Raw genomic sequence first — 144179 nt, 5'->3', positions numbered from 1 at the left:
CAACAAGTCATAGATCATAAATGTATTCCGTGCACTAAAATTTTAGGGTCTCGCAAACTGTTTCACTGCAATTGGTCGAGTGAATTAAAAACTGTACTTCAATTAATGATTTACCCACACTCAAGAGGTGTTACACAGAAATTAAAAGAGAGTGAAAATTAAGTGACAGTAGACATTAATGCAATTTCGGGTTAAGTCCATTGACGGTTTTAGAATACTTGTAGAAAACTCAAGAACAAGGTCAGCCCCTGAAAGATGATAAAATATTTAAAATAAATATTGTTTATCAAAATATTTTATATAAAGCATAAATAATGCCAGTAGATACTCAATTTCCAATAACCTAAATCTAACTAGGTGGTAATCGCAGAGGTGTCTACAAAATTGAGCGGAGTTATCAGGGCATAATTTTGTCATTGACCCTCACCATCAAGCTTCATTATAATTTTACCTACAATTTTAAATGGAGAAAAAATGTGCGTATAGCTAATTATTATTGGGCTTATTAAATTAGTTACATATGAAAGGAAATCAACACGTAGTATGTCATTATGTGTCTTTTCAAAGAAAACCTATTGCCTTAAAAAAGTTATTTTTGTAAAACTTTTGTAAAATCCACGGTTTTTGAGTTATTTAAGAAACAAAATTGTAAATGCCCACCATTTTGTTTTATGAATTTGGAAAATTGTAATAATATTTTGTAGCTTTGTCTAGATGTCATAAATGTTTGTGCAAAGTTTCAATTTTATATGTTCAACCACTTTTCATAAACATATTAATAAGTGAACAAACAAAATGGCGACTGTGTGAGTAACTAAGGACTTCCATGCAATTTAAATAATGATATTTATAAATTATTCTTGCCCAGGAACAATGCCCTAAAATATTGGTAGAGAAGTCCGGGACATTCTGTATATTAACTTTTGGGTTACTTATTTGTGAGCGAACTGTGCAATCTACTGTATATTATAATAAAACGATAGATTACGCAATCTAAAGTATATACTCGTTCATAGTGTCTTCTAATGTTGAAATAAACTATATTTATTTATTTATTTTTTTATTTACAGACGGAAAACTTCATTTTCATAAACATACAATGATGGCAAGACGTTTCATTCAGACTTACATAGAACATTTCATACATAACATGAAGATGACCTGACTAAAAAACCCTAATAAATAAGAATGTATCAAAAATATATCAATATACAGGGTGACACAAAGGAACCGGACGTTTTTAAAAAAAGTAGTACACAGTAGTTAAAAGGAATAAACTGGTTTTAATACTGTACATAGTGAGGGAAACATTTGCCATTTGTTACAAACCCGTCTTTTTTTTTAAATGACGTCATGCATACGGCGGCCATGTACTTATCTACAAATGTTCATTCTGGTCTGAAAATCCTCTGAAACTTGGGTCAGGAGGTTCAATGCCATTGATATCTTCTGTGATTGCAAACTTCAAATCCTCTAGAGTGCGTGGTTTATGAACATGAACACGCTCCTTAAGAAACCCCCAAAGGATATAATCACTAGTGGACAAGCCAGATGATCTTGGCGGCCACGGCATGTTACCAAAGTGAGAAATCACCTTGTTAGGAAACATTCATTCAATACTGCTCTCACTCTGGCGATGTTTTCGGATTTTCTCGAAGTTCTAACAAGGCCTGGTGGTTTCTTTCTTGTTATATTCTCAGTTGTTCGGAATCCTGAAACCCATCCTAATAGCGTATTTCGGCTTGGAACCGTTCCATGGCGTTCAATATTAAAATGTCGACTAAATTCCCGCTGGATTTGACGACGAATTCGCCATTTTGGACCAAAGTATTGTATGCGAAAACGCGATGGTCTAGAGTCCACTGAGCCATTTCAACAAAAATGGCAAGCCTCACTGAAGGTAATGACATAACTTCAATCTTCCTACCACGTGCAACAACAATGGAACAGCTGTTTAAAAAACATCCGGTTCCTTTGTGTCACCCTGTATATAACAAATAAATAACAATGAATAACCAAAAATAACAATAAATAACAGTAAATACAATAAATAACAACAATAATTAACAATCAACATGGGGAACAACAAATTTGGTAATTATCTAACAAAGATAAAGAATCAAAATACCCCCGCCGCAGCAAACCTGCAGACTAAGCGAATTTCAACTCGTCTGATTACATTTTTACTAAAATATTTCCATAAATAAGACATATTATTCCCTATTTAAATAACATTAGATTTAACGAGTGCTTAGGTTTGCTGCTACGGGGAAGGTAAAAAGTGTTTTTTGACCATACGTCAATAGTATAGGATGAAATAAATAAATTTGCCAAATTTTATCAATATATACCCATAAACAAGTAAACTACAACAATTTTCATTTTCTCCATAAGAATAACATGGGAATTTTTAATTACACTATTTTTGAATTTTCTCCGTGACCGTTAGGCATACAACAGCACTTCAATATACTAAATTATTTCTTTTTTTAAGCTCTACAAAACGGTTTGGAAAGAAATCGCAAAATTTTTAGTTTTTAGGTTCAAAAATGGGAAAAACCCATTTTTACCCCATAAAACCCCCCATAAACCCCCGTTCCCATGGTCCGATTATGCTGGATCGCGAACTCGTTTGAATAAACGTAGGTTTACATTTTTGTACCAAATTTCATCAAAATCAGATCATTTTTGCTCGAGTTATCGCGCTAACGGACACATATATATATATATATATATATATATATATATATATATATATATATATATATATATATATGAATTTGAACGGATGGTGTTTTTGGCCTCTAGGGACCTCAAAATGAAAAATTAAATCGGTCTCGGGTCCAGGGCTTACCATGAGTACTACGGTAATAGCTTATTCCCTATATGGGAAATTCGCTAAAACAAGTAACAGTAAATAAATCACTTAAACAACAACTACAATGATAAAGAAACAAAAAAGCAAGTAACAGTATAATGATCTCAACAGCAGCTAAGCGTAGAAACTCTTCAGCCCATTTCTAAAGACTTCATCGGACATGGAGAAGAAGTCCAGGTGTTCTGGAAGACAGTTTCCAAGGCGATGGGGACGTGGCATAGTGCTGTGTACCGCATATTGGCCTACACTCTTCTCTTATGATTCTTGTATGTTTTTTAATAAAGCTTATTTATATTTTCTTTGCTTGATTCACACGCCCCAGTATCAGAGTGTGGGGCTGTAAAAATGTGTTTATTAACTATAAAAAATTACTTATTTTTTCAGTTATTTTTTATGATAACAAGAATGTCCACACATAACAAGAATGTCCACACATAATTTTTTTTTATTTGTCCTGTGCATCATACTTTAAAGTCTTGTAAATAATGCAATTTTTATATAATGTGTAAGTATAAATGAATATTATTCAATACAAGCTTAGCCGTATCATCATCATAATATACATTTGGTGAGTAACGTAATGTCAGTATCTCAGCAGGTGACCTTCAAAAGTTATCGATAATGACTAACAAACATAATCAATTACATCACGTGCTAATCGACCTGCAGCAGCTACGACGACAAAATTTAACACTAAAAAATACTTTTACAAATGCTTAAAATCTAACTACTTTAAAATTTACTATTTCAGCAACTTTTCTGTAAATTGGATATTATTATTATTTGTGGGCTTAATAGTATACTAATATATATTAAAAGCCTCAAAGTAGAGATGCTTAAGACTGGGTGGCAAACAGTTTCTTTATTTTTAGTTGTATTTATAATAATTTTAGTATTAAATAATACTATCAATAAAATGTTAAATTACCTAAGTCCGCCGGTTGATCCTGTTGGGCCCTGCACAGGAGATTCATTTAGGCGAATGATATCACCATCATCAGTCCTAATATGAGTTCTTGAACTTTCCCATTACAGGTGCGTTTTAAAGTTTTAAAGACACATACACAAACGTTAAACTTACAACATTGATGATTAAAACACATAAATGCGCAATATGACTACTTTTATTTTAACTATGGACATGTACATTGTACAGGCGCGTCGGTCGTGTGTCGAGTATCGACTGTCTACATCCTTATTAGCGCGCGTCTACATGTCAAACTTAAGTTTGTGGCGCAGTTTCGGTAGGTTACCCGGACCCTTTGGCGCAGTTCCTGCCTGTCAAACTGCCTACTCTCATTAAAATATCTGGTAGGCGCTATATACACGTCCACTGTATGTATACCAGTTGCCTTCGAAAACTATCTTTGTAAAATGCCACCATACTTTATATTGTAAAAACATTTCTTTCTTTGGTTTCTCATGAAACATATGCTGTATTCCAGGTGAATGTAATTACCCTACTATTGCTATAGCCACGCCCACAACATGGCTGCCAGTGAAATTTGCTGTTAGACAGATGCAGAACAGCTGTTAACACTAATATGTATACTTTACAATTTATTACCTACTAGCAGAGTACCCGTTCTTCGTACGGGGTTGGTGTATAAGTATAAAATGCGTATTGCAGTTGTTATACTCTAGCTTTGCGTTTGCAATGGGCAAGGATAAGAGAATTGTTTTCCTTATATTTTTACGGTATGCTATAGTATTACAAATATAGTATAGTATATACGGTATAGTATTACTACAGATAAAAACGTACTCCCTTACACATCTACCATAGCCATTCTGTTCTACCACTGAACCTAAACAATATAAAAAATTAAATTATCAAACATTTACACAATATCACAAATTATGTATTAAATTAAAAACTTGAACATTACTGTAAACAATCCTACTTTGGCAGTTCTCATTGTGTATCACAGCTTTTTGATGATGCTTACTTCAAATTAGCTGTTATCATAATTGGAACAAATATAATAGTGTTGCGCCCTTTTGGTAAACCTTATTACTTTTTAATGATATTGAATATCATAGAACCAACTTGTTTGGTCGAATCTGCAGACAAAATTGATTTAATTCCTTTTAAATGTGAATACCCATAATGTTAACATGGAAAACTCCAGAGCCACTGGGGCGGAGCCTGAAAGGAGTTTTGAGATAACAATATGTCTATATATTAATCGGGAATGTGAGCTATCATCACTCCAAATTTCAGCCCAGTCCGACCAGTATTTTTCGCGTTTACTTGTCACTAACATCCATACATACATTCAAACTTTCTCATTTTTTTATAATATTAGTAAGATGTTACTTTAAGATATGACAAAAAAACTTCCCAGTAAAGTTATGGGAAATCTGACAGTAATATTGGAAAACTATTGGAAATTATTTTGTAGAACTTAAAAATATTATTTAGTACATGCAATCGTTGTTTTACGCCAAATAGTTAAGGAGTAAATTCCAAAATATTTAAATTTCAAATTTCCATGTTATTCTTATTGAGAACTAGCTGTAACCCGAGGGCTTTGCCCCGTTTAACTTCTTAATTTTCAAGATGATTTCGTTCGCATGGCTCAATCACGTCCTGACGTCCTGGTTGAAGTTCGTTCGCTACGCTCACTCACCTTTTGGTTGCAAATTAGCTGTTGTCATAAATGTAAAAGAAATAATATTGCTGCACCCTGTTGGTAATCCTTGTAACTTTAATGCTATTGAACATCATAGAACAGAACCAACTTGTTTAATTGAAACAGCTGTTAAGATTCATTAATTCCATTTAAATATGAGTACTCATAAGGTTAATATGGGAAACTCCAGAGCCACTGGGGCGGAGCCCAGAGGTCGGAGGGTAAAATCATTTCTTAGTGAGCGTCTACTACCCAAAAGGAAGATGCCTGCCAAGTTTCAGGTTCCTAGGTTTATGGTTTCTGAGATTTTGTGATGAGTGAGTCAGTGGTATTTGAGCTTTGTATATATAATAGATGAAAAAAAATAATAGTGCTGTTGTTGGTAAATCTTATAAATTTTTAATGCTTTTGCATATCATAGAACCAACTCTTTTGGTTGAAACAGCTGGCTAAATTCTTTAATTCCCTTTAAATATGAATACTCATAAGGTTAACATGGGGATCTGCAGAGCCACTGGGGCGGAGTCCGAAAGGATTTTTGAGATAAGAATATGCCTATATGGTAATCGGGAAAGTTAGCTACCATCATGCTGAATTTCAGCCCAATCCGACCAGTATTTTCCACGTTCACTTGTCTCGAACATACATCCAAACTTTCTCATTTATAATATTAGTAGGATAGAAAAATGTTGTAGTTTGCTTGTTTATAGACTTATTTTGAGAAAATTTGGTAAATTTCTTTATTCTATACATTATAATTTATCATCATTTGGCTAAAAAGCACAGTTTTTAACATTTCTTATAGCAGAAATACTAAGTACTGAACTCTTTAAACATTATATGTTTTGAGTGGCGGATAACTTTTACGCTGTTAAGGAAATGTTTGAGTAAAAACCTGATCAGACAAATGAAATGATTTGAATGATTTGCTTAGTGTGCACAATTTCTACAGCTGGGGTATTGTTTTTATGAACGTTCTTTAAAATATGAATACTTTATTGTAAACCAACTGAGATAGTATGAATCTAATCAGGTGTTAAACTGTTTTAACTGTTCTAAAAAGTAAAATAAAAATAAATAAAAAATAAAGTCATAATGTCTTATGTTGTACAAAATGGTTTATCTGACCACCTTACTCAGTATCTTAATGTGAATTGTGAGTCTATCATTAGAAAACATAAGGAACCTGTTATTAACAAAAAAACAATATTTGTGAGACATTTTTCTAAGGTAAATATTTCCAACTTCCTTAATGTTTTAAAATCAGAGGATTGGTCTTACCTCTATCAGAATCTGTATTTAACATCTGATGTAAATATTCTTTATAAGAGTTTTCTACACATGTTTAAACTACATTTTGATGCTTGTTTTCCATTTGTTAAGTCTAGAGATAGTGTTAGTCACAATAAGGATAAAGGTTGGTTAACAATTGGGATAAGAAAATCTAGTAAACACAAACGAGAGCTCTATGTTCTTAGTAAACACTCTTCAAGCACTCCTTTTAAAAAATATGTAAAAAAATACAGCAAAGTTAAACATCTTCAAATAAGACTAAAACTGCCTGGCAGATTGTGAAAAAAGAAACAAATACTGCTGCTAGTAACAAAAACAGATTTCCTTTTTTGTCTCAATCTATAAATATTAAGGATCAGTTAAATATAGTCAATAAATTCTTTATAGAGACTTGTAAGCTTTTAAACATAAGTTCTAATGCTGATAAGTCAATCAAATTTTTAGAACAAGGAATCCATCCTGAATCCATGTTAATATCATTCAAAATGACAGAACCTCAAGAAGTTCAGCAAATAATTAATTATTTAAAACCTTTTAAATCTTCAGGATGGGACGAAATATCACATTTTATCTTAAAACAATGCTCATCTTTCATCTCAACACCTCTTGCTCATTTAATTAACACTTCTCTTTATACAGGTGTGTTCCCAGATTTATTAAAGCTGTCAAACGTAATACCAATTTAAAAAAAAAGGAGATCCAAAAGATTTAGCTAATTATAGGCCAATTTCATTACTGCCGGCATTTTCCAAAATTTTTGAAAGGGTAGTTTATAATAGGTTATATGATTACTTTTACAATTGTCAACTTTTTAACATAAATCAGTATGGATTCATGAAAGGTAAAAGCACTGTAGATGCCATATTTAGCTTTGTATCTGAGGTAGCGGATGCTCTTGACAGTTCGCAGAATGTAGCTGATCTCTTCTGTGACCTGTCAAGAGCATTTGATTGTGTAAATCATGATATCCTGATCCGTAAGTTGCAGTTGTATCGGGCAGTACTATTAAATTGTTGGTTTCTTTTTTATCACATAGAAAACAGTGTATAAGGCTGCAGTCACTGGGGCTTAAGTCCGATTATGAATTCATCTCAGAAGGTGTTCCGCAAGGGTCTATTCTTGGACCCTTGCTATTTTTGATTTATATAAATGACTTGCCTATGGCCTTAGATTCCAAATTAGTAATGTTTGCTGACGACGCTTCTGCAATATTTACCCATCCTGACAAATCAAGGTTTCCACAACTGATAAAACAAGAATTTTATAAGCTAGAAATTTGGTTTCAAGCTAATGGGCTATTATTGAATCACTCTAAGTCACTTTTAATCAAATTAAAAAAAAAATACCACAATAAAAATTTCCAATATGATAACACCACTATACCATGCTGTTGTTCTGAATGTACCAAATGTTTAGGGATAACTTTAGATAATAAATTAACTTGGAAAACTCACGTTGCAGAAGTTATAAAAAAGTTGAACAAAGCATATTTTTCAATTCTTATTTTATCTAGATCAGTAGATGTCTCCACTCTTATGATGGTGTACTATGGGTATGTTTATCCTATTCTTAATTATGGAATCATTTTTTGGGGCAATTCTGACAAAAAGAAAAAGGTATTTAAATTGCAAAAACGAATCATTAGAATTATTTATTCTCTCAAAAGTAGAGATTCATGTGAAGATATATTTAAAATCAAAAACATTCTTACTTTTCCTAGCCTTTACATCTATAATTTACTAATTTTTATGAAACAAAACATCTCTAAATCTTCTGTTAGTTCAGACAACCACAATTATGACACAAGACACAAAGACTGCCTTACATATCCCAAACACAAATCTTCTACCTTTGAACTTTCGCCCCACTACTCTGGTATTAAATTTTATAACAACCTGCCTGATTGCATTAAGTCTGCATCTTCCCTCAGGTCATTTAAAAAGAGTTTATTTGAGTTTTTATGTAATAAGTGTTGCTATAAGCTCAATGACTTTTTCCGATGAGTGTTGTACGGCTTATTTATTTATATTATTTTTATGTTGGTATTCTTTGGAATTGACACTATTCATGTATATTTTGTACATAATGAATAAAGTATGTTTTGATTTGATTTGATTTGAAAGCAATAGAAATAATATGAATCGCCTGTCTCAACTGAACAGATGAAAGGTAAACCAATATTTAAAGATTAAAGGGTACTGTACCGGATGAATATTTGCTATGATAAAATAATAACTGAATAGTAGAACAAACAATCAGTCAACAATAAAAGAGTTTTGATTACGTAAATTACCTTGAAAATATATTTGTGAAACAATTTGTATGTTCACATTCACCTCGGTATTAAACCTGTGTTGGTTCTAAAATCTTACCACCCATCTATTGAAGGATTATGTAAGCAAAATTACTTTGTACAACCACCCTATAAATGTAAATAAAATATAACGTAATTTGTTAGAAATCTTATTGATTACGAATGTTCACTAGGATTCAAAAACATAATCTTGGGGTTTCTTTTCAAACTGTTATGCTTTATGAAATATATGGAAATACTTACATAAAATATAATACAGTATAACAATAATAGTATGAAGACGGTCTGTAAGTGGTTTCCAATATTGGTGACGTCATCCTAATCGCTGGTCGTTTTATTTGGTCCACTGGGTATCAAGGTTACGGGGAATTCGAATAACTTTTATTGGAGCCCACAGTAGTGGATTTTTGAAAATCAAATAATATTGCATAGGGGATTGATTTAAAACTTGAATATTACTAAGTTATAAAATACAGACAATTTTTATATTTACCAAACTTAATCTCAGAAAAATTCAATTTCTTATAAGTCTGTGAATAAGCTGTTATCCCTCTCACTTTGAAGGATTCATATTTTAATGTTTTCTACTAAAACCAAACTGTATGTCACTAAATCTTTACCTTTTTATGTAGAGATTTCCTTCAAAATATGCCTCATTTAATAAATCCAATGTGTAATGCTAATCGTCGTACTTTCGTTTCTATAATCAGGAAACATTCCATTCAGGAATATTTTGTCACATAATTAGTTATGTGATAGAATATATCGAATGCAGTTACATCGTTGGTGAGATCACTAAACAAAGTTACAATGAGTGAACTAATTTATAACTAGGCTTTCATTTCAGCTATACTGATTACACTTACGTACGGTTATAGTAATCAAATTGTGCCAGCGCAGACCATACTCTGCTGACGTATTATCAGGTTCAGCACATCTCGTGACTCAGGTAGAATTAATTACGTTGCAATCAACTGTTAATACTCGTGTTTTATTACTACTGACAGTATTGTAATAGGTGACAAAAAATTTGTCGATATTTATGATATATTAGGGATTGGATAGTATTACAGTTCTCTACTTAAGAAATACATCATGGGGTACAACCAGCGAGCAAGGAATGGGTATAACTAACTTTTACTTTTAGATTATTCTACAATAAAAAGTGTTGTAAAAAATTTTTGTGGTGAGATTGTTAAGGAAAAATGAAGATGTATCACTGTGAATCACTTGTATGTTGATGCTTAGGTTATACATTTATATTAATTGGGTTTATTACCCAGTTAATTTCAACTACGTGATGAGTATATTTATTATAGACATGGTTCATATAATTTTCACGTTAAATACTAAATCGATCTGTAATACCTATCATGACGGTACATTTCCTGGCATATTAATTGCGTTTAATATAATAATTTATCCTTTGCAATACTTGAATAACAAGTTTTAGAACGAAATAGGATTAAATCAACCCATAGATCTACTACTTACGAACCAAAAAAAAAATAAATGTTTCAATAATTATAAAAGTGGTGAACTTCAATATGATAAAGGTTAAAATTGAATTTTCGTTCAAATCAAAAGCTACTTAAATAATTAGGTTAATGACTGATTGCCACTATTCATTAAGAGGTCAACGACTGAATCGATGGTCCTTCAAATACTAATATTGGTGTTGAGAGGCTCAAACTCAACAACCCAAACGCTCTACCGCACTTGAGCTTCTAGGGCGTACAACTCAATTGGTTCAATAAAAACTTAAATCTAGTTCTTAAACTGACCATAAATCTCAAATTGAATCGTTTTACTTGAAGTTATTGTAACTAGTTAACATTGTTTGTAGAAACCGGTATGTTTATAAGGGTTTAGATTTTTGTATTGTAAGTAGATATCGAAAGGAAAAGTTTAATTACAACTAGATATTATTGGTTGAATATATTTGATTTTAAATCCTTTTATTAGGTTACCATTTAGTTCAAAAGATCCAAAGATTAAATTTGTTTCGATCAACTCAATTATATGTTCCTAAACCACACTTACTGTATCAACTTTGGACTGAAAATTCGTCTCAATCTTTTTTGAACGATTCTCACGTGTTTAGATGATTCAGGAGAAAACTACAATTAATCACTTCTTATCATTTTTAATGATTAAATTCTGTGATTAATGAAAATGGTCCTACGCAAAACAGTGAATACCTCAAGAATAATCTCTCTTTTACAAACTCACAGATATAATAAGTAAAAGGATAGTTAAAATAAATACTACAGAATAAGTACAATAAGTTAATATTTATTTACATATATGTACAATATCAATCTGTGTGTTTAGAAAGGTATGTTGTAGGTGGCGCCGACCTGTCCCTGTACTCTAGAAGAGCCCGGATGTCTAGCAGCTCCACCGTCCACAGACAGAGTGCCCGGACCTAGTCTGGTGTGGCCGCCGACAGTAGCGCTGTAGCTGGTGCCCACACCACGTCTGTTGGTGGCGTCCACACCGCCGTGCAGACCGTTGTTGTGTTGATATTGCAGACCTCCGCCTACAGTCTGAGCTCTGTTGTAAGGACCTCCAAACACTCGAGACCCGTGTACGTTGGCGTCCAGACGACCGTCGTTGCCGCGGTGTAGAGGTATGTTGGCGTGGCCGTGGACTACTGTGCCACTGGGGTTGACACGGTCGGCTCCTATGTGCCAGTCCTGGAAAGATATTATGTCAATTAGTCTGACAAGCTTTATAATTGATTGTATTTTACCTTGTTGATAACAATTAAGTTGTTTTAGATTAGAATAATTTTGTACATAGTTGATAGCATTCGTGAAATACTAAATACCAAAACAATATATCCACGATTGTATACGGTTCTTATATTTACAACTTGAATCTCAATTAGTAAATTCATGCAATACTTTTGTCTTGCAATTTGCTTTTAATCATTCAAATCATTTCGTGATCTGTCTGAATTGCATATGCTCTAATAAAATTAGTACTCAGGGAGATGAAAAAATAATTATCAAATTATCCACGTTCGTAGTTATTAAAATTATTAATTTTTACAAACCCCTTCGTAATGGTTTTTCACTTTTAAATCTAGTCTATTAAATCCACTTACGATTATATATAATATGTATTTTTACTTACCCTGTTGCCTTGAGAAAGTACAGAGCATACTGCAATCAACAGGAGAAGGAGAATGTTGGACACCATGATGTATCCTGCAATATTAGGTTCGTTAAAGTTATAAAATCTACTCGTGTTTTTACACCGGAGGCATATTGTAATGGTTTGTAAATTAATTATAAAAATATTTTTCTTTTATATTTGCGCTAATATTACAGTAGTTAGCTGAAAAATAAAAAAAGTAGTTCAAGTGATTTAATAATAACCCAACTATGACGATGTATAGTAATGAAAGACATGTTGTACTCTCTGTTCAAAAAGGTAATACACTTACATTTATATGTGCAGTATATATAGGCAAACAAGTGTGTATTTAAGATTGTTTATGTCATTGTCACATCTACTGAAGCTTTTAAACTACTTGAACATAACAATAAATGGCATGTCTATTATAAAATCTCATCTCACCAACAAATCGCTCATACATCAATAATCAAATTCAAAAACACAATTTTCAAATATCGTAACATATTTCAAAGTAAGAGAATCCTACAAAAACTACTTAAGCACGATTTGCAGTGCCGTGTATTCTTGTTAAACAATAACATACAGCTAATATCTTTGAACAATTTAACCTACGCTACATTTGGTTACAGTTAAACTGATTTCTTTCGCTTATTGTGAAAATGCATATAGGAGGAACTATTTAGTATTTAGTCGTAAAGTAAGATATAAAAGTTATATTTTATGAATGTATATTTTTCAATTGATAATTTTTAAGTTTATAAATGACTCTATAATAAATACAGTGTCATACTACAAAGAGTATATCATTAGTTGTACTTGATTTAAAACTACTTACTTGGTACTAGTTCAGTAGCTAGCAGAATGCTGAAGAGGTTGCTGGCTGAGTACTGATGCCTCTCTCAGCCAGTCAGCTGATTATATAGGCGATACACTTTGGCGGGAAACCCGAGATGCTGCAGCGGTACTTTACAGCTGATAATGGGAACAGATGATTCTTGAGCTCAGCTGTGAAGTAATCTCGGCAACAAAAAAATGCCTGTCCATTGTAGCATAGATTAAACATAATGGCCCTTATGGCTAAACACTATGTTTCTTATGTCTTCCGTTCAGTTTCTGTAGGTAGGGGACGTTTTACTGTTGACTTATTATATTGAAATCAAATTAATTATAAAAAATCTAGATTTTTTTGTACTATAACCAAAGATAAGGAGATAAATCCACTCAATATACCCTAAATAATGTTTTGGAAACATTAAATCCACGCACTCAAGCATCACTAAAATGTAACGGGGCTTCAGATTTAAAAAAAAGAGAAATCTACTTACACGATACAAAAGCACGTGACAAAAGCAGCCCTACATCTAAGAATATCAATGTGTACAAATATTTATATTGGAAACAGCTTTGATTTATTGCCTTATATAAAATCCAATGTCTTTATTGAGTATTAAATTATTATTGAAGGGTGAATTGAGTTTTTAACTTTAGGGATTTCATAGAATATTTCTTTTGTGTTGTGTAGTGGCAAATCCAAGCTTGATTTTGTATTGTTTTAGGGGTGATTGATCACATTAGTTGTAAATGACCTTACATTGTTGTTTTGGTATTAATATAACCATAACGAGTGGGGGTTGTGCGCAAATTTCTTAATTTAATAAGGTTTTATTCCGAGGCAAAAATAAATAATAATATACCATTACTTTTCAAAGATGATGTTTGTTTAGGCAGTTCTTAGATTAATAAAAGTACTAATTAACACTAAATTTAGATTTTACATCTACAACGTCCCTTTTTATGTTGTTGATCAAAAAGCAACGAATTCAATTTTACCTACCTCAATCAGGTTACAATTAATCAAAAAAGCTACAATTATTTTTATTAATACTAAACATCTCTAAAGTTCACAAATGAGACATATTACATATGTTGATAGAATATTCGACTGTATGGACTTAATATGTGGGTCCAGTAAACATTCATATTTATTATAGTACTTTTGTTAATACGAGTATATTGTATTTAAAGATATCTTTGAGTCTTGGGAAAATATTCCGAGATGTCTAGGAATAACAAAGTAATATCTTAGATTTGAATGAATGTAAATCTAGTAAAAATTGCTGCATTAAGAGTCGTCTATCTCAGAATCATTGTGTATACAATATTTCAATAAAAACGTGACCATAAAAAAGTGCTCATACATGCCGTTATACTTTATAAAATGATATAGACGTTTCCCCTCATTATTTTAGTACGATTCTTCTCATCTTTCATAGTTTACTATTATTATGAACTTTTCAGTGTGGATAGGCCTACAAATTGTATTTCGAAATTTGGAGCCCTTGCAATTGTAATGTGCTATAGGACTCAGTCTTGGATTCTTAAATAAAATTCCTAATCAATGTGGAAACGTTAAATAAATCTCAATAAAAAGTAAATACACCCGCCACAGCAAACCTGCAGACTAAGCGAATCTCCATATGCACAGCTGGAATTCCACTAAATTGTTCCCTTAAAATTGTCAGATTTATTTCCTATTTAAACATCATTAATATTAATGAGTACTTAGGTTTGCTGCTACTGGGAAGAAAATAGGGGGGTTTTATTGAAATATTAATAGCTTAGTATGAAGTAAACAAAATTTCAAAATTTCATTAATACATGTCCATACACAAGCAAGCTACAACACTGTATTTATTCTCCATAAGAATAACATGGTAATTTTAAATTTACATTATTTTGCGATTTTTTCGTAACCGTTAGGCATGCAACAATGCTTCAATATTATTTGTTTTTTTGAGCTCTACAAAATGGTTTAGAAAGAAATTGCAAAATTTTATGTTTTCAGGGTGAAAAATTAGAAAAACCCATTTTTACCCCATAAAACCCCCCATAAACCCCTGTTCCCATAGTCCGATCATGCTGGTTCGCGAACTCGTTCGAATAAATGTAGGTTTACACGTTTATACCGAATTTCATCAAAATCGGATCATTTTTGCCCGAGTTATCGCGCTAACGGACACATATATATATATATGAATTTGAACGGATGGTGTTTTTGGCCTCTGGGGACCTCAAAACGAAAAACTAAATCGGTCCCGGGTCCAGGTCTTACATTGAGACCTACGGTAATAGCTTATTCCCTATATGGGAAATTCGCTAAAAGAAATTGTATATCACCACTCAATGTTGAACTATTTGTTTTTCATCCCATTACTATTATTAAAAGAAATAATAATTAATAATTTATAATTAAAATAATAATAGGACGCAATCGCACGTATTTTAAGCCAAAATTATACACTCCCGCCGCACCAAATTGCAGACTAAGCGATTTTTCATCTACCAGGCTGGAATTCCCCTAAATTATAACCTAAAAGTTGTCAAATTTATTTCCTATTTAAATATCAATAATTTTAATGAGTACTTAGGTTCGCTGCTACAAGGAAGACAATAAGGGGTTTATTAATTGAAATATTGATAATTTAGTATGAAGTAAACAAAATTTCCAAATTTCATTGAAATACGTCAATATAGCCAAGCAAGCTACAACAGTTGATTTACTCCATAAGAATAACATGGTAGTTTTCAATTTACACTTTTTTGGGATTTTCCCGTAGCCGTTAGGCATGCAACAATGCTTCAATATACTAAATTATTTGTTTTTTGAGCTCTACAAAATGGTTTGGAAAGAAATTGCAAATTTCATGTTTTCAGGGTGAAAAATTAGAAAACCCCAATTTTACCCCCCAAAAACACCCATAAACCCCTGTTCCCATATTCCGATCATGCTGGTATATGTATGAATTGGAACGGATGGTGTTTTTGGCCTCTGGGGACCTCAAAACGAAAAAGTAAATCGGTCCCGGGTCCAGGTTTTACCAAGAGACCTACGGTAATAACTTTTTCCCTATATGGGAAATTCTATTAGTTTAGATTTAGGTGAGATGCCTTGTGTAGCTTTGCTACTGACTAAGACTTGGATATTCAGCCAGGATTCTTTTATTACAAGCCCAATAGTCAAGGAAAGCTGGAATTACTTTGTCATCAAAGCGTTGGAAATTTTTCAGGATCGAACTGGCAGCTTTCTTATTCCCAGGTGAGCACTATGACCACTTAGATATATTTTGTATACATTTTTAAAAATATACTCTAAAACTGGCTTCAACGTTGACATGGCTATACGATGTCTTCTACACGATAGCATAGGATAATCAATGATTTTAGTCACTCATAAATCAAGAGGAAATCCCGCCAAAAACCATTACAGCTGTGAATCACAGTACTGCAATATGTGACGTCACAGCGAGGCCAAGATCAAGGTCGCACCGGTTACTGAACCAGCAGCTGTGGAGTACAGGCTTTCTGTTAAACCGGTTACGTCATAGGTCAGCAACTTTCATATCACATGCAGTGCTATCGTTTTGGATTGTTTTCAATTGGTCTTGTTTTGTTTTACTAATTAGTAAACAATTAATACGGTTGTTGTAATACAAATTTACATTTTATCGGGTTTACATTACTTGGCTTTCTTCATTTTGTCTGCAAGGCTAATGACAAAAAGCCTTTAATTAAGTTATAGCAATTTTTAACGAGGACCTTCAAAGTATTTACAGTTTATAAAGTAACCCCTTGTCTGCATGTACATTAGTAAGTTATTTGACACTCTAATTAAAAAGGATGATCTTAATAATAATCGCTGTATTTTGAGATTCCATACTATTGACATATGAGTAAATAAGTGTGCATAAAAGTGAGTTAGCTATACATATGACCTAAAAGGGTCGTTTAAAAGAGCAAACAATCTCTAAAATCGTTGATGGATCTCAAATTAAATTTCATACTACTCGAGTAAGATAATGAGGGAAATGTATATTTGATTTACTGGCTTTTAAATGTTAATCACGCCTAATTTCATTAACAATCAAGACAACATTTCATTTTCGTCAAGTTGAATTATTTTATCATACAAGCAAAAGGGAGTATAGAACCACCAGACAGAATCGATGTTAAATTACCTTTTATTGAAGACAAATAATTAATTCGTTGTAATCAACAAATCACACACAATTATTATGAGATCTAGAAATGTTCTATATTCTAACTAAAAGTTATAATGTTTTTATAAAGTTCTTGTATATCTAATATCCAAATTAATTCTAATAAGATCACATATTTTACAAAATATTGTAAAATATTCAAACTTTCTGTATATGTAACAGTTAGACAGGTTTCTGTCCCTTTAGGTTTTTGATGATTTCTAATTACTCTTCAAGCTCATGCGTTTTAAATTTTGACTTAGGGACTCCATTTAGGCATCATCGAAAAGGGAATAGAAACAAAGAAAGAACCAAATCCCTTCTTGAGCTGCTCAGCAGTTACAGAGCTGCCTATTGTCGTCACTCAATTGATCTCTCCATTGCACTCTTTCTTTGCATCTCGAAATGTTCAACACGGTTTTATAAAGACATGATATGTTTTGTATTATAGTTATATGATTATAATGTCTATATAATGTTGTCTTTATTTTATAGTTGTATAGTTAGCATATTACTTAAAATTCAAAACTTATGTATTCTATCTCTATTAGAGGGTTGAAATTCATTGTGCGTTTACTTATAATACCGTTATAAATCAAGTATTGAAAAGATAAAATATTTCAATAATTTATTAGTTTAGCTTATCTTCAACTATACAAAAATAATATAATCACTAAAGGATGGAAAGCAAATTAAAATGTTGCATTTCCAGATCAGTTTTAGACATGTAAGTAGCTTATTTTACATAGTACTCTAATGACAGACTAAATATCGGATTTAAATTGAATTAAATTTAAACAAAACTAAATAAAGTTATGGTTGAATTCAACTCAATTTACACTAAACCCTGAATAGATTCATAACCAATATCAAAATTTAATTTTACGAAACCACCTTGTGTTAGATTAGATACGGTCCCAGTACAAGTGGGGTTTGACCAAAACGTAGAAACCAGCGAGGTGAAATGAAAAAGAGCACGAACAAGTGGTAAGGATGAGTTTCCTGTTAGGGAAACTCCACAACAGATTGAAATTAAGACAGGTGTGGGTATGAAACTCTGCTTCCATATCAAACAAATTGTTCAAAACGCTTTTAAGCTAGGAAACCACTTTAGCCAGGATATTTTCCTTTTAGTAAATCCGTAAATAATTACACTATTGAACAAAGCGTCAATGAAACTGTAATTTTATGGAAGTACTTTATCTTTTAGAAATATGTGTTGTAATCTTAGACGATTATGAAATACAGCCTAAACCGTATTTATACAAGGTATGTTTGTAAAACAACTAACGTTATTTTGAGCACTACTATGATTAGTGTTGTGGGCTAAAGAGATAACCGGCGAAAAATATTCAAACCTAAGTATAGGTCTTTATTCAAACTAGTTCTCCCGATATAGTTAAAAAGGGGGTTTTTGTACTTCTAATAAAAATGACAAATTGAAGTTTTTTTATTCGATGGAATCAAATTGTGGTTTTAAGATTTAAAAACCCTAGTTCAATTGAACTACTGACAGTGTTACTGTGCTGCAGTACAATTCCGACAATTGAATATTTTATCAAGTAACCCACAAATCATTTTAAATTCATTTTTTAATATCTGTGACATTAATAATAACTGACACTAAAATAGGAGACCTAATATTAACAATATTTCTAAAAGTGTCAAGTACGTTGTCCTTGAGTAGCGGTTGGTACAAACCGTCAGTAATTCGGTTCATGATCCAAAGTCAATGGCGTTGTTCATCCACCATTCTATTGCAAGTTTGGTAACATGATTGAATCTTCAAGTGAATTACTGTACCAGGTAGATTGGACTGATTGGGAACCGATCTCGCCGACAAATCGATATCGCGTGTGGAAAGTCATCAAGAAGTGATCACTATCCGCCTTTTATTTGTTTTCAGTTGATTGGACGGAATGAATACATCACATTCTGACCATTCCGACTTGGATTACTAATTTATTATTACTATGAGTGTTTGGGTAAATCATTTTTAAAGTATGATAGTGTATTCAACTGAACTTAAAAAACAATAAAAACCCATTGTTTTGTTCACTTAGATTTTTTACGGTTCAAATTGACAATATTCTTTTGTAATTTAATTTAGCAAAAATGATAATAATTAGGATTTGATTAGTCTTCTAGCCTTTGGAGTTAGATTACTGACTAACTGTTATATTTACAACTATAAGCACAAGTTATTGAGTTATTACTATTCGCACCTTAAAATAAATACTATTGTTTTCGTGTTCTACCATGTTAAACAAATACTTAACCAAACTAAAATTTGATATTGTAAGACCGTGGATACTGCAGGTTGCGAAAATAGAATTTTAATCTAGAATGTTTATCAAAGGTAATCATGTAAAAAACGTTTTGCTACATTGGTGCAGTAATTGCGTCTGGCGTCAAATTTAGAAATAAACTGAATTTCCGTAAAACCTTTAATATAAGCTGTGGATATCAATTTCCGTTCTCTATTAGCTGCTGTCAACGGGAAGTTTAGGTTCAAACTGTACATTCTCTCATAAAGTAGGCCTGCATACAGTATTATTTCATCTAATTGGCTCAATTATGTATGAATTGAACATTTTCAATCCCTACATATATGAAGAGTAAATAAATATTTAGAGAAACGAAAGTTTTAGATTATTGAATGTATTATACTGAAAATGTACCTAATATAAAATAATTTAGATCTTTGACTAGAGCAACAAACATCTTATGTCATATAACCGAAAGAACTTAAAAAGCAAGGTTTATTCCTCGAACATTCCAAAATCAAAAGCTCTGCTTTTACACAAAGATTTACCCTAACCACAGGTAAAGAGAAGATGGTTGACTGTTTGTTTGGTTGGCTTTGATCAAACAAAAATATTCTCTTTGATCGATTTATGTAACATGTTTGTTTGTTACCACAGTCGTGGGTTTATTGTCTCATGATTGTTTCCATGAAAAAAAACAAGATTCAATAAGGTGTGTTTTTTGTGTAGTGCCACATTATTCATAGAAATATATACATACATTGCGAAATTCATACCCATTTCATATGAGAAATCACAAACCCGTCTCTACTTAAATTAACAATTTCTAGGATGCACAATTTGCATGTAGTTGTAACATGCACAGTATGCATACCTCGATAAACATAGCACAATATACAAGTGGTTATTGTTACCCAAAGCACTAAGGACGTCTCTGTTTAGAGCTGGACTGACGAGTGGGTATTATTGTTGGAGATTATACCACACAAAGGACAAAGCTTTCAATCCACTCATCCTATTACACAACGGAACCTGTCTACTTGGTCGTGTAGTAGGAAAATTATTTAAATGGCAAATGTACACACGCACGTTAAAACGTCAACGCACCCAAATGCTAATAAACATACTCATAGAATAGTCTTCTAGGGATCTGAAAGTAAGATGAATGCTTACCCAAGCACATTTGTTTAGATTTTCAATCTAATAACACATTGTTGCAATTAATGGTAATTTGATTGCAGTTTACACTTAATTGCAGTTTAATAAGTACTTTACTTATTATAAAACTACTTACAGTTGTTTGTTTTAATGACAGCGGAGATAAAGTAAAATATTTACTTATATTTTTTTATTTAAACCACTGTTTTTGTTCATGCAAACGAGTAAACTCAGTACTGTACAAAATCAGTATTGCGACTTTCTAAATTTAGTAGTCAGCTGATGAGCGTCAGTATCAGCTGTAAAGTACTGCTGCAGCATCTCGGGTTTCCCGCCAAAGTGTATCGCGTATATAATCAGCTGTCTGGTCTGAGAGGAATTCAGTACACAGCCAGCAACGTCTTCAGCATTCTGCTAGCATCCTACCACACTACCAGGTTAGTAGTCTAATTGCCATGAACGTTCAGTGAATTCATTCTATTGTATATTATTAATTATAATGGTCATGAAATATTAATTAGAAGTATTATTTTCTTCTAAATCTTTACAACTTAACAGAGTAAATTATAAAAAAACTAGCTGTACCCGCGGGCTTTGCCCCGTTTTACTTCATAAGTGAGCTCGTTCACATGGCTCAATCACGTCCTGGTTGAAGTTCGTTCGCTACGCTCACTCACCTTTTGGTTGCAAATTAGCTGTTGTCATAAATTAAAAAAAAAATAATAGTGCTGCACCCTGTTGGTAATCCTTGTAAGTTTTTAATGCTTTTGCATATCATAGAACCAACTTTTTAGTTGAAACAGCTGACTAAATTATTTAATTCCCTTTTAATATGAATTCTCATAAGGTTAACATGGGGAACTATAGAGCCACTGGGGCGGAGCCCGAAAGGATTTTTGAGATAAGAATATGCCTATATGTTAATCGGGAATGTGAGCTATCATCATGCCAAATTTCAGCAAAATCCGTCCAGTGGTTAATGCGTTCACTTGTCACAAACATACATCCATACATACATCCATACATCCAAACTTTCTCATTTATAATATTAGTAGGATATATTAAACAAACTATATACAGCAGCCTATCCCATTTAATTTCTTTTACGTTTATGTTACGTACCTTTAGCTAATTTCAATTGTTCATTTCAAACATACCGGATCAATGTAATATTTATGAATAAAGAGGATAGTCTACCTGTCTCTTGAAATAGTATTGTTGCTTTGTTATTTGTAATACATTGTGTTGCAATATTTACGACGATTTACATTTGAATATTGTGCGCAATATTGATAAAATTAAATATTGTTAAATATTGCTTCTATGCTAACAAAACACCGTTACGAACTTAAATAAAAACGTGAATTCCAAAATCTTAAAACGAATTTCTTTTCAATACATATTTATTACATGCTTAGTGAATATTTATTAAATTATAGCAGTCTCAATTATTTCCCTTCAAAACAAAAATATTATTATAATCGTAGGTTGTCATAAAACACTAGCTTAGTAAACGGAACTTGTTTCCTAAATGCCTACTTATTGAAGCGTTTGTGTTGTTAAAAATAATATTGTAGACAAATTTCCGTAACTTCAGTGTACCGGTATACACTACTTTAACATGCTACTATAACAATAATATATAGTTATGGTTCAAATAATATGTTTTTGGTTTTGAGTAGGCTACCTAATGTTTTGTGTAAATTAGTTTGAAAATGTACATTTCGAGATAGCAAAAACGTAGCATCTCAATTAATTTTTTATTTATTACTTGATTATGAAACCTATAATACCATAATCTGCAATAATATCTCTTTAATGCTCACTTTAACTACTGAGCTACCAATAGTATCTAAGTTAATACATTTTGTGAAAAATAAACTATCATTTTTTAAAGTTTTTGTAAAAAGGTTTTCTAAATATTTTTACTGAATCTTTAGATTCAATTAGATAAGCTTGAGATAAATTTAAACGTATTAAATGTATTAAATCATGAAAAATTAATTGTCTGTTCAGAATCTCACCATGATGACAAAAACAACCCTAATTCTGTTGGCGGTGGTGTCATCCGCATTATGTCAAGGCAACAGGGTGAGTACAGTTAATATTGAAATTTAATCTCTTTTTTATAAAAAAGGGTTACGATACAATGAATTTTTAAATACCTTGTAATATGGCGATTAGACAACTTTTAAATACTATCTACAGTATTACACCAAGGTTTACTGCAATCCATTTCATTGATCACTTCCTATGTATTTGTCTTGACACTTGATACGTAAGCTCACATTTTAACACGCAAGCATTATTTTTACCATTTAATATTTGTTAAGAATTAAAATGTTCTGAACAATGTTGTATCAGCTTTTTTACGGTAAACAATGTTCCAACACGTACTTGTGTAGTTCTTGTAAATTAAATTATTTGCCCGAAATTGCAGTTGGAACGTTTTTGTAGAAATTAATTACGCATCATCCCATTTGCAACTTGTGATCAACAACAGAAAATATGTGAGGGTATCTAATTTATCATTAATTGCAACATGTGTTTATACACACATCACTTTTAAACCAAATATATATTTTGCTATTGACAAAAATGTTTCATATTGTTGTTCTATTTGGTCATGAAAAAAATATCTTTCCAGGACTGGCACATAGGAGCCGACCGTGTCAACCCCAGTGGCACAGTAGTCCACGGCCACGCCAACATACCTCTACACCGCGGCAACGACGGTCGTCTGGACGCCAACGTACACGGGTCTCGAGTGTTTGGAGGTCCTTACAACAGAGCTCAGACTGTAGGCGGAGGTCTGCAATATCAACACAACAACGGTCTGCACGGCGGTGTGGACGCCACCAACAGACGTGGTGTGGGCACCAGCTACAGCGCTACTGTCGGCGGCCACACCAGACTAGGTCCGGGCACTCTGTCTGTGGACGGTGGAGCTGCTAGACATCCGGGATCTTCTAGAGTACAGGGACAGGTCGGCGCCACCTACAACATACCTTTCTAAACACCCAGAGTTGTTATAATGTACATATATATGTAAATAAATATTAACTTATTATTGTATATCCATCTGTATATATTTTAATCCTCCTGGCACTCGTCGTGGCAGGGAATTTCAATGCTAAGGCTGCAGAGTGGGGAACGCCTCTCACCAACTCCCGGGGAAGTACATCCTTGACCTTGCCGAAAAGCGAGGGTCACAACACGTCTTTCTGGAAAACCAAAATGAAATAGATTGCTTGTGTAAACACGATTTTAAACCAAGAACGCAAATAGGGCAGTAATATTAATTATGGCACTTTTCGCTCGTACTTGATACCAGTAAATCTGATAATCATTGCATCTTACACAGCTTGTACTTATAGTTTCTATTTAAGAAGCTAATTTCTTCTACACTTAAGAAAATATATTTTTAAATTAAATTAAATTCTCAGTAATAAATATTTTGTTACTACATAACAGTATTTAAAAACTCGTTACTTTTAGTCACTTCTTCTATTTTAGCTAATAGGATATAAAAGAGATCTCTATGCTTAATAGTTGATATACTATCATAATCATGTATGAAAAGTATAAACATTTTGTAATGATATAGGTACATTATTTTGACAAAACTTGATTTCGAATTTTCACAAACCCGTCCCTTAAGTCTCTTTACAAACTCATTACACAAAGCCGCATGTGCAGGCTTACACTTCTGACACTGGACTTGAATTATTACGACATTAGTCATGACCTACACAGAGTTTGTCTACTCGCTTAGCTCACAAACACACATTGTCTTGTTTGGCTTTTATTAGCCATATCCTTACCCGAGAGATAATGAAACCTCAAGGAAATACATATTTTATATCATGCCATATAAATATCCTTGGTTAGGTTATGACTCGTTTCCTAAATTACAAAAAAGATACATTTCAACTATATTAGTTATAGTTGTTTAAATTTGACCGGGTTTATTTTTTTTTACCTAGAAACTAATGGCCTTTAAAATGAGTTGTCACTTGATGTTGCTTTACTTTTAAATGTTAGAGCTACCCCCAAATTAACCCATTTTTGGGTTTCGGACGAAATTGAGGTACCAACAAAAATTGCACTTTTATGTTTGTAGAGGTGTACAGGAGTTTGCTTTTCCTGGTGTAACTCATTACAAAGTTAATAGGGGGTCTCCAGACATTTTATTACTCCTGTATTTTGGAAGCACATTAAGCACACTCGTCTTTTAATTGCCCAATGCGCAATAAATCTAATTTGTAACTTCCTAAAAAAAGTTTAAATACATAACTTTATTCACAAACAACTTGTTAAAGGATGTAGAAAATCCAAATTATTTTAAATTTCTTTAAAACGTCTTGATAATTATTTCTTTAGGTTATTACCCCTTTGTAAACTTTAAAGTGTTTGTATACACTTTAAAGTACCGTACCTACACGGTACACGGTAGTGGTACTGTATTTGTGGGATTTTCTCTTCACCCACTCCAGCTAAGCTGGTGATGCTGACCGTTATTTAGGCTTCGAACTAAGCCGATTTGTTTTGTTTTGTCTTCATTATAAAACAAACCAGTGATTTTATTCAGAGGAATACACTGTTAAAAATTCAAACAATGAATCAAAGTTGTAAAAAGTATCTAGCGATTTCATCTTTCTAGTAGGAGTTTACAGAAAAGAGTGTCCGTTATCTATTACTTCATTTAAGTCTTTAGATAGGTTGTCTGTCATGTCAGTGGTTGATACCCCACTGAAGGGTCAACGAAAGAGGGAGGGGTGAATTTTCAAGGTAAAAAGGTTTAACGTTGTTCATTATAATACATGAAAATAAACATGTTAAAAGGCCAAGATTGCAAAATTGTCATTACAAGTATATTTCAGAGTTTAGCTCAATACAGAGTTTAATTATTTATCATTTACTAATTACTGCTTGTAAGTTTAACATAGTACAGACGTGTCTTATTCTGAGTAGGCACAGAATCTTATAATCATAAACATCAAATGTTTTTGGTTGTACTTGACTAAACCAACTAAGCAGCGCAGAGGTAATAAAGTAATCGTAAAAAATATTCCATAAATAATTACTTTGAATATTTTTAAAGTTTTTATGTCAAAATATTTCTGATGTAAAATAGAAATCTACTTTCCAATCGTTTTTGTTGGATTTTTTCAGGCAAGTTCTACTACTTATTCCACGAACTATTAACAAAGTTAGGAAACTCTCAGGTAATTGTCAGGTAATGAAATAAATAAATAGCTAGATAAAAAACTGGCCAAAATATCCAAATATTCAAACTATGGACAAAACGCAATATATGTGTGATTGTCTAACAAGATAAAAGAGGAAAGACCGCTGGTTAATGAAATATTCAAGAGTTAGTAACGAAATAAAACAAATGATGGAACAAGTGTTTCCTGACGAGCCTTTCCGAATATAAACAGAACTTTCCTTTCTTTAAACTTGAACATCACTGTGAAACATTTATGCCTGGAGAATTTATAATTGTATTTTTGCTATAAAGTTAAATGCACGTGCCCTAACTTATAACTCAACATTTCCCGTGGAAAATCCAGAACATGTAAACAGTGTTGACAACAATCCTGGGTGTAAAAGAAGAAAATCCCGCTCCCATCTTGATAACGATTGGATCAAACAAAAATTATATTAGGTGATAATTTAAGTTAGGCTATTGCTATTATAGTTTCATACAATATGTTATAGCTTCATGATAATAAAGTTAAGTCAGCGTGAGTCGATATTGTATGCACTCAATATTCAATAGTCTCCCAATGATTTGGGCTAGAAATCTACAGGGTATATAAATGAAATATGTATGTCAGTTTTTATAGTGAGTATAGGTGTCTTTTCAACCCTTGCTCATGTTCCAACTGGTTTAAAATGGATTCCATAGTAATCTAATTAAAACTCATTTTCGCTTTCAAAATTAGGTATTGAACAGTGCAATATGTCTATTGCTCTGACCACAGACCCCAATCTTCGTCAGACCACCAATCAGACCTCCACTCACCACATCAAACGATGCACAGCTGGAGATGATAACGTGGTGTCGAGGTCTTACTCAAACTGTGACTGCTATGTCATGATTGGCTGATTTGATGTTTTTCAATCATCTATTTTCGAACACCAAACAATTATAAAATAACAATAATTATAATATATTTACATAATAGCAATTACTATTTTGTTTCTACAGTAAAAATCATTTTTAAGAATATTTTTAAGTTTTCAACTGTTGATCTAGGGACAGAAAAGATGTATGAACCCTTTCAGAAATATGTTATTAGCCACTACTGACATGTATAAACTTAACTCCATGACTACTGGGAAAGTAGTTATTTTAAATTCGTAAGTGAGTAAAAAAAATCAAAAAAGTTCAACAATTGGCTTGATATTAATATTAGTTAGTCTTATTTCTCTATTGTAATCGACAAAATGGATCCTTAATAAACTATAATAAACCTTTGTGCGGGCTTAAAAGTATGTATTTATATCAAAGATCTTGAGTTTTCGAATTTATAAAAAAAAACAAATTTCTAAGAAACGTTTCAATCAATCTAAAACGTTAGATGGAAATCCTATATAGATTCGCTGTCCACTTCATCAGTCGCGTAAGATACAGCGAGGCCCAAGAGAAATCTACCTCAGTTAGATTTAGAGGCTTAGGCTCTCAACCGTGGAAAGAAAAACGCAGGTTTATATTTGACTCCAGGTGTTAAGTAGAAAGAAATGTTTGTTTCTATTCCAAAAATACAAAAACTTGAAGTCGTATAAAAAGTGTTATAATATAACTATAGAGTTGAGTAAAACTATAGAATTTGCTTAGAACCCCACCAACTGCACTGAGTGATTTACTTAGGTGTAGTGAATTACACTTAAGGTGTAGTGAATTTACACCTTAATTTGGATCACGATGGTTTCTGAACAAATTCAGATTATAGGTAAATTTCAATATGATGATTTAACAAAACAAATTTAAGGTTTCAAAGCAGGTTGTTTAAGACTGCCCTTGTAACTATTGAGGTTATATCCCGAACAAAATTATCTATGGTTTAAAATTGTTAACCAAAATCAATGTTGTGTAACAAAATCAGCCAATAAAAAATAATTGTTTGTTTTTACATTTTGATTCGTTTAAATGCTCAAACTAAAATTTAGGCAATACATCTTTTTCAAAGTGGAAGTGTATGAAAAACTAAATAGGATTTTTAGAACTAATTATTATACTTTTATAAGTACCGAAACTCATTATCAGTTTGTATTAATTAAGTTGTAAGTGTGCTTTACTGTTAATAGTCTTTGGACAAAGAAGAAGTTAATTACACTTCTAGCTAAAATCCTTCTTTGAAAAACCCCCTGAAATGGTTTCTTGCACTAGATCTTAGTTTAACAATCAATAAGTAAGTTAATTAATTTATTGTTTAAGAGAATAAATGAGTTCACAAACTTTCAAAATGGATTCGATGTCAACATTCTTTTACTACTTTTTAGAAAAACAACCAATAATCAAGCCAACTATCGTTTGGAGTTGAAGAATCTTTTGGTGTAGAGAAATATTTGCTACTTTTGTAAACAAATGTATTTTTACAAAATATTAATTAATTTAAATATCGTTCCAATAAAGTAATATTGCTAATCTTATATTTAAACTTAAAAGCTTCGTAGACTAATCTACTTAAAGGAATGTAGCCTACTCTAAGTATATTCTATACGATTTATATAATTTATACATACATTTTTTTATAGCACTACCATCCAATCTAAACTCATATTTTTAATAAAGTAACATTGACTGAAAGAACACCCTTTTTCCGGTGAGCTACAATAAAATAAACATACAGAGCCGTAGAAATAGTGGTTAAATAGAGTAAAATTTTAAGTGATAAATCAATTGATTTGTTCACCCTGGCTGAAGTGCGGTAGAACAGTCGAGGTTGTGCTGTTTGAGCCTCTCAACGCTATATTAGTATTTGAACGGCCATCAATTTAGTCGATGGCCCTTAAATTAATATTTAAACTAATATGTTGGCTAATTGTTTAGTTAGTATTTGAATCACTTTAACTGTAACTATCATTGTATAGTTTTTTTTTCACTTAGCCTAATTATTTCTAATATATATTAGTTTTTATGTTGTGATATTTATATCTTGTGTTTTAAGGGTGAACATGATTTAATTTTGGACCTTTGTATTATTACTTAAAACAAATTGAATATGCTCCATCAAATAATTTGGATTCCTAGAATGTATTATTACACCCTATATCATTTTATCGTTCAATTAACGATATGTAATCACAATAATCTAATAAATAATTCAACGTAATTATCAACTGCAGCATAATTAATTCTACCTGAGCCACGAGAAGTGCTGAATTGAGCTGATACGTCAGCGGTTAAAGCCTGGCCTGCGTCAGGACGATTTGATTAATATAACCGAACGTAGTGTAGTCAGAAGCTGAAATGAACGTCTAATCATAAACTAGTTCACTCACTTTAACTACATTGAGTATATTCATTGACTGTACATAGAATTGACTTCCCAAGAAATGTAAAAATTTGAAGCCCTGGAAATAGATGAAGTTCAGTACCATCTTAGCAGACTGGGTTAAGTGTATCGGGTTAAATCTTTTAATAGGCATGAATGTTTCTTTAAAACCCCTTTTCTCAGCTCGTGCACATCACAGGGAAAATCTACACATACTTTTAGAAATCTGTTTTTCTGTAGATTCGCATTCCCTTTATAAATTAAAATAGGCTCAAAAATAAGTATAAAAAATAATTTTAAATAAAAAAATTAAGGTTGCTGGTGACGAAATAACAACGAAATATAAACAAAAAATTAAAGCAAATGGAAGAAATTCCAATTAGATGTTTTATTTACAGCGTGGGGTGAAAAAGTTCAGTCAGTACATTACATATTTTTTTGTCAAGTTTTCGACCACTGGACGAGCTATAGTATTAATTAAAATCATATATCGATGATTAAAATAAATTCAGTATCATAGCAAACAGCTGATTGATTTATCACTTGACACAGAATATTTTCATAAGTCGGTGGACTATCTCAATACATTGCACCAGGTTTTTGGCTTCAAATGTTTACATTACATTTTAAGTATATTCTGTGTATGTCAATGGTAACTACGGCCCAGAAATGTAAGGCAGCGATTTTTTAACTCCCTGGAATATAATTCTGTTACACATAATTATTCATCCAAAACTTCCTGGAGACAAAATATAATTCACAACGACGATTATAGTATAATCAAAATTTATAACTTTAAAAATATATATCTAAAAAGAAATACAAAATGTCATATACACTTTAGTATTTGAGTAAAAAATATATACAGTGTATTGAAAAAAGGTGGGGACATAATTAACGTAGTGATTCTCTGGGTTAAAATAAAGAGAAAATCAAGTAGGCCTATAGAATTTTTTCCAAAATCGCTTTGTTAACCAGATATCCGCCATTATGTATTTTTACATACACTTTTTCTTTGGATTTTTTCAACCGAACTTTATGAAACTTACTATGTATGTTGAGGTATAAGAGACCCATGTTAGAACAAAAATTCATCTTGATTCTACTTAAAACATCAAAATGACAGTTTTTGAAGTTTCTCGGAAATCCATGACTTAAAATGCCAATAAAGTCCATTTAAATTCACCGTTACCTTGATAAGCAGTGGACCAAATACAACGACCGGTGATTACAATGACGTCATCAACATTGGAAAACACTTACAGACCCGCCTTCATACCGTTCTTGATTCGTCGTGGAACATTTTATGTTATATTTGATGTTTTTATAATTTTGCGTATTTACATCGAATAAAAGTATTTTAAATAAATGTTCAAATTAAAATATATCCTTTAAACTCAATGATCATGTAATCAATTAGTCATAACCTAATAATTTAATTATTTTATATGTTTTGTATAGGAATTGTACTGCATTATTATTCTCCATCATCAATTTATAGATAAGAGGCAAGAGCAGGTAAGTTCTTCTGGACATTTGGGACAGTTATTGTTTGTACAATCGGCCAAGGTTTAACCGGAGCACATGAAAAGAGCCCGAAATTTTAATCCCCAAAAAGGTTCACTAATCTTATAAGCATGGAAAGAGCCCGGGTCTCCACAAGTACCTGAGGAGGAAGACGCTGACTCGTGTTCTGAAATAGTGTTGTGTTTGGTTGGGTTAGGTTAGGTTAAGTTAAGTTAGGTTAGGTTAGGTTATGTTAGGTTAGGTAAACAGACTATATCTTTTAGTAATGTAAATATCTTTTAATAATCTACATTTTAATAATGTATCTTTTAACAGTGTATCTTTCAATATTGTAAACAAACTCATGTATTTCAACTGTGTTATTGGTTCTTTTCCCTTAGAAGACTCGTTGTGAAAGTTCTAGGAAGAGCCCGGGCTCTTTTCGCACCGTCCTGGGAGGGACCTTGGAGGTCCGGGCGCTTTTCAAGCGTCTGCCTGAGTTTTTGGGCTCTTTTCATGTGCGCCTGGTTTAACATACTGAAGTGGAAAATAACACGCATCTAATTACAGTAACAGATTGATTGAACAAGTTTTTTTTTCAGAGTGGTAATAGTCTTATAAGGTTACAAAATATTAATACAGTACTTGTTTAATAACTAGGTTACTAGAAATATTTTTGCTAAAGACCCGTGAGCAAATTGCTCATTTGGAAAAAACTTGTTTCCGATGCAAAATGAATCCAAATTCAAGATACCCATTTTATAAGACACAGCCCTATATACTGTATATATTTTTATATGGCCATTTTTTCTGTGTTTGCATTTTACGAAATTTTACCTTTCGTAGATTATGTCTGTTTAGCAGCTGTTTGGTGAATAAAACTACTATTTTACAATATATTATGTTTGTTGAATTTAGGTATACCCCATAAGAGTGATTTACCTACCTCAATCAGATCACAACGTTATCAATCTAACCGTGGTTAAACATTCAATTAAAGGATCAGCTGTAAAGAAAGTTGGACAGCATCACTGGATCTTTGAAAGAGAACTCCAGAAGTAAATCAAAAGCTGAGAGGGCGGAGTCCCCAAAAAATACCTTTTTTGTTACCATTCGATTCACCACAATGTTTAAAAAGAAACCTCGACCATTAAAATTGTTTGAGAAGAACGGTTGAAAAGGGGATGTTACAGAAAAAAACTCTTATTGTATTGAGTATATAGATAGATATACTGTACAGATTAGATATAATAAAATTATTTGGAGTAAATAAATCAGATTACGAGAAACTGTTAGAATAATTATTGTTTGAAGTATTTAAAAACGAAATCAGGTATATTAAATCACCTATAGTACATATTGGTAATCCGGAGGCTACCCGTATTTAAAGAATTAATTTAAAAGAGGTTATAGTGAGACGGATATACCCAAACAGAGTGATACTATCTGTATGAGGAAAAGTGCAATGATATAATTTTACTAGACGTTGCAGTTTAGAATCTGAATAAATGAGCTTTTATGTTTTTAATCAAAAACATTAACCGTATCTCTATTCTAATATAGATCAAGTGTAAGAAAATTGAAAAAGGGAAAGAGTTGTAAGAGGTTATACATCTTCTGCTCGGAGCATGCTATGAATAATGAATGAATAGATGAGTTATGAAGACCACAAGTGAATTTTCAATTCTACGAAAAGTGAATGAAAATAAAGGTAGAGTGTGTAGTAAACAATACATACGTTACACGCCAAATATGTCTTGCCACCGCTAATTATCTCAATTGTTTTTAAGATCGATTATAATTGAGAATACCATGTCTCAATAAATCGTCCTGCATTACCTTACACTAATCACTAATTCATTGGTGTAACTTTACTATTATGATTGCCTTAAATGATCAGTCATTTATCTATATTTGAAAACCAATATGTATCCAGAAGTAATCCCTAAGTATTATTTGCATTTGCGTGTTATATATTTTTTCGTATTTCATATATTAAGTCTCACTTCCATATTGTGCAGACGTTCACTTTGGGATCTCTTGTCCTCAATTTTAGTCAATCATTCTTTTTTTCCCCCTGGCGTTGGCCACCATACGCACATTTTCATCGTAAGTGTATAAGCGTGCGTGTAACTGTGACTGTGAGTGTATCTGTGAGTGTGTTTCAACGTGTTGGAACCCCTACGACTTCAGAATGAAGTTGAATTGACATTCGTCTGAAGAATATTTCTCGTAAATCAATCGATAACCTTTCAAGGGTTTTAGGTAATTTGGCAGATAACGTAATTTAATCCAGTAACATATATCAGTGATTCGGACACACGGATACTATCTACCAGCCGGTGAAATGGCATATAGTTAAACATCACGTCTTATGTCTATGTACCAGGAAAATAAATAAAGAAACTGACAGAGTTGTGACCAACCTAATTTTTCTAGCCAGATTTCTTTTTAGAAATAATGAGTTTATTCCTTCAAAACAAATAAATACAGTAGTATGGCCATTACTTTAAAAAAAGCCTCTCTGTGTGTTTGATTTAGAGAGAAAGATACATACTGAGTTTTGTGACGTAAACGACATGTCATCAGTCAGTTATATTCCCTCTGTCAGGTCTACTTTATACATCATTGTATTGTGGCAGGTACATAAAGATATCACAGATGTTTCTGGTAGATGAACTTCGTATTTTCTATGCTATGGACTCATGGTCTTTTACGACACTTTTGTTTTAAAACACAAGTAGTGATACAAATCCCAGGTTGAAAGTTAACCAAATCAATTTTCTCCAAGAGTTAACTAAGGGTCCTACATTAATAGGTTTACCACGCACTGTTCAAATGTATCTGATCACTTTTGACTAATTAATCTTGATTATACTGGTTATTTTTATTTTTATGTCGGCTGGTTAGATTTGAACACCACCCATCAGACGGAAGGCTTGATTATTTATTTCTAAATAAGGAACGCCACTACTCTTGAATGTTGGTTATCTTTTCTGTTGCATTTAAAGTTAAAATGATTGTAATATTAATGTGACCCAACTTTCTTTAATCATTCAGATTTTTTGTGGTCCTGGCTAAAGAAGCATTTAGTCTTAGTCAGTAAAAAAGCTAGAAATAAATGCTATTCTACACTAATATGTCCTAATTTTTAATATGATGTAATACATAATTTTATGATAATACAGTATGGTAAACAAGCAATAAAAAGAAATTCATTTTTTTAGCTTATTATGTAAGCTCAAGAATTTTGCATGTACACGGTTAATCAATCAGGTAGAGGTTTGTCTTTTCTATTTTATTAATGATACGGGTATTCATTGATAACCTCGGCAACAAATGCAGGGGTAATGAATAGAAGCTTTGATGTGTCGGGGGTGGGCAGTTGATAAATGATATAGAGTGTAGGTGTGAGTATTACCAATTAAAATGCAACTTGTGGTATTTGTGGTTAAATCAAATCATCGAGGTGTTTTAAAACTTAATTTCACTTATTTTGCTATGGATAATTTCCTGTCTCAAACTTGAATCTGGATATGTTTTAACTCTGTTCTACGGTGTTTTGTTGCCTTTCTATACAATGTTTCAGTATTTTGTACTTTTTGCATAAACTAGTCTTTCTAGTATACTTTCCTTGCCTCTGTTTTGACATTTAAATTATTTCCTCTCTTATGCTCTTATTTAATAAATGGTTTGAAATTTGTAAGTATTTTAGTGTTCTAATCACTAAATGTTTACATCGTTCAGTATTATCTTCCATTTTCAGAAAATGGTTTATATAAATCTATTTGATTTACGCTGGTATTTGCTACATAAAATATATTACAAAATCAAAGCATCCTTGCTAAAGGTCACTAAATAATTGTATGTGTACATCGTATTCCGCTTCAACTGGTGAGGTTAACAGGGCTTTCAGAACGATCCATCAAATTTCTGGAAGTGACAACTACAAGTCCATGTCATGTCTGTCAACACTGGCCATCTATTGATCAAGGTCCACGACAAAAAAATCTGGAGAAATACAAGACAAATTCACTATTTCATTTGCCTCTCTATATTTTAAAGGTGTTATTCATTCATGATTGAGCAATTTTACAAATATAAAATTAATAACTTAAACACCACATTTTCTTTTAAAAAATGTAACCTTATAAAAATGCATTGTGAAACAATTAATTTTTATCCATCGTTACAATACGTATCAGTACTATAAACACAGAACTATCATAAAATAAATGGTTTTTATTTATTTATGGTACTATAAACAAATAAGTACTCGTAAACGTAGTTATCAGTATTTATAAAAAAAACTGTTGACATTCACGTCAAGTCTAAATTGAAAGTACTCTTTTTAACTCTAAGAAGTTGCGGTTAATCTATATTTTCTGTTATTTAGAGTTAGATTGTTTGGTATACATACGAGTATCTTTTACTTAATGTTCCATGAATGGCCAAGAAATTTCAGTTTTTCAGGTTTAACTTTAGTTTTATAGTAAAATATTTACAGATAAATGAGGACTGAAGAATGTCTTTGTAAAATTTAAGCCACAGGAAATGTAAATCTTTTTCTAAAAGTAATCGAAATGTTTAGGATCCAATCTTAAATGCACCTAAATCCAAACTTAAATAAACTTGGACAGGTTTTTTTTAACAAACATGGGTATAGTGCGAATGACATTGTCTTAAATACAGTTCTTCCACCTTTGAAATAAGAGGCAGACTAAATTAGTCTTCAACTAAGAAAATCTTCTACCTCTTGAGGTAAAGGTTTTATTAATTAATGTTAATTATGATAAATTATTACGAATTGTAGTATTGCTTGCTAATCAATGGAAAAATACCAATATTTAAGTATCCTTGGTATTAATTTAAAAGCTACTTGTGCTTAGGCACAGTATTGATCTTTTAAACCTTTATTTAGTATTCGTTTGGATTACTAGTATACTAAATTATTGTTAATGCAACGAAATTCATAACGACGACAAAATTTTCAATTTCGTATTTGATAAAACTGAAATTATATCACATGACGATTTACAAAATCGTTTTTCATCCATTTATTAAAATCCTTTGCATTTATAAAATCATTTGGAGTTAAAATGGTTGGATATTTGATATCGGTGTTTATTTCTTACTTATTTACACTGCTACGTTTTTTATCACCACTTATGTTTATCACCACGTGCCTCAAAGCACCAATGGGAATAGAGGAAGCGTATACAACAAAGCGACCGTAGATATTGATCAACACAATTGTGTATTGTTGTGGTTTCAATCGTGGTAAGTAGGAATAATATAATTCAAACCACACTTATCGGATTAGGGTTAGTTTTAACACACTACACGTGTAGTTCATATTGTTTGGTGGTCTAATTCATCACATTACCATGTAATATGTGGTAGAAGAATTATATTCTACAACATAGTCTAGGATAGAATAATAATATATTTCAATGGGAAGGAAATAAATTCATCTCAGAACTCTTAAAACATAAAATTACAACTACACTGTTTAACTAACTATTTATCAATATTTTATAAATACAACAGTTTATTAATACAAATAAAACATCGTAGGTGTTGATCGATTTCGATTGGACACTCCAATCATCTTCAATAGACGAATGAATCTTTTATATGCATTTACTATCATGTAAGTAAACAGTATAAAAAACTATATTGTAAGTGTTATTAGACGTATTTCATTGGTTTTCGTGAATTTTAGAACACGTTCTATGCATATTAAGAAATAATTTTATAACTCGAATTTGAAATATTTATTCTTTACTATATTATATATTTTCATTATTAATAAATCATGACAACATTAATGTAGATTATTTGTTATTTAAAAGTATGATTTATTTTTATTGCACTAAAAGGATTTTTCTTTGCTAATGAATACTGCTCAGCATAACATTTCTGTAGGGAGATCTTGTCAGGTTTAATATACACCTTCAAGCTAAGTTTGATTTATCTTCTTGTGCAATGTTTTTCATTTGCGTGGTTGTTGGTTGGATAGTTATTTTTTAAAGTTTATTTTCATAGTAAGTTATTTAAAGATTAAAAGTTCAGTTAAAATTTTATTTGTTATACTTTGTTCGTTGTTTTATGCATTCATTAAAATGTTGACGAATATTCCAACTTCTCACCCATCTTAACTCTTAAAAAATATACATAATGGAAATGATCATGCCAACCAATTTTGTTGCAAGCGCAACATTGTTAAATCTTGCAACAAGTTGAAATATCCTGATAATTAGACACATAAAAACACGACATAAAACATAATACGAAACCAAAAAAATACCAATATAATAACTAATCGAACCTAGTAACGGCAAACTATCGGAGGTGGCGGGGTAGTTTTAATCACATTCCATGCGACGAATCAGAAGCTTTTGGTGCCTCAAATGAGTTTAAATTTCCAAACTGGCCAACTTGGACGCTTCAGTAAGTATGGAGAAACCACCGCTGAGTGGTTTTGTGTTAAGGTGGTTTTGTTTTGTTTCCACTTTAACAGATTTCGATTTGTTTTAATACAATGAAAATTTATTACATATTTAACCGAATCACAATTTATTTTATGTTATGTGATTTTTAAGTTCTCATAGTAAAATATATTTCCCTTATATGATCTAGGTACGGAATTACTTCGATCTTTTGCTTTAGGTAAGATTTTCATTTTTATTAAGTCTGGTCAAAAGGGTGAATCAACATCTATTTAAATAACCTCTGAGAAAAAGTTTAAAATTAAAGCGTTAAACATTATTTTGGGTAACCTTTATTTATTCGGACAGGAAAATGCATAAATAATAATATGAATGTGATTAAAGCGTAGGTGCTTCATTAGGTGATTAATGATATTCGTGAGTTTAAAATTACTATCATAAATGCTAGTGGGCGAATATGAGTTTTTTGTGTGCACTGTTGCTTGTATAGAGTGTATACATTACCATATAATCCCATTGTTATTTTTCAAATGGTAACTTTTCAGGATAATTGCGTAGTCAATAGGCTAATTAAAATGAAACATTTGTTTTTCATAATAAAAGGTTGTGGTATTTAAACCACCGGACCAATTTAAAATGTTAAATGGTATAGAATTAAATCAGTTAATTTATTAAAGACGTTGTTCATCTTCCACAAATTAGAGAACAAACAAATTTTGTAATTGAATTTACAAGATAATTTACGTATCCATTATTTACATGTTTAATTTTGAAACCCATACCATTTAGTTTCTACATGAGGGCTATAATAACTGTCATCATGTTTTAAAACTTAGTATTATATTTTATTATCTTATGCAGGAGAAAGAACGATGATTGTTCTCAAGGATAAATTAAAAAAAAACTAGGTTGTTTCAAAAAGTCGTTTTTATGCATTTAATTACTTATGCAAAAAATTAAAATTACAAACTGTAAGTTATAACTTAGATAATTCGTCAAACAAGCGTTAAATTCATAGTTACATAAATATTTACTTATTCATTTGTTACAATCACTTCATGTTATCTTGTTAATTAAACATTCAACTATTTGATTTCAATAAATAATTAATTTTCAATCAGTCTGTTATACATTCCTAATTTAGTTATTATATTCATTATGTAAATATGAAACTTTTGATGTATTAGCAACAATTTTCAAGCTTTTTGATTTTTAACTATTTATTTAAATTTAATTATTAACTCTAGTATTCTGTAACCGTTCTTTCTTTTATTGAGACCTCTAAAGCAGCGGCAGTTTTTCTCATTTGAGAGTTTTATTGTGAACTAGAAAGGATATTAATTATATTTAAAATTTGTTCTATTTATGATTAAATGTGGAAACGGTCGAATAAAGAAAAACTTTCAGTTGTCAGTGTAGGATTATGGGATTAGATTAGAGTTCTCTTCAAGAAATATTTTACAAACTATGTCTCATATTTGTTGCATTTGTTTTACAAAAAATCCTCAAAACGTTCTGTAGCATTAGCATAAAAATAAACATTTACTTGTACATATTAAAACAATAATATTGTTATGGGTCATTCTATTTATTTTATAAAACATATCTGAAAGGGTTTATAAAAACCATAAAGTTTCTCAATTGATGTTTCAATAATGTTTCATCCATTAGCCTCGTAAAGAACATTCAAATAAAAACACAAAAAAACTTTTCTCAAAGCTTGCAAATGAGGTGTATTTTTCATACATATTCATTTCGAAATGTCATTTATTTCTAGAATTATTCCAAATGTATCCATCGAGAATTTTAAAATCACTATTGACTAATCTCACTAAAACATTTTATATCTAAGTACAAGCACATCATGCACCTTCACAAAGTGTTATGCATCTTACATAAACAAAATGTAATATAAATTAGTATCTAAGAATGGAGGGATAGAGATAGGGATAAAATAAGTTTCAGGTTAAAAAGGGGAAACAAAAAGTAGATAAGTTTTAAAATATTTCAACGCTGCGACATTTTTATCTGCGCTGAGATTGCAGCTCTACCACAGTCAACCCTGTTCTTAGTCGTGTAATCTAGCAATAATCAGCGAAATTTATATTATTTCTAACCTGAATAAACCTGGTAAGCATCAGATAAATACATTTTAGGATTATCAATATGCAGTGTGTCATAGTTAATGCTGCTTTATAAATTGTCATGTGGTAGCAACACTATTATAGATATTATTTGTTTATGAGTGCAATTTGAGTTATTGGTTAATGATGTTCAAATATATTCATCACCCATAACAAATAGTTTATTAATAATAGTTATTAGTAATATAGGGTAATTAAAAAAAATCAAACGTAGCTAACGCCAGGACAAAAAGATCATCATTCTCAACATTGACAACAATCAGAAGGACATCTTTAAATAATTGTCTTTGACCAAACTATAGGAGTTACGAATTCACATGGTAGTATGTTTAATTCATTATAAAACGATACAGTTCATTATTTAATAATCGTAAAAACATTTTACCTTCCATAACATAAGCTATGCTGACTATTATTTCACAACCTCGATATCTTCAATATAACACCTGAAACGTGGAATTACATCGAGTCATATGTTTCCCCTGATACATTTCATCCATAAAAGTCTGCTGCAAAATTACGTGAAATGAATATCCTTCATAAAGTAACGAAAATATGTAACTATGCTACCTTAAAATAGTAAATACTGAGTCATACCCCTCCCCTTATTAAAGCATAAGTCATGTGTACATCGTCCTTAACAATGTCCAACTGTATTGGTATCGAAGTTAATTTATGTTTTCGTTATGAAACAAAAGATATGCCCTACACTTTCAATCATTTTAACGTATGTCGTCGACCTACTATTACCTTAATCAGCAGATATTAAAAAAATACAGAAACAGTATCCGGTATTTTATTAGAAGAAACTGTCTGGTTTCCCTCGAGAGAATCGTATTGCAATATTTATTAGCTTCTGAATAACTAACTCTAGTTAATATTTTTTAAATTAATTATTAATTTTAACTTTGTTTAGTTGGTGTTAGATCTTTTTGTTCAATCATGAAGAAGCTATTAGATATGTCATGAAATTAATTATTTTTAAATCTACTAAATTAATGCTGTTTGTTGGTAAAATATTTATAGTTATTGATCACAAAAAGAAATGTTTTTTTTTTATACAATACATGTTACTGACCGCATAACTTTTAGCTCAACAATGACATTTTTATAACTTATATTTTATAAATAATAAATCCTTAATCAATCTTTCGAATATTACAATGTTTTACTTGTACCTTAACCACTGTTTTAACTTCGCGATTGTTTTTATCATGATCTCAGTTTTAATCGCGATTTTCTATTTCATGAGGGGGCAAACAGTTTTTAGTTATATCACTATTTGTTAAGCTTTTAGATTCTATTTTTTTAAGTCTTGGTTTTAAAATTCACTAGAGGTCGTCCAGTGGTTGAAAACCCAACCAGAAATATGTACTGTACAGACTCCTCTATTTTCACCATACGTTGTAAATAAAACATGTGATTGGAATATCTCCCATTTGTTTTTGTTTTCTGTTTGTATTGCGTTGTTATTTCGTGAACAACATTGTAACCTATAAGGTCCATTAATTTTTTTATATTTTAAATTCATTTTTTTGTTCATTTGTTAGCCTATTGTAATTTATGAAGGTATTCTACACATCCACAGGAAAATATCTTTCCAACAGTATGTGTTGATTTTTCCTGTGATGCCCACGAGCTGAGAAAAAGGTTTTAATGAAACATGCTTGCCTATACCTATTAACACCTACACCTAATATACCTATAAACTCGACACATCGTCCAGTGGTCGAAAACTTGACCAAAAATATCTAATGTACAGACTTCTCTATTTTCACCCCACGCTGTAAATAAAAAATGTGATTGGTAGCCTATGTTTTCAAAGAGAGGTGTCTCAAATTGATTACGGAAAACGGCTTAACGTACAAGGATGAAATACAATTATTTCTCGCTAAATGAACCCAAAGGAATGACGTAAAAATATTTTTAACTTTTTTCCAATACAGGGTGTGCCAAAAACTAAGATAATCACGAGTTCGAATCTCGGAATTTTCAAATGTAAACATATGTCATGTTATTTTAAAGGTATTTAATAGCCAAACATTTTGGCGAAAACTTAAATTAATTATCTTTTTCCGTTTCAAAATGGCGGCAGTTTTATTTTTGAAAAAATTTAAATTTTTTTTAATACTCTGTGTTTCCTATACCAATGCATTTATCCGTTCTCCGGTTGAATTTTCTTACTCGTTATAAGATTAGCTTTACTATGGTATGCAACAAGGGGTTTTTTTTTATAAAAATTAAAAACAAATATTTTTTGCAAATTTGCAAATGCTCATTGTTCAAAATTTTCAAATAGCAACATATGTCAAAGTGTCACATCATTTTATAGGTTTTTTAATTCCTAACAATTTTGTATTTTACACTTACTTCGTATCTTTTAGTTTTTGTGTACATAACAAAAGACCTAATTTTCCTGAATCAAATGCATGTTATTTGGGTTTAACACTAAAGGCCCAATTTCATTCAGTGTTAAACCACGTTAAACCCAAATAAGCATTTGATATAGGAAAAATTTATTTCATCCTTGTACGTAAAGCCGTTTTTCCGTAATCAATTTGAGACACCTCTCGTGGGACACCCTGTATTTTTTAAGTGTTATAAGACGTCTCTTTATTTACTTTCCGTAAATTTAATAACACGTACAATGCTGATTAGGAAGTTTTTTACTTTTAACACCACGAACGTGTTCCACCATGTATTTGTACCGTTGTCAACAATCATAAAAGATACATCGTAACCTTTTCTCAAATGTTACACTTCCTTTTGGTGCATAAAATGAACACTTTGCTACACGTGCTTCATAGACAGCTATAAAAATAGAAGGCTAAAGTGTTTATTGGTATATTACAATTTGCGAATCAACTGTTATGAAATACCGTAAACCCGAATGACCTTTAATTGATAACTCTGTCGTCTACGTCACAGTGAAGTACAGAACACAGAGAAAGAGAATCTGAGACACTAAACTTTCTGTTTTCTGTTTTCTATTTTTTTTTAAACGTAGACTTTTAGTTGCCAAGGTTGTCTCAGTTATTCAACTACGACACTTTTTATTATGAAATTTGCTACTACAATTGACTTTTGACTTCTTGACATAATCATCTACACTCTAGATTTAGCAGCTGACAATTTTATTCACATAAAACATTGTTAAATGAGCCAGTTACAATTTGAAAGCCTATGAACGAAAACGAAGCTCAAAATTTCCGTTCAAATAGTATATGGATGCCCTTTTCATTGAACAAGAATTAGTATTGTTACTAGCTAGCTTTGCAAGCAACCTAGGTCATATTTCATTAACACGTTATATGAAATAGGTATGTGGTGTAGCCATTTAGGCCTACCATACTACTATTCAATAAAAAGGCCTACAATCAAATTTTAATTTCAATAGTACTCACTGGATATAAAAGATTACAACTAATATTGTGTCAAATTGAAACTATGCATTTATTAAATAAACATAATTGAACCTATGAACTTGTCAAGCTTTATGCCATGACGTATTACCCACAGTATCCACTTAAAAGCCTCACAAAGAGACACGGAATTTTTATATGTATTGTATAAAGTATTTCCGAAGCCGTTGATTTATTGCGTGAACAGCGATAAGCTAGTTCTCCGTTTGATTTCTCGCCTCCCATCAATAACAGCTACGTTGCTCTCTTCGCTACATTAACCCATTAAAGGTTATTCATCATCAATATCTTCTCTCCGGGAATGAAACATGGCCCCGTACGATTTTTGATGGGTTTTCAGACTATTTAATATAGAGCTCCAACGCTGTTTTGAGAAAAAGGTTATTAGTTACCTTTTTAGTTTGTTTTATTTATTTTTAACACGTCACCCTTCACAGTTTTGATTTGAAATTAAATTAAACAAGAAAATCTTTAATTATGTTACCTTCTCTGGTTACCAGTTTAAGATCGCATAAGGTAGTCACTTTACCACGGCAGCAACTTTTAATTTTAAGCTGAATATGAACTCTGATAAAAGTTTTAATATACATATAATGAAATAGGATGACTTTTCCAGTTTTGTTACTAATATGATCAGTCTCTTCAGCCATGATCATTAATTCAGATCCTAATGATAAAAGGCAGTTCGGATCATTTTCAAGAGGGCATCATACGCCCTATGGTAACAATGTAAAATAAGCAACCTTGTCCCATTAGCTTATAAACCACTAAATCTGTCAACCTGAATTTGTTTAGGTTATGATTCATGCTTTTGTATAAAACTGGTAACAAAATTATTTACTTTCAATGAAATTTTAATGACTAAATATTTTTTTCTAAAATATACCTTGAATTTCACTTTTTTGTATTTATCAATGAAAGTAAAACTTTTCTTAGGCAGATTATATTAACAAATTTTGTACCAATTCTGTGAAATAGCTTCAAATATATTCTGTAAAATGTCATGGTTCTATCTCTTATAGTTCCTGAGAAAAAGGGACATATCTATTAAAAAGGTCGTGGAGATTACTAGATTACTTAATACTCAAATGTAAGGTAAAACGACCTAGTAAGGTTTCATTTTAAATAAATTATTTCCAAGGTTAGAATTTTTTTTTATAAATAATGGTAGTTTTTTCATGAAGTAACAGGCTTTAATTTGAAACCAAAATAAAAAATATATAAACAAATATTGTTTGGCGTATGATGCCCCAACATTATGAAGCTATTGACATTTTTCGAGATAGACATTCAGACGTTCATTAGGTGTTTTAAAAGTGTATTTATGGTCAAAAGCCAGAGGTGAACCAGGTAAAATTTACTTATGACCGCGGGCTTCCACGGTCAGAGCAGTTTTTGTCCTAGGACGCTAGGCACGAGCCCGGAATAGTTTTTCACATTACTTCAGGCTAGACCTAGGGGTTACGGCATTATCACTTGGATAAAATCCATTGGTGATTTGGCAGGATCTGAGCCCGGGACCTCAGGAACCGGAGTTCCGCGCTCTAACCACTCATAGCAGATTGCCAATCCTCAGAATGTCAAATGTCTTCGGGTGAAGACCGTGCAAGGCTAGAGGCTTACGTTTCGGATGCGTAGCAGCTATCCACCTTCGGGGGAAACTACTGTTCAACAGTTGAATTTACTCAGTAATATTTTGAGACTAGTATAGTAAGTGGAGCACCAGACTTCTGTTCTGGAGATTCAGGACATCCGGGAACATGACATTTTTGTTCTAATATCCTTGGCCTTGGTGTTTGATAAAGCACGACGTTCATCCTCCTAGAAAATAAAAATGGTAGGTATTTATAAAAGAAAACCTTCTCTGTATTGGTAAAATACCCCTAATACATGCAGTGATTGTTTCATTCTTTACATTCTGTCTTTATAATAGATTGTTGAACAAGAAAGTACACATTTATAAATGGTTTCTTTTGCATGCTCACTTTAGTTAAATACTTCAACGTATAAGTTGAGTAAAACTCGTTTCGTGTCTACAGCAAACATGGAATGTAGAGAAATCGTTAACAACTTGGCGGTGTTTTTCTTGCGGAGAAAACCACTCAGGCCCAACGGTGCTATTAGCAGTTTGACTTTACTTTATATCCAATACGAGCTATTTCTCTTCGAAAATATTTCGTGAATCGCTTTATTCGCAAAAATCAATTTTCATCTTTCAAGCAAATATTCATTTGTGTAACACTTTTGCCTGCGTGAGTGTAAATTTAGTTTGATGTTTTCAAGATTGAAGAGAAACATACAATAAAATAGGTTTTTACCAGATTTTAAAACCTTTTCCCTAACCTGTCTAAAGGCATATGGCATGTTTCCTTAAATACGAAAATGAATACAACCTTTAACCCTTCCAATAGTACCAACTTGTTCCTAGTTGGAATGAAATTACTGTAACAATTCAATATTTTCACCAATATTTTTTTTATAGAATAATTTAATTTCCACCATATGTTTTCATTTTATCTAAACGTTAATCCCTTTTCAAACCATATATAGTAATTAATTGTCCATGCAGACCAATAGGTAATCAATTTAATACAATATAATATAGAAATTTTCAAATAACATAATTTCATGTAAATATATAATAGCCTATAACTTTTGTAACAAAATTGCTTCAAATTCAATATAATTTTATTTAAATAACTTTTCAAAATTATAATTCAGCTCTCTAGCAAATGAAATGTGTTATAATATATATTTGTGAACAGTGGCCTATAATTTTATGTTATTAAGTCGGCATTGACATATGTGAGTGCAACAATACATCAGACCATCATCACTTCCAATAGAGCCAAGATAGTATGAAGATGCAAATTAGACACTACATATTTAATATTAAAATTTTATAAAGAAAAGTACATTATTCGGACAAAATTTGTGAAATTTGTTGAAAGAAGAACCATCCTTGTGACGAACATTCATAATTTACAACATCAAGAACTTTACTTCAAAGAAGACATCAATTTTGGTGAGATTACTCCAATAGACTTTTACCCCTTTGGAAGCCATTAAAACTTTTTTTAGGCCCAACCTTTGGACATTTGTACTCAAATTCAAAGTCAAGAACTTATAGAAGCTTAACCTATTCAAAATTATTATTAATTCAACCAATCTATAATTCGAACATACTTTATATTTTAAAACAAAATTTAATTAGGCTTATATCACAAGATTAATTTCAAATGCCGCTCGATCACCCCACCTGAGAAAGATCCTTGCAGTAGCCTAAATTATAACATTGAACTTAAATAATTAAAACCATTGTAATAGGCCTAGCCTAAAGTTTTTTTTAAAGTAAATTCATTTCCCACTGTTTGTACAATTTATTGTGAACCCCCTTTCTTTTCTTTCACTATCAGATTTGTATAATAATTAATAAATTTAAGTTTCGATTTTGTACATGGAGTTTCCATTGTAGACCTAAGTTGAAGGTTGATTACAAAAATGGCGCACCAACGTATTGGCAACGAATTTAATCTTGTGATCCAAATGAAGCAATTTTGAAACCTTAGAACGAAGTTTGTTAGCAGTTAAGATAGAGAAATAACAACTCACAATTTAGTTAAAGAGATTTATTGGGTTAACATACCATAAATGTAAATAATATCCTTTTCCCTTTTGTGTAATCCCATGCCCCATAATTACAACTTAAGGTCCCGTAATACCATTCCCAACCCAATAATAATGACTGACACAGTTGACAACGTACAAGTCCCCACTGACAATAATAACACTTCAACATTCACACAACACAGTTTGTTCGTAAATCCCGCACAACCCGACAACGTAATAACAGAACACGAAGACAAACAATCAAACAATCTACCCGGGCACAATAATAACGAACTTTTCACCGAGTTTAATAAAACCGAAGCAGAAGTAAACATGGCAGACGCCATTTCGCAAGCAGACACTGACACTGGAACTCGCCATCTTGAATGTAAAGGCCAACCGATGCCGATCTTCGCCGACGACAACACCCGAACGCTACCGAAGACTTCCGATGCTATCCCGTCTCCTTCTCCCTGCCAGCTGACTCTCACAAAGTTAAACAGTGACGTCACTGCACCTGTCAATGCCTCACCAACTAAGTCGACAGTCGTTACGGATGATTTTCAATGCAAATTAATCTCATTATTCGAATTGCTTGGAAATAAAATCGATAAAGGTCTTAATGAAGTAAAAAGCGACCTAAATGAAGTAAAAAGCGACCTAAATGAAGTAAAAAGCGACCTAAATGAAGTAAAGAACGAGGTCAAACACGAATTAAACGAGGTTAAAAATGAATTAAATTCTAAATTTGACACTTTAGCAAAAAATCAAAACAATATGCGTAAGGAGCTAGACGAAATCCGTGCTGTCCAACAAGTACAGACTTTGGAACTACAACAAATTGAACACAACATAATTAAAAAGGTGTATAAACAGAATGACGAAATTAGAAAAGAAGTGTCCAATATTGTAGCCAATGAACGCATTAAGACCAATCAAATCATCACTGACGAAAGTCGCAAAATTGAAACCAAATTGACCCTAAATATCCATGAAACATCCCAGAACACTAAATCAGATTTAGAAAATTATGTAAATGTAAAAACAACTGAAATTAGAAATGAATTGGCACCGGTAGTCGAGCACAACCAAAATACAATTCGGCAAACAACAGAAACACTTAATCAAGTAACTAACCTCATACATGAACAAGAAGCTAGATTTACTAACATTAAAGTCGAGCTTGAACAAAAGCTAAAACAAGAAACCACTTTTCTAACACCTCAAATCCATGTAACTTGTGGAAGTTCAATCTTAACCAATGATTTGACTTTACCTAAATTCAGTGGTCGATCCCATAATCCCCCGGAATATCTAACACGTCTGAAGAGATATTACCAAAAATTACTTTCACGGCAAAGCACCGAGCAAAACCCCATCGAAACCTTAAAAGACGTTCTTGAAACAAGCCTTGAACACCAAGCTTCACGATGGTTTTCATTGGTAAAGAATGATTTGAAGTCATGGGAAGATTTTGAAACACAATTTATCTCGAAGTATTGGAATCGTGACCTTCAACGGGCAATCAAGCACAAAATTGAATCCGAACAATACAAGCCCAACGGAAAGTTAACTCGATCCGAGTATTTTATTGAACGAGTCATCACGCTACGATCCCTCACTCCAGCGCTGACTGAAGATGAAATAGTCGCTATTTTGTCAGACCATTTCTGCCCACTTATTCAAGACGCACGACGTGTGCAAAATGCAAGCAGTGTTTACGAGTTTGAAGCACTACTTCAACGACAAGATCTACACGACGCAGAGAAACGGCCTAAAAATAACTCCAGTCCATCACCATCCCACAATAACCAAAATCGAAACGATCGTCCTAATAACTACCATAACAATCGAAACTACCAGAACCGGCCCAGCTTTCAAGTTCAAAATCATTACCAGAACACTAATCCCCATACCTACAATCCAAAGACAGAAAAATCTCAGTACTATCAAAACCACAGGCCCCAACATAATCCAAGTTGGCAGCCAAGATATCCACCACCACCACAACAACAGCGAGGCAATGTGAATTACATGACGGTTACTCACAATCCTCAACATAACACGAATCAATTCCATGACCGTGAGTACCCAACATCAGAGCAAGTCCAAATGTGTAATTCAATTTCGCAAGTTCCTTTACAACACCGACCGCCTAACAGTACGACACAACAGTACAGCGGGCAGCTGCCTTTAAACGGGTAGGCGCTGTCGAAACTGCTGGTCTGTATACAACACTGCCAATTAACGACAACAATCTAGAATCTTCAGCGCCTGTAAATCAAATCGGACTAAACAGACCAAATAATCAAATAAATAATTACAACCAAAATAACATAGAACCTTTATATATTAACACAATTTGTTGTAACCGTGAATTCCTATTGACTGAAGAAACGATAGATGAACTTTGTACTAACAATTTTAAAGCAAACTGCCCAGAAATAAATGTAAAAATCAGTAATATTCCTATCTGTGCTTTAGTTGACACTGGTTCTAACATTACCTGTCTAAACGAAAATTGGTTTAATGAAAATAAACATAAATTAGCTGAATTTGAAGAACTCCCTGTTAGTAACACATTCATTAAAACTGCCACCGGAGAGAAATCTAAACGGGTATCTAAAATCTTATTGCTGCCATTTGAAGTGAATAATCAACCAACATACATACAAACTTTGCTTGTACCGCACCTAGTAAGATCATTAATTATAGGAACAGATGTTTTAAGCTTATGGGATGCACGAATCGACTTCGAACACAAATCAATAAATATAAATATTAATAATAATGATGTGAATTTGAAGTTCGGAGAGGTAACTATTGACGGAATATCTTGCTACATTAACTACAATACAAGTGAAACATACAGTTATGAAGATGATTTGATATATAATAATACCAATGAAATAAATACACAAAGGTACAGTTCACAAATAAGCAAAACTCAAAGCAGCATTTCACCAGAGATAGTCAAAAGTTCTCTTGCCGATAATCAGTTAATTAATGAAGAACAGCGTTCTAAACTTGAATCTCTAATACTAAAGTATAAAGATGTCTTCTCAGACGAACCAGGAGTTTGCAACAAATACAAGCATACTTTAAAAGTTGAAAATCCTCAAAATTTTAAGAAGAAATCATACCCAGTTCCCATTGCTCATCAAGATAAAGTCCTTCAAGAAATCGAACGAATGGAAAGCTTAAACGTGATCGAAAAATGTTACAGTACTTTTGTAAACCCCATTATACCAGTCATTAAGAAGTCAGGAGAGATCCGCCTGTGTTTAGATGCGAGAAGCATAAATCAAGTAATTGTCCCTGATTACGAATGTAACCAATCCGTAAACGAATTATTAGCCAGATGTCCCAACGCTAAGTTTATAAGCAGTATAGACCTTACTTCTTCTTATTGGCAAATCCCATTGCCTGAAGAGTCAAAACAATACACCGCCTTTCAATTCAACGGGAAGACCTATCAGTACAAAGTAACTCCGTTTGGCGTATCAACGTCGCAAGCCGCTTTGGTACGAGCTCTTGACCAAGTGTTCGACGAATCAGTGAAAGACTTTACTATGATTTACATTGACGACATTTGTATAGTATCGCCCGATTTTGAGTCACACTTAACTCATCTAAATTACATTTTCAACAAACTAAAAGAAGCTAACATGACCGCCAAATTCTCCAAATCCAAATTTTGTCAAAGTTCTGTCCCCTTCCTTGGATATACCCTCACTGAGAGCGGTTTAGAAATGGATCAGAGCCGAATCAAGCCTATAATAGAATTCCCCACACCTAAAAATAGAACCGAATTGAAGTCATTCTTAGGATGCATTAATTATTATAACAAGTTCCTCAACAAATACTCCAGTACTGTTTACCCCCTTTTACGGCTCACTTCAAAGAAGAATAAATTCATATGGACGAAAGAAGACGATAAGACCTTCCAAGAAGTTAAAAACCTCTTCCTTAAAACCAATGTTCTTTTTCACCCAGATCCCAAGAAGACGTTCCATTTGCAAACTGACGCTTCCGATGTCGCTATTGGTGGACATGTATATCAATACTTAGACAGCGGGGATAAAGCTGCAATTATGTTCCTGTCTAGGACGTTACAACCTGCCGAGCAGCGGTATACAACAACAGAGAAGGAACTTTTGGCAATCGTTTACTGTCTGCAGAAAATTAGATACTTAGTATTGGGCTCAAAGTTAAATATTATCACTGACAACCATGCGGTTACTTTTCTAAAAACATGCCACTTAAGAAACAATCGGCTTACAAGATGGATTTTGGCCATTCAAGAGTTTGATTTTAACATCACACATTGTAAAGGAACTGAAAACATCACTGCCGACACTTTGAGCAGAATCACACCAACCGACAGCAACTTCCCAAATTCACCAACAGAACTCACATTAAATTATATCCAACGAATCCAGGATCCTGAACTACAACATGAACTTCAAAATTTGTCCCATCACCAATCAGAAAACCACCCCCTTTCCAACGCTGCATATGGCGAGACCGCCAAACTTTTCGAGCTCTTCGAGGGACCTTTCAAAATATCTAAACAATTAGGACACTCGACATACAACGTTATCGACCTAATAGAAGAAAACGAATATGGACCCTACCACGTCTCTGCCCTCAAAAGGTACATCACCCCTCAAGATCCAACAAACCAAAATTCCCTCCAAACATGAAGAGTAGTGATGCGATTAGTGCGTGCCTGTTGTGTTGAGTACAGTTGTCAGTCATAATAGAAACAATTCCCCTCCCCTTTCCCCATAAAACAATCAAATGAATGTATGTATATAGAACAGTAAACGAATCATTACATAATAATACATTTTAGGAAAATGATTTATAAAAATAATAGGAGTTAGTGAAGGATAAAGACCTTGAAATCCATCTATGCTATATAGTTAGGAAACCCCTTTAAATATTGTGTTTTTTTAAATATCTCTCATTATGTTAGTTAGGATATTAATGTTTTGTTATGTTCATGTACTTCAAAGTAATAATTTATTGTTTTTTTCTTTTCTTGTTTGTATGTTAGTTGTTATCAGTTTTAATCAGTGTAAATATTTTCATTGTTAGTTCGAAATGTCGTTAGTAATTTCATTATAACTCCATTTCTGCGGGGATTTTGTAACAATTCAATATTTTCACCAATATTTTTTTTATAGAATAATTTAATTTCCACCATATGTTTTCATTTTATCTAAACGTTAATCCCTTTTCAAACCATATATAGTAATTAATTGTCCATGCAGACCAATAGGTAATCAATTTAATACAATATAATATAGAAATTTTCAAATAACATAATTTCATGTAAATATATAATAGCCTATAACTTTTGTAACAAAATTGCTTCAAATTCAATATAATTTTATTTAAATAACTTTTCAAAATTATAATTCAGCTCTCTAGCAAATGAAATGTGTTATAATATATATTTGTGAACAGTGGCCTATAATTTTATGTTATTAAGTCGGCATTGACATATGTGAGTGCAACAATACATCAGACCATCATCACTTCCAATAGAGCCAAGATAGTATGAAGATGCAAATTAGACACTACATATTTAATATTAAAATTTTATAAAGAAAAGTACATTATTCGGACAAAATTTGTGAAATTTGTTGAAAGAAGAACCATCCTTGTGACGAACATTCATAATTTACAACATCAAGAACTTTACTTCAAAGAAGACATCAATTTTGGTGAGATTACTCCAATAGACTTTTACCCCTTTGGAAGCCATTAAAACTTTTTTTAGGCCCAACCTTTGGACATTTGTACTCAAATTCAAAGTCAAGAACTTATAGAAGCTTAACCTATTCAAAATTATTATTAATTCAACCAATCTATAATTCGAACATACTTTATATTTTAAAACAAAATTTAATTAGGCTTATATCACAAGATTAATTTCAAATGCCGCTCGATCACCCCACCTGAGAAAGATCCTTGCAGTAGCCTAAATTATAACATTGAACTTAAATAATTAAAACCATTGTAATAGGCCTAGCCTAAAGTTTTTTTTAAAGTAAATTCATTTCCCACTGTTTGTACAATTTATTGTGAACCCCCTTTCTTTTCTTTCACTATCAGATTTGTATAATAATTAATAAATTTAAGTTTCGATTTTGTACATGGAGTTTCCATTGTAGACCTAAGTTGAAGGTTGATTACATTACGGATGTGGCAAATGTTTGAATGGCATGAAGTTTTTGTCATTTTATGTCTTTGCGCTATAAAACCCCTTGGCTTGAACAGTTTCATTTATAATACCTGCATTTTATTGATCGACGAGGTTAATTTGGATGTGAAAATGAGGTTAAGAATTTCCTCTTTCCAACCGAAAAAATATTATGAAACATTAAAACATTAAAAGCCAGAGGTGAACCAGGTAAAATTTACTTATGACCGCGGGCTTCCACGGTCAGAGCAGTTTTTGTCCTAGGACGCTAGGCACGAGCCCGGAATAGTTTTTCGCATTACTTCAGGCTAGACCTCGTGTTAGCTCGCTTCGTGTTAGATGCGTGTTGTGCGTTTAAAAAAATGACACTGTTGGACAAAGGCCACCGAGCGACCACTTTTTTTGGATACTTCATGTCCAGAGAAAGGACACTCATAGGGTTTTAATAGGTTTTGGGTGCAGCCCTTTGGTAAAATCATTATACAAATTATTTAAAATTCCCATCTTTCACCTGGAAAGTCAGTGATGAATCAGTCAGTAGAGTAATTTACTTTCATTTGTTTAATATTATCTTCAAAGTGCAATAGAGATGACAAAAAACAATGCAACTCTCTTCGCGATTGACAGATAAATAAATGTGTAAACAACTCTTAGATCTTATTAATTGTGCCTTAGCTGGCCTCTAAATATATAACTTAATCGAAGTTTTGTTACTGTACAATGGATACCAACACACAATTCAATTCTCTCTGTGATTGACTGATAATTGCATCAATGTGTGAACACCACTCAGGTCTTATTGGATCTAAGCTATACTCTTTTGTTTTCTCATTGACTATCTATTTAAAAGGAGAAACATTGTGTAGGGGTTTACACGAATTACGATTTGCAACTACATCGTTTGAACTCTTTTAGCTTAACAAAATACAAAAAAATTATAAAAGTAGGCCTAATAGTCTAATTTAAGTAAAATGTTTTAAATTGAGTTGATTCTGTCATGAAAATTAATCCAGGAGAGGTAATATTTACTTAGTCCATGAGTCAAAAGCCCTCTTACTGATCCCTGAAGATAAGAATTGCCTAACGAATACGGATGAATATGGATCTATGCTACAGTAACCAATAATTATAATTTAATAAACAAAGTTAAAACTAACATAACTACTCTGTAACATAATTTGTATTGTGCATCCTATTGCATTACCTGCATTACAGTATTTTACTAGCCCTTGACATGAATACCTCGACAATCTTGGGAAGTATTTTCAGTGTCGTGATAAATAGTTTTTGGACCTCAAAGTGATACATTTTTACACCCTTTGCATATTTTTACAACCATTGAAAATATAGTTTTCCTACAGTCACCCGACAAAGTTGGCTTCCTTGTACTGTTTATAGTACAGAAAGCTGCTAATTGCTGCATATTTATACTTTGCCGTACGGTTCATACTTTGTCGTACGGTTTATACTTTGCCGCACATCAGGATTCCAAAGAAACAACACAAAACAGCGTGGTTCTATTATGCACGTAATCCGTGTAAATAGGTAAATATCTTGGAAATAGGTTGGCAACACTTAAAGATAATAATACTATGAGCAGCTGATTGACTATTATAACTATGATTTAACCTGTCATTTCGTGTTTATAGTTTCGGTATTTCTGAACTTTCTGGACTTTTCTTTTAAACGTTTTTAAAACATTCCTACGATCTTAATAAAGAAGAAAATACCTTTAAAGAATTTTTTTGGCACGGAAACTACTTCAAATTACAAAAACACACGGAATTATATCCTCAAAACGCGGAGCACATTTCTTGCCGAGGAAAAATAGCGGAGTGATACGGACCGCGGGTACTACTTTCTCTAGGGCACCATTTGTGTTGCCAGCTGAACCTAAAAACGTGTTGTATAGTGTTTGAAAGACTAATTATTTATATGCTTTATAGTGACTGTAGGATAAATATAATGTGTAACACGAGTGCAAAAGGCCTTTGCTGCACTCGAGATCATTCTCTCTAAACATTGCTCTCGTGTGCAGCAAAGTGCCACTTTGCCCACTAGTTACACAAATAACTATTTCAAACCTCTTATTTTCGGCCTTTGCGCAAAATGTATTAAACTACTGTTTTTGTGCTACCTTGCTTAAAATATCCTTATCACATGCATGGGTTTGGATTTAAGTTTACTTTTATAAATTTTATCGTTGGAATTATATCTCTTATACTGATAAAATCCCCTACGAAGGTAAATCCATCTCAGCTTTTCAGGAAAAGCATCACAATTACTTAACAATAACAATACCTCTTCCCGAATTTCCAAACCCACCTAAATGTCAATGAGAAGCTCATCTGTCTTTGTTGAGCCTCTATTAGATATAAGTTAGTTTGGTATCACCACGCTGCAAACGTGTTCTAAATTATACTAGGAAACCCTTGTGGCTAAATGACTAAGAAACATATATTTTGAGCTTGGATTCGAGTAATTGTATGAAGATTCCTGTTTGAAAACTTATTAGAAATTGATTTTAAATATCTCTATTTGCGTCGTGAAGGTTTGTGTACATTCATTTATGCTCTCGGTTTTGAAAGATTACTTATAATAAATGCAAAGTTTTCTCCTTCAATTCGAGTAAACATTTCTGGATAGTGCAACAAATCCTTTTCCGCATGAATAACTCAAGACAATTGTTGCTTTTGATAATCTGTGTGAAACAAATTGGAGATGGGTCACTACTTTATTTCTTTAATCAGTTATCAGTAATCAGTATGGGTTACGGACTGAATTGCCCCATCATTTTAGGAGTACGTAAGCTCACCTTTCACGCGTCTTCAAAACGGGTTGCCTCAAACACCCTGAGGTGAAGAAGGTGAAGAATTACACAAAAACGGGACTGATTACCAGACATGGGCAGTTCAGAAAAGGCATCTGCATTGAATCGGTTTGTAAGATGGTTACAAGGCCACTCTAAAGGAACTGTGGCTGATCAGAATAATCTGCTTATCAAAATGCTTTCGAATGTGAGTAGATCTCTTTTAAGTAAGAAGGACAACTTTTGGCAATCTGGTTAGACGGAGTAGCCTTCCTAAGGAGAAACACTGATCGGTAAAACGTCATTCAACTGCCTGGGCATTGAAGGTAGGCCTACATCAAATGACTGGGGTTTGAAATGATTCGACAAATCCGGCTTTGATGTATCTGCCCGCCCCTTCAAGAGAAGATGGATGAGTTGCCCTAAAATAAGGGCAAAAAAGTGTTGTCGACACTCGCACTCTCTACGTTAATAACATGAAACACATTAAAACAGTTTTTCATATAATATGAAAATCTATTACCTATTTATCATCGATCAATCTATATCCTAATAGTAAGGAAAGAATGTTTCTGTAAAACCTTTTTCTCTCAGCTCGTGTGCATCGCAGCGAAAATCTACGCATATTGTTGGGATGACATTTTACCTGTAGATGTGCAGAATCACTTCATAAATTAAAATAAGCACAACAAATTAATTTCAATTTTCTTTAATGAACGTCATGGACCTTATGGATTGCCATGCTGATGACGAAATAACAACAAAAAACGCCATATAAAAATAAAATCTAAACAAATTGAAGAAATTCCAATCACATGTTTTATTTACAGCGTAGGGTGTAAATAAAGAAGTCTGTACATTACATATTTTTGGTCGAGTTTCCGACCACTGGACTATGTCTAGTATTATTAAATTCATACATTAACCAAATAAAAATATATACACATAGCACTTAAAAATAAAGGTTATAGTGTGTTGCTTTGCCAAAAAAATATTGGTATGAACGAATTCTCTTAGGGCTCTGTATCACAGGCAGATTTCCCATCATATTATTCAAGTGATACAATCAAAGTTCATGGGAATGGTTAAGGCCTTAGAATGAAGCTCAGAGTGTGTAGATTTGTAGAAAATTATTAGTGTGAACGAAAATTATTAGTGATTACGCCTGCCATACAGGCCGATTTCCAATATATATTGTATTATTTAATGATACAATCAAATCTATATATCTAATTCCGTAAGCCCAAAATTTTACAATGAAATTGTGAGCGAACGGGAGGCCGTAGAAAGCTGGGAGAGGTCTCATTTTAAAGGTCTAGGCATGAAATTTTGGGGAAAATTATTTATATTTCTTAATTATGCACCAAAAGGTTGTTATGGAATAAAATAATTCACATTTAAATAACATGGGAATCTAGGTCATGTCTGCTTTGTTTACTTTAAAACATGTGGTTGAACTTTATTTAAAGCATATGGTATGTAATATGTAGGCTACTGTAATATGTATACTAACCCTGAAGAGAGGTTGAAAATACCAATTGACTATATAAATTCAATTGCACCATCTGGAATGCCACCACACAAATTAGTTTTAAAAGTTGGTTCAATAGTGATGCTCATTAGAAATATGAACCTAGGGTCTGGATTAGTTAATGGAGAACGATTGGTTGTGTAAGGTATGTCTGAAAAAAGTGTAAAGTTAGTAGTAATTACTAGAGTTGGCAAAGGGAACATATTTTTCATGCCAAAAATAAAACTAATATCCACAGATCCTACTATGCCGTTTAAGTTTACAAGGAAAATCTTCACAAACATTTTCATTTATTTGAAAAATATATCTCCATATTTTTTTATCTAAGTGAATTTGTCTAGGCCTATAACTAGAAAGTTATATTCACTTAATTAATAGTCATGAAGATTATTATTGAAAATTTTCCTTAGTTGTGTTATGATTAGAAAGTTTATATTATAAACACACCGCATGAAAAGTCCTTTGTAATTTTTATTTTTAACAGAGCAGACATCAAAATGAATTATGCAGGTATGTAATAACTATTATACAAATTATAATATACACATATGTTAAACGATAATCAGATAGGGTAACCCGTGAGACTAATAATTTGTACAAAATAATTACTAGAATATATATTAGGGGCTATTGTCCCTACAAGCCACTAGTTGTATGTAAATGGTTAAGGCCATCAACAAAATAAAGAGTCTTACAAGAGGTTGTCCGCCGACCTGTAACATGTCATCATGAAGAGAGTGGCAAGTCCAGGTACCCACCTCGGCCACCTCAGGACGTAGGTATGTGAATATGAATGTCGCACTGCCTTTAACATTTCTTCTGATGAGCATTTCTCGAGATTTGGCCCTTCAAATGGAATATGTGTTGTTTGTCCAAGAGGTTGTCTTTTGTCGTGGATCTTAAACAGGTCGTCATGAAAGAGAGCGGCAAGTTCAGTACAACCGTACCCATCGCGGCCACCTCAGGACGTAAGGTCATTGACTATATAACATACAGTTATATATTAAATGGTAATGGTTGAATGTTCCAATGCTTTTGCCATTCATTTTGATGAGAATTTCTCGAACTTGGGCACTTTAAACGAAATATAAAGGCAAAATTTATTAAATTAATTTGATGGAGGCTTCTTCTGAATTGTACACCCGTGAATTCACGGGTAGAACCTCTTGTATGTAATATTAGATAGAAGCATATGATAGAAGTATGTAGTAAAATGTAAGTAGTGTGTAATATGTAAGTAAATATTATTTTACAATTTTATAAGATAGCTCCTTGCACTTTGCATAACTTGTGTGAACACACCACAATCCAATTTTACATAGACAGTAGATCAGCATTTCCTAGTTAATTATTGGATATCGCCATTTACTTTTCTTTACTTTTCGATGAAATGGTGACCAGACCATACAAAAGTAGGTATTTTAAGCCAAGTATGAATATAGATGAGTGTATGATGAGTGGCGCGATCTTGTAGTCTTGTTTGTGACTAAGGCCGACATACTCCTTAGACACAGCTGTTGATTAATAGCCCATACAGCTAATGGCAACTAAGGGACCTACAGTTTTATAGTGGAATCCGAACCACATTTTTGAATTGGTATGTCCTAATTATCAGGATAGTACTGCGGATAGTCGTAGTACTCACTCGTACGGACGTTTAATCCACACCAGAGAGTATCACATCCACAGTGCATGCCTATAAATATCCACAATTCCCTCCTAGTAGCTGGATTACATGACGACGCCACCCGTCCCAGTCAAATCATAACTTTATTAAAATCATTGACTTTGATCATGTTTATTTGTACATGATATGGGTAAGGGAGTATGTTTGGTCATAGATTAAAAATGATTAAACATACTCTCATTTAATCTATGAACTTTATTACTTAACTAAAAATTACATGTAACCACGGCCACGTCTGTAAAGCTACTTGACATGCATCTTTGACTTTATGACATCAGCTGTTCTCAAAGAAATTTTTTCTTTCTGTGTCGTGTTGTGTAGAGATTTGATTGACTGGAGGGAGAGGTTCATCAGAGGTTATGTTATGTTTTTTTTTTTTACCTATACAAGAAATGTAGATCCCTAAGTGAAAATAGTAAATTTTTGCATTGTGTAGTTACACCGTGTTAATAACATTGAATTTGTATTCCTGCATTTACTTCATAATATTAAACATACAGAAAAAGTTATGGTATCAGTCTAACTTATTTGTTTTTACATAGTTTATTACCTTGTTTAAAAACATAACCTCTAAAGTTAAAATGTTTACAGTTAAAAATATAGTGTTCAGTCATACGTTTTCGAAGCCTATCAAACTTTGTTCTGCGCTGTCCAAAAATGTTGTAAGTATGCTACGTAATTCTAACTATTTTCAGAAAAAACTTTGTTAGGCTGTAGGCCTAGGACTTGACTCCTGCATAGCCTAGTAGTAGACTCCCTCTTAAGCCGCGTTTACACCGAAGTTGACAACCAAAAGTTGTCAACCAAAAGTTTACAACCAAAAGTTGACAACTAAAAGTTTACAACTAAATGTTGCTCCTCACTAATTTAGAGCAACTAGTGGAAAACTTGTTGCCAAAGAATAGGCGCGTAATAATAAGTACAGTGTGTCAAGGATGTCGGCCATTTCAAGATCAAATTTTCCGTATTTTGGAAAAATCACCATTAAAAATCAAAATTTCAAAAAAATTCAAAAATACCTGGAGATGTTATGGAAAAGTACCTACATACAAATTTTAATCCAAATCAGACCACGGGCGTGGTGTGTAGCTCTGTACACATCCAGAGTTATTAGGCATAATTAAGATATTTAAATCGAAAGATAGCTAATATTTACCCTATTATAATAATTAAAATAATTCAATAATACACATTTACAATATGTGTACAATATGGGAGAGGAATAGTTCTCCACTAGTTTTCAACAAGTTGCTTGCGCAAAGCGCGTAGCAACTAGTCTTCAACTTTTTGTTGTCAACTTTCTTTGATCTTACCGACTCTCCGCGGGAAACCAAAATTTAGTGGAAAACTTGTTGCTCCACTAGTTGACGACAGAAAAAGTTGCTGCATTTTGTAGAAAAAGCAACAAGTTTCCGAAACTAGTCGAAAACCTGGTTGTCAACTTTGGTGTAAACGCGGCTTTATCCGGACTCCTCGGGACCGAGGCCAGTCCGGATAACGGTTTTTCCGGTTGAACCGACCTCCCCAAAATCTCATTAAAACGGACCGTTTAAATGCATACTCTATACAGTATTTGACTTAACCCTCCGAGTGTCATGCGTCGCTGCAGCGACGCGTAACGCACTTTGTATAGTGTCGTGCGTCGCTGCAGCGACTCGCGAACACTGTTTACGGCGAAGGCTCTATGACTAACTGAATCGGACTGTACTGGATTGAGTTAGGTATCGTTCTGTCCGTAATATTCTAAGCTTTCTCCAGAGGTCTGTCTCTAAGCACTATTCATTTTAGTTCCGAAAATATTGTAGCAGACAGCTGACTGAGCTGACGTGCGTGTATTTGTAAACAGCTAGGTTACCCTCGGACCGATGACTGATGTGTTTTATTACGTTTATCATTGTTTTAGTGTTAAAAATCAAAAGTAGTGATATACGTGGTGCATTATAAGAAGATTTAAGTGGTTTTGAAGTGCTGGTTGATGATCCTGAAGAAGTAGGTAGTGATATTGATGTAAATTATCAGCCAGATTCCTAGCTATGGTTGGGCTATGCATTCTTAGCTAAACGCTATGTACTGAAATCTGTTTTTTGCCCATAACTTTTTTATTTGCAAATCTACTTCCTTATATTATTATAGATTTGTAATCCTCATAAAATTTAGAACAAAGTGGCTATTTTCAAATATTTATAGGCCTATAATTTATACAATTTCATTGAGCGCAAACTTATTTTTTTTGAAAATTTTCGAAATTATACATTTTTTTACCTAAAAAATTTTTTTTTTTTTAATCTTCCTTATGTTTTATATATAATATTGAAGCCCAAGATTTTCCAAACAAAATGGTATATAGAACAGTATAATTAACATTGTTTTTAAGCTTCTCAGATCAGTTTTAATAAAACCTTGCAAATGAGCAAAAAATAGGCTGACATTAAGGCCAAAACACGTGACACTCGGAGGGTTAAAATTAGGAGAGCATTGTATTTAGACACGTAATCACTGGTCGCAAATCTTTCCCACGAGAACAGTCATTTCAGCACCACCCAATTCCTGCCGATCTAGTCTGGTTAAACCGATGTGCTGATAAAAATTATCCGGATAAAGAGATATCACTTCTACCGAGTGTGGTCCGGTTAAACCAATGTCCGGTTAAAAGGTGTCCGGATAAGAGGGAGTCTACTGTACTGAACCAAAACTATTGGTTTCAATTGTATCAATCTTTTGCATACTCTTCTTACAATAATTCTCTCACAGGTCTATGATATAACATTTAGTTTATCATGCATTTTCACCAATAGTTCTACCATATAAAAGTTTACATTTACAGAGTAGAACATTTAAACACGGTAGGCTACTCTACCGTCATGTTGAAAAAAATCCTTCACCGGCATCAACTAAGGTTTGAACTCACTGTACCAACGTCAACTTTTGTTTACGCCAACATCCATACACTTTTACCACTGATTATACACAGAATAGACTTCTTATGTAGGCTAATGTAAAAATTTGTGGCCAAGAAAATTGATGAAATTTAGGACCATCTCACCAGAGGATACTAGTGTATTTGGTTAAATATTAATTAAGATTTTTCAGTGTGGCATATTGCATGTATATAAATAAATATTATGCCGATGTACTTAGGCCTACTGTCATTGCAATCCTTGTTTTTGAAACGGCAGTAGTGTCATGAACAATAAGGATTGCGAAGACAGTAAGTACATTATGACTTATTTATTTATATTAGGCCTAATTAAAATCAATTCCACAATTTATGAGGTTAATAGGCCTATGTATATTTACCCAGTATCACAGCAAACAGCTGATTGATTTATAACTTGATACAGAATATTTGATGGGTAGCCTCTGGACCATACAGCAACAATAATAATGGTTTAATTTACCTCTGTCAATATGGTCCTTGCGTAGTTTGTCACTACTGCAGTTTCGTGCTTGTGGAGCACATCTTCAGGTGAAGGTCGTCAATTTAACACACCAAAAAAAACACATAACACACGAACGGTACGAAAAAACATTTATGAACTTGGCCAATACATTAAAGACGTTACACACGGGGCCCGGCGTCGGTAGAAGTCATGACTTGCATATTCAACCTTAGACTTGACTAATTTTCAATTATTTAAAAAAAAATTATTATTTTTACCGATGTGATAATGACATGACTAGGAGTTTTAGAGCTTAGATTTAACATTGAGCTGTTATCCTAACCTATATAATAATACAGTAACTTAGTAATCATTTTTATTATCCTTATTTCATTTTATTTTAATTTAATTTTAAACAGAAAATACATAAACTTGATTCCATTTTTTCAGGTATTGCAAGAACATCTGGTTACCTCCATTCGTAAGCTTAGTATTACAAAGTGTTTGAGGGAACAAAACGATGATCAACTTGTGGAACATGGCATCAAAGAAGAGAAGTCCAGTAAAGCGATGCGAGCGTACCTGGAGAGATCACAAGCCTACAGTATGTAGCGTCATTTTTACACTTAGTAGGCCTAAATTTCAAGGCATTTACATCTTTATTGGTAACTAACAACTAAGTGATAGGCCTAATGCTGTCTTTCTTATTTGAAAATGTGTATATAATAGCCTATATTACTCTACCATAGCATTTTCATTTGTTATTTAATTATTATGATGAAATTAAATTTGTTTCCTCAGATAAGTTCATGGAACAAGAAGAGGTTGAGTTTAAGACAGGAAAGCGACACCTGGCCAACATGATGGGAAAAGATCCCGAGACATTTACTCAGAAAGATGTTGACGTAAGTACCTAGCCTACCTAGAAACTGTTTTATGTTCATCTGTAAGTATAGCCTTGCTGTACTGGGGTAGAGTTTGACTAAAGGTTAGAACGCAGGACTTCTGTTAATATGGTGTGTTGCTAGCCTAGTAGGTCTAGTTACAATCTTGAACTTATTTGTGAGAGAGACAAGTTCGATCCTGACCTATCCACAAGATTTTGAAAGGTATGGACTGCTTTCATGTAAAAGCGTTGTGATTCCTCTATAAAAATTCCACAAGAGTAGACAGTGACAAATTACCTTACAATCACCAAATGTAATTTGCCACATTATAAAAAATCAAAGACAACGTTAATAAGCTAAAGGTTCTTATATAATAGGGTAACTACAGGTCTTGGGTCTCCCAAATAGTCCTCAATATTTCATTATCTTATAGCCTAAATGTTTTACTTTTTCATCTAAAAAGTGGTAAATTGGAACTTCTTTAAAAATGTATTATAAAACAACGAAACTCAAAACAAATGAACGAATTTCATCAACAAAAATGACATTCTACAACCTAAAAAGAAAGCAATAATGAAAATCAACCAAACTGCCTTACCGACATGCCCAATGTAGAGTAGTTCGGGCCGATGACGCTTCCCTGCAACAGTGCTGTTCAGGTAACGATAACCGCCATTGAGTGGCTACTCTAGTACGTGTATACTCAATGGCATTAGTAAATACCACCAAATTTGCTGTGGTAGCATAATTTACTCTCAATTCAAACTTAAGAATTTGCATGGTAAGATCTCTTGAAACAATAGGTGTTGTTGATCTTGTCTTTACAGGTATTGATTTTTAAGCCAAGGAAACTCTCTCCCCCCCCCCCTCTCTCTAGAAGAAATCCTTCCATAAGATGCAATAAATTAAAGGTCCTACTGGATAATACCTTATCTAAACGTGTTTGGAACTCAACGGCTAAAAAATAAATCAATTTACAATAGATAACTTAAATCAAAGGTTCTAATGTAAAAGAATAATTAACAATGCTATATTATATTAATGTTTTCTACTTTTTCCAGGAAGCAATTGCCTATCTTTTCCCCTCTGCGTTATTTGTAAAGAAAACTAGACCTTTGATGAAACCACCAGCTGAAGTTCATCCTCCTAAGAAAGAAGCGGAGTTTGACGAAACAGGACGGCCTCACCATTACCTGTTCTATACTGGGAAACCTAACTTGTACGAATACCTTCATGTAAGTTTATTTTGCATGATATTACGCCATTGTAACTTGTTATAAATAAATTTACCTTTTAATGCCATTTGTTGGTGAAGGATTATTATGTATATTTTTCATCGCTTTCAATAGTACACAAGTTTAAACGCTTTGGGATTTGAAATAAAATTAGGGTTACAAGCTAGGCAACACAGGGAAATGCTAATCTTTAAACAACAGTCTTGATCCTAGCTTAGGTTCTTGACTTAACGGTTGTGATCGAACATTGACTGGACTGTGTTTATTGATTTCTTTTAACTTCTTCCTCTACAGTAGGCTATTTGTCTTATTTATTTGACTGTTTTAGTTATTGTTTTCGGACATTGCCAAATTTGTTCACTAACCTTGTCCACGTTCTGTGTTCTTTCCCAACTTGATACCTGAGGATCTGATCCCATATGTTGAGACATTATAACATAAGTATTTTACCAAACAGTCGGCCTATAAGAGGATTTACTTAATATTTCATAAACGTAGTTGGTTTGTACTTTTGTGTTTGATGAGAAGCTGAAAAAAGGATCTATTTTCAAAGGATTTACATCCATAATTTTAGGCGCATAGTCCTTTACAAATCACAGGTAAAAATTCTAGGTTGTACATAAAATCTGATTTGTTTGTTTTAGAAACTGGTTGATGTCATGATAGAACTGAACTCGTTTGAAGATACAATGATAAGGAAACAACTCAAACCTGATCCTGCCCTTACTTTGTGAGTATTTTTCTTTCAAATTTTATTGGTGACTATTTCGGTGTTGTAATTCTATAAAACTGTCTCTGAAGAATCTGTCTCTTTGGATTGCAAAGAGTTTTAAATGTTTGTTGGGAAATCTTGCCTAAACTGCTTAAAAAAATTAATAATATGATCTTTACAATTTTTTATATAATTATTAATAACTAGAGGTCATCCAGTGTTCGAAAACTCGACAAAAACATGTAATGTACACGTATTGACTATTGGATACTGAAGTAGACCATGGTGGAAGGAAAAAACATAGGTGTGCTATTCCCACATATTCTGACGTCACTCGGATTGCAAACAAAAGATCACCTGATTGTAACTGTCAAATTAGTATGTATTTGTTATGATTTGAAACAAAACAATAACAACCAAATCAAAACAAATACATATACTAATTTTACAGTTACAATCAGGTGATCTTTTGTTTGCAATCCGAGTGACGTCAGAATATGTGGGAATAGCACACCTATGTTTTTTCCTTCCACCATGGAAGTAGACATCCCATCTATATGGACCAGCTGTTGCCTTTTTTATATTTAAAAACATGTAGTTGTGTGAGCCATTCAGTGAATGCGTGTCTTAAATTCTATTTTCTACCTTTTTTTTTTTGTTGCTGACAAAGTTGATGGGTCATAACAGTTGCTATAACTCATCCTAAGTCATTTCATAAGTTTGACTTGGTAAAAAACATCTTGTATTCGACAGAAATTAGTAGCCTAATTTAGATCAGCGCAATCTGTTGGTGGCTCACATCAACTACGACGAATTTAATTTTTAAAAACTGGTGATAATGGGGATGGAATTTAAAGGTACAGGCTTCTCTATTTTCACCCCACGCTGTAAATAGAACATGTGATTGTAATTTCTTCCATTTGTTTTGATTTTCTGTTTATATTTCGTTGTTATTTCGTCACCAGCATGGCAACCCATTTAAAGCCCATTTTAATTTTTTTAAATTTCAAATCCATTTTTTGTGCTTATATTTGAGCCTATTTTAATTTTTAAAGGGATTCTGCACTCCTACAGAAAAATATCTTTCTAACAGTATGCGTAGATTTCCCCTGCGATGCACACGAGCTGAGAAAAAAGGTTTTAAAGAAACATGCTTGCCTATTAACATATAAAATGTTTAGTTTATAATAAACATTATGAATAATTATTAATATAACAATTATTTTAAATTTTAATTACATTGAAAACTGGTCTACTTTTTGATACGGTATTGAATTTATAGTATTTGTGCTCTATAATAGTTTTTATCAATGTATTGCTCTGACAAACGTGTACAAGTAATGAGACGTTTAAAGACATTTTTTTACAGATCTCAAGATGGTTACCAATGGCTTTCTAAGGAGGAATTTGAACAGAAATTTCTTGAGAAAATTACTGGTGATGAGGTAACTATAATAAAATATATGGGCTAAAGTTGTCTATAATGGGTCTAAAATTTACCACATCAGAGTACCGCTAATCCAACTTAATATCCCCAGAGGCCAAAAACAAACAAATTCATTTGTATTATGCGGGTCCGTTAGCAAGATAACTGGAGTAAAAATCATCTACATATTCAAACCTAATCACTCATATTATTACTGGTAATTAAATATAAAATATTTCTGAAAATTTTAAAGCAATTTCAGTGAAAATCCCACCAAGTAGAAGGTACCAAATTTTAAGGCGGGTAAAAACGTACTGCTATTAAATGAACTACAAAACTTACCAGTTTTTATCCACAATAGCCTACACTTAGGCCTATGTGCTGGCCATAGTTTAGACTATGGGCCAAAGAACGTAGGCCTATTTTAAATCACAGTGAAACTCATACACACACTCACAGGACATATTCATCAGTAATAGCATGCCAATTTATCAAATAAAGTTAAACCGACCAATTTTAAACGATATTTAATGCCGACGACGACACAACACAACCCCAAACTGGTGTTTGTTGACAGACGACAGACAAAAACTAGACCGGCTCAACAAGTGAATTTTCGATCAGCTGATGTCTATAGTTTATAATACTTAAGCTCGCCGCTCGAGCGCGTAAGCCTCAAACGGACTCGAATCAGAATATTTTACTTCAAGACAAGGTTATTCGCTCACTTGCCGTCTACAATGTAACATCATTGTTGATACCTTTGCTTCGCTTACACGTTAAAACGGTCGGAGTTTTAACCAAAGTTTGACTTGGTTAAAAAGAATGTGTATTCGGCAGAACTTAGTAATTAGATCAGCGCAATCTGTAGGTGGCTCACATCAACTACGACAATTTTGATCAAAAAGCTGGCTACAAATTTAACATGGGGATGGAATGTCTATAACCAAACCACTTAGCTACCCAACTATACAATCAATCAATCAATCAAATATTCTTTATTCACAAAGTTTAGACAATATGTCTTGAATAGGGTGTATTAAACTAACATAAACAAAAAATTATAAACTAAATAATTAAAATCATTCACAAAGGATTTATACAGGGTGTCTCAGACCACCCGGCCGGCTTGTGTAGCTCCAATATGAAAGCAAATGGAAACCTAATTGCAACTGGAACCCCCTATTTTGACCCCAAGGAATTCAGCTAAATTATTTTCAACCCCAAAAAAGCACCCCAAAGGGCAGATTTTGGGGGGTGGGGGTGGTTTTTGGGAAATTTTCAAATGTAAAGGGGGGTTGTGTTATACCTCATTTTAAAGGTCCTTTAGTCCTGAGTATTTTAGTGGAAAAAGATTTAAATTATCTTCATCCCTATTTACAGGGTGTTCAAAAACTTACAAAAAATAGACCTTTGTACTACTTTTCACTGTAAAGAGGTGGAATTTTGTGGAGGGTTCAAATTTTGATAACACTTTAATTAATAAATGAGCTTTCAAAAAACTCTGGTTTTAACCCTTTTGCTATCTTTTTACTTATGTTACGCATTTTCAAACTTTTTGAAGTTTCAAAAGCTGTTATCTCAAAAATGTCAAATGGCAACAAGGGTTTCATTACAAACCACATTGTAGCCCTTGAAATTTGCTATAATTTTTGTATTTAATGTTTTTTGGTATCTTCATTGGTTAAAGAGATATAACGAAATTAGTGTATTTTAATGTTTTATTAAATGGTATTCAAAGTGTTTACTGTTGCAAATGTACACCTTTAGGTCTCAATTAAAACAAATCTTGTCTAAAAAAATAGAATAGTACTCAGATTGTTGATCTTGGAAGATTGATAAAGGAAAGAACACAACTGCAAATATTCTTAGTTATTTTACAATTCCATGGCTCTAATATTTCTTTGAATAAATAATTTGTTTGAATCAGCATTAATAGCCTACATACCGATGGACTTCTACAAATGCTTAAATTGCCTTCCATTTTGTTCCATGCAAACCCCAACTCTGTTATGCACGTAGTACTTCTTCTCCACTATTATGGTACTGTATTGCTATTTTACTACCGCAGGTGCATTCACCTCTCGTACAGATCCAGTAAGTTCCTTATAGGCCTAATTTTTTTTTATCTGATCAAACGTGACCAGTTTCACGCACACGCTCATTGATTTCATGATGATTTTTTTTATTTGCCAGTAGCGTTTTATAGACAGTATTCATTCAAAGCACTATTAGAACTTTGTAATTGTAAAATAACTAAGAATATTTGCAGTTGTGTTTTTTCCTTTATTAATCCTCCAAGTTTAACAATCTGGGTAGTATTTTAATTTTTTAACATAATTAGTTTTAATTGAGACCTAGACGTGAACATTTACAACAGCAAACACTTTGAATACCATTTAATAAAACATTAAAATACACTAATTTCGCTATATCTCTTCAACCAATGAAGATACCAAAAAACATTAAATACAAAAATTATAGCAAATTTCAAGGGCTACAATGTGGTTTGTAATGGAACCCTTGTTGCCATTTGAAATTTTTGAGATAACAGCTTTTGAAACTTCAAAAAGTTTGAAAATGCGTAACATAAGTAAAAAGATAGCAAAAGGGTTAAAACCAGAGTTTTTTGAAAGCTCATTTATTAATTAAAGTGTTATCAAAATTTGAACCCTCCACAAAATTCCACCTCTTTACAGTGAAAAGTAGTTCAAAGGTCTATTTTTTGTAAGTTTTTGAACACCCTGTAAATAGGGATGAAGATAATTTAAATCTTTTTCCACTAAAATACTCAGGACTAAAGGACCTTTAAAATGAGGTATAACACGACCCCCCTTTACATTTGAAAATTTCCCAAAAACCACCCCCACCCCCCAAAATCTGCCCTTTGGGGTGCTTTTTCAGGGTTGAAAATAATTTAGCTAAATTCCTTGGGGTCAAAATAGGGGGTTCCAGTTGCAATTAGGTTTCCATTTGCTTTCGTATTGGAGCTATACAAGCCGGCCGGGTGGTCTGAGACACCCTGTATAGTAAAACTAAAAATGAGTGCTATAACTTTAAAAAATCACAAAATCTTAGAAGGTTACGTTAGAGTAAAACTAGGTAGTAACTGGAATTCAAATGGTCGTTTCGAGATACAATACAAAAAAAAATACAACAGTATTTTTCTACAGACTAAAGCATTTTGCCAGCTCATAACTTTATCCTCACTATCTTGAACCTGAGAATATTGACCACTTGTGTCAAATATTGTATTACTTTATCACAGGTAGAATCCATTTTTGTTTCAGCATCGACAGTTAATCTCCACCTTGGACCGATTGCTAGCTCACCCTTACTCCTACAGAGTAGAGAAAGTATTTCTTGATGCCAGAAAAACCTTCACTAGTATCAGTGCGGACGCGGTGATACCAAAGGTGAGCTTTTAACACTAACGTTTTCTAGAAATTAAGGTATTCAGTTTTATGACGTTTGAAAATAAACGTACCATAGAACTTCTCTGAACCAAAATATCGACAACAAAATTATCTTAGATAATGCCAGAAAATAAGGAAATTATAGACAAAGGGCGAGAAAGTGAGCTCACCAAAACAAAGTATGTTGCATATGGTTGAGGGAAGGCTGTTGACTGCTACACAACTCCAACTGTACTTGCAGTTTTGGTTAATTTTCTTTACTTAAATACACTTGCCAAGAATGATGCATTCCATTATACCAAAGTTGATGCCAATGTATAGAACTTAGGCCTATTCAACCGAAGCACTCTTGTTGTGTTGCTCATAGGAAGAGCACAGGGGGAAAAGGGGCTCATTGCATTTTATCCGAAATTTGGATTGTTATGTTTTTTTTTGCACCAACAGCTGTAGTGTAGCAATATCTTACTGGCAATATGTTGATTATTATCAATTATCAATTATTTAAGATGGGGACGCCTCTATGTGCGTATTTTAACCCAAAATGAATGTAGGATGAGTGGCGCGATCTTGTAGTCTTGTTAGTGACTAAGGTCGATTACAACAGACATAGAGTAAATGCATTAGAAAAGAACGTTGGCCACAGGAAAAAGGGCTCATTTCAACAGTTACTGGTGACAAAATCTCAGATCACTGTTGTTTGGCCAAAAAACCATCCTCCTGTAAAATTTGCAAAATGTTGATCAGCCCCTTTTTCCCCTGTGCCCTTCCCAATTTTCATCTTCCTGAGAATAACTAACTATTATTGTCTTATTACAGCCTGAACTTCAACCTGACGGGCGGGAGTTTGTGAAATTTGAAGGTAAGTTTCACTTTTTAAAATGTGATTTTTTTATTTTGAGTGTGCAAAATATAAGTAATATAATATAAATACCTCGTCACAGCTCTGTAGTTTCTGTAGATTACAGCTGTTTCGGCATTAAAATGCCATCATCAGATACACATACATCCACCTGAATTGGCGTCGTTAAACTGTACACATACACGAACACGATTAAAACACAAAAACACGTAAAACAAGAGACAGGCCTGTCGCGTACATGATTGCTACGAGTACGGAAGCTGACACAAAATATAAGAGTCTATTTTCAAATTTGTTCTTTTAATTAATACCCAACATGGCTAGTTTTTACATACACACTAACAGTTTATTGGGATCTTTCCAAACAGAAAGCATCAATTATTTACAGTATGCTTCTGCTGCTGTTAACTAACCGTTTAGTTTACTTTTGCTTTGTTAAGTTTTCAATAATGAACTTTTCATTTTTACCCTATTTTTTCTTGTGTTTAAAAAAGTTAACTTTGTAAATTTTACCTTATTTGTCATTATCATAAATTAAACTAAACTAACAAAACCACTGCAAGTGCAATTCCCTTTAAAAGAGTAGCAGCCCTCTTGAAAAAAGAGGGGGGAATTTTAATAAATATTTGACAAGGTACCGATAGTCATTGTAATTGCAAAAAGGACCTCAATGTCCTCAATAATCATTACTGGAGGGTAGGAATTAAGTAGCTTTAGTGTCCAGTGTCTATAAATCGTTTACAATTTGGACAATTTTTCTCATATAGTGAGTGTCTTGAAAAATTTCTATGAAGACTAACTTCCACTACCTTATACAATCATTGTTAAACCCTAACAGCTTGCCTTTTCTTGTCAAGAGTTACACAATTATAAGCTTATTGATAGGGAAAAGAAGAGATGGAAATGTAACTGAGTAAATTTTACCTAATGTTGTGAAAAATGCTGGTTAAATATTTTGTTTATCCTTTTTATAGTCATATCTGGTAAAATGAACGTAGTCTAATTAATTAAGACTAAGAGTGAAGTGGAATAACTTGAGTTACCTTTTTCATTTTTGTGTGTAGGATCGAAACGCAAGACTGCATTTGCCGACGCAACAGTACGTTTCCCTGGTACTGGCAAAATTGACATTAACGGGTTCGATCTCTCCTACTTTCAAGACCTCCACACCAGAGAACAGGTAGGAACATCACAGTTTGTGGGAACATAGTGTACATGCCCCCCCCCCTAAATATGCTCTTTAAGGAATAACAGCTGACACCACAAAGTGATATAGATATCCGCATTGTTTGTAATCCAATACTGTTTTATGGGCAACTATTTTTGGTTGGGAGCGAGCTGGTCAAGTGGTATAGCGATGGACTTAGGTCCCTGAGGCTTCAAATCCCGCCAGTCACCAATATACAGTATCTATATGATAATAAATAAATAAAAATCCCTTTATTTATCAAGCGTTTCTCAGTACAATTGCTTTTCAGAACAACTTTCGTCAATAACTAAAATAACAAACAAATAAATAGAACAATAACAAACCAGAAACAAGACAGTATAAATAACAATAACAATAATAAGCCATCAGCGTCCAATCCTTATTCAGGGTGGCTAGTGACCTGGAAAACCTGGAAATGTCAGGGAATATTAAATATCTGGAAAAGTCAGGGAATTTTGTCATAAGTCAGGGCAAATTGTAAAATATTTAAAATAATTTTAATAGTTGTTAGGAAAGGTCGATCTGGTGAGAGTACGTATGCCGTGTGGGTGAAAACTAAGAAATATGTCTGTACGAATAAATTTTGTATTTTTGTACAAATTAAATTTTGTTATAAACTGCATATCATCTTATCAAACTCAGTTTAATTTTATTAAGGCAAGTTGCAAAGTTTGAATATAAGCTAGCCTTTATCTATAGATTTTATGTATTTTTTTTAAACATAAGATATTCTTCAGATAAAGATTAGTCCTTTTGAAGAATTGGTCAGGTAGTCCAGGACCTGACTAGGGTTCTGTGTGCATGTCGTGTATAGAGAATTTTGCTTTTGCATTTCAATATAGGTGTCTTAGGAAGTGTTTTCCACTCGGGTGTCAAGTTCGCACCTGGTACGTTTTCGAGCTATGACGTCATCAAAATGGCGGCCATTGATTTTTTTAAATTGTATATTTCGCAAACTATTTGTCGGATCGGAATAAACTTTTTTTTGTTTGAAAGATAATTTTAAATACTACCTGTTTTACATTTACATATTTGTTGTATGTTTAGTACATTCTTCGTAATTATGCAAAAACCTGTATTTTTAAATATTTTTGTGTTATTTTTGTTTGTAACGTTTTATTGATACAATTTATCAAAAACCACCAATGAAAAAAGGTGTAGAACGTTTAAAAATCTTTAAAAAAATACCAAATTCGATATGTTTTACTCAAAAGATTACGTCAAGAAACTAGATAAATCTCATAAAAACACCAATTTTGGCGCAAAAACGCCTATTAGTCCGGCATCTAGGGCAGTTCGCAAGTCTTATAAAGACAGTTTTACCATTCAATGTTGATGTATGTGTCTAAATAAGTGTTTTCAACTCGGGTGTCACGTCTGCACCCACTGCAGTTTCCGGTTATGTTGTCATTAAAATGGCGGAAAGGGCTATATTAAAAATAACTATATTTTACATACCATGTATCGGATCGGAATGAACTTTTTTTTGTTTAAAATATAAGTTTACATGCTATCTTTCTTACATTTACACTTTTGTTGTATGTTTAGTACATTTTTCGTAATTTTGCAAAAACCTATATTTTTAAACATTTTTGTGTTATTTTTTCGATAACGTTTTATTGATACAATATATCAGAAATAACTTAAAGACAAAGTTGTAGCACGTTAAAAGAGCTTTACAAAAATACCAAATTCGATATGCTTTACTCAAAGGATCACGTCAAGAAACTAGGAAATCGTACAAAACAACCTAATTTGGCGCAAAAACGCATATAAATCTGACATCGATGGCTGTGTACGAGTCATATATAGACAGTTTTACCATTCAATGTTGATGTATGTGTCTAAAGATGTGTTTTTAATTTGGGTGTCACGTCTGGACCCACTGCAGTTTCCGGTTATGATGTCTTTAAAATTGCTACATGTTACGATTTCACCAACTATTTTACTTAAAATAAGACCATTACCCTCTTTTATGCAAATAAAAACACAACAAATCAATTAATTAGTCCATTAATTAGTAATTAGTTCATAGGAATTTTTCCATTATATAAATACCCCCGGTGCAGCAATCCTGTCGACTAAGCGAATTTCCATTTGCCTGGATTGATTTTGAATTAATCTATTAAATTAACATTGTTTAAGAGTACCTAGGTTTTTTGAACGGTAAAAGTGTTTTTGAACGGTTATTGGTTACTGAGAAAATAAAAACATTTTTCATTTAAAATTCCAATGTTGTTCTTATGGACAATATTGTAACTGTAGTAGTTGGCTTGTTTATGGATATATTTTGATCAAACTTGGTAGATTTATTTATCCAATACTAAGCTATTAATATTTTAATAAAAAATCCACTTTATTAGTTTCCCTTAAGCAGCAAACCTAGGTATTCTTAAACAATGTTAATTCAATAGATTAATTGAAAATCAATCCAGGCAAATGGAAATTCGCTTAGTCGACAGGATTGCTGCACCGGGGGTATTTATGTAGTGGAAACATTCCTATGGACTAATTACATTGATTTGTTGTGTTTTCATTTGCATAAAAGAGGGTAATGGTCTTATTTTAAGTAAAATAGTTGGTGAAATCGTAACATGTAGCAATTTTAAAGACATCATAACCGGAAACTGCAGTGGGTCCAGACGTGACACCCGAGTTAAAAACACTTCTTTAGACACATACATCAACATTGAATGGTAAAACTGTCTATATATGACTCGTACACAGCCATCGATGTCGGATTTATATGCGTTTTTGCACCAAATTAGGTTGTTTTGTACGATTTTCTAGTTTCTTGACGTGATCCTTTGAGTAAAGCATATCGAATTTGGTATTTTTGTAAAGCTCTTTTAACGTGCTACAACTTTGTCTTTAAGTTATTTCTGATATATTGTATCAATAAAACGTTATTGACAAAAATAACACAAAAATGTTTAAAAATATAGGTTTTTGCAAAATTACAAAAAATGTACTAAACATACAACAAAAGTGTATATGTAAGAAAGATAGCAAGTAAACTTATCTTTCAAACAAAAAAAGTTCATTCCGATCCGATACATGGTATGTATAATATAGTTATTTTTAATATAGCCCTTTCCGCCATTTTAATGACGTCATAACCGGAAACTGCCGTGGGTGCAGACGTGACACCCGAGTTGAAAACACTTATTTAGACACATACATCAACATTGAATGGTAAAACTGTCTTTATAAGACTTGCGAACTGCCCTAGATGCCGGACTAATAGGCGTTTTTGCACCAAAATTGGTGTTTTTATGAGATTTATCTAGTTTCTTGACGTAATCTATTGAGTAAAACATATCGAATTTGGTATTTTTTTAAAGATTTTTAAACGTTCTACAACTTTTTTCATTGGTGGTTTTTGATAAATTGTATCAATAAAACGTTACAAACAAAAATAACACAAAAATATTTAAAAATACAGGTTTTGCATAATTACGAAGAATGTACTAAACATACAACAAATGTGTAAATGTAAAACAGGTACCGTAGTATTTAAAATTATCTTTCAAACAAAAAAAAGTTTATTCCGATCCGACAAATAGTTTGCGAAATATACAATTTAAAAAAATCAATGGCCGCCATTTTGATGACGTCATAGCTCGAAAACGTACCAGGTGCGAACTTGACACCCGAGTGGAAAACACTTCCTAAGACACCTATATTGAAATGCAAAAGCAAAATTCTCTATACACGACATGCACACAGAACCCTAGTCAGGTCCTGGACTAAGGATTAAAATTGTAATTTTGAATTTGTCGATCAGGGAAAGTTTAAAAAAATCCTGGAATTGTCAGGGAAAAGTCAGGGAATTTTTCAATGTGATTTCACTAGCCACCCTGTTATTTCTAAGTGTAAAAAGGCATATTTTTGAGGCCAGAAGAGATATCGTTGAACAGCTTTGGGCCAAATTACGAGAAGTTTCGCCTACCAAACTCAAGCCTCACTCTTGGAAAGTGAAGCTGGTGATTTCCATGGCGGGTACTGCGCTGAGAGACCTCCTCCCGGAAAAAGAGCCTCTAAAGAAAGCCTCTCAAGAGCCTCGCTCTGTGGCTCCTGTAGGACAAGAGCTTTGTAGACCATGCAGCACGTCATGATCCTGCAAACAGTGTCTAATGTTGTCATCCTAGCTACGGCTCTAAATGGAGAGATATGTTTAATTTTTTTGTGGCAAAAAAAAGTGAAAAGCAGAATTTTGTAGTTTCTGCATTCGGTTCATGTCTTCTCCAGAGATGCTGTTTCCATCAGCAGGTAGACAATATGTAAACACCGACAGGAGTGCATGAGGCGCAGATTCTGGCAGCAGACTTCTGAACCTGTACAGCTCTCTCAGCCTTCCTAATGTGCGCTGCGAAGCATATGTAACATGGCCGGAGAAGATGAGGCTGCTATCAAGCACAACGCCAAGAGTCTTTGACTTGTCACACAAAGTCACAGATTCTCCGTTAAGCACAACACTCACTCCTCTCTTGCTGAGGGACTGCACAAAGTCACGTGGCGCCATATGCATAACAGTACGCTTGTCAGTTTTGAGTTTCAACCCATTTTCTTCTGACCACAAAAGGATGTTTTGTAGGTCAGAGTTATTGAAATCGAGTGAAGCTCTCATCAGGGATGGCTCATAGGACAAGTGCAGCTGTGAGTCATCAGCATACAAATAAACTGTACAACGCTGCACACAGCTAGGATGGTCTTTCGTGTACAAATTGAACAGAACAGGCCCAAGACAGCTGCCTTGGGGAATTCCTTGGGTTTTGTCAAGCGGGGTTGATGTTTCACTCTCTAACTGCGTCACTTGTAGCCTGGAGTCTAAGTATGACCTTATCCATTTCAAAATATTTTTGTCTAATCCATAATATTTCATTTTAGCCAATAGCATCTCATGGTTCATTGAATCAAAGGCCTTTGAATAGAGAATAGGCCAGTATAATGCCATGACTCTCTAGGCCTAGCCCGAAGTAATTTGAAAACAGTTTCTGATTAGAGCCTAGCATCCCAGATGTGATCATGGGGCATAAAAAAACTAGTTTCGGTTCACAAATATGAAATTATCATTAGGTTTCAAAAAGTTCAAAACCAAACACTAGACCCAATATTCCCTCGGGCCCCATTCGGTCGTATTTCTTTGATTTATTTTTGTGTTAAGTGTTTGTGTTGTAATTGTGTGTGTGTGTAACAATATAGAGTCTATCCTATGAAGCGATTTTTTCACCGTATTGTGTTTATGTAACCCATTTTTTATATTTCTTCAGTTATTCTAGAAGTTTGACTAGTAATTGGAGGAACATTTTAAATCTATGCTAGCACTTTGGTTCTGCAAGATATATTGTGGCTATGAAAACTATGCACCAAGATTGTAGACCCTTCAAATGTAAAACTACTATCTGCAGTGAAGCTGTGATTTCCTAATTGCTTTTATCATATCGCAGGGGTTTTACAACTCAACAAATTGGTCTTTAAAAGTTTAAATTGATCTGTAACAAATAACGAGACTGTTTTTAAGAATACCATATTTTGACAATTTGAGAAATATTTCTTGATTAAAGTAAGAAATGTATAGAGACACACACTCACTATATTGTTATCTATCTATCTATATATTAATAGGCAAGCATGTTTCTTTAAAACCTTTTTTCTCAGCTCGTGTGCATCGTTGGGAAAATCTACGCATACCGTTAGAAAGCTATTTCCCTGTAGGTGTGCAGAATCCCTTTATAAATTTAAATAGGCTCAAAGATAAGCACAAAAAAATAGTTTAAAAATGTGAAAAAATTAACTTGGATCTTATGCGTTGCTATGCTGGTGACGAAATAACAACGAAATATAAACAGAAAATCAAAACAAATGGAAGGAACTCCAATCACATGTTTTAATTTACAGTGTGGGGTGAAAATAGATAAGTGAGTACATTACATATTTTTGGTCGAGTTTCGACCACTGGACGACCTCTCGTACTTATTTAATACGCAAGCATGATTTTTGTGACAATTACTCCTCTGAAACTACTGAACCGATTGACATGTTTTTGGTGTCATTGGAAAGAGCGTAACGTGAAGTTGTGCAGGAAACTTTCTTTTTAGGGAAATAATTAGAGAGTGAGGCCCTGGGGCCCTTTAAAGTTTCGTAGTTCTCCATAAGATTAACATGGGAAACAAACATTGTTTTGAAACTTCAGCTGTTGTCAGAAATTAAATATTAAAAATCGGTCTCCATGGAAATGGAAGCATGAGAAATTGTAAAGAGTCAATGTGCATATTATCTAATATGTTGTATTAAAAATTGGTATAGTTTTGGATGTTGGTTTGTGTTTAACGATATAAGTTATTAATTATTGAATTTTTATTTTAATGATTTGGCATATATGAGTATGCTTATGATAAATAACACCATTTCAGAGCTGCCAGTTTTTGCCTAACTCTGTTCTGTAGAGTTTAAAGTAGCCTACACCTTATTGTCTACAAATTGGCAAAATAACTTAGGTACGGTACATTATAAAAGCTGACAGCCTTTTTACGTTGACTTAAATTGTAAGCTTACCATTTCCCGTCCATGGGCAGTTTGATAGTTAAAAATTAACCCTTTAAACTGGAATAGGACTGTTATGTAAATTGTGAGTATTTCCATTAGTTTTAGTCAACTCTTTTAAAATAATCGGAAATTATGACTGTTGTTAGTTTTTAAACAAGTCATTTGTTTATAGATAACTCCTGGATTTCTTTGCAATTGCTCGATTTCGAGCAACATGTACACTAGTTTTATAAAAAGTTCTAAGTAAAAAGTGCAGTTGTTATTATCGTTTTTAATCTTTGTATCATATGGTCACTAATAATAAAGACCATTTAGATAATTTTCTAATCTTGATATTATTGGATTTTTACAACCTTCCGTAAGTTATTGTGTTAGATTCTGAGCTACCCACTATTTTAAACATCAAATTTCAAAAGGCCCACCATACATACACATGTTGGTATTGTACAAACATTTAACTGAAATTCATCAAAAGATCCATCAACAACTGTACTTGGATTGTGAACACTGCTTCCTTTGTGAACACAGAACCACACTTCACAATAAAGTAGTAAAGTTTTGACTTATTTCCCCGATTGTTGTTGGATACTTTGAACCTTTCAAAACCCAGTGCGAGGTGAAACATGAATCTTGTACGAACGAGTCTAACAAGGGTAAACACCAGTTAGCTGTTATAACCATTACTCAAAATAGAGCTCAAGTATCTTTGTTACGACTCATGTTCCTAGAAACAAGTGGTAAATTTGATGGACTTTCTTTTTGTAAGAAAAACAACGATATATGTTAATGTGGTTTTCATTATGCTTATGCTGTGTTCTATTATTTCCTTAAGTTCAGTTGTTTCTTGGTTCAAAGTGAATCTTTAAATTATTGTGTGTATTTTCACATCAAAATGTCTGGGTAGCTCCTTGCTTATAGTGCTCATCTTATAGTCAGAAGGTTTACCGTTTGATCCACGTATTTGACAACATGGTAGTTCGAAAGAATCAAACTGTCTTTGATTGTTGAGAGATCCAAAACTTACATTGATGAAACAAGTAAATCTCTATCTCTCTCTCTAACAAATTTGTTGGCCCAAAGATATAGATGTTGTTTTTTTTTTTTACAAGGAGATAATCTATGTTCATTTTTACAAAATTGAGATAATGTTTACAAACCAGTTACTTTGTTGATAAGTTTATAATTTTGTAATTTAAATCAAAGTACAAAAGGTGTTATATAGAGGTAGCTACTTATCTTTTCTTTTATCATTGGCTTTGGATAATAGAAGTAGACTTATTGTAAAATCATATGTATTTTTATGTTTGATATGCATGGTTCAGTTTGAGTTCCCTAATGTTGGTAATATTTTTACTTCTATTTCAACTAACTTGCACTTGTCTTTAACCTTCTTAAATGTTGAATAATAAAGTAGTATTGTTTTGCTACATAGGTCTCTTAGATTAAACCAAAGAGAATACAGTAATGTAAAACGAAGTTGAACACAGTTGGAATTTATTTCTAAAATCAATGTTAAATGGTTGTTTTTAATGGATAGTAGTTTTTAGTGTGTAGTTGTTTTGTTTTTCTTAATGTTTATAATGATGTTTATTATTAGATGTGATGTGTCCCAAATAACAAAATTGAAATGTTTCATTAAAGAAAGTTTGTGGTTGTTCAACATTTTGCTGAATATCTTTGTGTGTGAAAATGTTCAAAATCGTTTTACAATATTCCACAGTTTTTCAGATTTCGGCTATAGTAGGCAACAACGTTTTACAAACGAATGGTTAGAGCTTCAAGTGTTTCTTTATTATTCAAATAAAAATGTATTGTATACGCTTCATTGTTATAGTAGTTATTATAGGGCCTACCTGTTGTAGTTTAGAATATAACTAGCAGCGAAACCCGGCGTTGCTCGGGTTAAAATGCAATGCACATTGCACAATAATGGCTATAAAAACAAATTTAAAATAAAAACTTGTATCAAAGTGTCTGGTATCGCTCAGTTCATATTACAGTAGGAAAATTAAATTGACTTCCCCTTTCATACATTCCTCCCCACCCCCTACCAGCATTTTGAATACACCAATACGGTTACATATGGATATTTACTGAACACAAATAAATATTTACTAAAGGTTTGAATTTATTTAATACTAGTGGAACCCGTCGAAATCGACGGTTAATCTTGAGGTTTTATGTAAATTCAGCTAACTGCGATGGATAGAGTGAAGTCATTAAAATCTTAGTTAAATGAAGGGAAGATAAGCAATAATAAGTATGACGATTGTGTTCCCTAAAAACGTGATTGATGAATTCGTTTAACACAATATTTCCTACCTTTTTATCGGCTTTAGGTTGTCCAAAAGGTTTTTAGGAGTCTTATAATTGTTTGTTCATGAGTTTGTTTCATACCAAAGCCACTTTCACTATATGGGAGAATGAGTTCATATAATTAGTCTATCATGTTACGGAAAGAGTCAATATTTATTACTAACCACCAATTCCATCTGCTTTAGGAAAATCATTCAGATTGTATCTGGATTTTTAAGTAATATTAAATAAGTTTTTTTTTTGTTTGATAAAAATATTTGATTCTCCAGAAAGCAGTAACATTCTTACTTCGATGTCAGCAATTTTAATTCCTTCTCTTGCCACATCGACCCATGTATTTAATCATCCTGTTCTTACTTGATAATTTATTAACTTATGGGGTAGTTTTGCCTTGGCCATATAGATCACATAAAGCTGTGCATGTATTTCGTGGATTGGAATGAACCATAATTGTAGGAAATTTTATCACAAATCTTGAACATTTGCGGAACCAAATCCATAACCTAGTCCAGCCTTGGTAGGTAACAAATTATGAAAATGCGATGAGATGTGATGACACTGTTGTGTTTCCGAATGTTTTGTATGTAGTGAGGTTTAGATGTGTTGTTCGACCTAGCTACATGTGTACATCAAAGTAAAAACTGTGTACACATTTTTTTTAAATACCTGAATTGACATTAGTTCACCTACTTTACCAAAACCATAGACTCCGTAGTTAGTCTATTCCAAAACTTGAACACAGCTCTCATCCTCAAAGTACTCATCTATGACACAATTTTCAACCCGATTATCAAAAACTTTTATACCAATAAATGAATCTCAGGTGTTCTTTCTTGAATTTAAAAATAAATGGTGATTGAAAGTAGGAAAAAAAGCAAGTGCCAACCTTACAATATATAAGCTAACCCGATAAGAAATAGTTATATGTTCCTTTGAAATTGATATGTCACACTTATTTCATAATTTAAAATTTTCTAAGAGCAATAAAGCATAGATTTTTGAACAAAACATTTAAAACGTATCATATATTCATCATTTTGTTGAAACTATGAAAAACTTGCCATGCGGTGGAGAATCTATTTAAAATCATAAATAATAATGTACACATTTAATTTTGACAGTTTCAGTAGACCTTTGAATACAATTTTAATATTAACAGCTGGTTCATTAAAATTAGTGTAAAATTATCCATATGGTCGAAATGTAAACAAGATTGCAGAGTGAACTTTAAAGGCCTCTGGGGCAAAGCCCCAAGGAAATTCACCTCGTTTCTTTTTTGAGGGCTCACCTACAGACCAATACCTTTCTTTAGACACCCCTACCAAGTTTCTACGCCCAGCCGTTCTCTCAAATTAGCTGTGACAAAAACCTCGTTTTCCTCCATAAGAATAACATGGGATGGGAATTTAAAGGCCACTGGGGCAGAGCCCCGAGGGAATTCTCCATGTTTCTCTTTTGATGGCTCATCTACAGACCAGGACCTTTCTTTAGACACCTCTATCGAGTTTCTACGCCCAGCCGTTCTCTCAAAATAGCTGTCACAAAGAAAAAACAGTTTCAAATTAATATATAGATTCATGTTAGTATGTCAGGATTGGGGAGCGAGCTGGCGTAGTGGTTAGAGCGCGGGACTTCAGTCCCTGAGGTCCCGGGTTCGATCCCCGCCAAGTCACCAATGGATTTTATCTAAGTGATAATGCCGCAACCCCTAGGTCTAGCCTGAAGTAATGTGAAAAACAATCCCAGGCTAGTGCCTAGCGTCCTTAGGACAAAAAAAAAAAAAAAAAAAAGTATGTCAGGATCAGGAGTCAAAGTTCTTTCACTTTTGATTACATTGTTAACATTTTATTATTACCAGAACTTCTGTTACCTTAACCAGGGAAGTAAAAATTTACAGTTTTTTTTTCAAGGTTCAAAAACTTCTTGTTTTGACCATAATTAGTATTCTGAATGTAAACGCAGTTAGAAAAAATCCTGGGTTTTGGTGGTGTAAATGGGTACCGAAGATATTCTAACTCTTCCACAAGATTTGGTAAAGAAACATCCGCTCCGTTGTGAGACGTGCCAGACGTGTTTATAACATTGGTTTACTCGGAGATAAATGTTTGAGTTGCAGTTAGTTGAGTCAGTAGCGCAGTGAGCGCATCGTTTTGTTTTTGCAATTCTGAGTTATGTTTCACTTTCCAGCTAAACCAAGTTTTCTTTCACCCTTAATTGTTGAAAATATTTTTAAATTGTTCCTTAAATTCAGAGATGTGTTTATGATAAACTGTTCCAAAAACAAACAAAAATCAACATGGGAATGAAATGTCTACTTTGTCCAAGCTGGGTGGTTTATCCTTTGTTGGTTTTATTAATGTTTAAACAACTTTAAAGTGAATGTTGTTGTTTGTCTTCGTCTTGAAAACTATCCATTGTCCAAACAAGTCAGTGACTAACCTTGGAAAGTTTGTAGCACTGTTCCCAACACAATGAATAGACAATGAAATGTCTGATGTAATGAACACAAGGGGTTTGTTTGGTTATGTTATTTTGAACATCCTTGACTTGTAAGCAGTTTTGAAAATAAATCTATCTATATATTAATTTGAAACTGTTTTTCTTTGTCATAGCTAAATTGAGAGAACGGCTGGGCGTAGAAACTCGGTAGAGGTGTCTAAAGAAAGGTCTTAGTCTGTAGATGAGCCATCAAAAGAGAAACGTGGTAAATTCCCTTGGGGCTCTGCCCCAGTGGCCTTTGAATTCCCATCCCATGTTATTCTTATGGAGGAAAAACTGGGTTTTTGTCCCAGCTAATTTGAGTGAACGGCTGGGTGTAGAAACTTGGTAGGGGTCTCTAAAGAAAGGTCTTGGTCTATAGATGAGCCATCAAAAGAGGAACGAGGTAAATTCCCTTGGGGCTCTGCCCCAGAAGCCTCTAATGTTGCCTCTTCAAATTTGTTTACCATCTATCTATATATTAATAGGCAAGCATGTTTCTTTAAAACCTTTTTTCTCAGCTTGTGTGCATCGCAGGGAAAATCTACGCATACTGTTGGAAAGATATTTTCCTGTAGATGTGCAGAATCCCTTTATAAATTAAAATAGGCTCACAAATAAGAACAAAAAATGAATTTGAAAACTTCAAAAAATTAACATGGACCATATGGGTTGCCATGATGGTGACGAAATAACAACAAAATGTAAACAGAAAATCAAAACAAATGGAAGAAATTCCAATCACATGTTATATTTACAGTGTGGGGAGAAAATAGAGAAGTCTGTACATTAATTATTTTTGGTCGAGTTTCGACCACAGGACGACCACTAGTATGCATAAATCTACACTACTTTTTAATGAAACAGCTGTTAATATTTAAATTGTGATTTATAGAATTTGTCAAAATGAAGTACAGTATTTGAAATGGGTTTTTCTGATTTTAAAATCGATTTTATTCTGCATCGTGTCATGTTTTGCAATATAATGTTCTAATTACCAAATCAGTGGAAAATCCTAATATCACAGTAAGTTAACTCTTATCTATTGTATGGCTTGGTTTCTGCCTTTTTTTACCACTTCTTGGAGATTGTACGTACGTAGGTGATATTCTTTGGCGTATTGCATCTGTAGACGAAACTTGGGTTGGTGAAATTATTACAATGGAAAAAAGTGAGAAATCCTGGACAATTTGATATAGGCTAAAAATAAAACTGAATTAACAATGCTACATTTCTTGAGCAATCATTGAAATAACCGATTTGCAAACAATGGAAACATAGAAAAAGTCATAGAACACAACCAAGTAGAAGAAAAGAAATGTTTTTTTTTCATTTATAATCGTTATTATAGACAACCTAATGCGGCTATGAGAGGGAAATTTTTTTAGAAATACTAAAAAACAAGATCAGCTTTTTGAGAAAAGATAAGATATTTACAAAAGATTTTGATTATATCTAACTGTTGTGTAGATCGTGAGTATTTCCATAATCTTCGTGAGTCGCCAGTAATGCTTCGCAATTGCTCGAATTCGAGCTACAGGTACACTAGTACTTATTTAATACGCAAGCAAGTTTTTTGTGACAATTACTCCTCCGAAACTACTGAACCGATTGACATGTTTTTGGTGTCATTGGAAAGAGTGTAACGTGAAGTTGTGCAGGAAACTTTCTTTTTAGGGAAATAATTAGAGAGTGAGGCCTAGGGCCTTTTAAAGTTTAGTATTTCTCCATAAGGATAACATGGGAAACAAACATTGTTATGAAACTCCAGCTGTTATCAGAAATGCTGTTCTGCTATTTAATTTAATTTGCTTACAAGGAGTATTGTTTCTTGGTGCCATTTGGTCAATGAATTTTTATTTTGCATGTATTTTAAATGCAATACACTATATAAAGTGATAGTAATACATTAAGAGATCTTCATTTAAATAATCAATAAGCACGATTGAGCCTTTGCCTATATGTTTCCTGGTAAGTGTGTTGTAACTGTTTCTTATAGTATATTATAGTATCTTATAGTAAAACAAAATTATTATTTTCTGTATTCTCACCCCGTAGCGAAGCATGGGCAGAGCAACTAGTAAATAAATAAACTGCTTGAGTTTGAGCAATATCAAATTCTAGTGTTTTGCAATCCAAAAGTATGTGATAACTAGTATGTGATTTTCCTCGGCAAGAAATAAACTTAGTCAAATAACTAAGGAGATCTTAAACCATTAAAATAATCCCTTTCTTCAAACTTTTAATGCCTGTATTTGACCTATTTTGAGAGGTTGAATATCGAAACAGGTTCCAACTGTTTCTAATCATTCAGCTTTAAATAAATGATGCTTACTAATGAAACAGCTGATTGTAGTCAGTAACAAAGCTGAAAGCTACACAGATCATCACACTCCAATCTACACTCATCCTTTGCTCATTTTTGGGTTAAAATACGCATATGCTGGCGTCCCCATCTCAATGATTGATAATTGATATTGTTGAAGTCAAATTTGTGGTCATAGTTTAAGGTCATAAAATAGGCATACAACACAAAATGTAGTTCAGAGTGTGTAGATTTGTCGAAAATTAGATAGATAGTAGATTTGTCAAACGAATTCCCAAAGGCCGATTTTCAAAGGACTGTGTTTTAAATATGCATTCAAAGTTTACAAATTTTATTATGTTAAAAAAATTAACATCAGCTGGTTGATGTAAACAGCTGTTTTTTTTTGTTTTTTTTTATAGAAAGGGTTTGTAATGGTGCATTATTTACATTGTGGAAATGTGAGAGTTATTTAGTAAGAGGGTTATGGTCAGTTAAAGGAAGGTTTGTAAAAGTTTTGTAGAATTTTGCTCATAGTTTTCTTTGTAATTTATATAATGTGCTATACTGAAAATATGTGCTAGACTGAAACTAAAGAATTATGGCAAAATAATAACTGTGTTATGTACCTATCAACAACAATATCAAGTATTGATTTCATTGCTACAGTATGTTAATAGATTCTTATGTAACTAATGACTTCAATTATTAGTAGGATTTTAAAAGCAAGTAGATCTAAATTTTTAAATAAGTTTATCGTTTCAAACTAAATCATAGAGTTTAAGTATTTTTATACATGCATCAGCACCACTTATGTACTGTACTATGTTCCCTATAGTATTTGAACCGGTTATCTGAATTTAAAGTAAAAGAATTTTACTACACTAAGTGGTAAAATAAGTGTTTTGTTTCTAAACGAAATAATAGATGTATAACTATTTCATACAGGTCTAAAGAACTGCGTTATTTTCTTTTCCATACTCTCCCTGTTGCAAAGCACTGGTATATCAGCTTGTTTATAGCGAAATTCCCATATAGGGAATAAGCTATTACTGTAGTACTCATGGTAAGACCTGGACTCAGGACCGATTTACTTTTTAATTTTCAGGTCCCTATAGACCAAAAACACCATCCGTTCAAATTCATTTGATGTGTCCATTAGCTGACAACTCACACAAAAATTATCTGATTTTGATGAAATTTGGTATGATTGTGTAAACCTACATTTATTCGAATTGAGTTCGCGAACCAGCATGATCAGACTATGTACAATTTGGGGGTTTATGGAGTAAAAATTAGTTTTGCCCATTTTTACCCTAAAACTATAACATTTAGCAATTTCTTTCCTAACAATTTTGTAGAGCTAAAAAAACCTAATAATTTAGTATTTTGAAGAATTATTATGCGCCTAATGGTTACGGAGAAAATTCCAAAATATTTTAAATTTAAAATTCCCATGTTATTCTTATGGAGAATAAGTAAACTGTTTGTGTAGTTTAGATATATTCGAAGATATATTGTTGATTGTTGGTAGGAAGTGGTTGTTATTGACATGACTAACACATGGTACAGTTACTGAGGGACCATGGCAGCATGAGTCATGGCCACAAGGTTGTTGACTGTAGAGCGCTGACCCTGCAAATTCATAATTCTGCTGCACTTCTATTGTTCGACCATCAATCATTCTAATGTTTGTTTTTTAGAGGAACTTCCTTTATATATTCCTCAGCACTTGGCTTAAGAATATAAAGGAAGAAGGACTGGATAGGACTAACTTACCTGTGAAAGAGTTCCAGGTGGTTGAAAGCACACAAAAAAGAATTTCTATTATGTGTTTTAATACTGTATTGGTATTTTACGGTTATTGTAAGAATGATCTAAATCCCCTACAAATTGATGGTACAGGTAGTGTAGCAAAACTTTGGTGCAAGACAGACAGATGGGTTTGATTCCTGACAATCCCACGAATCGTATGCGTTTGGATTGCTTTCTCCCAAAAAAGTGTTTGCGTATCAGCTCTACTTCTCCTTAAAAAATGCCACAGGTGTATAAAATAACAACAAAAAAACATAATTTTATTGTATATCCATTTGCCTTATCTTAAAATGTTTATAGAAGATCTAGGAAGACAAGGAAGTTTTATACCAAGACGATTTGATACATGATTTATCTTTAGCTTATTTCTCGAACAAGGCAGACCTATTATAGTTCCAAAACCAAAGTTAATTCATAAATTATCAGAGGTTAGGATTATGAGAATGAAAGTGGTAATTAGTAGTTCATTCAATTCTAAATTGAATTTGTGAGAAATATTTCTTTCGTATTACTTGAGCAAATAGTCTATAGACTGCGGACCAGCTGTTTCTAATCAATAGTGTTAGGGGATTGAAAAAGGGTGTTTAATTGGACTTGATTGAGTCAACTCAGAAAACCTTTTGATTGGATTACTTTGGGAGCTATCCTAAAAGAATGGAAATAATTTTATAGACTAAAAATCTTGTATTTGCATCTCATTACATTTTTTAATAGTTAAAACTTACAGCTTGGACGATTTGCTTACAGGGCATAAAAAACGTGTTAACTGGGCGACACAAGTGTCGCTCAATGACTATGGGTGGTGCCGGCATATTTTTTTAATGATTCACATTTTGTAAATGTATCGGAATTTTAAAATTATTTCAAAAAAAACATTGTGTAAATATTCTAGAGTATTCTCAGCTTCCCTTAGGTAAACAATTGATTTGTGTTTTTTTTACAATTTCACAAGTGAAGGAATAAAATTACTGTTCAATGCTCTTTGAAATGTAAATGTTACTCTAAACTAAATGTTGTAAACTAGCACTTCTCAGCATTTTATTTTATGCCCTGTAAGTGAATCGCTCAGATATAAGTTGTAAGCACTTTACGTTCTTAAAAGTCGTTTTCAGCACCAGGATCCAATTTATTTCAAACTGAGCACATTTCTTATCAATCTTAAAATTGTTATTGTTTTTCTTTCCCATTTATGTATAGAATTCTAGAGCGATAATTGCAAATTGAGGAAACATACTTTAAAAGATTTCCTCTTTTATTTTATGACATGTTAAAAATCAAATTCTGTCATAATTATCATTAGGGTAATTTCAGATTTTTTTTGTCTCAAACAAAAAATTATAATAATAAATCTGTTATTATCTGTGACAATAATTATGGTTATGATTTTTACCTGTCTAAAAATAAAAAGTGGAAATTTATATTGTAGTTTAAGGTTTTACGTTGATATTTTTAAACTTGTTTGTGTTCACAAATTGTTTAATGTTTGTAATAGTACACTATTAAAATTGTACTATGTATCATTATTATTATTATTTATTATGGACTAGTGTCCCTGTTGCTCAAAATCGAGCAATTGCTAAGTATTACGTTCGTTATTTAAAAACAAATAACAGTCATAATTTTTTATGACTTTAAAAGATTCGACTCAAAGATTATGGAATACTCAAGATGTACATAACAGATCGATATAATCAACATTTCTTTTAAATATCTTATCATTTTTCAAAAGCTGATTTTGTTTTTTAGTGTTTATAACACACATTATTTCTCTTTCTTCCCCTTGGTGGGGTGTTCTATGACTTTCCTATGTTTCCATAGTTTGCAAATCGTCTCTTTCAATGATTACTAAGAAATGCAGCACAGTGTTAATTCAGTTTTCTTTTTAGTATATCAATTTATCCAGGCTCTCTCATTTTTTCCCATTGTAATATTTACGCCAACCCAAATTCAAACAGTAACTATTTTATTTCAACCAAGTAAATGTTTGTAGCAAACTGTTAAATTATCAAACTTATTAGCGAATTTCCCTATAGGGAAGTAGCTATTACCGTAGGTCTCATGGTAAGACCTAAGCCCGGGACCGATTTACTTTTTCATTTTGATGTCCCCAGAGGCCAAAAACACCATTCGTTCAAATTTTTATATATCTATATATAGAGATATACTTTTGTGCCCACCCGGTTTGGCAGTCAGTGCGCTGGTAATTTACTCGGTGTGGCAGTCACCCGCCCGAAAGCCAGTCAGCTCTCCCATAAGCCAGTCAGGTATGGCTTCCCGTGCACTTTATACGTATGAAAACAGCAAACCGGTGCTGCTGCCTGTGTCGATAAGCGTAACTGCAATACCAATGCGGAGACTGTCTCATCGTGTGTTCTATCCTATCGTGGAGTAGTGTAGCCAGTACGGCACCCTCCTCGCCTACTTTATAGCGGTAACACCCAGCAGTCTGTAACCTTCGTTTACTCCTTGTTACTATTTGTGTTGGGATAGTGATTAACTACGTGTTAATGTTTAAACATGTTAATACTCCAAATAAATATGATGCACCTCTAATAAGGATCGTCGAATATTAATTAATTATAATTGGTTGAATCTTGATCCTACCCGTTCATCATCTCATATTTTAAGTTATTTTAATTTTTTTTACCTTCAGTTGAAATTTTAGTCAACTTCTCCTTTATACAATATTTTATATCCTGTGTTTCCACGGACCGGGAACTATACGGATTTTCTTTATCTCGAGAAATATACGTGAATCTTGTGCGAGATACGGGAACTGTTTTTTTTACGCAATTGCGTAACGCGAAGGAGTAACTATTACATATGACAACGATATTATTCTATCTGATAAGAATAACCACGAAACTACACTCGAAAGATAAAAGGTTTTCTATAATAATTTTAATTTTACAAACAAACTATTACAGGAATTCTATTTTGGGACGGATGAATGATAAGGAAGCAACAAAAAGTGGTCACGAGTGCAAATGCGGGGGTTGGGAGGTGGGTACAATATAGCAAACGCTAGAAACGATTATTTGTTTACTTTTCAGATTCCTTATCAAATCTCTCTCTCTCTCTCTCTCGCTCTCTAACGATGTACAGATTGTGGACTTTACGATTTAAGTTTTCCTGCAATTATTTCAGTTCAATCCCATACCTATCCTTATGGTTTCCTATCTATTATTTTTCAAAATAAATAGTAAAGCTGGTTAAACTATTTTTTATTTTATTTTCTTGAAACCAAACACTCTTTACCATCCGGTATTCTGCAGAGTCAAAGTTTAACACTGTGTTTATAAAAATTGAATGGCCACACAATTTCGTGTTTTATTTATTTAAAGTAATAGTAACTGGGATATTATATATACCAATAAGTGCTGCAAGCTGTAATAAATGCTTCTGATCAATATCAAAATAAGTTATGATTTATTTTGTATAATACATCGGTCATTGAATACAAACCATAATGGGTTTTCTATTTGTAACTTAAACTTGCAAATACAGTAGAACCTCGCTTAACTGGAGTCGCATCATCATGATGCCTATATATTATATAACCTCACAAATCCCAAGAAAATGTTTTATGAACTGTGTTTTTCAGTCTAATATTTCGATATGAACGATATATTTAACTATTTACGGTAATTTGTATGTGCAGTAGGTTCCCAATTATTGAAATATTACAGTTCATTTGACGAAAATAAGATGGAAGCAAAACGGAGAAATATCGATCAGTAGCATCAAGGTCAAGCTATACGCTCGCACCTACAGACTGACAATCTTGCACTGACACTGACATACTGACAATCGTCTGCTCCTGTCTGCTGTCACAACACTACACTATTTTGTGGTTGGGTCGTTGGGTGATTAGTAACCATGATAACTTGTGGATGGAGAGAAACCAAAGAAAGAATATAACAAAGAGAAATAATAAGAGGTGTTATTTTTATCTTATTTTTATCATTGTTATTATTACCAGAAAGACTTAAGTACAGTACTATGATTTTATGGTGTTTTATGAGTTATTTAATATTGTTATCCCCATACTTCTGTTCTGAAACATCATGTAGTAGTAGCCTAGGATGACTACGGTATCAGTAGTCTTCTAGTCTACATTTTCTTTTGTTTTGTTCTTTACGTGATTTATTGCTGTACAGTAAGCAAGTTTTGTTTTGTTTGAGTAAGCATACGGTGTAGTTTTTTTTTAGTGAACCAAGGTTAATGACTTAACATATCACGGTTGTGCAATACCTATTGTATTTTGACTATGTAAAATGCAAATTTATAATCACGTTAACGTCCATTTATATAGTGTCCCGGAACGGCATTGTTCCTGAGTAAGAAACATATAAATATCATATTTAAATTATCCAGAAGTCCTTAGTTACTCACACAGGAAAAAAAAGTTTTAGGCCTAAATCATTTGAACAATATCTGTTATTATAAATAAATCATAGAAATGTTAAAAAATAAAAGTAGTATTTTTTTAAATACGTTCCTAATGAAGGAATTAATATGCGATCACAGGTTAATACAGCAGCAATCAACTACACAGCATTAAAACAGCACAGTGTATGTAAGGGGTGTGATTTATTTCTTGGTACTAAATTAAGTCATTCTTCAAGTATAAGTAAAACTTCAGCATGGGCATACTCTCTAACGTACTATCATATGATGGATTAGCTGAAGGCAGATAAGTCCGATTCAAGCTTGCTTACTATGCGTAAGATTAATGCGTAAGATTAAAATAAATTAATGTGTTGCATTGTCCATTTAAAGTTACATCATAGTAAATTAAAATTCCACTGAAACTTAAACAATAAAAGCCGAAATTAGTTATAAAGAAAACACGAGTTTCCTTTATATATCTTTTACAATCGAAATAAACATACTGAGCCACGGCTCGGTCCCCCGGTACTTTTCATTTTAAATATTCAAATAAAGTCGATTATTTTAAATGTTTTATGAAACGTGACATGGCAAATTTCCACGGAACTTGTTTTTTGTCGGCTACTACTTTATTTTATTTTTTGGTCAGGTAAGTTTAAAAACAGTGGATTCTGTATACAAAAAGTAAAATCACAGACAATATAATACTTTAATGTCTGTGGTTTCCATTGTCTGTGGTAAAATGTTCTAAATCATATTTTTTAATTTTTGGCTTATGTACGTAATTTAAATTGTACGAGAGGGGCTTCCCACCGTGCCGGGTTGCGCCGTGCGGGCATATTTTGATCCAGTGGCGGGTGTTTGGTGTTTTGAATAAGAATACTGAATTGCTCGTTTTAAGATCGTATCATTACAAATCCTATCATTTTATGATTTGCTTACACTTACGAGAAATGCATTTTCCATTTGTAAATTTCTCAGGTACAAATTTTATGAAATAACATACATTATTGCGTTGTTTGACAACAAGTAGCTGGGTACCGAGCTTTTGTTCGGGAAGCTTTATCACTACACTACACTTTGAGAGTATTCCTTGGTCAATGTAATTCTATCCCAAAAATAATAATTTGCGGTATATTTTTTCTTGACACCTTTTTAACTTCTATTCAAATAATAATATCATAGTTTACTGAAATGATGAGATAGAAGAGTTTTTAAAAATTTGTTTGGTTCCCCTAAATGGCCCAAACTATAGAAATTACCCAGTATTTTTCACGCTGAATTCAAAGAAGGCTATTACTGCTATCTTTTAGCAGTAAGAAAATCTTCCCACCTTCCTTCCTTTGAAGTATTAGTCACTGCAAGAACTTGGACTCGCTCCAAAACCAGAACCGAAACGTTTAATTTACCCTTAATTATTTTTAAAATGTAATAAGTTACAATTTTCTGGAAACTCAGGACACTTTCTGACTGAAAACAATTACGGTTGATCCTTGTTGGTGAGTACCAAAAAGGAACCTTAGGTATAAACATGGTTGTACATCCAAGTTTGGTTGTCCTTGATATTGCACTATTTCATTGACACTAACAAATTAGGGCTAGGCTGCACTATAAATTAATTGGGAGTTTATTTGATATCTAGTCCTAAGCTAATAGCCACTTAAGGCAAACATAACCAAAACCTAACCACAGAGATATATAAGTGATATAAATATAAACACTCATCCTCTGTAGGCCTAAAGCTACTTACCTATATTTTTTTGGGCTAGGATTAGTACTTTTTTGAGAGAGTGTCATTATGTACTGAGCACACTTAGATGATATAGGGTATCAGTGATTTATGAAATAATTTATTTATGAAAAGCAACCTAACCGAGTTACCTTAATGATGCACCCAGTATTTAATACAACAATTAAAGCTTTTGCCTATGTATATTAGTTTTAAAACGGAGTAGAATAAGGCACGTATAATCTAGATTAGGCATTGATTAGTGTTAATAAACTAAACATGGATGAACCACTAAGTCAAGCTACTAATCCAGTTGTTCAGGCTAGGCTAAACTGAGCTCTGAAAGCATCCATCTCAAAACGGCCACAACTTAAGAACAGATCCTAGAGTTTGATTTATTTCAATCTTTATTTTTCTGAAATAGATAGCTAAACTGTCCAGTGCAATCATCCCTCACTGCAAATAGCAACACTCAAACTTAGTTAGGTAAGCTATAGTTCGGCCGCTTAGAAAACGACCTGCGCGCTAATGCTAAACCAATGCTGGAGGAGGTCGCTTTCTAAGCGGCCGAACTATAGTGGCAGGTTACAACTAATTATTATCCCTGTGACCGATTCAGTGTAACATCTGACATCAGTCAGAATCAGACGACATTATTGACAACGACACGACTCGATAACTGACAAAAAGAGTAATTAAGTGATAATAATTATTATAAAAAGCGTTAAAAATAAAAAAATAAAATGCATCGCTCGTTTATATTGGCAAAAGTATTAAATAAACAGTTATACAGCTGAGGATAATGTAAGAATAGTCTTTTAATGGATTAGAAACTCATTACTCTGGAAAGTTTTATAATGTAATACACATTCTTATACGTCAAACTATTTAATGAACTGGAGCAAAGTCGAGTCGTCCTCTTTCTCTCTGTCTCTAGTTGACAAAATTGTATGTCAGAAGCTAATACACATCAGAAGTACAACAGTTACCTCGGAAAGTGCTTCAAGAGCTTTCTGCGCATGCGCAAGCTGAGGTGCCCGTGGGTACAGAACGCCGAGTTATGTCTTAAAATGTAAACAAATGACAATAATGGCGGAATGTTTTCTCATAAGGCCCATGTTAAATTTTCAAAAGTTTGTACTTATATTATGGCGAAAATAGCTTTTTCCTGGCTATACCACTGGTCTAGAACTTATTTTTGACCAGAACTTAGTTATTCCGTAAAAATAAACGTTTTTGTTACTGCGGACTTGCATTTGCTATTTTATATTCAGGTCGGATTTATTTAAAACTAAACATAACAAACTCATTCGTGGTACAAAAATCCCCCTCTTCCAAGTAAGGCTATAACGGCACATTGCAAAACGAGAAAGTTGAAATTCTCAGAAGTGTTCTGAATGTTCCTCTACCTCTGCGCGCATCCCTTGCAGTGATACAATGGTGTCAAGACTCAGACCAGCTTGTAGTGTGTCGATTGCTTGAAACTGTGCAAATGTAGTCTTCTTCTATAGAAATAAAATTAAAGTTTTGTCTGTCCATTGCGTAGAATCATGCAGTTTTTGGTTATTTTTACGTTTCTAGGCTATGAAGGCTCAAACGAGTCTCATCTCAATTTCTGTCTGTCTGTCTTTCTGTCATTCTGTCTGTACCGACAAAATGTAAATTTACGCTGCCTACTCCGAGAAAACTATATTACCGATTATGATTCAAATCTTTTCCCTGTATTCACTGGATTGGTTATAGTGAGTTTGGGAATTTCCAGAGCCACTAGGGTGGAGCCCGAAAGGATCTTTGAGATAAGAGTATGTCTATTATGTTAATCTGGAATGTCAGCTATCATCAGACCGAATTCCAGCTCAATGCGACCAGTAGTTAATGCGTGATTGAACTTCAAACAAACAAACAAACAAACACACAAACTTTCACATTTATAATATTAGTAAGATAAGATGTATTAATTAAACATAAATTACTAGCTGTGTGCCCGTTCTACACACGGGGATCCTCTAGTGGTCAGTTGAAACCTTCCTAAATAAAGAAAAACTATTGGTTTGCATATTTTCAGATATGCTGGCCAAACTATTATATACAAACAAATACAGTATCTGACAGTTTCAAGTAAAAAAAAATGCGTAATAGATCTATGAGGGGTACACTTCCATATCTGTTGGCACAAACAACTAAATGAGTAATATTGATTATTCGATTGTTTAATTCGATATATCGTTTGGTTAGTTAGGTTAGGTTAACCTTACCTAACTAACCAAACGATATATAGTTAAAATACTATACCTCAACCTCGCCATTAAACATTCAGGTTGGAAATTTCACTATCAAAGGTGCTCTTGTCCTGTCCGTACGGAACACTGAATAATATGCGCTACCAACTTATGAATAATTGTTTAGGCCTACGAACCCAAGAGATGTATAATTGGTCTATTGGACGTATGGTCCAGCGAGCAGCACATAGCGTTGAGAAGACACATTAGAAATACGATTTGAACACAGTCCGTAAACCTCTGTTACAATCACCCACTGCAGTTGTCTCTAAACACTTTACACAACCACCATTGAAGTGCCGTCAACGAGTTGAAACCTTTTATGTAAGCTATTGGTAACGCTTATGTAAAAAATGTAAGTTTCCCAGGCATATAGAACACTGAGTCAATGTCTTTCCCCCGGTTATCAACCCAAAACTCAATAGAAATTGTATACACAAAGAAGCTCTATTTTCATTTACGGTTACCCTACACATTATTGCACTTGCGATTAATTAAATCCGTTATGTAAGGAAAAACGGTTTTAATCCAACTTGGTTTGGATTTGCTTTTGAAACGTGATCTGAAATGATTGTGGTATTTGTAAACAATATTCAATGTAAACATATCAGTGACAGCTAGAGAAAAATAATCTTGATCCGAACAGCTGTTCGCTATTTCATATGATGATTATGTGATAAACATTTTGAGAAAACTTGACAAAAATCGCACAAAATTGGGTTTTAAACGTCCGTAAGCGAAAGAGGCGTTATAATAATAATAAGTAATAATAATTAATCACTTGTTTAAAAAGTTTGTGTTTTTTACAAAGTAGTGAGGCCATATTTTAATAGTTAAAGACACTTTCGCCAATCCAGTGAATACATTAACATGATTCGAGGATCTTGATAGGTACTCTCGTTTTTCAGGAGAAGGCCGCGTAAAATGACCTTTGGACCGTAACGGACGGAAGATAGACAACAACGGAATTGAGATAATAATTGATGATTGAGATAATAACGGAATAATTGAGATGAAACTTGTTTCGGATTCTTGAATGTTTAAAACGTAAAAATAATCTTAAAATTGATGATTCTGAGCAATGTATAGACAAAACTCTAATTTTATTTATATAGATTAGTACCTGTAGTTATTTTTATTAGAAATTTATTGAAGTAAATAAACAGCAAAGTCAAAAACCATCCGACCAGTGTTTTTATTTAAAAAGTACGTAGACCTATTTGATTGGCTCTGTTTTCTGAACTAAAATATCTATTTCCTGATCTATTTTTAGTTCCTGGTTTCGAAACATAATTTGGCAAAAGAATTATTTATTCATTAAACAACTTGTTCTAAACATTGTAGGACAATTAAAAAACTTTTGAATTCTAATAAACCTAGCTGCCGTACCTGTGTTTTACATCGGAGAGGATTTTGAATAGAAAAAGTTTGATACACGTCACATATTTCAAATCCCACTACAAACACGCTATGTTAATACGTTTACTTCCTTAAATTAAGAAAGTCACAATCTCCAATTAACAGGCCCGTAGCAAAAGTTAAAAGTTTCACAATTCGAATCGTTTCTTCCTTTTGTACCGCAAAATCAAAGCACTGCATTGACAGCATTTACAGCTGACTTCGTTAAACATTCTGTTATCTACATTCTTCAAAAAAATGTAAACATTGTGAAACTTTGGAATCCCATGGGGCGTAACTCAAAGAAAACACGTTAAATGTAATCAGTATATTTGTTAACCAGGTACAGGGCTACCTCTTGAATTGATATAGATAATAAATTGAAAAATAAAGAAATATAAGTTGATTGATTAATGGCTCTTACAAAAGGGTAAACAATCAAGGAACATGATTTAATTAAGTAACTACACATCACTGAGTCTATATCTTCATTTTTTCTTCTAAAAATCGCTTTGATTGTGGCTATATAAAATAGGGAAGTAAGATTTCACTGTACAACGAGCTCAAAAAGCTCGAGAACCAGCAATAAGATGGAAATAACCGGCAGAACCTCTAACCATCCACTGGCTCGCTAGTCGCTACCCCAGGTTGGTCGGTAGCCGGGTAGCCCATCAATGGAACCCGTTAGGCCCGCCCCGACCTCTCGCCCCAAGAGAGACAAGAATTTTGCCTTGTTCCATGCGCCTTTGATTGTTTGAGGCGGGAAAACTATTTGTGTGCTACGACCCGCGCAACACAGGATATTGTTTTCGTATTAGTTGGCCTTTTTCCAAGATGACTGTGACCGTTAACTTATTTTATGGACTCCCTTGGAGAATAATTTAAAACTACAAAGAACATTTCTAATCCCACAGTATACTAGCTATTTAAATTATAAACACTTTGGTGTTTGAAAAATATTTTTGGACGATAAATTTTGCAGCTATTTGAAATCATCCAAGATGGCCGCTTGCCTCCAAGGACTCAACAATAGGCCTAATTGTGCGACTATAAAGCAATAACTTCCCACCTGGCACTTGCGAATTAGTTCGGTACATATTTGTATCCACAGTTGCGAGGACGAGCATTAAGACGACCAAAAATTACATTTGGCATTTAGGTATTTAATCTGTAGAATACTAATTGTTAAGTAATCTGGAAGACAACTAATTAAAATGAAGTGCGAAAGATTGGTTATGGGAGTGCTCAATGCCTGAAGCATAATCCGTTTGTTTGAGGTGCGGATTTTCAAGCTTGTAGAACAAATAAATATCACAAAGTAGAAGGGCAGGGGTGAAAGTGACTGAAGTGACAGGATACCCGGTGGATTTTCAGTGACTGGATTCCAGTGGTATGCGGTAAAATATATAGTGACTGGCTTAGCAGCACAAATTTTACGTGACTGGCTTTCCCATGCAAATGCGGTGGTGACTGCATTAGCATAGCATTTTTTACGTAATTATATTTTAGTATTTTTAAGAAAAAAAGAGATATATACGTTCAGATATGTCTAGGCTTAAGATATTTACCAATATATATTATATATATATCATAGTCTTGAAATATATTGGGGGGGTGCAACTGACTGACTTCCAGTGTATATTTTATGTGACTGGCTTCCCGGGCGCGGCCGTGTATATATATATATATATATGTGTCCATCCGCACGATAACTTGAGTAATTTTTGTCCGATTTTGATAAAATTTGGTTTGACGGTGTAAGGCGGGATAAACTTGAATGAGTTCGCGAACCAGCATGATCGGACTATGGGAACGGGGGTTTATGGGGGGTTTTATGGGGTAAAAATAGGTTTTTCCCATGTTTGACCCTAAAAACACGAAATTTCACAATTTCTTTTAAAACCATTTTGTAGAGCTTAAAAAAACAAATAATTTAGTATATTGAAGCGTTATTATGCGCCCATTTGTTACGGAGAAAATTCAAAAAAATTGTAATTTTGAAATTCCCATGTTATTCTTATGGAGAATAAGTCAACTGTTGTAGTTTGCTTGTTTATGAACATATTTTGATCAATTTTGGAAAATACTTTTATTTCTTACTAAACTATTATCAATTTATAAAAAAATCTTTTATTCTCCCTGTTGCAGCAAACCTAAGTACTCGTTAAACTTATTATATTTAAATAGGAAATAAATTTGCTATTTTTATGGAGGCATTTTAGTGTAAATCCAATCAGGCCAGTGGAAATTCGCTTAGTCTGCAGGTTTGCTGCGGCGGGGGTATTGACTGTTTACAATTAACATGCTCTTCTTCTCACTTTTAATTTCTGACAACAGCTGGAGTTTCATAGTAATATTTTTGTTTCCCGTGTTAATCTTATGGAGAAATACGTAACTTTAAAGGGCCCCAGGGCCTCACCCTCTAATTATTTCCCTAAAAAGAAAGTTTCCTGCACAACTTCACGTTATGCTCTTTCCAATGACACCAAGAACATGTAAGTCGGTTCAGTAGTTTCGGAGGAGTAATTGTCACAAAAAACCTGCTTGCGTATTAAATAAGTATAGATATAGATTACCATGGAGTATGGTGCCGGATATGGACTATTACTAAGCAAAAATAATCACGAAATTCATTAAAAGATACGTAGAAATGTGTGATTTCCACTTTAATTTATGCAAAACTTTTCCGGGGGAGAACCGAGGGAGTCTTACTGGGGGGTCTTCGATACCCCCCCGTAAGTCCGGCCCCACTGTCGCCCAGTGGATATCCATTAAAACTTGCTCTGTTGCTTGATGATGCATTGGAATTTCTCGCCTTATTGCCATCTGTTGAAATAAAGAAAAGAAATTTCGGTTATTGAATATAGCTCAATGATTAATAGATAAATGTCAACATTTCATACTGTATAGTACACTACAAACCGATTGTAATTCCTCATTAATACTAACCGCATAATGTTGCTTTGCTTAATCTGGACAACAGTTTGAAAATATTTCATACAGCTAAGTTTGGAATTCACAACTGTAAACTTTGTAGTTTTTTGCAGCAGGAGTTTATTGATTTTAAAAATTTAGAATACACTATTTAAGCTTTTTCGTGTAAAAGGTGTTACAATATTATAACTTTTGAGGCAAAGAGTATTCAAATAGACTTGAAATACCCCTTGTTTTATTCATGTTTTTGTTTATTTAATTTTATCCAGACAACTTAAATTAGTCTGAATTAGTGAGAGTTTACTTTTACTGTAATTGTAATTTCTAGAGAATGAGTTTGTTTATGTCTGAAGAGTATCAAGTTGTATTTGAGGAGAGACTATCAAGGGATTTAAGTGGGGATTATGGTTTGGAGAGCCCATGTTAAAATCCCCTACTTTAGAATTCATCTCAACTTTGTAAAACCTGTAACGACTTTATAACATTTACTACCCGTTTAACTTCTTAATTTTCAAGATGAGCTCGTTCGCATGGCTCAATCACGTCCTGATTGATGTTCGTTTGCAACGCTTACTCACCTTTAGGTTGGAGCTCGTTCGCTGCGCTCACTTGCCTTCAGGTTAGCTCGTTCGCTACGCTAACTCGCCTCCAGGTTGAAGTTCATTCGCTATGCTCACTCACCTTTTGGTTGCAAGCTGTTTTCATAAATGTAAAAAAATAATAGTGCTGCACCCTGTTGGTAAACCTATTAACTCTTTAATGCTATTGAACATCACAGAATCAACTTTTTTTAGTTGAACCAACTGTTAAGATTCTTTAATTCCATTTAAATATGAGCACTCATAAGGTTAACATGGGAAACTCCAGAGCCACTGGGGCGGAGCCTGAAAGCCCGATCAGAATAAAAACTACTTAGTTTTCCTATTTAATGCCCAAAGAATCGGTGTACCGAATTTCAGCCTCCTAGGTAAATGGGAAGTGGGATAATTAGTGATGAGTGAGTCAGTGAGGGCTTTGCCTTTTGTAAAAGCTATGGTTCAACCACAAAATTAGCTGTCAATTATGATTATAGAATAATTTAATAGCTGTAGGCTAAAATGTGTATGTGTACGTATACTTTCAGTCCACTATTGCTAGGGTTATTTTACGTCCCAGTTTTATAGAGCGATTGTCGGTTTTGAAGCAAATGTGAGGGTGTTCGAAAAATGGCACTCTAGAGTAGGCTTTTCTGAATTTAGAAAAACAATGAAAATAACTTAAGTTAAGTTTAAAATATTACTTGATTAGAGTTGATAAATAATAAAACTGTCACTGATTCAGTGAGTAAAAGCTGTAAAAGTCACAATGGGTATCATGATAATACCCTAGCAAAAAAGTATGTATACAGCATAATGGTACATGATTAGTTTCCAGTATAATGCCCTTTATACCCCGTGTATTTGTCCCAGTTATGCTCAGCCCAAATATGGCAACTTTAACTATAAATCAGCCAAACTAATAAAAAACTAAATAGCATTCAAAATTCACCTGTGTCGTCATAAGTCCAGTCATTTGGGTCAAACACTATGTTTCCATTGCAATCCTTCTCTTCGTCTCTGTTTTCATGCACTTCAAAGTGAACACATTTCAGGTAGTCCTTTTTATTTGGTTTCCTGCGCTTTGAACGCTCAACGCTGTTGCTATTATTTTCAATTGTGTGATCTAACAACTTTGATGGGTTTTTACGGGGAAATTTTACATTCTTCACACTTATTTTATGATAGTACAAACGGTTTCCATGATTAAAAAATATATGATCTATTTTGACAATCTCCCGAATTTTATCACAGTTTGAAACTTCCAACTCCAAAAGAATTACTTCTGGTTTGCAGAAGACACGAGCAATGTATTGTTGTGTGTCTTGTTGTTTGGATGCATAGCAGTCTAGAATGTATGGTTGTTTCTTTTCATCTGTCTGACTTTTGTGTTTCCAAGAAATAATCTTGTAAAAATCTTGAATGTTGTCAGATCTAACTGGCATGTATTGAAGTGTTTTGTATTCCAAACAACAATGTCTTTTGTACACGTGTGATACTAAAACAACAAATTATATTGTAGGCATGAAGAGAAGGAAATGTAATGATGTGAATAGAAGAGGACAAGAAAATGTTGCACGCAAATTTAAACATTTGCACCTTAACAATTCATCAGTAATGTTTTAATTGGTTTACTAAATGTTTATTTATAAACAATAATTTTTTATCAATGTTGGGTAAAAATAACGAGGGTATCTGGAAGCCTACAAATGATCATCAAAAAACTATTTGACTGTTCTAATTTGTGATAATTTCTACCTATAAATACTTTAAATATTATATCTTTATCACATATACTTGGTGTGGTACGAGTAGATAACAGCTAAAACTCACATTTATCACAGTTATTGCCGCAATCGTGGGACATAATCAAATGTATCAAAGGTTGTTGCCCAGGAATAATGGATTTTGCCTCTATTCAATGATTTAAACAACTCGTGTCATTTGTTAGATGTGGAGTCAGAACAACGATGTCGTTCTTTACATCGTTGCCTCTATTGAAAGGCATTATCACGTCGGTTGCTATGATCTCGACAAATTGTCACGGATATGAAAAGATCGTGGGAACCTCAATAACCTGGAATTATCCTTGAATTTTATTTTAATGGGACGCTGGAAATCGTGTAATTTATATTATATAGGTAATATAAATTCATATGTGCCCTAAGCACGAAAAATTTAGTAATTATGAACCGATTTTTATGAAATTGTGGATTAATGTCTAAACTTATATTTATTCGAACCAAAGTTGCAAAGAATGATGATTGGACTCTGGGACGAGACGAGGTTTTATGGGAACTCAGGTCTATAGTAATCTTGATTAATAAATTACCTTAATGCACATTTTCAGCCATTTTTTGTGATAGCTTAGGTTAAGTGTGATTAAACTTGATAATAAGTGCATAGGCCCTACACATTTTAACATGTATCTCATTAAATATAACGTGGCAAAATAGCCGTAAATTCATACTTTTGAGCTGACGAATAATTGAGATTGACATGTTAAAAAGTTATGGTTCCACTGTAATAGGTTATCTTGTTAACTGAGGACATTTTACTTTACCTACAAACGGGTTTAGGACCTCCAAGTACTCAGCCGTATTAAATAAATCCGTTGCTACTTCATGGCATATCTGTAAAATACATTAACCTATTTAGTTCACAAGCCAAATATAACTTTAAGTTTTTTATCTAGAAATGGTGTGGTACTGTACTTACCTACAACACATTGCATTGTACTTTTGGCAATGCATATTGCTTTGGCGACTAGTGTCGACCCCAACTAGTTTTCAGTGCCATTTTCAAGATGCTTAAGATCATAATTTCTTAAATACAAAATATTAAATCGATGTTCACATACAACACAGAAAGAAACATGGATACAAGTAGACATTTAAATAACGAGCTTATCAGATGAACAAAAGTATGGTCTAACAAACATAGCACCCAGTTTTTGTTAGTATCTTAGGTTTAATATTAGTCTTTTAAAATCTTTTAGCATCTTTTAAGTTAGCAAAATTTAATTTTGGATGTTTGCAGGACACTTTGTTAGTTTTCGAATTTTATAAAATAGAATTTCGGTACTTTGATACAATTAAAATGTGGGGCTATGTTTAAAATTGTTGTTACAAACCATTTGGTGCCTGAGCAAAATGCATTGGTAAATATTGTGCTTTAACCCAACAACATACAGTAGCTGTGTGGTTATGATGCTCTTGTAATCAAATTGTCACCGGTTTGAAGATGAAAATAGTCAGTAGCTTTTGATTATTAAAAACTGAATCCAGCTCTTCTTAAATAGTAACAAAGCTACAAAAGGCATCTTAATTTTACAATCACTCTTTATCTTTGGGTTCAATACGCCTATTAGCTAACCTAATTAGTAATAACAATAAAATAACAAAATGTACAGACCAAAATAAATAAGTTATATCTTTACCTGTAAAAGTATTAAACCTAAAACAAAAGATTTCATATTTCACAGGTTAATCTGAAACCATAAAAACCCTGTTCTTTTCAACAGAGAAACCAACCAAACAATGATATCAGGCATTTATCACGCTGCAGTTTGGTAATCATTCATTGTCTAATTGGAGATAATTGTAGGTTATGTCGTGGTATTGTAGATTTGCGATAATTGGTTACCGAACGTTTTAAAGCAGGAAAAAAGTAGATAACTCGCATGTATTTTTTAATTTGTTGTAATTTACGCTTAAATGCCTTAAATACGTTAAATTGTAGGTTGAACACCTTTTTGAAAGTACCAAGAATATGGCATGAATTTGACAAAATACACCCTCATATAGCCTTCTATGTTCACTAGTTAGAAAGCTTCTCACTTATTTCAAATTAGGGTTCTTTATCAACTTAAACCTACTATTTAACTGTCGAAGTATGTTCTCCGTGGTTGAGGTTTTGGTGTTGTTGTGGAGAGTTTGATCATAAATAAAACCAATGATTTTTAAATAGTAAAAGTAGACTTCTGTGCCTATTGTAAAATATGAAAATATTAAGTATCAACACAGATACTGTAGTTTATGGTGGTGTACGTTTTTCTTAAAATATCAGAGTACATAGCACCAGTTAATTACAGAACATTTTCTGTTGTATTTTGGTCGAAATAGTTTTGAAGTTAACTTAGTCAAAATCATAACAAAAAATACGAATTGAATCAAGCTGTTAGATATTCACATTTGTCTTCAGATTATCCATATCTGTGACAGCCAGATATGTGAAGAAGTGTGCTTAACTAATGGTTATGTGTTAGGCGATGGATGCAGCCAAAGATGGTTGGATAACAAAGGATTCATAGTTCAAGGTCGTGAGATCCGACTCAATGGGTTTTCCTGCTCGCAAGGTCAATTGTTTATTTTCCTTGCCGTGCCATCGTTAATTTGTTTTCTTCTGCAACAGCTCGTGTTAAGTATTTACATAGATGTTTTGTTTTTGGCACACCCAAAACCCCATGGTTTTGCCGTTCAATTCCAAAATCGCAAATTCGTCTTTATCAAGAATGCAGACCCCTTGTAGTTGTCAACTTAAATCGTTCAGTTGTCATTTGATCCAATAGTGTTTTAATGATAAAAATATAGATTTCGATTTTTTTTACATATTGGCATATTTTTTAGCGAATTAGCCCCGACTGATATACTTTTTCATTTTGATGTCCCTAGAGGCCAAAAACACTATTCGTTCAAATTTGTGTATGTATTTATTTTTTATGTATATAATAATATTTTTTTTTTTTATATATTATGTCGTCCGTAAACGCAATGACTAGAGTAAATTTTGTCAAATTTAAATCAAATTTGGCTTGAAGGAATTAATGCAGGATAAATTTGATTGAGTTTGTGAACCAGTGCGATCGGACCATGGAAACGGGGGTTTATGGGGTTTTTTTACCATTAAAAAGAAAATTCCCGCATTTCTATTTAAACCATTTTAAAGAGCATAAAAACAAATGATTTAGTGCATTGAAGTGTTTTTGTACGGTTATTGGCTACGGAAACTATTACAAAAATTGTAAATTTAAAATTCCCATGTGGAGAATTCCTTATGGAGAATAAGTTGTGTTGTAGTTTGCTTGTTTATGGATATATTTTGATCAAACTTGTCATTGTATTTATTTTATACTAAGCTATTTACTAAAAAAACACACTTTATTACCCTCCCTGTAGCAGCATACCTAGATACTTGTTAAACTTATGTTATTTTATAGATATTTTAATAGATTTAATTGAAAATCAAATCAGGTAAATTGAAATTCGCCTAGTCTGCAGGCTTGCTGCAGCGGGGGGTTTTGTAGGTATTTGTACCGCAATCAATTATTTCTTTAAGGTGTTTGGTGCTACATTAACCACGCTTATATTTTTACGCACGTTTACGGTCCAAAGCCCTCACAATAGGGCCACTCCCCCCTCCCCCCCCCCGCCCCCCGAAACAGCTTTCACATGATTATAGCGATAACGTGAAGAAATCAGGGTAAAAATAAGTTGACGCGGTTGGATATGGTAACTTGTAAAAGTCTTTGTATGAAATGGTTGGATGGGAATAATTACTTTAGCTACGACGAATGTGTTGAAACAGTTGTTTTGCAGCAGGTTAACGGAAAATACGTCATTAATTATTGAAAACTTAAGAATGCAATTAACAAACTTGCGTCACAGCACAACCACAAAGTGTAAAGGAAAGAGTCGTTCGCGGCCATTTTAGTCCTAAAATTATTCGTTTAAATGGGGAATAAGTCGATTTAGTCAAGCAGAATATATTCGAACATTATGAAACCTGTTATTGATTTGCGCTCAAATGTAGTGGATGACACATTGTTTAAGGACACGATTTTTGTACAATCGAGAGATTAGCCTCACCGAAGATGGAAAACAAACATACGTTTGCATTCTTTCAGTCTGTTTGTTTGTGACAAACAGCTGCACGTTTTTGAGAGAAGACAAACATCTCCAAGGTGAAGATGAAAACTGGTGATCATGGTGGCAGGGGATGACGTCATTAACATTATAGTCATTTAGGAATATGACGCAATCGTGTAAGAATCATTACAAACACAAATACGTTTTTGGCGCGTGTTAAGTGTCCGGCTATATATTGATTTTTTCGGGTAGCTGTTTCCCTCATTTTAGGGACCATTTCCAACAATCGCAATGATTTACTCTTTGGTTATTTAATCGTCCACCAAAGTAATACTCATCTCTTATTGAAGGTGAGACGACCGCAACAAATAAAGTCCACTTCATCCACTCTACGCACGCTACCGAAAATCTACAGTGTGTGTATGTTATATATAAGTTAAAATTCGTGAGTCATGGAAATCAATGGTAAATGGTCATGGAAATTAATGACAATTTTTTGTGGACACCCTGGCCATTTAAATTGGGAATAAACTTGGCTTGTTTATCGCAATGTTTTACATAAAATCCATTCAGACAAATTGAAATCCGCTTAGTCAGCAGGTCTGCTGCGGTTTGGATTTTTATTTATTTTATTTGTTTATATACCAGATCGAAACATATTGGAACCTTACAATTATTAAGATGGTCCATTCCCCCCCTTCAGATAAAACCTCAACCACGGGTCTAAAGACATTGAAGTATCTTCGCAGAACAAGTTATTTAGCACTATCAGTTCAAGTGACCGCTGGAACAAGATAATATAGTGTTGGTTCAAGACAATGCCACTTCTAGTTCTGAAGGAGATTAATAAGCCTACGTTTAGGCTGTGTTTAATTTGCATAGGGTCTGTATAACAGCAAACTGGCTTGCAAAATGATAATTTTCCCTTTAACAAAGACTTATGACACGACTAGTACAGTTTGTTTACTGACAGTGTGTAATGTGTATGGAAGTTGGTCTACTTTTATAACTCCAAATAGCTACTTGGATATGTATACTAAATGTATTTATCTCTCCCTGCGTCATCGACGAAAACTTAATACATAATACTATTTATACTATTTTTTAGATACTATTTGGATATTTTAAAATCAATCTGAAAAAATAGCTTGGTGATTTATGGGCATCAATTTTAATAAAGGATTGTGAATTAATATGAATGTATGTATGATATACCACTATCCTTTCTCTTTACTACTTTAATTTTTTACTTAAGTTAAATTGTAAAAATCCAGAATTAATTTGAAATAGTTTTGCTACTAAAATTGGTTTAAGGAAGACGTAACATTATGTTCGTGTACCGCCATTTTGTCCCGAATGGTCGGAATCAAGTACGACTTGGGGATGAGTTTGTGGTTTTGCAGTGCAGAGTTTTAAGTTTGTAGCGAGATCAATGCGTTTAGTATAAGAAACTCAAAAATAGCTATCTCTTCCTGGAACAGCATGATAACAGTTGCTGGTTATACAAAAAATAATTTATTACGACAATAAGCTAGTGACGATTCAGAACAACAACATTTATTTTCATTTAGCCTATACAGTTTTGTTGAAACCATATTCATATTTTCAGTCGAAAACAAGTGAAAATCATTAGGCCTATTATAAGGATTGTAGAGACAAATAAGTAGGTATATTTTTAACTATTTTGATAGATTTCTGGCGCTGGTCCAAAAAAGTATACATAATAATTGTTTGTAGAGGAGAGTTTTTATTCCGGCTCTTGGGGGAAAATACCAATTCGACACCCTTTTCCTTGATAATTTCCTACGAACATCATTAACATTTTACTGTCCGTACAAAATATGCAGGTCAGACGTTGCTGCAGTAGTCCACATTGTAAATTGCACATCTCCGATGGCTACGTTACAGAATCAGACGGTCTGTCTGTAAACCTTCTTTGAGAGTCAAGACAACCGAATGTCGCCACATCGTTTGCCGGTCTGTTTACCCTCGGTAAATAAATTCTACCTACGTTAAGTGTTGGGAATGTGTTAGTTTTTGCACGTCGGTTTTGCATTATTTACAACCCCCTTTCACTTCAGAGAACTTGCTGGCTGTGTTGTGTGAAATTTTCATTGATTATAAACTGATCGTGTACACTCAAAGTAGTTGATCAAAAAATACTTGATTAACCTCTGGATATTTTTTTAGCGGAAACAGCTGGTCCCTAAGAGAATATTCTTGGGATGTTCAATATGGCATTTCAAAATTCCGGAACAATAGGGGATATTGGAACTTGTATGGGATATCCTAGGGATACCATGTGCTCATTAGGAAGTTATTTTCAGATATTGCGTTTCACGGCGTTAGTTGTGTTTAACTCATGCAAATCGAACATTCTAACTTTATATTTACGTCCAGACCAATCGGGCCCGAATAAATTACGATATATAGTAACGTTATCATATCATAACATAATTATTACAACTTAGATGTTTTCAATGCAGTTATATAATGCCAGGGTCGATTATTTTTAACAGTTGTCGAAGTTAACGATGTGATTTGAATTAGAGTGAGATCGACATTAAGTTTGCTAAGTTGTCTCTGTACAATAATATAGAATTTATACGGTAGGCTATAAATAACATCCACGATAACATTCAACTAGTTTGTCCTGTATAGCGTGATGTCGTATTAGGCCTATGCCAAGGTACTTCTTTTATCTAAGTGATGAGCCTAATACACTTGTTACATCAAACTGTATTGTGTTGCAATTTAATTCACTAGAATGCAAGGTTCACCGATCCCCCCCCCCCCCCCCCCCCCCACCAACAACCACCTGGTCAGAATCGCAAAATAAAATCGACAACCACTTGTTCCAAAAATTCCCTGAGGCAAAGAATGACATATTCCACAATCCTAAAAATATGTGAGTAACCCCTTAGGAGTGCAAAAACTATGATAGTAAAATAAGTAGCCTAAAGCGAGTCGCATTAAAGTTCCTACAAACGTTGAACTCATAAATAAATGTGGACCTGGAGCCGGGGAAAGTATCACTACTTGACCTCGCGACTTTCTCCCACTGGCGCTTCGGCATGCGTCACCAACCGGAATATGCTTTGTTCATTGTTGAGTAGAATAGCGACCTGCGCGGTTTTACCAAAACAAGAGCGGGTGGCGAGTTAGCGGTATGTCTGTGTGTGGGAGGGGATAGCTCCGTTAAACTAGATCAAAGTCCTAACCGCGGCGACCTTGAACGTGGAGCGCTAGAGAGAGATAGAGTGATAGAGAGAGGGAGGGATAGAGAGGGTCAGTCACAGTGCACAGTCACAGTCAGTTAGTTGCCGACCATGCGGATAGTTGGTAGTGTTTGTGTGCGTGTAGTGGAGTAGTTGAACGTGAGTGTCGATCACAGCGAGATGCCGCGAACACGTCTAGACCGCGCTGTCAGCATGAATACTGACAACAGACCTTACCACGACCTCAAGACCAAGACAGTCACTCCGTCGCTGATTGGCCGCTGGAAGAGTTTCAGGAGCTCCATGCACGACTCCGCGTCCGAGCGACTGCCTTTCGGAGACTCCCCGCCCGCCACGGACAGCGTCGGAATGGTCTTCTTCGAGGAGGAGAACAGCCATGACGAACTGAGCATCAAGATCTGCAAAGACACGATCAGGCACACTATCCTAGACAACATGCGGATGGTGTCACGAGACGTGAAGATACTGTTGGATATTGAGAACGGACATTTGGGAAGCAACGATCTGGACCCGCTTACGTCTAAGTGTACACAAATCGAGAGGAATATAATTTTTCTATGGTGTGCGTTTTTGAAAAAGTTAGACCTTCTGGAGGTTCTAGAAAAACAAGGTGTCGATGTGAATTTTACTTTGCCAGGTGAAGGACTTTCTTGTCTTCATTTGAGCGCTTTCAGCGGTTGTGCTAGGTGCACTGAATGGTTGATAGAGAAAAATTGTGATATAAACTTGATGCCGGAGTCATACACCCCTTTACATTGTGCGGTGCTTGGGAATTCCACAGAGACAGTTAAATTGTTGTTGAAACACCGTGCAGATTTGAAGGATACTGTGCTACATTCCGCTGTCAGAGTGAACGCTGTAGAATGTTTGTCGCTTCTGGTTCGTCAGAAGCTGGTAGATGTCAACTGCTTGGACTCCACTGGCATGTCACCTTTGCACATCGCAGCTGATCGTAGGATGGAGCAGTGTCTCAAAGTTCTGTTGGACTGCAAGATAGATGTGAACTTGGAGACTAAGGAGAAGAAGAACACAGCTTTGCACTTGGCAAGTGAAGGAGGATACGCCGATTGTGTCTCTATGCTGATTTCTAAAGGTGCTTTGGTCGACAAACAAAACTGCAAGGGACAAACCCCTCTCCATCTGGCAGCAAAGTGTCAGGGTGTGGAATGTGTGGAAACTTTGTTGAAGGCCGGAGCAGATGTGAATGCCGTAGATGCTGACAACATAACACCTCTGCGTGCAGCTGTAGGCAAAGCTTTACTGGCATATAATACGTTAGAAACTTTACTTTCATGGGGAGCCGATGTAAATATAAGAGATAAATATGGGTTTTCTGCTCTCCATGTGGCTGCACTAAACGAGTTGTCCCAGTGTGTCGATGCTTTGATCATGAAAGGTGCCGATGTGAGTGCCAAAACTAAAGGTGGGTTGACACCTCTCAGTATTATAAGTAGAAAAACACCGGCTTGTTTGGCGACTATTTGTAAAAAATTAGATAGTTCAATATCCCTCCACGACCCAGAAGCTTCTAACCGTGAGGTTGAGGTAAAATTAGATTTCAGATATTTGTTGCAACATTCGTCTAATGGAGAATGTGGTCTTTTAAAAACATTAGTAGACGAAGGCCAAAAAAATATGCTTGAGCATCCTCTCTGTGGTGCTTTTTTGTGTCTAAAGTGGCAGAAGATAAGAAGGTTTTACTTTTTGAGACTATTTCTAAGTGCAATTTTTGTGATATTTTTAACACTTTATGTTATGACTGCCCTAGCTCATAATTGTTACAATGCTGCTAAAAATACCAGTATAAGTGATCAAGAACTTTGTCTCAATAACTCCATGGTGAGAACAATGCTGATCAGCAATCCACATGTCATAGAGGTAACGTGGTACATTCTCGTAGTTTTTACTGTTGTAGAAATTTTCAGAAAACTCCTCGGTTTGGCCGGCTATCGGTCTACAAAACAGTATTTTTTCCAGTGGTCAAACATGATAGAATGGTATACAGTGTTCAGTGTATTTGCAACCTCGTTCATTTACACCGGAAGAACTTACATTTGGCAGAACCATGTCGGTGCATTTGGTGTACTCTGCGCCTGGACGAACTTGATGGTCATGATTGGACAACATCCGATTTTTGGAACTTATGTAGCGATGTTCACAAAAGTGCAAGGAGAGTTTGCTAAATTATTTCTAGCCTACGCTTTTCTTCTTATCGGATTCACCGTCAGTTTTTGTGTGATTTTCCCCATGTCTCAGGACTTCAACAATCCTCTGATCGGTTTTGTTAAGGTTCTGGTGATGATGACCGGAGAGCTTGATATGGCGATGCTTACTAGTTCCGATGGGAAAAACATTCTCCTCGATATCAGCGCACATATCACCTACGTTCTGTTCCTACTCTTCGTCACAGTGGTGCTCATGAACCTGCTGGTTGGTATCGCAGTCCACGATATACAAGGCCTTCACAAGACTGCTGGACTTTCCAAACTTGTGAGACAAACCGAGCTGATATCTTTCCTGGAGATCGCGCTGTTTCAAGGTTATGTACCACGGAAGATCATCGACGTGCTGAAGTGGCCTGCGTTGGTGTCGCCGTCAGCCTACCGCGTGGTGCTTCACGTCAAACCTCTCAATCCTCGAGAGAACCGGTTGCCCAAACAGATTCTGATGGCTGCCTATGAGATTGCCAGAGAACGCAGGAAGTGTAATACCAATACGCTGGCACCCACCGCTACCCACAGGTACGCCAGTGACGCCAAAGAGGACAGCTTCAAACAGCTGTCCGAAGAGGTGAGAAACTTGAAGCAGTTACTTCAGGAGCAGCAGCAGAGTGTGAATCAGCTGCTTCAGATTCTCGGGAGTAAAGGTTCTGCCAAAGATCTTTCTGAGTAAATAATAGGTTGGTTCAAACACATTACTACCATTATTACATTGCTATAAGTATAATAGATTTGGTTAAATCTTAAAAAAAATTTAAGAATGTTTTGTTCTAACAATTTATAAGGATAAGGTATATTTATATATATAAAATTTGGTTGTTGTTGTTTTACACTCCAATTCAAACGTACATATTTAAATGGAAACTTTTGTTAGGTAACCTTTGTTTACTTTTAGATTAGATCGAACAAATATATCGAGTTGAGCTTTACGCTTGTTTAACAGTGGAAAAATACCACATTTTACCAAACAATATTTAACAAACAATTAATTATATATTGGCTTTTTTGAACATTTAAATTTAGTTATAGATTTCATTAACAAAATTCTAGCACAACCTTTGTATTGAAACTAATGAAGGGTTGTACAAGTAAATAGTTTTTGTACTTATATATATTGATTAATTAAATAAAGCAAAATATAGCAAAACGCCAGTTAAAATGTACTGCATTCTGCTTGTTAAAATACCATTGTAGATGTTTTATTTGTTCCAAGTTCCAAATAATTAATACTGTAAAGATTTTCTATTACTTTTGAAGGTTTAAATAGACATTTTCCTAGTTTCATCCTAAGAACTGCAAACCTTTAACATTGAGTTATTATAATTAGAAAAAAAGTTGAATAATATTTAATCCAAAAATCTAGTCAATAGAATAAACAAATAGTATAATTTAATCATGAGAGAAAACAAATTTTCCCTGTAAGCCTTACACACAATTATTATTAAAAACTTCAAATCTAATTCTTGTGACTTAAAATCCTCAATTTAATAATTTTCTTGCCAATCTGGGAATACAAATACACTTTATGGTTGTGCGTGTAACAGACAACTTTTGTTTACATAAAATTTCATAAATTGAATAGCGATCTTAAATAATTAAGTTAGCAGATTTGAATAGTATCAAGATAATACTTAATCACTTTACACTGTCAAAGTCAGGTTTTTGTTCTTACTGTATGTAATACAATGATGGTCTTTTAATACCTATCATCCTAGATGTAAAGGTAGGACATATAAAAAAATACAATGTGGACAGTTAGAATAAATCTCAATATTGCTATACTGTACGGTTGTTACTTTAAGTTAGCTGTAAAATTTTAACATTTTCAATAAAATCTATTAACTAAATTCAAATAAAAAATGTTACCATTTATATTACTTTTTTGTAAAGTACACACCTCAGTTGCTTAGTATCAAAGTAATATGATACTGTAGTCTTTTATGAAATATGTTACATTATTAATATATGTGATTTTAAAGTTGAATATTGTACATAATCAATTATTTACTTGTGACTTAGATCATATTGCACTGTAATTTTGGTGGTAATAAAAGTAATATCTGTGTTAAGTTAAAGTTGTCACTATAAAAAGTTCCTCAATGTTATTTTTAGCTTTTATATAATCTGTATAGTGTAAATTCTTCATAATTCAATCACTGTAATTTGATGTAAATATGTGTAAATAAATAAATAATTCCAATTTATATCTGTTATCTATTAATGTCCTTTTATATTTGGTTATTGGTTTGTCAGTTATTAATCTTTTAATTAATTGCCTACTTTCAAAAAAGTGTTCTCTAAAACATGTATAAAATGTGAAAAATTTAGATTTTAGGCATAATATTTGTTTTTGGTAATTGAAGAGAAAAATTACTTTGTAAAACATATTTCTATGTTTATGTGCTTAACATAATAACGTATACAGTAGAGTCCCGCAAACTCGGCGTAATGTGGACTGGAAGGATGCCGAGTTTGTGAAATGGCGGGTTATCAGGAACAAGGGTTTAAAATAATAAAAATACAATTTTTTTAGCTTTTTAACCGCTTTTTTTATTTATATTTATATTACAAGTCAGTATTAAGTCATCAGATATAGTACAACAAATCCTTGGTATGAGTTGCGAATGATTTGCTTGAGCTGGCTTGAGTCCATTTTTAACACAGACTCAAAAAATCACTAATTTTCTGAGCCAGGTGATGGCCGAGTTATCCAGACTGCCGGGTTATCGAGAGCCGAGTTTGCGGGACTCTACTGTAATAATAACTACTCAACTACTCACTACTCTTAACACTACTCAAATAATAATCAGTTTAATGCTTGCAGTGTTTTTAACAGTCAATACCAGAATTATTGTTGTGAGTAATAAGCACAACATCAACTTAAACGTGGGAAAATCAGTTGGTTTGACTTTATGTCACAATATGTGTTGGTTATCAATGGATAGACATCCTAAACATGGGAAAATCAGTTGGTTTGACTTTATGTCACAATATGTGTTGGTTATCAATGGATAGACATCCTAAACATGGGAAAATCAGTTGGTTTGACTTTATGTCACAATATGTGTTGGTTATCAATGGATAGACATCCTAAACATGGGAAAATCAGTTGGTTTGACTTTATGTCACAATATGTGTTGGTTATCAATGGATAGACATCCTAAACATGGGAAAATCAGTTGGTTTCTTTATGTCACAATATGTGTTATCAATGGATGTACAGCTTACATTTGGAAATTGTAAAAGGAATGTGATTGTAAATGCACTACTTAACAGTTCCCAATGTTTAACGATAGTTTACCAAATCTTCATCAAGAACTGGTAATATTGGGTTTTATCATTGACTATTTATTGGATACTGAAGTAGAGGTCCCATCTATATGGATCAGCTGTAGCCAATGTTTTGTTAAAGTGAGCCAGTCACAGAATGCGCTAGTGGCCAAAACTCGATTTTCTACCTTATTTTTTGTTGCTGGTCAAGTTGATGGGTCATAACAGTTGCTATAGCTCACCATAAGTCATTCCATTAGTTAGTTGGTAAAAAAGATTGTGTATTCGACCGAAATCAGTAATTTAGATCACCAAAATCTGTCACTGGCTACAAATTTAACATGGGACGGAATGCCTATTAAAATTCAAATTTATTCAATTTTAAAATGAAAACTTCAACAATATTTTTTATTTTTTATTTTTATGAGGCCCTTTGCCAGATGGATCATCAGACACATCACAAAAACTGAAGGTTATGTTTAAGTTTACAATAATAAATTTTAAATGGTTAGTTAAATATGAAAAAAATATTGTTAAGTACTGTTAGGTCATGGTGGAAGGAAAATACATAGGTGTGCTATTCCCGTCATATGCTGACGTCACTCAGATTGCAAACACCATTTTACCATTTAGAAAAATTATAAAAACAATAACAATCAAATCAAAACAAATACATACTTATACGGTAATACAATCAGGTAATTTTTTGTTTGCAATCTGGGTGACGTCAGCATATGACGGGCAAGCACACCTATGTATTTTCCTTCCACCATGCTGTTAGGTAAAATTATAGAAATAAAACTATATATGTATAAAAATAAACTTTGAAGTAGGCTTGAATATTAAAAGGCCTCATTAAAAAAATGTAAAAATATTGGTGAAGATTTTTTTTTTATTTGAAAGTTTACCAAATGTTATCAGTATCTCTTCTACGAGTTTGTGCATAGTTGTAGGGTTACGGCTGGGCAAAGCGTGACTTATGTCATGGAGGCCGGAGTTCAAGCCTCGTCAATCACTAAACTTAAAGTGTGTGGTAATGTTATGTCCCAGGGTTTTAGAGCACCTAGGGAACGAAAAGGATAGGACTTTCAATCAAGGAAAACTTACTTTGCATTTTAGAAGAAGTCTCTCTAACAAAAGACATACATAGTATAGTAATGACTCAAAACCATTATTACTTCTTGGTATGCTATTGTTCTCTTTGTATGCTATTAATCTTCTAAACTTCACATTCATTATGTTTGAAACAATGGCTTGATAATGCAATATAATATATTACCAGTAATGAATTCTTTCGAAACCGGTTTGATTGGCCACCACTTGCTGGTCAATAGAGGTTGCCCAATAAATACAAAGATTGTCTGCAAACTGTTCAACATTCTTGGCCTTGCAAACCGGATCTAACACACTTCCTGATGTTGACAAACCTAGATATAAACTTTTAGAATTAAGTTAAATCACAATGGACAAAATAGATTAGCATAAGAATATAATAGTGATTTGTGAAAGAAGTAGTTTCAGATCAAGCAGATTTTGTTTTTCTAAATCTTTCTTTAACAAACTCGAGATACACCTGGATTGGAAACTATAAGTTCAATTTAAATAACTATTAAATTTAACAGTTTTTTATACAAAACAATGATTTCATTCAATCATTAAAAACTGTACTAAGCTAAATAATAATGGTAAATAAACGATTTAAAAAATATTGCCTGCAGAGAATTTTTAAATTTGCATCGCTGCTATTGGCTATTCACATGCCAAAACAACTTCAATATGTTTCCCCATTTGGCTTTTTATTAAAATAAGCCAACCTCCATATAATATATAGAATATATATAATACATGAAGGCGATTTCTACAAAACACTACTCCTCCGTTAATAATGGACGGATTTTTACAAACGATGTGTCAAAATTAAGTATTTTTTGTGTAGATTTACCTTTCACCAATTCCTGTAATAAAAGTCCTCGGGCTTTCCCACAGGCCATCAAAATCCCAATGTATTTCTTATGAAGAAGAAGAAAAGATATAATTTGTATTAATTACAGCTGTTCATAGTAATCACATGATATACACAAGAGCGTCCATTTTCAGTTTCGATAACTGGAGTGGAGTGATTGATTGCATTAAGTCTTCAGAAATTATAACTGTTATTGGTTTTGAAATGAGGCCTGTAATACCTTGCAATTGCTCGAATTTGAGCAATAGGTGCACTAATATAGAATATTATTCTAATGTTCTTAGTTATCCTAGTCCTTGAAAACCAATATTGTTTCTGGGTTTGCAAACCAGTTTTAACACATTGTGGAACTGCATTACGCCATCAGTAAACTAGTAGGCAACTACAACTCAATTATAATGTTTAGTGAAAATAATTTTAATCTGGGTTTGGTAAAACTTAGGCCTATGTGAAATCTTTGACTATGCATAGAGATGTTGACTAAGGATCAGGGCATTTAAGATTTCACACTGGTATTTGGTTGTTTGGTTCTACTTGCTAATATTTTGTTGGATATTATGATGAATCCTACTACAAATTAACTGTTTTAATTGTTACTCGGAACTTAGGGTTTAGAATTAAAAAATGTATTTGGTCTCAATATACGAAAATGTAATGTTGAGTAGTGTCAACACTATTAAATGGGTTTTGCAACATTATGTTTAAATACTAATAGTCAGGGAAATATAGGATGTGACCTTAAAAAAAATTGCAAGAAAACGTTTTATGGTTTTTTAGTGTTGGGTGTGCAGTGACTTACTAAAAGTTTCCAAAAATCGGTCCCTCAGGATAACTACTACAGTATAACCACCTATAACCACTATAATCACTACAGTATTAAAAATGGCAGCTTGGATGGTCAGTATTTCATTTTAATAGGGAACACGTTTTTGACCACCATCTAGGAATCCACCATAGGTCTTGGATATTTAACAAATCTTTTTAAAGTAATGATAGTGTTGTGTTGTGACACATCACCAAGTTCTTTCTGGTACCTCAAATTACTCAGTAAATGTTTGATTTTTATTGTATTAATACTAAATAAAATCTGTTAAATTGAAAGTGAGTCATGGACCTTCATTTAACATTATATATTATTTTTATTTCAAAATTTGTCTTTAGTTAAAGAAATCTATCCGCAATTCTAAAAAACTCCCAATAAGTAATCCATAGCTGTGGTAGCCTAGCTACTGATGTGGCCTCCTTTGCCAGACAGGTCTTTGTGAGGTTGAAGCCAGAAAAGAAGGTCCTCCAGGTTGGGGGTTGAATGCTAGGCCAACAACCTGCTCCGTAAAAACTCTAGGCAAGGTCATACCCAGCTTTGGCAGGCCTGGTAAAGATATTAGTCTGGGCCCCCCTCTCCTTGGCTTTACAGACACTGTTTTCATGGCTCTACGTATTGTCTTAGGCCTACCGCACACGAGAGACTTTTTGTCGGCCGACTGTTGGCCATCTGTCTGGCTGGAGTTGGGTGGACAATCGAAAAGTGGTCAAGACTGTTTGGTCATTGACTATGGGTGCGCACACGCCACGACTGTTTAGTCGTCTTTCGAGTGTCAAAAGGATGTATATGACAGAAACCGCTGTCATATGTGCGTTACTGACAAGATTTCGTGCAAGAAAACTTAAGAGAAAATACTGGGTGTATCTAATTTATAGTCCGAGAACCTTGAAAGGCCAGATTTACCTCTATACTCACTATTACTCGGATTTGAGGAAATATCCGGACAAATTTTTCATGTACTAATGAATGAGTGTTGATTTTTTTGACCAATTGTTAATACCCCGGCTTCAAATACCCCATCCCATAACTTTTAGGGAATAAGCTGTAACCGTAGGTCTCATGGTGAGACCGGGTCCCGGGACCGATTTACCTTTTCGTTTTGATGTCCCCAGAGGCCAAAAACACTATCCGTTCAAATTCACACATACACATATATATATTTGTCCGTTAGCAAGATAACTCCCAAAAAATATCCGATTTTGATGAAATTTGGTAAAAACGTGTAAATCTACATGTATTTTATTCGAATGAGTTCGCGAACCAGCATGACTATGGGAACGGGGGTTAATGGGGGGTTTTATCGGGTAAAAATGGGGTTTCCCATTTTTTTTTTTTTAAGGTAAAAACAAAAGATTCCGCTTTTTCTTTAGAAAACATTTTGCAGAGCTTGAAAAACAAATAATTTAGCATGCTAATTGTTATCATAATGGTTACAGGGAAATTCCAAAATATTTAAAGTTAAAATTGTCATGTCATTTATATGTAGAACAAGTAAACTGTAAATTGTTGTAGTTTGCTTGTTTATGGATGTATTTTGATAAAACATGGCAAATCTATTTATTTTATACTCAGCTATTAATGTTTTACTCAAACACGCCCTGAATACCCCCCCTGTAGCAGCAAACCTAGGTACTCATTTATCCTAATTTTATTGAAATAGATTAAATAAAAAAATTAAATCAGGCAAATGGGAATTCACTTAGTCTGCAGGTTTGCTGCAGCGGGGGTATTTTTTATTATGACCAAGTACTCTTTCAAAGTCTTTTTATAAAGAGGGGACCGTGCCTCAACTTCATCGATAAGTTTATCAACTTTCTCGTCCCTCAAAACACATGCACTGGTGGTTGTCGAAGCCATAATAATAACAATAACACAAAATAATAATACTTATCATAATAACAATAATAATACACATTATAACAACGCACTCGACTGTCAGACAGACAGACTTTTTAGTCGTCAGTGTGCGCGTTCAAACTTATCTCCATGCCTTTATCAATAAGACACGACAGTTGAGTCGGGGAGCAGTCGGCGGGAAAATCGGTCAGCACCAAACTGCCCCGACTGTCTGCAGACAGTCTGCCGACTGTCTTGCAGCGGTCGGCCCGTGTGCGCGCTCAGATTTACCACTATGGGGCCGACTTTGACTCCCAACTACGACTAAATAGTCGGCCGACAAAAAGTCTCTCGTGTGCGGTAGGCCTAATGTTGGGCTACATGTTTCAGTTGCTGTTTCCTTTGCATTTCACTGGAATTCTGAACCAGGTAGATATTGAGGCTAAGGTGAGAGGTGGCGGCTACATGGCGCAGGCTAGGGCTATACGCTATGCTGTGTCAATGGCCCTACGTAGTTCTGTATAATGTTGGGCTACATGTTTCAGTTGCTGTTTCCTTTGCATTTCACTGGAATGCTGAACCAGGTAGATATTGAGGCTAAGGTGAGAGGTGGCGGCTACATGGCGCAGGCTAGGGCTATACGCTATGCTGTGTCCATGGCTCTACGCAGTTTTGTCTAATGTTGGGCTACATGTTGCTGTTTCCTTTGCATTTCACTGGAATGCTGAACCAGGTAGATATTGAGGCTAAAGTGAGAGGTGGCGGCTACATGGCTCAGGTTAGGGCTATACGCTATGCTGTGTCCATGGCTCTACGCAGTTTTTTTCTAATGTTGGGCTACATGTTTCAGTTGCTGTATGCTTCGCATTTCACTGGAATGCTGAACCAGGTAGATATTGAGGCTAAGGTGAGAGATGGAGCAGGCTAGGGCTATACGCTATGCTGTACGTAGTTCTGTATAATGTTGGGCTACATGTTTCAGTTGCTGTTTCCTTTGCATTTCACTGGAATGCTGAACCAGGTGGATATTGAGGCTAAGGTGAGAGGTGGCGGCTACATGGCGCAGGCTAGGGCTATACGCTATGCTGTGTCCATGGCTCTACGCAGTTTTGTCTAATGTTGGGCTACATGTTTCAGTTGCTGTTTCCTTTGCATTTCACTGGAATGCTGAACCAGGTGGATATTGAGGCTAAGGTGAGAGGTGGCGGCTACATGGCGCAGGCTGGGGCTATACGCTATGCTGTGTCTATGGCTCTACGCAGTTTTGTCCCTCTGGAAATGGTTGAACAGATGCGACTAGGTAAGTCTGTCTATGTGTGTGTATTTACAAAGAAAGCCGTCAGGGGTTGGTGAAAATTGATAGCTTAAGGGCCTATAGACTGTTAACTGGTGAGGACATGATAACTTTAGAATTCACGAGAAGCATGTTATAGGATGTTCAAACTTTGGGGATTTGAATGCAGCGGTGGGTGGTAATGGGATTCTTTGATACCTGGGACTTCACAACACTAGTGTTTTTGACACCGATATGAATCGCTGTGTATCTCAACAATATTTTCAAAAGGTGATCTAGACGGATGTTTAGAATGAAAATTCATGGAAGCTATGAGCGAATTTTTGAATTAGGTAAGGTTAGCTTAGCCACTGAAGCATTTTAAATTCACAGTATCAGGCGATCAATGGTTTCCAAACCATCTATTTTTAGAGCGGAAATAAACATATTTGACAATAACAATGTTGCAAGAGTCCCGCTAACGGCTGGAAACCAAATACCTTTCTTTTGTTTCTCTTGTTTATTTGGTCTCAAGCTGTTTATGTGACCAAAAATACTATTTCCTGCTTAAGCTTAGTCATTGGCATTGCGAACATGTAACTGAATTTTTCTCAATAGTCTTTAAAAACAACTCAATTTGAACATTCCTCATGTTTCCATTATTAAAGTGATTCAATACAATTAGTTTGTCTTTTAAATGCAGTTTGACCTGTTTGATTGTTGTTAATTCTGTCAAATACATTGTTAAACGTTATGAGTTTTACTAAGGTATTAAAAATGTCTATAACTTTAAAATGTACATAATTACATATTTACAGACATATATCTTGTCCAGTTCCATTGAATATTTAAAGTTAAAATACAATTTTAGGTTGTCTCTTTGATTACATACTATTATACAAACCTTATATACATGTACGTTATTTCTGCTCCACATTTAAAATGTTGATCCACTTATACTCTTAAGTATCTAAACTGCAGGCATTTTCGTGTTAGTTTCCTTGATGTACAATTGACTAGGTATTTTTTGGTGAATGTAATATTGACATTGACAGAAATATGTTTATAAATAAATTACCTTAAGTAATTAATTAAGCGTAACTTTGAAAATAGTTGCTCTAACAACCATCTTGTGTTTATGGAAGTATTAGGCACAGGGAAGTAAGATAGAGAGGAGTAGCTTATGGGACAACCATGCACCCTTTGCTCTGGTATGATGGGGCGGAAATGTTCTTGACCCGAGCAAGAAAGAGCCTGAACGGTGATAGCACAGAAAACATACTACTATAACCCAGAATGCTAACCGCTTGGTAAAAAGCGTTAAGTACTCGGAGAGAGCTTTGCCTGTCAATTCATAGGCAGGGCCAGGCCCACTTTTATAAACGGGCAGACTGGGCATATGCCCAGGGGCGCCGGTGGTGCTCTGAACCACCGCCCGCACTAGAAAAATAGGGGTTTCTCATTATCAGCCGAAATAAAAAAATGGGAGATTTCAACTTGTAGTTAAGTGATTTTCCCTTATTGCAAAAGTAAATAAATAGAACAAAATTGAAAATACTCGACCTTCAGGTTATTCCTCCTGTAGTCAGAGAAAGGCAGGCAGCAGTGTGAACCGGGCGCACTCACTATACTATCAGAGGCAGGGAGGCCTGCATGGTGGAAGGAAAATACTACAGTAGTCGCAGCTAGTCTGGGTGCGCGGACCCTTGTGTACTAGCCGTGCTGAGAGTAACGGCTCGCTCACCCCCACAGCCTCGCTGAACAACCCCATAGAGCCCTGTGGGCCAGATGTGTTTGGAAATGAGCAATAAACACTCCCCTCTACACCCCCCGCCCTAGCACGGCGGCGTGCCCAGACTAGCTGCGACTACTGTACTTAGGTGTGCTATTCCCGTCATATGCTGACGTTACTCAGATTGCAAACACCATTTTACCACTGAGAAAAATTATTAAAACAATAACAATCAAATCAAAACAAATATATACTTATATGGCAATACATGAGCTGATTTTTTGTTTGCAATTTGGGTGACGTCAGCAAATTACGGGAATAGCACGTAGGCCAGCTCTAGTCTACAGGCCTAAGGTTCACGTGCCCCCCTCTCCCTCGCAGTCCCACCCCCATCCCCACAAGTCACAACTACCAACTACCGCGCGGCGCCAGTCCAGTCAGTCAGTACAATAGGCTACTCCTCCCTCAGTAGTCAGTAGGTTGTGTTCGTATTGTGCCTGCTGCACAGTCGTCAAATCAGTAACAACACAACCTAAACTGTGACAGTCACTAGTCAGTGTTGACACTCACACTGCAGTTAGTGAACCAGGAATAAATAAATAGAGAAGTGTTGATACAAGCAGGCCTATAAACAGTGAAACATGCATAAAAAACCTAGTGGAACCGGGAGCCGCAAGCGGTTGGCTCAAAGAAAACAAGCTCAAGAAGCAGTTTTAAAGAAAGTTAACCAGTATTTCCACCGATACGGAATTGAAAACTCCCACCTGAAACAAAACTGGTAAAAAAAAAACACGCTAATGTAAAAATATATATATGCATAGGCCTATAGTAGAACCATGGAAAAAAACATACTCCCTTAGTAGAATCTCGTTCAATACGTGTGTAATGCAATCGCAATGAACTGCACACTGTACTGTACCAAACAGTAATCAAATCACTGCATAGTGCATTAAACTATTGGCGCAGGGCAAGAGGCATTTGCATAGCAACTACTGTCAAGTTCATTGCACTTACCCCAACCCCCAACCCACCTGCTGTGAATTTCGGCGAACTGATGAGTCAACCCCTCTCCCCTCTTCCATTTCCTACACTACTGTGGTCAAAACCTTAGTTTTATATATATATATATAAGGGGGGCGCTGCTTTTGGGTTTGCCCAGGGCGCCACTGACCCTTAACGCGGCCCTGGGCAGCGCCACCAGCGTTGCTATGCTGGTGCATTGTATGCTGGTTGGCGCTGCCTACGAATTGACAGGCAAAGCTTTCTCCGAGTACTTAACGCTTTTTACCATGCGGTTAGGGTTCTGGGTTAGAGTAGTATGTTTTCTGTGGTGATAGCCACATAGCATATTTGTACAGCCGTTGTAGTGCACAGGGTCTTCCTATAGCATGAGCAGTGTAGTCCGTGATGGCAAGAGAGGAAGTAGAGCAAAGGTGACGGCAAATGGAATTTTCTCTAGACACCAGTGACTGGTGGTTCTCTGTTCTCTATGATCAAATTAAATATACTTCTCAAATTATCTCAAATTTTGTTCTTAGTTTTACATGTAGTCTAATGTCTGATCAAAAATTCACATCTACTTGAAAGGTTAATAAACCTACACACAAATGGCAAAAGAGTTTTTCCTTTAACTTGTTTTACTTCATGGCCGGGCAGGGGCACACACTGATGTTTTTCAGGACTCAATTAAATTGTTGCTCAACATTATGTAATTAATGTAAGAGTAAATCGGACATTGCACTTTATTAATTAGATGTGTCACTTAAACTATTTATAAAATTTTCTTTCTGATCAAAAAAAAAGCATTGTTAATTGATTTTCAAATGAACCTTTGAAATGTGACCATGTATTACCCAGCCAAATGGTGAGCTATCTGTTCATCGATCTCTATTATTCTGTTAAGTAGCCAATTTTCATGGCACTATACTGATGTAGTTATAAATTGTTTACCTTGTTCATTAGAAAGTTTACAGAGTGAATGACTAATTTGGTTGTATGTATATGTATTCTGCAAGTCACTGTGTTTCTGTTCTAGTGGGTCTTCTAACCAGGGACAAAAGAAGAAAAGAAAGGAAGAAGCCAGGTCAAGAAGGTGCAAGGAGAAAGTTTACTTGGAAGAAACGTTAAACTAGCTTTTGTTGTTGTAATTATATATTTGTAATTCATTTTTGAGTGTTTTTCAATCCTTACTACAATTCCAAAACTATTTTTTCACAGTATTATACGTTATTCCTTTTACAGAGATAATATTCTTTTAAAAGGAGCCACTGTTTTATTTTTGATTCTGATCTGGAGTTAGATCCCACCATTAACTTTGGATATTGTAAGTAAACATCTCATACCATCGCCAAATCTGAAGCATTTTTTAAGAATGTTTTTTGTTAGTGCACTTATGTAGATTAAATTTTGTTTCTCCCAAAATAAATGAAAATTAACAAAATTATACTTTGTCACAAGTAAGCCTCTTCCAATTCCTGCAAAGGTGATGTAACAGAAGATGGCTCCGTGTTTAGCCCGGACGTGTTTGACGCGGACACCCTCAAAATGGTGTTTCACCCGGACGGACGCTTCAGAAATCCCCGCGCCACGGCTGGGTGGGTAATTCGTCGCTCTACACCATTATATCGAGTAAGGACGCTCGGTGGCGTTTCCCTCCCAACACAGGGAATTATTACTATCGTAACCAGAACTGGTGGCCCGTAGCTACAAGTGGTAGAAAATACTGTTTTTTATTTATTATTAATTCTATTCGGATTTCAAAAACTAAACGTTATTACTACCTGTATAATTGCAAGCACGGAATCTATAATGTTATAAATTACAATTACAAATATTAGTTTTAGCAATCACTTTTAAATATAACAATAAAATAAAGGACATTGAAAGTAAAGCCTTCAAATTTTAGTATTATATCAAATATTGCACATACTTATTAACAATGAACCTGAGCATATTCCATAACAATTAGAGAATGATTACTTAGGTGGCTATTTTAAAATCAAAATTTAAACTTCAATTTTAGTCCTGCCCCACGGATGGGGAACAAGACTGTTTCATGATTCTTAGCCTGAATTTTTTATCCTGCTTTACTGCTGTACCGGATTTTTAAAATTATGACACAACTATATATTAATGACGTAAGCCGATTCTTTGCGTCAAAATTGTGGGCAACTGGGAAGTTGTAGAACGACCGGAGAGGGCTCAAATTAAAGGTCTCGATCCCGTAACGGCGGGAAAAATACCGGTAGTGAAATTCCAAAACTTGTTTGATCGTGATTTATCTTTAAGCCAGTATGCAAAATTGCATTAGGATTACTCCATTTGCTAGTCAATTCTGCAACATACTGTATACTATATAAAACCAGGGTTAAGGTTACCTATATTAATTAAGATTTTTAGGGTTATAGAATGTTGAAGTAAATTATTTTACTGTGAAACTTTTCAAATTTGTGTATTTAACGTTTAACATGAAATAACCACGTTGACTAAATAATTAACGATTCAAGATGGAAAACTTCTGCTTTGTTTATATTTCAAAACACATGTTCTAGATTTATTCTACACCTTCTTTGTAAATTAACTTACATTTTAAATTTTGAGATTTATTGTATATTAATTTTTGTATATAATTGTATATAATAGGGCCTATAATTTTTATTTATTGTATATAATCAATATTTGGTATGAAGTGAAATAACCTCAACGGCTACTCTTACAAAATAACCTGGGAATAAAGATGAAATAGGTTTGATCAGGAAATAAATTTCTTAACTAAGTGAGTACTATGACAAGTTCCAATGGGCGGAAAAACAATATTGTTTGGAGGAGATTTGAAACAGGTACTGTCTTTACGTTCCAAGCAAAAAAGTTTAAAATAATATAGCCTAGCAAGTATGGTATAGTAGTAAATGGAGCATCCATATATAACAGTAAACCCTAGATGTAGTTTCTGTTTCTTTACGTTTTTTAAACAAACCAAAAATATGCATGTAAATGCTGATGAAAAGTATTTCCGTAATTGGTTTCGATAACTGGGTAATGGAACCAGTCCAATCGCAAATGAGTTAGGAATCAGCTGATGATTAGACTTATTTTATGGTGGTGTCAAACTTTATTTGGTGGTGTCAAGTCAATCGCACCTTTACGAGGAATACCACCTAATAATCTTACACTAGGCTAATTATTGTAGTTTTTTTATGTTGATCAGATTAGGTTTGGCCAATGGGATACCTTTACTTCACACTAATTTTGTTAAACCTTTTACAAAAGGAGTATAAACTATTATTTTGATTTAGCTGTTTTAGCCAAGAACTAAGCATACCTCAACACACCTTCATTGCCTTTATTTGCCTTTTTATATTTCACGAAGGCAATGTCTAACATTCAAATCAGGGAATCCTTTTTTTGCAAGTTAATCACGAAACTAAATCTACCTTAGTATGACAGTACCGTATTTATTCACAAACAAGTATGTTTGCTGCCTTTAGCAGAGTGATTTACTTATGGAGTGATTCAAATAATCTATTGAAAATAACATCATCAAAAGCAAACAAAAACAAACAACAAACTGTTTCTACACAAAAGTAAAGTAAATTAAAGTAATGTGTTCTCCATAAGAATAGCATTAGCAGTCATTTTACAGCTGATTTTTGTTTACTTCAATACTGCTGATCGTGATTTATCACTAATCCAGTACCGTACGCAATATTATAATTTAGAGGATTGCGTATATAATTCAAATATACTTATTTGCCAGTATATTCGGCAATGTACTGTATACTGTATAAAACCAGAAATAATGTTATCTGCATAGACCCTTTTCGTTAGTCTAACATCCAAAGGCAATTTTTTTTTGAGTTCTAGAGTTCAAGTTCTTATTTGTATACTTATCTATTTTGAGATATACCTATTATGTTTTTACTAAGCTGAATGAATACATCGAAGTAACCTCTCTAAAACATCTGAAGTTTTCCAGCTTAATGACTTTCTAAATCATGCACATATTTCTACATGAATATTGTAAAATGTTTTATCCAGTTGCTGTAAACCACTATTAATTTAACAAATTATGGACACGGCTCAAATGGGTACCGTGCCCTTCTGCACTTGTATTATTTTGTGTTGTATTACACAATCGAAGATTTTTCCAATGATTTATAGCATGTATCGGATGTATGACAATAATCTCATGAACCTATGATGATCTGTCTAGAATAATATGATAAAATATAAGGAAAAAGTGTGAAAAAGGCAGACACCAACCCGTAAAATAGATATAAGATAGTTCAATAAGAAATAACTAGTAAACACGTTGCTCGAAATCGAGCAATTGCAAAGAAGTGAAGTAGTTATTTAAAAACAAATAAAAGTCATCATAATTTCTGATGAGTTTTAATGTCTTTGAATTGAAAAATAAATAACTGCAGATAACTTATACAGCTGATCAAAATGTAAACAATAATGTTATACATAAGGATAACATGGGAAATTTAACAGCCCCTGGGGCAGAGCCCAAGGGGCTTTTTTCAAAAATGTAAGGTCAGTTTGCAAATCTACGAATGAATGAATGAATGAATGAATATAGTTTATTCCAAAAAAACATAGGCTACATACAAGCTGTGATTATAACTAAATAAAGTATAATAGACAGAGACTTTTGTCACTAAAATATTTTATACGAGTTTTAAAAAGCCAAAAATTATAACAATAAAATAAAGGAACTAGCAGACATAGGCAGTGCTACCTGTGCGTCTGCTAAGTTGCTGTCAAATAGAAAAAAGAAAATTGTTGAATTTTGGAATAGCAATTAAAAAAAGACAATAGGTCGTTATTATTATTAGTTAAATAAGTGAATGTATTTCCATGAACACAGTTCGACGAGACACGCTCTTTTTAATGAGACGTCAACGGATATAATCGGCTAAAAATGGCGGAGGAGTTCAACCGACAAAGTTTCGTGTAGCGTATTAATTATATAGATTGTAAGAGTTATTGTGATAAAAGGATTTCCACTGATTTCGCAATGGAACTTTATATTGCAACACATGACATGATACATAAGAAAATCAATTTTAAAATCAGAAAAAAACATTGCAAATACTTCTTTTGGACAATTCAGTAACTCCCAATATATGTGTTTACAATACAATTTTAAAATTAACAGCTGTTTTATTAAAAAGTATTATCCACATGACAAAATGTAAACAAACCTGTGGAGGGATCTTTAAAGGTTTCTGGGGCAGAGCCCTAAGCGAATTTACTTCGTTTTTCTTTTGATAACTCATCTACAGACCAAGACCTTTCTTTGGACACCTCTACCAAGTTTCTACGCTCAGCCGTTCTCTCAAATTAGTGGAGACAAAGTTTCCAATTAAATATTTAGATTCCCCCATGTTAATCTTATGGGATAAAACCCAACTTTGATGGAAGAAACTGCACAAACTAGTAAAGATTTCAAAAAAATAAAAAACCCTTTACAAAACTATAGATCAGCAATTCTTTTGACTTTACTTCAACAAAAGCAAACAAAGGCAAAACACCAAAATGCTTTTTTATACAAAAGATATGGTGTACGGGGATATCTATTCTGACACATTGATAACATATTTATGAGATTGTTTAAATATTAAAATAATTTGTCAATTATTCAGCTTTTTAGGGACTTATGTCCTTACAAGCCACTAGTGATATTTATTTAAGTAAATAAAATAGGTATGTTGAACTTTAGCTTATGTTCTTTATTTTCACACCTATTAATAATTGCTGCGGCACGCGTGATGCACCAATATTTTGGTAATAATAAAAACTAACACTTTTAACTGAACTATGATTTTATTGATGCAAATATGAACAAGTTGTATCAGTGGACTGTATAGTGAAACTACAATAAACGAATTTCTATATCGAAACTGATTTGGTTGTAAACTAAATGTGAATTTAAGAATATTATGAAGCTGAAAGAAAGCAATGTTACTCCGCCGAACACGACAATCTCTAGGCTAGACCCTACTAATCATATTGACCACAGACCACCCTTAACCCACGGTCCTACTAGTAGATAGCAATTCTAAAGACAAATAGAAAGGGAGTTTATGTGACCGTATTAGTTCTTTACGCAGAAGGACGGTCTCAACTGCTTTGTTAAGAAGCCGACTTGCCCTAGCAGAACGAATGAGTGGTTTATGCGATCGTAAATAACTCTAGATGTTTGACAATTTACAGCAATTTTCTTAGGGTTGTCTTACGGATTTACTCGACTATATTCAAATCTTTGAATTATGTTTCAATTGTTTACTTATTAGTTCAGTATATTTTGAAAACACAGAAATTGATGTTGCTGACAAATGCTGTGAATACAATTCAGTGACACAAGAACAAAAAATCTATGTAAATAATACCCCCGCCGCAGCAAGCCTGCAGTCTAAGCGAATTTCCATTTACCCGGTTCGTTCGATTTTTACTAAAATATTCCCACAAAATTGCCAGATTTATTTCCTATTTCTAAATAACATTAATTTTAGTGAGTACTTAGGTTTGCTGCTACGGGAAAGATATTGAGGTGTGATTTTTATTGAAATGTTGATAACTATGTTGATAGCTTAGTATGAAATAAACAAAATTGCCAAATTTGATTAAAATATATCCATAAACAACCAAACTACAACAGTTTATTTATCCTCCATAAGAATAACATGGGAATGTTAAATTTACAATTTTTTAAATTATCTCCAAACCGTTGGGCATACAACAACTCTTCAATATACGAGTACAAAATTATCTATCTATATATTTAACTAGCTGTACCCGCGGGCTTTGCCCCGTTTAACTTCATAAGTGAGCTCGTTTGCATGGATCAATCACGTCCTGGTTGAAGTTCGTTCGCTACGCTCACTCACCTTTAGGTTAGAGCTCGTTCGCTGCGCTCACTTGCCTTCAGGTTAGCTCGTTCGCTACGCTAACTCGCTTCCAGGTTGAAGTTCGTTCGCTACGCTCACTCACCTTATGGTTGCAAATTAGCTGTTGTCATAAATTTAAAAAAAAATAATAGTACTGCACCCTGTTGGTAATCCTTGTAACTTTAATGCTATTGAACATCATAGAACAGAACCAACTTGTTTAATTGAAACAGCTGTTAAGATTCATTAATTCCATTTAAACATGAGTACTCATAAGGTTAACATGGGAAACTCCAGAGCCACTGGGGCGGTGCCCGAGAGTCCGATCAGGATAAAAACAACTTAGTTTTCCTATTTAATGCCTAAAGAATCAGTGTACCAAATTTCAGCCTCCTAGGTAAATGGGAAGTAAGAGAATTAGTGATGAGTGAGTGAGTCAGTCAGTGAGTCAGTGAGGGCTTTGCCTTTTATATATCGACTAGCTGTACCCGCGGGCTTTGCCCCGTTTAACTTCACAAGTGAGCCCGTTCGCATGGCTCAATCACGTTCTGGTTGAAGTTCGTTCGCTACGCTCACTCACCTTTAGGTTGGAGCTCGTTCGCTCCGCTCACTTGCCTTCAGGTTAGCTCGTTTACTATGCTAACTCGCTTCCAGGTTGAAGTTCGTTCGCTACGCTCACTCACCTTTTGGTTGCAAATTGGCAGTAGTCATAAATTAAAAAAAAAATAGTGCTGCACCCTGTTGGTAATCCTCTTAACTTTAATGCTATTGAACATCATAGGACAGAACCAACTTGTTTAATTGAAACAGCTGTTAAGAAATTCCTTTTAAATATGAAAAATCATAAGGTTAACATGGGAAACTCCAGAGCCACTGGGGCGGAGCCCGAAAGCCCGATCAGAATAAAAACTACTTAGTTTTCCTATTTAATGCCCAAAGAATCGGTGTACCGAATTTCAGCCTCCTAGGTAAATGGGAAGTGGGAGAATTAGTGATGAGTGAGTGAGTGAGTGAGTCAGTCAGTGAGGGCTTTGCCTTTTATATATTTAGATGGCTTCATTCTAATACCACGTAACTCAAAATGAGCTACTTTTTAGGAAACAAAAAAACTGTCTTATATTGTATTTTCCACAAAAATAAAATAACAAGTTACGTTATAACACTCAAAAAACTTATTATTAATTGATTCTAAACAGAACGCAGCAAAAATAAATACCATATAGATTTAATTTAGCTTTGATTGAGATGCGTGTTATTAGAAGTTAGTTTTAGGACATACGTGGTATTAAAACTGGCTTGCTAATGTTGAAAACAGGTATGTCTCAAAATAACAACTTGTTTCTAGCATCAAAAGCCTCAAGGAACAGAGATACCTGTTATTAGAAGTTATCTTTTTAAGACAATTTTTAAGAAGTAGGCTTATTGTTGGGAAATAAATTACTACCATACTTAATGAATGTGTTTAATATTTTGTACGAAACCTCTTATGGTATAAAATCAAGTTCACTACACACAACAAAGTTTGTAAAATAGGTTTAAATAGCTAACAACACTAAAACGTCTCTGATCTCTCATTAACTTTTCTGTTTGAGTGAGAGTTTCTATTTGTAGGGTAAATTCTCATAAAAACTATGATATTCTCTGGGGATGACAGCCTTTAATTCTTGCAGATGCTTGTACTTTTTTTCTGTTATGGAAAGTCTGCCTTTGTACAGGGCTCCTGGTTTAGAGCTAGGGTCCACGTTCTGGGGTCGTCTCGGCAAATCTTTATAGGCATCATCATAATTCATTTTGTACATGATTTTCCCCTCAGGTTTGTACTTAAGTACATGTATGTCAGTGACAACTGGATCACCTACAAAAATCAATAACATTTTAGGTTGCTTAGGCTTTTGCTAGGCAGTGTATTATAATACGGTTATTAACACATCCACATTCATTTTTTTATCTCACTGACAAGCTGATGTATAATCTCGAAACACTCACTGGTTAATTGTTCTTACACTGTAAAAACACTACAAGTCAATCGCTTTTAAAAACTTTGAAGAATTTAAAGTTTTAAATGTCTCAAATGTAATGGGTAGCCCTACTATTACAACTAACTATCCTATTGGTATTGAAGAGCTAAATAGCGATTGGCTGGCTTTATACACTTACTACATTGCACACCTATTTTTAGGCGATGCATGGGTCCAAGATTATTGCGCTGCATGTACTGAAAAAAAAATTTAATCATACCTTTAGTTGGAATTTAAATTTGATACATTTTAGGCTTACCTGTTTTTCTTCCAGGGCGTATAGAGTCGTAGTAGCTGATTTTTGAAAAGTCTTTGAAAAAATCGTTATACAAATATTTTGCTTCATATGGAAAAGGCTTTTCGCGTGCTTCTTTTGTGTACTTCACCAACTCGTAAGGCGAGTAGACTTCCTTGTTTTTTAATTTTCGTTCTATCAAAGCATGGACAGAGTCCCCCTCCATTTGTGTATGGCCCTTTATTAAAAATTTTTGAGTAACTTCAACGTTATTCTGCTTCGAAAAATGAAGTAGGGCATTAGCCAAGAACTGGTTTCTGTTTTGATTAGTACAGCCATCTGTGTACAAAACAATCGGCAAAGGGGGATCCATACATTGCTCTTCTAAATAATTAATAAGACAAGTAGCAAACGAGTTTGCGGATAAGTCTCCTTCAACCTCGCTAAACCAGTAGCAAGTACAGTGGTGAGTGGATAGATTATACACAGTGTACCGGTAATTGTGGTTGCAGAGTTTGGTCTTATAATACATTGCGCTTGCTAACGAATATGGCGTCACTTTTACAGCTTGTACATCTGCTGTAAGACAGTGGATTTTTCCATCTAAAGCTAATTGTTTATCTATTTCTTTTTCTTTTCTTGCCAAATCTTTTTCAGTTATGTGGGCCTGCCAAATTTCTGCGGGAACATTCCCTGACTTGTAACCACAACACAAATCACACTGATCTTTGCGAGGGGTGTAGATAGCAATATTCTTGGAGTCAAATATCTCAAAAAACATGGCTTTACTTGACCACTGTTTGTTTTGTGAAATACAATCGTTCTTGTATTTATTATAAACGGCAACTTTTGTGTCCCATATTGGTTCTAAATACAGTTTCTTGGAATCCTTACGGCAATAATGAGCTGGAAGTTTCGGAAGTTCATTCAACCATTCTTCGATCACTAGTTTTTTTTCAGAAAGTCTCCCTTTTTTTACAGGGGTTTCTTCCGTATTACATCGAGTGCTTGAATTTTCAATGTCATCTTGAGTATCGGTGACTGCTGTAAGGTCTTCTCTGTTTTTCTTAAGACCAACCCAGTTATGAGCCATCCACTCTTTGATTCCCAAAGTGTTTAAAAAAAACTTTTTACACACTGGTCTAGTAATTCCTTTGTGTTTCAAATGGTAATAAAAAGTTCCTGATCGCCTTGTTGGGTCTTTCCCTTTTCTTGTTTTAGGCGTAGTTATAGATACAAGTGTCTTAACATAGACTTGTTTCTCTTTCCATGTCATGTTCCAAAATTCTTTAAAAATAATATTTCTGTCCTCATCAGAAAAATTTTCACAATGTCTTTTTTTGCTTTTTTTACAAATATCTGAGGTGCATGGTGGGCCTACCTTTCTATTTTCTTTTTCGGGACCCCTGGTAACTATCATTTTTCCATTGTCAGTCTTAGTTCTTTTGAACCCGTTATATTGTTGTCCAAACATACGTTTCCTTTTTGTAACATTTACTTCCCATTTATCGGGTTCAGCCTTTTTGCGCCTTTTACAGTTATCATTATCACTTACGTTGTTTTCATTTTGTCTATTAGACACGACATTCAAAATATCAGGTGGAGTTTCCGGGGATTCAATGATGTTGTTGTCCAAGTCCGAACTACTTAATAGGCCTACGTCAGCAGGGATTCCTGGGTCATCAACATCTTCTGAGTCTGAATCCAAATTAGACAAATCAGGGAAAAAATCTGGATCCTTAAGTAAATCATCGCATGTACCAGTAACATTCGAAACACTTGACTCTAAAGGTAAAGAAATGTCACTTAGGCCTATCTCATCAGCTTCATTGATAGTCTCATCAATGACTTCTAAACTGTTATTAACAATATCACTTAATGTCAAACCTTCCGTCAATGTTACCTCAGCTGAACACTCCACCAACATTACTGTTTGATTTAGTTCTCTAGTAGGTTTTGATCCTGTTTTATCATTTTCAATTTGAGCTTCATTTTCTTCCTTGTCAATATAAATACTAGGCCTAGCTGCCCTGGTTGGCTCTACTCCTGTAAACAAACAACCGCTTAGAAAAATCTATTTATGAATCAGGTACAAGTTAGTTTAAGTGTTTCAACTACACAATCAGGTCATGTACCATACTGACATTAAATTAGCTATCATTTTCTAGATAAGGCTGATTGTGAAAGGGAAGCCCTAGGCTGCACTTCAATAAAAAACTTTATTGTTTGAAGCAGATAGATTTAGAAACAGACTGGGTTTTAGCATGATAATAGGCCTGTATTTATTAGAGAATTTGTATCCGTCGTATCTATGGCTAAGCTTACCAGTTATAGAGATTTAAATGGCATTTTACTGACATGAAGAACTCCTGGAAAAGAACAATAAAACACCAAGCAGCCTTGTACATGTTTGTCATCTCAACTAGGCCTACGCTCTAATATTTTGTTCGGTCACCAAGTACTCAGTAAGCCTAAAGGTGTATCATAAGTTTACTGGTTTATATGCTGATATGCCACCTATAAAACTCCATTAAGTTATAGGGTTACATCAAATAGGCTATAAAACAATCAATTATGTGATACAGAATAAAACGAATAAGTTAACCAACAAATCAAACAGTAATTAATAGCTACTTACTTATGAGTGTAGATGAAGATTCCTTCTTCAAAACATTTAACACTGAATCTACAAATTCATCATCACTGTCTGATGCCATCTTCTAAACCTATTCATTTACTGTAGGTAGGCTATAATTAATTCTTACAATATGAATTGATAAAAATCATCCACCTAGTGTCACAAAATTAGATCTGGATCTGGAGTAATACCACGTATCTCAAATAACTGCACTATTCTAATAACAGGTATCTCCTACCTCACTTTTTATGTGAAATATAATATTCTTTATAAGTTTGAAGACACAATTGAAAGTAATAATTAGTTTTAAGACATATTAATGGAACTAACTAACCTAAAATTAAAGTGTATTTGTTTAGTAACAGTTGTAAACACACGCATTTTACATCTGTTTACCAACCCAGCTGATTATCCCATTACTTTATTATGTAACATTTTGAGTTACGTGTTATTAGAAGTCAGTTTTGCCACAATGTGCCACAGTGATGTGACGAGTCGAGTACTTTCCCTACTCGAGTCAATTCGACTCGATACCACAACTACTCGAGTCGGTACTCGAGTACTGGACTCGATTCTTACCTGTATAGCACCGAAGCTCTGTTGACTCGTAGCTGCCGTGCGAATACTGGAAATGGAACTTGTTTGACTCGGACTCGAGTCCCTTTACTCGAGTCAGACCACTGAGCTATAATTCTAACTGGAGGTAGCACTGAATGTCAAAGATGCGTGTCGCCAGCCGCCATGTTTGCGTGAGTCTGGTGTCATAAGAAGCCATATTATTGCTATAACTATTATTATACTTGGCTTAAAATACCTACTTTGTATGGTCGCCATTTCAAAGAAAATTATTAAAGTATTAAAAGTATTCAAGTATGACAAAAATACTCACTGCTATACCAACCTAGTTATAAGAAGCCATGTTATTGCTATGGTAAGAAAACTTACTGCTATACCAACCTAACAAAATCAGCGACTCGCTTTTGACAGACTTCTGCCATGGCAGTGCTACCTCCTGTTATAATTTTAGCTCAGTGAGTCAGACAGACTTGGCTCGGACTCGTTTTATACTCTGTGTAGATTTAAGATGAGAGCGATTCATCTCACATTGAGTTGATAATTGATTATGGATTTTATTCATTTTATAAAACTTAGATTAATAACAAACAGTGTCTTGACTCGAGTAAGCAAATTACTCGAGCGCTATGTACTCGTAGCGGATAGTTTTGAAACTATATCTTGAACATTCTAGCAGTGTATTAATACGAACTGTCAATGTCAAGCATACAAGCGCTGTCGACTCGTAGTGGCAAAATCTGGAACAACATCCGAGTCTCGACTCGAGTACTCTAGACGAGTATTAAATGCACCCAACCCAAGCGCTATGGACTCGTAGCGGCGGATCTAGCAAGCTTTAGTTCACGAGTAATAGTACTCGAGTATCGCCGATTTGGTATCGAGTCGACTCGATACTTCATTGGACTCGATACTTAACGAGTCAAGTACTCGACTCGTCACATCACTATGCCACATGCGAGATACGTGGTACAATATTTACCAGTTTTTAATGAGTTTCCCCTCCTATATGTTTTTTCTCATCCGCAACATTCGATGCAGGGAAACTTCAGGGACAAAATTATGTGAATAACTAAAAATGGCCAAATTTGGAGATACGTGGTATTAGAATGAAGCCATCGATATATAGATACGCGACATGAAACTTTGTGAACAATAAGGCTTTTTTGTTTTAAGATTTAACCCCACATGTTATATACCAAAATGTTCGTCTAGGTGTGTAGATGTGCAAACTGGTTTTAGATTTTCGAAATATATCTTTTTAAGGGCGTGGGCTGCCCTCAAAGTTCCTTCCATAAGGATAACATTGTGATTGATTTGAATGTTATTATATTCTGAAACAGATGTCAATATAGCCTATATAAGTTTAAAAAATCCCAGCTGTTTTGTTTGGTTTTGAAATGTAAACAGTTTGCATGTTTTTTTTTTTTTTAATAATTAGAAACCCGGCAAAGGAATGTTACCTAGAGGACACGACTGGAGAAAAGTTTTACATTTTATTTTCGTTTAAATATGCCAAGGACCCGACGACAAAGAAATATTGCCGGTCGGACACGGTGCAAATACTCAAGCAATTCAAAACGTATAAGGACCCCAGACGAGGAGCTGGAACAGTTAGTGGCAACGTGTACTTACAAAATTACACTGACAAATAAAAGAACTCAGCAGCATTCACTTGGCGAGATGGCATTAAAATGTCAGAAATGTGGTGCGTTACATTTTAAAGAACAAAGAGGACGAGGCGAAGGATTTTCATCCTGCTGCCATAAAGGAAAAGTGAATCTTCCACCATACCGAGAAAGCTATTATATCCAGAGCCTACTTAATGGAGCAAATCATTTGAGCAGAAACTACAAATAGAACATTAGATCATACAACTCTGCGCTCGCAATGGTCAACACTCGAGCTAAAATTAAAGAACATAACGGTGGAGGGCCTTTCATGTATAAGGTGCACGACACAATTTATCACTCAATTGGCACCTTTCAACCGTCAGAAGGGGAGCATCCCACATATGCCCAAATCTATATCTACGACGTCGAAACCGCTGTTCAAGAAAGAATTATAAACAAAGCTAATGGCTCTTGCAGCACTGAACTCATGCACATTTTGACACAACATTTGGTTGATATTGGTCCTATACGCGCAAGTTTTCAGCATGATGAGCTCCGTCCTGCAAAATACTCCTACTGAACAGCAAAAAGAACTTAGAATGCATAAAGCCAACGATCGAGCTCAAGACCAACGTCGATACAACGACGCAAATTCTAACGACGTTGCTATAATATCCTAATTTATTATTCGTGCGAATTCGCGCGGGTTCACCTAGTTTATTTTTTAAGCTCTACAATATGGTTTGGAGAGAAATTAAAAAAAAATTGTGTTTTGGGGTCAAAAATAGGAAAAATAAATGTTCACCCCATAAAACTGGTTAGCAAACTCGTTCGAATAAACGTAGGTTTACACGTTTGTGCCAAAATGTCATCAAAATCGGATCATTTTTGCTCTAGTTATCCTCAAAACAATAACGTAAATCGGTTCCGGGTCTAGTCTTATGTGTTACATGTGTACGGTGAGACCTGCATGGTGAGACCATGAGACCTACGGTGAATTGTTGCTTAGTCCCTATTTGGGAAATTCGCTAAAATTAGAGTTTTGTCTGTACACTGCTTATAAATGTTTCGGTTAGTTTCATCGTATGGAACGAGTATTACGATAGGAAAGCCAAAACGCGTGCTATCTCAATTTCTGTATAAAAAGGTTTATATACATAAAAAGGTTTAGGTGTAAAGTTATAAAAAGTACAAACAAAGAAACAGCCAAGAATAAATTATTCACAAACACAATTGTAGCGTATTACAATGTAAATGATCACTGTTTTACAGGGTTTTGCCCGTGGTCTGTGTGTACTGTTATCCAAGTGATAGCCGGTCTATGTGTAAGATTCAAATGTATACTTCGGTCTGTGGCAATGACCGCGGCACGTGTTAAACGTGTCGACATTTTAGATGAGTACGGTAACGCCAAATCCTGAACATATAAATCAACAAATCCTAAATTAACACATAGACCTATTCACGTCTTAAATTTAAATTGAAGATTCCACAGCATTTTAGAGTTTAAAGATTTGTCTAACCCTTCTAAAATGTTAACATAAAAAATTTGGACGTCCACGGGGAGTAACCAGAGGTGACTAGGCCTACGTGTAAGGTACTGTAATTGGGTTATTAGAAATTATAGATAAAACATAGTCTCTTAGCTATTAACCTACAAAATCAGAGCTATATTGCTTCGGTAGTTTAAGTTTAGGTGTGGTTGAAAGAACTGGGCGCTGGGAGGCAAAACGCGATAATTCCTCGGACGATTCGGTTACGGGGATATTCCCCGCGAGCCGGGTAGATGCAGGGAGACGTCCGCTCAATTACCCACCCGAACCAGTTTTGTCCGCCTCACGCACTGTCCGCCTCAAGCACGTCCGGGGGAAACACGGCACGGCACCACAGAAGATATGGTTTATTAATTGAATTTCACAGTTTGGACTTTACCTTTTGCAGTTAAAACCAAAAGTGCTAGCAAGTTTTTATAAATAGTATGTTTCGTTTAATTAAAGTAGTCCTAGAAGTTGCGCCATTTATTACTTCAGGCTCCAATAAGCTGCGGCATTATCACCTACATAAAATCATTGGTTTTAGGTGGGATTTGAATCCGGAAGCAAAGTCACTATGCTCTATGCTGGAATATTACCCAGAGCTATTATAAACGAACAAGAGCCAAAGATACAAGTGGAGGTAGCACTGCACTGAATGTTGGGTCCAATGAGTTGGTTGATTCTTCTAGTCACTACCAATTAAAAAAAATTAAGAACATGTTGATTTTCTAGCAGAGTTGCTGTACGAGTACTTAGTGCTACCTCCAGTTTTATTCCTAGCTTAGTGTAACCAACTTACATAGCAAGAGCCTACCCTTGAGATTTTTGCTGAAAAGTGTCACTGGCATGTTTAGGTACTATAATAGTTATCAACAAAAGTTGTATAACAATACACCATTGTGTTAAGTACTGCCAGTACTGGTACAGTAATCGCCTTAAGTACTTTAATTTGTAAAAGGTGTCAAGGAATTAATTCAGTTTTATGTTTATATTCCACTGCGGCGCGAGTATACAACACACTAAAATTACTTTACCTTTACATTATTCAAAGAGCAAATTTAATGCTGTCGATATGAATAATCTGGAATTGTTATGAAAGATTAGGTATAACTGGGGGAAAAAACATTTTAAGGTAATGCACTGATTTTAGGGAGGATTTCATTTCATTGCTCGCTGTTTACTTATTGTATACTTGAATTCTTCATCTTTGTAAGAGTGAGTCCAATAGATTGCGTTATAAAAAACTATGTGCATTATTTATATTGTTTACAGTAAATAACCCTTAATTACCCCTTAAACCCCCCCTTAAACCCTTAAACTTTAACTTGGCAGTTTACTAATTGGCAAGGCGGACAGACACTCATCGCACGAGGGGCTCATCTTCAATTCTTTTAAGGATTACAGTGACCGATTTATCAGTGTATATCTTTCAGTATCTTCTTAGAAGAGGGCACTTCCATCTCCCGCACTCGAGTGGGCAGCGTATAATAGATTTGAATAGCTGAGCGTGGATATCTACTCGAGGTATGGCTGGGAGGACAGCGGGGAAAGTCTATGTTTTGGGTCCTCCTGATGTTATTTTCATACACCTACTCTCTCCTAAGGTGCGAATATAGGGTGATGTATAGGACCTTCTCTCTTCAGTAGGATCAGAATGTCAAGAACTTAACTACGGCTGTATACTGTGGATGACCCCAAAGGCGCTAAGCCCTTGAAGATAGGCAAGCATGTTTCAAATAGCCAGCAGATGTAATGATCCTCAAGAAGAGCAGCAAATCTTCAGCCGCTGAGGATTGCCTTTACAATACCAGCCCATTAGTCGCATGGCTATGAAATAAGGCATAGTAAACTGACAAAGGAGAATCTTCGGGAATTTCAGGCCTATGTTTTTTGAAAAGATGGAGGACTCTAGATGTGTTAGTTCCAACTTAGCCTGATATCCACCATGAATCCTAGGAGCATTACCGTGCTCCCCTTCTCTAATCTTCGTTTCAGTGTGCAGACTAGTGACTGGGTTTTTTCATCATTTACTTGAAGTCGGTTTACCACGAACCAATCTTTTGTTTGTCATTTAAGCTAGGGAGAAATAAATATTTTATTTTACCACACTTTGGAACTAGCATTGATATAATGCCGGGCCAACACTATCTCTGTTTCACCACCCGTCAAAAACGGATGCGTTTTAACAGGGAACAGGGTTTTAACTGTTGCGCTTGTATATATACTTTACCAGTCATCCCACGTTCAGCGTTGATGATTCCAATCACGTCATGCTCGTTAGTGAAGTAACAGAGAGTAGACGTGTGGCTGTTCAGTTACATTTTCTTAATTTTTGTTAGGCTGTAAAGTTGGGTTTAGAAGTTAACAGTCATGTTGTCTAAGATAAAACTTATGTGTGTAATGGAAGCAAGTGGTACTAAAAACAAATCACAGAAGTCATTGGATTAATTATTTTTGTCAATGTGATGCAGGTGAACGTTTTACAACATCAGCAGGAAACACAAGACAAAGTTTTTTGGATACTAAGTTATTGTATGTCAGTCCAGTCTCTAGTAATCTAACAAAAATGAACACGCAGTTTATGAATGCTATTAATGTATTGTAGACAATATCAAACATTTCAACTACGAGATTTTAATACGACCACACAACGCAACAGGATAGTATGCAATCACCCACGTAGACGTAGACCCGGCCTTAAATCTATCTTCGGTTCGGAACGGGAACAACTAGGAATGCTATACAAATGCACATACCCAAACGCCCAAGTCCCAACCATAGATAAAACATACTCCCTAAGTCCCAACCCAAAAACTTAGTACTATGATTGAGTAACTACGTAGTAGCATGGTACAAAATCCACGCCTTCTTATTTTGCCAATGTGTTTAAAAAAAGTCACCTGTTTTACTACTGATGAAACTGAAACTGAAACTTCAATTAATTTAGGTTATGTCTGTCCAACTCCAACATGTAGTGTTGTACTTATAGGAACACAAAAAATACTGAAACTGCTAATGAAATAGTAATATTTTCTTAATTTGATGTATTTTCACATTCAACTTTTTTAAATGTCAGTGTATCACGATGAAATTGAAATAGAAGATTTCGAGTATGATGAAGATGATGAAGTTTATTATTACCCTTGCCCATGTGGTGATAGATTTGAAATAACAAAGGTAGGCCTAGGCCTGTAATTTAAAATGTAGTTGGAATTATTAGGCTTAAGTTATCAAAAGTACGTAGGACTCATACTAAAATTGATGATGAATAGGTAACCTTTGTAGGGTACAGTTTCTTAACTGGGCTATGCTAATTTCGTTGATTTGATTAGTAAACCTTCATGCGATTTTTTCACCATCAGCAAGTTTGGTTGGTTAGGTTAGGTTATGATAGTTTAATTTTATAATAGATATATTTAAAAACATCGATTATTAATCAATATTTTCAACTCGATAGTTTCAATTGATATTAAACATAGCCCAGTTAAGAAACTGTACCCCCTTCTTGGATGCAACAAACACATTTTGGTCATTTTTTACCAACAAGGCTCATTTTTTAGCTTGTACAGGCCTCTCACTATGGTCTCGCTTCAAAGTGAAGGCATAGGCCTAGGCTTATGTTGAGTCAAAAGCTCAGTTGGGGTACAGTTCCTTAACTGAGCTACCCTAATTAAACTTACGGTACCAGTAGGCCTAGGCCCATCAATTAAAAATATTTAATTAATTAAAAGTAAGTGTGACTTCATTAACTTAACTTAGATTTTTTCATAATCAGCAAGTTTGGTTAGGTTAAGATGGTACGTTGACAGTTTCATTTTATAATTGGCATACCGGTAAGTTTAAGTTACCTACCTAGTTAAAAATATTGAACTGACCCTAATCAATATTTTCAGTCAATATGGTAGCCCAGTCGAGAAACTGTAGCCCTCAGTTGTAGGAAGGCCTAGGCCTCCTCTAAGCTCTTTGCCCTGGCCATACTGTACTTACATTGTTTAGTAACTAGACTAAATCCTCGCCTGCATAAAATGTGTGTTGCACCACCAAGCAAATACACTACCGTAAAACGGGGTGACTTGAGCCCAGTGGGGTGACTTGAGCCCAAAACGCAAGAAAAAGTTTTGAATTTTCGTTTCAGAAAACCTAAATGATTTATCAAAAGGTTTTATATATCAATTTGAAGGTTACCTAATTAGCTTTCACCACAAACGATTCCAATTATTTTAACTGTCCATTTTAATAATTATAAAAAATAATAATGTTAACACGTCCGAATCTGAATTTCATTACGTTGAAAAAAGGTTATCGGCACAATGGGTATTTGCACTTAAATGAAAATAAAACTATTTTTCCCCATTTCATTATTTCCTTGACAACACAAACATGTTGAAGCATGTTTGATTATGTAATGGTTTAAGTCAGTATGGCCTGGGTTTACCTTATCATGACCAAGTTTGGCAGATTTTGGGGTGACTTGAGCCCACCTGTGTTTAAGTGGTAACGTTTGTTCAACATGGTAACCAGCCTTCAACATCTACCAGCACTTTAACATCACCACCAGTAAAAAGAAAGAAAAAAAACAGCAGTGAGCAAAGATTCAGATACTAGCTGTGAAAGTGAACCAGAGAGTGTATATTCAGAGTATAGTGAGTTCGAAGAAGAAGATTTTGATGATATATTAGAAATGCAAGCACCAGAAAAGGGAAGTAGCAAGAAGATAGAAACTAAATTAAGTAGCAAGAAAAATGAAAGAAAATTTTTTTCCAACATAAAAGAAAAATGTGAAACAAAAACTAGTGCTTATGAAAAAGGCTGCTATGTCTTGGTGATGTATGAAGGCAAGTTTTTCCCTGGCATGATAACGGACATAGGTACCGGTACTGGTAATGCAGGGGAAGACTTTAAAATAAGTAGCCTACAATGACCATGAGTGGTCCTAGTAATTGGA

The 144179-nt window shown here is 34.0% G+C and overlaps 6 protein-coding genes across 6 annotated transcripts; 4 read left to right on the top strand and 2 right to left on the bottom strand.

Moving 5' to 3' along the window:
• Nucleotides 1–11408: 11408 nt before the first annotated feature.
• Nucleotides 11409–13143, bottom strand: LOC128993657 (uncharacterized). The gene is made up of 3 exons (XM_054417719.1): nucleotides 13104–13143; nucleotides 12263–12336; nucleotides 11409–11820 (listed from the first exon to the last, which is right to left on the bottom strand). Exons 2-3 carry the CDS (start codon nucleotides 12326–12328, stop codon nucleotides 11452–11454), a joined length of 435 nt encoding a protein of 144 aa, XP_054273694.1. The 5' UTR covers nucleotides 12329–12336; nucleotides 13104–13143; the 3' UTR covers nucleotides 11409–11451.
• Nucleotides 13144–21127: 7984 nt separating this feature from the next.
• LOC128993601 (uncharacterized) lies at nucleotides 21128–23804 on the top strand. Its single transcript, XM_054417589.1, has 3 exons — nucleotides 21128–21166; nucleotides 22746–22820; nucleotides 23377–23804. Exons 2-3 carry the CDS (start codon nucleotides 22755–22757, stop codon nucleotides 23743–23745), a joined length of 435 nt encoding a protein of 144 aa, XP_054273564.1. The 5' UTR covers nucleotides 21128–21166; nucleotides 22746–22754; the 3' UTR covers nucleotides 23746–23804.
• A 22697-nt stretch (nucleotides 23805–46501) lies between these two features.
• Nucleotides 46502–48574, top strand: LOC128992825 (putative uncharacterized protein DDB_G0282129). The gene has a single exon (XM_054416567.1). It carries the CDS (start codon nucleotides 46502–46504, stop codon nucleotides 48572–48574), a length of 2073 nt encoding a protein of 690 aa, XP_054272542.1.
• Nucleotides 48575–58978: 10404 nt separating this feature from the next.
• LOC128991599 (28S ribosomal protein S9, mitochondrial) lies at nucleotides 58979–124892 on the top strand. The gene is made up of 11 exons (XM_054414619.1): nucleotides 58979–59272; nucleotides 62441–62594; nucleotides 62792–62895; nucleotides 63939–64112; nucleotides 64757–64842; nucleotides 66194–66269; nucleotides 69541–69666; nucleotides 70483–70525; nucleotides 71590–71705; nucleotides 120705–121022; nucleotides 124763–124892. The coding sequence occupies exons 1-10, from the start codon at nucleotides 59192–59194 to the stop codon at nucleotides 120837–120839; spliced, it is 1095 nt and encodes a 364-aa protein (XP_054270594.1). The 5' UTR covers nucleotides 58979–59191; the 3' UTR covers nucleotides 120840–121022; nucleotides 124763–124892.
• LOC128991598 (transient receptor potential channel pyrexia) lies at nucleotides 109402–113954 on the top strand. Its single transcript, XM_054414618.1, has one exon. It carries the CDS (start codon nucleotides 109771–109773, stop codon nucleotides 112501–112503), a length of 2733 nt encoding a protein of 910 aa, XP_054270593.1. The 5' UTR covers nucleotides 109402–109770; the 3' UTR covers nucleotides 112504–113954.
• Nucleotides 124893–132118: 7226 nt separating the features above from the next.
• On the bottom strand, nucleotides 132119–133270 carry LOC128991320 (uncharacterized). The gene is made up of 2 exons (XM_054414124.1): nucleotides 132900–133270; nucleotides 132119–132477 (listed from the first exon to the last, which is right to left on the bottom strand). Exons 1-2 carry the CDS (start codon nucleotides 133246–133248, stop codon nucleotides 132224–132226), a joined length of 603 nt encoding a protein of 200 aa, XP_054270099.1. The 5' UTR covers nucleotides 133249–133270; the 3' UTR covers nucleotides 132119–132223.
• Between the last annotated feature and the right edge of the window lie 10909 nt (nucleotides 133271–144179).

This window comes from Macrosteles quadrilineatus, unplaced genomic scaffold (genome assembly GCF_028750875.1).
Source record: "Macrosteles quadrilineatus isolate MER2022 unplaced genomic scaffold, UCM_ALF_1.0 Scaffold_4__1_contigs__length_99947679, whole genome shotgun sequence".
Classification (NCBI taxonomy): Eukaryota; Metazoa; Arthropoda; class Insecta; order Hemiptera; family Cicadellidae; genus Macrosteles; species Macrosteles quadrilineatus.
This window is presented reverse-complemented; position numbering and strand designations above follow the sequence as displayed.

Excerpts from the sequence above, each read along its gene's own strand:
- LOC128992825 (XM_054416567.1), top strand. The coding sequence starts at position 46,502 with ATGACTGACACAGTTGACAACGTACAAGTCCCCACTGACAATAATAAC.
- LOC128991599 (XM_054414619.1), top strand. The coding sequence starts at position 59,192 with ATGTTTACAGTTAAAAATATAGTGTTCAGTCATACGTTTTCGAAGCCT. Across the intron at positions 66,270-69,540 it reads AGAAAATTACTGGTGATGAG|CATCGACAGTTAATCTCCAC; the intron begins GTAACTATAATA and ends TTTTTGTTTCAG. Across the intron at positions 71,706-120,704 it reads ACCTCCACACCAGAGAACAG|TTGCTGTTTCCTTTGCATTT; the intron begins GTAGGAACATCA and ends TACATGTTTCAG.
- LOC128991320 (XM_054414124.1), bottom strand. The coding sequence starts at position 133,248 with ATGGATCCCCCTTTGCCGATTGTTTTGTACACAGATGGCTGTACTAAT. Across the intron at positions 132,478-132,899 it reads ACGCCCTGGAAGAAAAACAG|GTGATCCAGTTGTCACTGAC; the intron begins GTAAGCCTAAAA and ends TGATTTTTGTAG.
- LOC128993601 (XM_054417589.1), top strand. The coding sequence starts at position 22,755 with ATGATGACAAAAACAACCCTAATTCTGTTGGCGGTGGTGTCATCCGCA. Across the intron at positions 22,821-23,376 it reads CATTATGTCAAGGCAACAGG|GACTGGCACATAGGAGCCGA; the intron begins GTGAGTACAGTT and ends ATATCTTTCCAG.
- LOC128991598 (XM_054414618.1), top strand. The coding sequence starts at position 109,771 with ATGCCGCGAACACGTCTAGACCGCGCTGTCAGCATGAATACTGACAAC.
- LOC128993657 (XM_054417719.1), bottom strand. The coding sequence starts at position 12,328 with ATGGTGTCCAACATTCTCCTTCTCCTGTTGATTGCAGTATGCTCTGTA. Across the intron at positions 11,821-12,262 it reads TACTTTCTCAAGGCAACAGG|GACTGGCACATAGGAGCCGA; the intron begins GTAAGTAAAAAT and ends ATATCTTTCCAG.